Raw genomic sequence first — 142512 nt, 5'->3', positions numbered from 1 at the left:
TCAGCAGCTGCAGCAGCCACATACAGTGATGGGTAGGAACATTAATTATCTATCTGTCTGTCTATCTATGTCTGTCTGTCCGTTTGTCCGTCCGTCCTTCTGTCTGTCTATCTATCAGTCTATCTCTTAATTATTTAATTGATTTATTTTAAGATACGGAAGAGTGTATACCACAGCAACAGACCCTTACCATCACTCAGTGGGACCCACCACCACTTATGGAGTTGGAACAATGGTAGGTAACCACACATGGCAAATGCAGTCAGTTGTTATTAAACACACTTTCTTGATATAACGCAATGTCTGATTTATTTTATTTCTTCTATTAAAATCAGGCAAGTTTGTACCGTGGAGGCTACAACCGCTTTACTCCGTACTGAATAAAATCAGCTCTGTGACTCATGTCTGACAACCAAAGAGACTTTCGCTTGCTGTGTGAACTGCTGTCTGCTGAGGAACCGTTTGGCCTTGAGATTGTAAATACTGCTAATATTTATTAGGGAAAAGAGGTGAATCCAAGCTGAAGATATAATTAATCATATTTAAGGACTTTTATTTAATTCTTAATTTAAGAGAATACCCCATCCGAAAAAAGAATAGTACTTACTTATCAGACAGTGTCTAGCTGATCAAGTTATGTAAAGTACATACAGATACTTTCATAATAGTGGTGTGATATGGAAGTTATCATATAGAAGTTATCGAGCCTCACAGGGAAAAGAGTCCCAAAAGACTAATTGTATTACAACCTCTGGAGATGTTGCACTGCCGACGGCTGATATACAATAGATAAAGACAGATAGCTCTAGTGGAACTTTTCCTCAGACCGAGAAATGCAAAACTCTGAAGCTGTCTAGGATGTATAAGACTGTGTGCGTGTTGGAGTGTCTTTGGAGTGTTCGAGTGTGTGTAATGTTTCTGCTGTCACATGCAATACTGTGAGATACAGCAATGGCACTGGGGTTGGTGATAATACAGTATGTTCTCTCTCAATGTCATCTACCTCTGAGCTAAACACCTCTTTATTCTGAACTAATGCAAACTATTCACCTGCTTTCTTATGGCACTACTTCAAAATCTTTGATTTTTTTTATTTTCGTTTGTTTTTACAAAACATTCTGGTGCTTTCATCTTTGATCTTCTCCAGTCAATTCTTGTTAAGTCATGCTGTTCAGTCATTTGTGGTCCACTCGTCATTCAAATGCAATTTTTGCTTCAGTAGCTATACTTCTGTATTCTTTTTCTGTCTTTATTCTTCTACCACTTTAACTCCTTTCATGCTTATTTTAACCCGTTGTGTGCTTTACTTCCCTTTACTGTTTGATTTCAAATACTTTCTTAACTATATCATATCTGCTTAAGATCTTTTTAAATGCCAAATTACTGACTAAAAAATGAATCAACATTTATTTTGAAGACTATTTAGATGTTTTCTATCATCTCTTAAGAAATTGTATTTTCTTTTCTTTTTCTTTCTTTCCTTACTTCCTTTTGTCTTTCTTTCTTCCTTTTATTTTTCTTTCTTTCTTTCCTATTATTTGCCTTTCTTTCTTTTTCTTTTTTCTTTCATTCTTCCTTTAATTTCTTTTTCTTTCTTTTTCTGTATGTCTTTCTTTCTTTCTTTCTTTCTTTCTGTCTTTACTTGATTGTTTTCTTCTACTACTAAACTTCCTCCTTCTACTACTAAACTTACTCCTTTAGTGTCTCTAGAACCTCCTTTACACTTTGATAATAATTTCTACCCCAAAGCATACCTGTCAACATTTTTGTCCCAAAAAAAAGCAGAAAAAAGCAAAAGCTTTGGAAAAAAGCAGAAGGGCTTGATACAAATCTTCATTCTTCCTCTTTTCACCAGGAATAACAATTTCCCCAGTAACAGTGGTAAGAAAAAGCAGCGCCGCACCTGATTTTGCAACTTGCGGTACTCACATTTAATCATTTAAACCATAGCCTTTGGAAGTGTAAGCTATTTCTCAGTTTGCATTTGCTTTTCTTTTTTTCTCAATGGAGCAACACAAATATGTGGCCTATTGTCCCTTTAAGACCTGCAGCACGCATCCGTTTATCTCTGTTGTTTACTTAAATTTTAGACATAATCAACTGAGTCTATACATAAACATTGTGTGTTTTGACAGTATTAACACAAAAAATGACTTAGTTTTATAATTAGGCACTGTTTGACGGGCTTTTTCGTTGTAGTGCGCTCACTTGGGTGTGCTCAGAAAAAGCGCCAGTCAGAACAGCACACAAATGAAACGTTTAACCTGTTAGGCTTACGTGCCGGACGGGGGGCACGTAAACTGGACCGCAAGGGGCACTTTACCGTCGGGCCTCAAAGGGGCAGGGGCAACTGGGCAACCTTGGAATTTGTTGACGTGATGATTCATGTAATGAGGTTGGGGACATACAAATTACGTGAGTTTTACCGGAGGCGAACGAAGCAAACATATAAAATACGGCAGAAATACGGGAAAAAATTTAAACGGGATGATAGCAGGATGGTAAAATACAGGAGAATCCCGGGAGAAATGGGAGGGTTGACAGGTATGCCCCATGTCTTTTAATATTTCCTGCTTTATTTGTTTTTATCTTTTCTTTTTTTTTTTATTCTCTGGCTGTCTAGTTTATTCTTGTTTCAATTTCTCAGTTTCTCTTCCTGTTTCATCTGTATTGACTTCCTCCTGCGAGCTGATTTTGTTGGGCTTTTACTCATGCAAATCTTTTTGCTATTGTAATCTGATACTTTGAATCTTCTTTCACTTTGACTATCACTGTGCAGACAGCTCATATTTTTCACCTTGTGTGCTTTTCATTTTCTGTATGCTTTCTTTTCACCTCTACTCTTCATTTTTCTTACACTTCCTTTCTGTCTTATTTTCTCTTTCTTAATTTCTTCTGCATTTAACCTGTTATGCTTTCTTCCTGCATTTCTTGTAGTGTTCTATTTAGAGTTTATACATTTTCTTTAGTTTAGTTCATTTAATAAATTCCTTCTCTTTTTCTCTCTCTTTCTACAAGACAGCTTGATTGTTTTATCTCACAGCTATTACAGGACCCTATGATGTCATTGCTGTATCCTGTTTTTGTTTTTGTTTTGTTTTTCAACTCACTTAAGTGTAAGCTATTCTGTGGCTGTATTGTACATTAAAGCAGTTTATGTAAGATTTCTGTCTGGTCACTGTAGAATAATAGTTGTTGCATTATGTTAATTTTGAAACCTAACATCAAATAACATTTTTCTGAGAAGGTGAAGTCTGGTAATGTGTGAAATGACATTTCCGGTATGAAATGTGTCATGACACATCTTACATATATCAATCATAGGGACCTTTCCACACATCTTCTCTTTATTTATATCAAGGGAATAAAGGTAATCTAATGACTGAAACTGGCAAAACCTGTTCACTCCCATTCCATGACTGTGACTTATATTAATATGCAAACATGACTGTAACTTAACTGTAAAGTCATTGTCGCTTTTTATATTTTTCTTTGAGTGCTCATTATATGTGTAAACACACAGTACAAACACACATCTTTAACTGGTGTGTGTCTTGATTTTGTCTGATGACGTTATCATTATAAATCAGAACAGAAACTTGGAAATGGCTTTGGAATTGCTTGGTTAAGATATATTCAAAAAAAAAAAAAAAAACATTTACTCAGATATAGTATGTGATTCTGGCAGAAACACAGCAGAAGATATTAGAAGCAGATGTTCTGAAATATTCGGTGTCTACGATGTTCAATTTTACTGAATTAAGTTTTACTGAAATTAATATTCATGCATTTCATGTTGAAGCAAAAAAAAATATTAGTGTTCATGCTACTTGGATCACAGAAACTTTTTTTTTTAAAGGTAGTGTTTTAGTTTTGAAACAAACTAGTTAAAGTTAGTTTTGAAATACCAGTTTCAAATAATTCTGATAGTACACTGACACTAATAAGGTGAATTGCTTCTGTTTCTTTCCCACTCTCCCCCCAAATATCTGTTATATGTCTAGGTGCAAAATTCTGTGAAAAGCCCAGATTGCTTTACAGCAGTAACAAATATACAACAAGTATACAGCAAGAGATTGTCTTAAATGAAAATTTAGATTGAGATGCATTCTAAGGCAGGAAAACATCAAGGCACTTCTGAATACAGTGTTAGCCTAACTTCCTCTCTCCATTTTTTTGAAGGCAGATGTATCCTTAACTTCCTTTAATATCCCATAATCCTATTCCATGACAGTTGAACTAAAAATAAAAATGGTGTCTGAAAGTTGTGGTTGGTGGTCAGTTTGTGAGCAATATTTATAATGTCATTTCTAGCAAGAAATGAGTGTTGTAGTAATCAAATAGTTTCTTTTTTCTCTATTTTGGTTGTAGATCATGAACCTGCAACGATACTATAAAAATATGTCTGAAATGGGTTCATGAGACACCATCGGGAACAAACGCTGTCTGCAAAGTCATTGTCTGCTAAGACAGTGAGGCATCAAGTCAACAACTTAAGCTTTTAGACAGCCATTATTGGGATTTACCAAGGTCCACAGTTCTACCATGGGAGAAACTGTAATAGTCAACTTGGATCATGTGTGCCTTGATGTCATTGAGTTTTTCGTCAGAGTTGTGCATGCTTCTCAATGGAAGACTGCATATTGAGGATGCATCCTTCTGCTAAAGCTCCAAGGCTATAGAGTCCTGCTTGAAATGCTCATCATTAAACCCTAGAAAGAAGCCATGGCTACATCATAAATGTTTCCAGCCCTACAGGCAAAGCATGAACTTACTATTAAAATTATGATTGGAAGATTATATGAAGAGTTCTGATTCAAAAGTCTCTAAGTGCCCTTTGAAATTTTCAGAGTGAGTTAACTGTTTCATTGTCAACACAAGATCCCCAAATGAATGTAACTCTTGATGGCTATAAATGTTGTGATGTTGCATATAACGTTTAAACAATACCACAATGAAGTTTATTCATTGGAAGACATTCAGAACAGACAAAAATCCTCCCAGGAGTGGAGGTCCCAGCAAATTTGCCCCAACATTAGACCATGTAACACTCAGAAGAATGGCAACCCAGGAACTTCACTGCAGATTCAACAGACCTCAGTAAACATGTTAAAGGATAAAGTTCATGACAGTACAATTAGAAAAATATGGGACAAGTATGGCATGTTTGGATTTCCCTGCCAGAGGAAAGCCTCTTCTATCTGAAAAAAGCATGGCAGCGGGGTTTAGGTTTGCAAAGTTGCATCTGAACAAACCATAAGGCCTCTAGAACAATGTCCTTTGAACAGATAAGACAAAAGTGGAGATGTTTGGCCATAATGCACAGCAACATTTTTGGTGAAAAGCTAAAGTGCATATCAGAACATCAGAACATATGAAACACCTCGTTCCAAAATCACACATGCTGATGAGGGCTGATGACTTTGGGCTTGTTTTGTAGCCACAGAACCTGGACATCTCACAGTCACTGAATCGATCATAAACTCCTCTGGATATTATTCTAGAGTCCTGTAGCTCAATTGGTAGAGCACTGCGCGATCAAGTGCAAGGTTGGGGGTTCGGTTCCCCGGGAACACATGATAGATAAAAATTGATAGCCTGAATGCACTGTAAGTCGCTTTGGGTAAAAGCGTCTGATAAATGCATACATTTTAATTTAGAGTCAAATGTGAGGCCATCCATCCGATGTCCTAAATTTGTCACACATGGTTTTCCATTTTGGCTTTATTTTTGTTAAATAAATAATGACAGTGTGATATGACATGTGTTTTTGTTCATCTGAGGTTTTATTTTCCAGATTCTATGACCTTTCTATGACCTGATCTCAACGACAATGACAAGTCATGACTTGACTTGACCTGGCAAGGATCAGATAATGTTTGTCCTGATAAAGAAAACTTTGGGATTCGAGTGTCCTAACTTTTTCACATGACCGCATATCAAGGCTAAAGGCGGTCCAACAAACAGCGTGTAGAACTTTCATATAGACGGGCTGTGTAAACTCTACTCCAACACATCCCAAAGACTTTTAGTGGACTAAAGGTAAGGACTCTGCTGGGGCCAATTCTTCATCCTGGTGAATCTTGATATTGTCCCACTGGAACGTGGACATTGGTCTTCCAACATGGTTGTTTGAGAAATAAAAGGCTACTGCATCAGTCAGTGTTATAAGAATTGTTTCCTAACATAGGCTACAACATGCAAGAAATATAGGCTAAATCACTGCAGTAATGATTTAATCTTACGTATTTACGTAATTTTACGTATTTAGGCTACTTATTTACATCTAGACAGTGGCGTTTTTTGACCAGGAAATGTTTTCACGACACGATCAATAAAATGTGTATAGATTAACATTTATATTCTAACATCGTGTTTACCTTGTTGCAAACAGTTTCAATCGTTTCTCAACAGTTTCCGTGATCTACACACTGAGCAGAAGAACGGAAACGGCTCTGCTCTGGTCGAGACCTGTTGTAAGCCCCACCCCCTGATCCTAACCCCCCTCCCTTACTGACAGGGTGCACATTTAGGCACCACACCTGCATCAAAGTATTTCACGGGGATTATTCATAACTTATCTGTTTCTAACAACAAGATCTCTGTCCGACTGTCAAACGATAGTTAACGTGAATCACAGATTAGAAATCCGTATACACCGGTCTCACACAGGATGGATCTTAAGGATGTCGGAGTAAAAATATTGTGTAAGTACCTTAAAGTTCTTTATTTTGTTAGAATAACCTTAATAGTATTGTTAATTTACTTTAAATGTCGGGTGCAGCAGACTATATTTTGTTTCATTTGGAAAAGTGAAAGTAACCTAAAATGCTGTCAGACTTCGTTTTACAGTTAGATATTAAATTACAGTTACGTTTATATTTTCAAAATGACTCTGAGTAAAGTGCACTAATCACTAAGATGAAATAAATGGCCCTCGGGAACAGATAGCCTAATGCGATTCCCTCATTTAGGAGCTGATGGGTTCATTGGCTCTCGAGTTACTGCGTCCTTTAGCCTTTCGTAAACATAATAATAACACAAAATTACTTAAAATAAATAAATAAATAAATAAAATAGTATAACTAGTATAAAACTTTTTCCTTTTTCCAAGTAAGTTTAGTACCACTCCTAATGTACTAGTAATGTCTACTGTTCCCCTGCCATTACTCATTTTATCCAACTCATCTTTGATAATCCAAATGACTTCAGTTTCTTTTGTCTTAAATGTTTGTATTTGAGAGGCAGTGGAAATGTATGTCTATGTCTTCGTTGCATGTGTAAAAGTAAAAGTTGGTGATTGTTTAGCTCTCAGGCAGCATTTAAAACGTCACGGCCACCTGTGGGAAATACCCACCCTCATATAAAAGATGTATTTAACATATTATCAATATTTGAAGGGGCCTTGCATGTTTAAATAGTTGTTGTTAAGTATTAACTTATTATGTTGACATTTTGTGAGTTTAATTTAGAAATGTGACAAAACCTGTCTGTAAACACTGTGATATACTGTGGTCTAAAGATTACTTTGTGGTCTACTTTGTGGCCTGTTTTAGAAAATATATTGCTATTGTAATGTATCTGTCTTGTATGGTACATTGTAATGTAAATTATAGACAAAATTATTATAAATTATAGTATTATAGACAAAAACAATCATATGTTCTGATAATTTGGTTCTCATTGTTATATTGTTTTAGTAACATTTATAGGTTTTTTTTAATCATTTCGTTTTTTCTCCACGAACAGGCTTCATTTCCATTTTCTCAAATTACTCAATGAAGGGAAATTGTTCGAACTTGAAGTGTTGTTTTCAAGTTTTGACAAACCTCTCGGTTTCCTATCATCTCAGTGAGCCACATGGAGCCAATTGTACACCAACATGGTCTGCAATGGTGAGTACTGATCGCTCTCTAAGTGTCTTTTTATTTTTTTGAGATATTGTCACAATAAACCATTTACCTTCCAGGCTTTGTGGCATTAAATTAGCACATTTTGGAATATTTGTAGCAAATCAGCTCCAGGGGGAAATGTGAATAAACAATCATAACTAGTTATGAGTAATTATAAATATTTAGATCCATTGTAAGTATTTACTTGACCTCTCAATGTCAACTGTCTGTCAGTTCTAAGAACGTTGACTTCCTGGTTAAGGAAAATAACTTTACAATACTACTCAGAGCATGTAGCTAAAACCTGCATTAGGGACTTCAGTTGAGCGAACAATGAACAGCCTCAAGTGTGATTCATATAAGACTTTATTAACTACATAAACACTTAAACTAGTCTAACATACACACACACACACACACACACGTACAGTGGGCATAGGAAAAAGGGTCAAAGCTTAAGCAGTAAAGGGAAGAGAAATAAAACATATGAAGCTATCATACAATTTTATATTTAGCAGATTTAAGGAAAGATCAGTTTCTTAGTCAAACACACTTTTGTAAAAGGTGCATATGATACTTAATGTGTCAAATAATAAGACGAAGTTTGATACTTGCACGTCTCGCCTGTTTGAAAAAGAGTCATGCACTTTGGGGCTCCAGTTGGTCTCTGCTGAAGTGAATTGATAAGTAAGGCCAGTTTGAATCAGAGGATCTTAATGAATGGAAAGTCAAGGCTGACAGCCTGGTGCAAGCTTAGGGTGTGTTTTAAGGCTTTCAGATCAGCATCTTCTCCTGGAATTCCTGAATCTAAAAGAACCCCCCTGATCCAGTGATCATCATGTCACATCCTCAGGATCTGAGTGAGCCAATGAGGAATTGTACCTTTTGGAGGGAAGTTTTACCACCTTTTGTCCTCAGGCACATGTTTCACATATGGTCTTTCATTGGCTGTTGATGAAGAAACTATTAAAGTTTCTGGTAACACAAATACCTCCATAGGTACCAACATGTAATAAAAATGAAAATTTAAAATGCACCCAAAAGATACCAAACGTGGCATACCTGTGACCTCTGTTAACAATAGTATGTAATTGTAAAATTGAAATTTAAAAGAGTTTTTATCAATACATAAGTGAAACACTTTAAGAGGAAAAATAATGAAATAGGGAAATTGGTTTCAAAGGGAATTTAGAGAAAAAATTCTACATTCCTTCGAGTTGATGTGTGTCATTGTTACTATGGTAACCAGAGGCCTGTTTTGCATTTTTTGAGGACATAGTTGCATTTTGGGGGAAGCGTGCAGTAGCGTGCTGTGGGGTTTCAGTCAGGTCCTTGTAAGCAGCTGTACACTACATACCTCTACACATCTGTCTTACACATCTCTGTAATAGCTAACACAACCATATGCATATAATTTGAATATTATGCTGCACACAGACAATTTCACCAGTACGATAGAAGGAGGTGGGTTAAATTCAGAGTAAATTTCCCTACATGTTCTCGGTGCTAGCTGTTAGCCACTCATAGATGCAGCCTGTGAAATAGTGCACAAAACCATTGTTAGCGAAGTAGTTTATCCTTCAGTTATTTCTCTTTTGTCTGCAAAAGAGCACCTTGAAAAAGGCAGATCGGCAACAAGGTCTGGTGTAGAGGTGCCAGTGACTGCGGCTTCGAAATTCCCAACTAAAAGATGGAAGCAGTGTTGCCAAATTGGGCTACTTAACAATGTTGCTGCAGGTTGTTTTTCATGTCTGCTGGTTAAAGCAATCTCAGTGACGTGATGTTTATCCCCTGGAATGTGATTTTTACCAGGAGAACCCCGCCAAAAACGTTTATTTAACTCCTGGAATGCGATTTTAAACGGGACACCTCGAAACGCAATTGGTTGGATTTTGTCGAGAAAACCTGGCAACCCTGGCTGGGGGAAGCACTCGGCACGTAGCTGGTCCCAGAGGGCATGCGGTCATGGAACTTCCTAATTTGATCGGCTGATGATTCTGTCACTTTTGCTAATACAAATCAGATTCGATGTCTTTAAACAAAAGGGAGGCACTATCTGTAGTGCTAGCCCTGTTTTTATACAGTCTATGTGCTGGCCGCAGATTTGTCTATGTGCTGGCCCACCACTGGTTAGATGAGGGGGCATTAGATATTATTTGTTAAATATAACAAATAGTTGTGTGTCTGATTGGTCCAAATGCTACATTCATCATTTTGCAAATGTGAATATCATGTTTCACAAATGCAGTTTGAAGGGAAGTGTTAAATGACAAAGTCAGTGATGGTGGAGAAAGGAAGAAGGGCAAAGAATGAACAGTGCCAAAAGTCAGAAAACCCCACAGAAATTACAATAGTTGCAAATGAAAGTACATTTCTTTGCAAACACAGGATGAAGTGTTTTTTTCTTGGTATGGTATTACATAATAATAACAGATAAATTCATTTGAAACTGTGCTGTAGTTTTATAAACCATAACAAAGCATCTATACAGAAAAAGGATGCAAACCGTTTTCCAAATTTTACATTCTGAAGCAACCTATGTTGCAAGCAGCATAAAATGGGCAGGATTGTGAATGTGCAAAAAATACAAGGTAGCACTGCGTGTCTGTGTTTGTAGGAATACGTTGTGGTTGACGAACATGGAAATGTGGATAAGACGAAGGTAGTATATCAGGAACCCCAGAAGTTAATCCTCAAACAAAACACGGATGACGTCAAAGGGGTCACATACCGAAAGGACTGTCAACAGGTAAACATCATTATAATGGCCCTAGACTAAATATGATATGTTGAATATATAATGTTGTTTCGTTTTGAGACATCGGTAATGTTTCTTTTCTTCTTCCTGTGTTCCTCTTTTTTTTATTCAACAGCATGCATACACTGCAAGATGTTGTGGTATGTTGGTTTCATTTGATATAATGGCTATAATGTTTTTATTTCATGAGTTGTCACATTCAGCACATTCCGCACTGCAACACATCCAAGCAATGTTTTACGGATCGTGAAATGGAGAATCAAAATCCACCGGATTTGAAGTTGAGAAAATAGTGACATCACAATTCTCATCGAAACGTCCCTTTACATGCTTCATTAATCATGTGTAACCATAGAGGTGTGTTCTAAAATAACTCATCTCCGTCTATTAAACACAAACACTATACTGCTGTTGGATAAAGACATGGAAGAAACTGCACTTTCAGACACTGCATTTGTTTTGACTGTCGCTTCCAGCTAAAATACTAAAATACTCCATAAAAATGCTTTGTGTATATATATATATACAGTATACATAAATACCTTGCTATGTGTACTGAGACTTGTCATGTGCACTTACATATTCTTGCTCTTTTGTTAGTTTTGATTGCTTCTAATGTCCTCATTCATAAGTCACTTTGGATAAAAGCATCTGCTAAATGACTAAGTGTAAATGTAAGCAGTAAGTAATAGCACATTTAGGAAAATGGTAGTTCCTTATTAGGTATTCAATAAATACTAAATAAAAAAAAATATCCTCACTGAGAACTGCTTGCTAACTATAACCAATTAATGAAGAATAACCAATTAGTAAATCACAACAGTAACATGAAACAAAAAAAGTATTAAATTACTTGTGAAATGAATGTCAAGACCTCACTAATTACTCAAGTGTTACATTGTAAGCCCGCAGGAACCACTAAGTGATCTTGGCCATTTTTTAAAGTGAAAAACAAGTCAGTATTTACTCTAACATTATCTTGTCAGCTCGCAAGAAATACTAGTGATCTGGATTGTTATTTTAAAGTGAATACACAGTGGAATGCATTGCTGTTTTGCTGTTGTTTATTTTTGGGAAACTCCCAAGGCACAAACCTGCCCCACCCTATCCACGAACGTTAAAAAAAAACTCTAGTGACAATCTAGTGACACTGAGTCATCATGAATCTTTCACAATTTCAGTGATTTGGTTGAATCAGCGCGGATTGTATGTGTGAGTAATTACTGATCAACATTCTGATACAATTCATTTGCCCTGATAAATGGTATTACAGTATTATGGCAATCGTAATGTTTGGATTGAATTAGTAAGTGTGCTTATGTAAAAGTGAGGTTTTATATCTGAGTAAACAATAACAATGTTTGTTTTGCATTCCAGATCCTTGTAATGCTTTGGAAAAGCCCAGAACCACTCCAGGTAAGATCAGATAAATGAGGCTGTGCATTCTTTTAAAGCCTGTTTTTACTAACAAGGTAATGAAGTTATGAATACAGTAGCCTCTAGTTAAATGTGTGTGTGTGTGTTAAGCTGTCATAGTAAGACCTTGATTATGCATTTAGGTCTCATACTGATATTTATAATGTTATTTCCATCTTTCCATTAGAATGTATTCTGATACTAATTAAATATGTGTTGTTGTTTTTTGGCACAAAGGAGCATTGTTTGTGAATAAGAGAGGGGGGTGCTTTTGTGAGTTTTTATACACTTCAGATATAAGTTGCTTAACAGGATCTGAAAAGTAGATGTGTTTGCACAGGCCTGAGTGGAGTGAGAGGGAAAGCAGTGCATAAAATCCTGACAATAACATGCTACTGTTCGTTAGGCCAGTTTTAATAGTGAGTGAGGAATAAGTTTCAGCTCCACCAGCTTAAATTTATTTTACACTGTTACTGTGGAGAAGTGAAATTGAAGGAAACTGTGGTATGTTTTTGTTAATGATTTTTGCAATAAATAAAAGTATGTGAATTTTTACGTTACCTGCTTTTGTTTTATTAGAGCTGTGAGTTGCAATTTTAGTCTAAAGCTTTGTTTCTATATCTCTCTAGCCACTCAAGCACCTGGTGATCAACGCATTATCTATATCACTGGTGGTGTCATCTTCATCTTCATCATCATTACATGTGTTATCTGTCTCAGAAGAAAGTGTCAATCTGAAAATGGTACTTTTAGGTAAAGAAAAAATGGCTTCATCAATGCAAAGGAGTAAAATGATCTTCGATACGAAAGACTGTAGCAATATGTCACAAATATAATGTTTGTATATTCCAGGGGTCATTTTTATGTGAAACAGTAGCATTTAGGTGCACGAAATCAAGTTATTTAGTCAGATATTTTACAAAAATGTAACTGCTGAGAAATATATTATGGTACATGTAATATATCATGTCCTCATTTCTGTTATTTTGAATTTTTTCAGGTGGAATTGGAAAGCAGTGCCAAAAGAAAGAAGGCCCACTGCCTAGGTCTCTGATGCCAACTGAAACAAGACCTTTAATGATGATAACATTGAATAAGAAAAATAAATATAAACTCATGCTCACTCTAAATATGCTGAATAAAAATGGTAAGATCTAAATTAACAGTTTTTTCCAAGTCAAAAATATTCTGTAATATTACTGAATCAATTTAGATACACGAATCAGCAAAATACAGTTGTAGCCTATGGGTTGAATCAGGTCAAAATAGCTCTTTAAGGTAACAATTGCAGGCCATCACTTTTACAGTTTAAGCTTGAGTGAGCATGAGTTGTTTATTATGTAATATAGCTGTGGAAGCTTAAAATAATTTTATTATTAATTATTGTTATATATTGTATTATATCATATTACCCTTTATATCACTCCATATTGTTATATAATCATTAACCTATAAAATATCAAGTATTTGTAACAGAATATTAACACACTTGTTAACATAAAATATATATTTGTATATCTGATATTATATAGCTGTATTGTTGTTATCAATATTATATATTATCAGTATGTAAGGGATAATGTACATCCAGCCGGTTGTTCTCGCAGAATAAACCCCGACAGGATGATCAGGAGTCAGTACCCCAACGCGAAGCAGTCTGGATGTACATTATCCCACTAATTACAAGTCTACTCGCCACATAAGTAAATAAATGAATGCAAAATATTGATTTGAATTGAAAAATTTAAACGCAAAGCTTCCGTGAAGACAGCAGTTGCGAGCAAGCGGCAAATTCAAACTAAACGGACATTTAAGGGGAAACGGTGCAGACAAACCACGTATTACACAACATTTCCCCACAAAATAATTACGGCAATAAAATAATTAAGACAAAAATGTTTAAAAACCTTACCAGTTTGTTAGTTCTCTTATGAGTTAATCCATTACAAAACAATCATAGCAAAATGGCAGTGGCTGCGTTTGTATGAAACGAGAGCGAGTCTGCAATACCATGATGACATAATTAAACAATTGTACAGCATTTTGAATCAATTTTAACATTTTATTAGCTAAACTAATGCAAAGCTTCTTACAAAAAAAAAAAGAAAAAAAAGAAAAAAAAAAAATTTGGTTCAAGCAAGAGTACTGCGCCGACTGCTGTTACCCGGATGAGCTGTTTTATGAGCTTTTACAGGTTATCCAGGTTGTTAATATATATTAAATGCAGAGCACAGATTCTTGACTTAGCAAATGTTATGACTTAACTTTTTACTTTAATGTTTTATCAACAGATGCTTTTAAAAATGTTAATTGACCTGAAGACAGTTATAATAATTTCCGGGGTGCTTCCGGGACTATAGATTGCAGGTTGTGATGGGAAATCATGGTGTATATTTTTGCTTACACAATAAATTCAAGAAAAAAGTTAAATGTCTATGTTTTCTTATTTTGCACGAGTAGGTTGTAATAAAAGAACTGGTGATACATGACATCAGCCTCTTAAACTGTGGCATATTTTGGATTTACTTTAATTTGTAGCAAAAAAATATTATGTCAAAGTCTGAGAGACAACATGTACAGACAGTGGAGTAGTTCTTTCAAGATTCAGGATCCAAAACTGCAAATGATTTGAAACAGTTACCTCTTAATATAATGGACTGATTTGAATGATTCAGTTTTACTAAGGTGCAGAGGGAAAATTATTTTACTATTTTACAGACGCCTCACGCCTCTATTAATTATTGTACATTATGCTTTTTGAAATTTTTAATTTAAAAGAGAAAGTTTAAGATGGTTCCTGATGCTAGATCCACGTCTAATTAGTAATATATATTTTAAAGACTAGTTGTTGTATTAGTTCTGAAATAATAGCTAGTGCTTTCTAAAAATTGCAGATTTTATGCAGATTTATTGCAGATGTTATCAAAATTTCAATATAATTTCAATAGGACTCGCTGCATATAAATAACTAAGCAACACCTATTCATGTCCATTCCAGGGAGAACATCGATTAAAATTATTAAATAGGCTAGTATAAAATTTTTTTTAGAAATAATTTAAATAAGCTTTGTTCCTTTTTAAGTATTTCAGAAATGCAAGCAACTAAATCTTTATTTAAAACAAAGCTTAACAGGAAACAGGTATAAACAGGAAATCATGTGTCAGGAGTGAATCATTAATGACGTTAGTGACAAGTGTAACAAAAGAGGATGTCTCAGCTCAAAAATTACTCACCTTGTATAGGAGAGACAATGGCAGCTACAGTGAAACTATTTTTTGGTAAGTGCATTCAAAGCACATATGCTTTATCAGAATGTGTGTCCTGCATTCGTTTGTTTTTAATAATAATGATTTGGAAACATAGTGTGCCATTTAAATTGTACTTAGGATATTTATACTTTGCATCTCCCAAATGTGCAGTTTTACTTGTGGAGGGAATTCATGCCAGTCTAATCTGCACTGTGTCAGTGTACCAGAATCAGTCCGTTGCTTACATCATCTCTGGACCTCTGCCAGCTCCTGGCTGCATACCCGAATGGACTGCTGCTGTAAGCACAACCAGATTGATTTTTCTTTGGAAGTGTACACTTTGTTCGCAAACTTTTGTGCAAAGTTGAAGGAAAAACCATGTTTCAAATACAATTTTTTTTTTTTTTTTGGTGAGCAGAATACCATGCTGGTTGATGAGAATGGGAATATTTACCATCAAGTGGTTTTGCATGCTGAACCTCAAAGGATTCTCACCGTAGGCTGTCAACATCATGTTGCATACCGTCTGGAATGTTTGGCAATTAGGGTAGGTAATTGATTGATTCATTGATTGCTGACTTATGTTACTACAGGCAAAACAGCCTGAATGTGGTAAGATATGCTGTTAGTGCTACCTAAATTTGATGCATATACCAATTCTACATGGCAATATCTGAAGAACTTTTCAGTCTAAACTCCTAACTTTTGATGTCTAAAAGTACCAAATTGTCTGTCTTAGGTTTTCTTGGTGGTCAACTGTAACTGTAAGTAGTACTGGTTCCTTTCTTGGTGAACATTTGACCTTAAGGGCTTTGACCTATTTTTAGCACTACTTTCTGACTACTGCTATCATTTAATGGCATTTTTAAGTATATGTAAATTATTTTATTTTTTTCCCAGATAAGTGTCTCACTGTACCTATTGCAGTGGTCACAAAAGGTGAGAGGCTTGTGTGAAAAGATTTTTTGATTTCTTTTATTCATTCATTTTATGAACACTGTCACTCACACATACATACATTCACAGACTCAGCTGTGGAGGAGCTCCCAGGTACAGGAAGGACTCATGTTGTGACGTATGCTGTCATTGGCATTGCTGTACTTGGCTTTGTTATCATGACAGTCATTTACAAGTACAGACATCTAAGGTATCAAAAATGACTTTACATGACCTTCTTTTTAGTCAGACTAAGTGTTGACATTGGACCTCATGTTTTTCTTTCTTGTCTCCCCCACCCCAGGGAATCTGTTGGTGCGGTTTAACAAACAAATCGACTCTTTGCAGGACAGAGAATCTACACTTTAGCCAGTGCTGACAGTTTGGTATGTTTGGATCTTTTGATCCTTCAGAAATAAGTTTACTCATATTGGCAACAGGTGCTAAACTCAACAAGGGAGTGGCACATAATCAGCTGGCCTCGGGGGAAATGAGTAATGTGACCGTATGGAGCAACCAATGGGTCCCACAACAGACAATCTATAACTTTTAGCTATACCCTAGTGAAAAATAAATATACTTAAATGTATACAAAATACAGTTTTATATGCTCAATAAAAATACTCTGCCATTGTACTTGTGGTATACAAAACATGTATACTCAAATTCTGCTACACTGGAACAAAGATTTTTGTACTGAATGCACTTCAATTGTGCAAAAGTAGTTCTGAAGTCCAAGTAAAGATACAATGAAGTATATTTGATTGTGGAACTATAATATGTATGGTTTAGGAATTACAAAAAAAAACAAAAAACACATTTAAAGACTGATATTATTCAAAGACCATGCAATCCTTATCAATAGTGACCTTAACACAGATTTTAGGCCTTATATTAAGAAATGTGCCTTGTACACAAGTAGTACTCCAAATACATTTTCATTATAATTTTTATAAAGTCTTAAAGTCTTAATTGATATCAAGTAAATATGTTAGTAGATTTGAACAATACTTCATCAGTACAAATAAACTCAGTAGACAAACTGTTGTAAACTTTTATGTACTATGTACTGTGTTTATGTACTGTGTTTTTTAACATTTGATTTTTGGCAAGCAATTTCTGCACTTCAGGGCATTGGTTTTTATCATTTTATTAACTTGAAACCTTTTCTGTCTGTATGGCATTTGTCTTTTTTTTCTTCTTCTGTGCAATAAATAACTTGTGAAAGTATTAAGGATCTTTTCTTCACTTTCACTTTCACTTGCTCCTCCTGTGAGTCAATTCTGTTTCCATTTACACACTTCATTCTTTCTTTTATCGCTGTGGTCATATTTATTAGATTATCTGTAAACCCCAGAAAATTAATTGCACATGTGGTTTGAATGACTCATACCTGATTCATTAATCTCAATACACTGCATAGAGGTGACAAAATACTCAAAACAGAAAAACACAGTGTACAAGATTCTAAAAATATGAAAGCATGCACCGATTTGTAGGAGATTAACAACTAATTTAAATGTGCTGGGTTACCTATAGCTAAAACGGACAGAAACTCTTCCCAGTGTCATACTTCACTTTTGCTGAACCAGAGAACTCTTTTGATTTATTTGTGCTGATTGTTCATTTATTTCCCACATACATTCACACATTACAATCAGCTTTCATATTTATATTTGAATACGATTTTATGTTGTTGAGATACCTTTGTTATTTTACTTATCTCTTCCACACAATAAATAACACCGAGCATTGTTAAAGTACTACGGGCCTGATTAAAGACTCAAGTCATTTTCCTCAGAAGAATGTATTCATTTCCTTTAAAATGTCCATTTACAGTAAGTCACATACACGGCTGTCTACGTCCAAATGCCCACAGATGTAGCCAGACATGGTAACACCAACAACATATCTATCTATATAAGGCAATGAATCTTTAGGAAATATCAGTTTCAGTTTTGATATGTGCAAAAACCAACATACATCTTCTTAGTGAAAAAGAAACACACTTTTCACACTAAAATAATATCATGAAGTGCAAACTGAATGTAACGTTTTCGGACAGTTTAATGTTTTTGCAATTGGATGAAAATGTACATTAGTTTACATTTATATACAATGCAACTAGTGAAACGTAAAAGTGGGACAAAAAGGCTATATTATCTTTACATGTAATTTTATGATTAAATCTTTAAATTTTGGTTTAAGTGTACTGCCGAGTATACTGTCAAGCATTTATGGTGAACTAAAATAAACTTTCATGTTATTTCTACTGAATATTGCATGTATAAATGGATTTGTACACATTTTTAACGATGAAGATGCAATTAAGGACAATTAAAATATATAAAGTTGTAAAGTATTGTTTGAATGTAATATTGAGTAACAAACTAATGGGAGGCACCAATACCATTTAACTGAAAATTTTCCATAAATCTTTTAAAGACAAGTTTTGAAATGTAAACACATAGGCTACTGATAAATAATCTTTGGTATCTGTTATTTTCTACTTACTACTCTCGCTCGCTCTCGCTAAAGAAAAGTCTCTATCATAAGATCTACAATGCCAATCCACATTTCCTCAGAAGAATGCATTTCCTCAGAAGAATGTAATAATTTCCTTTAAAAGGGCAATTTACAGTAAGGGCTGTCTAAGTCTAAGCCCCCTTAGATGTGGTTGTAGTTATGATCAGAGTATGCACAAGCCTATACACCTTCTTAGTAAAAAGGAAAACACTTTTTACAAGAAAATAATATAATGAAGTGCAAACTGATTGTAATGCTTTCAGACAGTTTAATGTTTTTGCAATTGAATGCAAATGTATAATAGATTATATCCAGAACAATTAATACTTAAAAAGGCTACATCATCTTTACATGTAATTTAATGATAACATCTTTAGCCTAGATGGTTACAATGTACTGCCGAACGACTGTCAAGCATTTATGGTCAACTAAAATAAACTTTAATGTCATTTCTATTGAATCTCGTATGTAATGTACACTGAAAAAATGAACATGGCAGGTCTTTTAATTTACAAAAATCAAATGTGTGTACAACAAGTTTTATGTTCTAAGTTTTATACTGTTACATTTTCTCCTACTACTACTATTATTATATTAGAATGTATTTATTTTTTAAACATGGAAATCTTTACACATAAGCCTGTTCGGGAATCACCAATCTCCAAGAACTAATAGATTATAATATATTGAAGGTAGAAATCAGTTCATGGCAACTGTTCTCAGTCCTCCATTTGTAAATAAACTCAATAAAATAAAATAAATAAAAAAAGAGTTAAAAATAGCTTTTTGCCATTATTGTCAATGCCAGATGCAATTTTAGAATTTTGATTTTGTATTCACACATTTGAACATGTCTATACAGTACATGTAGAATTTAATAACACAAGTTAGGTTTACCCAACTCTGGTACCAGACAAAATTAAATTGCTTTAGCATATTGCATAATATTTTTGATCAATACTAGCATTAAGTAATCACTGAAAACACTTTAACACTACGCAATGCATTTGTGTAATGACAATCAGGAACTACAAATAATATCTTGAATCAGCATTATTTTAAGTAGTCATCATTATTCTCAGTATAGTCTCAGTTTATCTGCAAGAAGCTACATTTTTTTAATTATTATTTATAAACATATAAGGATGTTTAAATCATTTTATAAACATTTTTACATTTAAGATTTTTAAGTAGACTACATTCAATACAGTGAAACTCCACAAGAGGTAACCAGCTGAGTGAGAGAAAAGCTTCATTCCAAGGAAGATGATGATGTTAGTGTCAAACACTGAGTCACAGCACACATAAAGTTGAATGTTAATAACATAGTGCAGGGGAATTATTGAACTGCATTTCAAAGAAGTCATAATCAAAAGAGCTAGTTTAACAAACCAAGCAAAACAGTAGTAAGGAATTTTGCAGTGAAATATTACTGATACTTGGAGAAACATTTTTCTGCTGTTTCATTGTGGCATCAGCCCACAGACAGGAAACTAAAAAACAGGAAGTCTCTTCATTATATGATTTTTTGACATGTGTAATCTGGTTTAAGAAAAGCCGTATAGCCATATTTAAAGTTTCATCAGTTTTTACTTGATGTAAACCACATTTTACGAACATGAATACAGATTTCTAAGAACCTGCATTAATATTTTCTTTTCTTATCTACCATTTGATGTGCAGTCAATGAGGTGAGCAGTATTGTTGGTGAAAAAATCTCAAGTGTGTAAGTGCTTTTGCTTCCACATAATGTAGTGCTGCCATCTAGAGAGTATCATGGGATGCATCGAATCATGCCAAAAGTGCCTCACTTCAAACATTTTCAGTTGTAGAGTTTTGTTAGTTTGTGTGTGTGTGTGTACTTGTTTGAAAATAGTAAATTATGTTTATCTGAAAGTGTAACAGTGCAAACAGGTTTTCTGTAGATAGGTTTAGGGTTAGGGGATAGAAAATAAGTTTTGGTCAGTATAAAAGTAATAGAAGTCTATGGAAAGTCCCCCACGATTCCCAGAAACATGTGTGTGTGTGTGTGTGTGTGTGTGTTTCACCATGGTCACACAGTTTTCTGCCTGTTTATGTAGCCTACACATTTGCATTTCACTCTCAAATGAAACTCTGATGATTCATTTTTTTGGCGCATAAAGGTTTCACATTTGGGAAGTTGTTGCCTAGTGGTTAGAGAGTTTGGCTCCTAACCCTAAGGTTGTGGGTTTGAATCTTGGGCCGGCAATACCACGACTTAGGTGCCCTTGATCAAGGCACCAAACCGTGAACTGCTCTCCGGGCACTGCAGCATAAATGGCTGCCGACTGCTGTGTTCACAGTGTGTGTGTGTGTGTGTGTGTTCACTGCTGTGTATGTGCACTTTGGATGGGTTAAATGCAGAGCATGAATTCTTAGTATGGGTCACCATAATTGGCTGTATGTCATGTCACTTTTTTTATTATTATTATTTTTTATATATATTTGCTATATGATTTGATCTGGACTGGAGACTTTGTGAATTTGGTGGGGTCTTTAAATTCTTTACTAATATAGAACAATAGGGTGTTTCTCATGTTGCAGACAACCAATGATATATATTTATGTATGTAGGGCTTTCTGGCACACTTATTCAAGGTGACTTTTGAAATGATTCACCCCCTTTTAAGTTTGCACTTAACAGAGATGGCAGAAAAATTCCTGAGGCTCAAAAATGTCCTATTATGTGTTTAAGTCCAATGAACAACTCTAGTCCAATTTCAATGTCCAGTTTTTTTTAAAGGGGGGGGGGTGAAATGCTATTTCATGCATACTGAGTTTTTTACACTGTTAAAGAGTTGGATTCCCATGCTAAACATGGACAAAGTTTAAAAAATTAAGTTGTACGTTTGAAGGAGTATTTTTGTTCCAAAAAAGCCTCTTCCGGTTTGTCACAAGTTTCGGAAAGTTTTTTCGAGTATGGCTCTGTGTGACGTTAGATGGAGCGGAATTTCCTTATATGGGTCCTAAGGGCACTTCTGCCGGAAGAGCGCGTGCTCCCGTATAGCGAGGCTGAGCACAAACATTTCACTGATCAGAGCGAGAGCGTCGAGAAAAGTCACAAAAGGAGTGTGTTTTTGGTTGCCAGGGCAAGACAACCCTGCACAGATTACCAAAAGAGAAACAGCATTAAGGGACCAGTGGATGGAGTTTATTTTTACAGAGCATCAACGGAGTTGTGCAAGTGTTTTTGTTTGTTCCCTGCATTTCCAAGATGCTTGTTTTACAAACAAGGCCCAGTTTGACGACGGATTTGAACATCGTTTATTTCTTAAGGATAATGCAGTCGCAACGAAAAAGATCATGTGTTGGAACCGCATGCGGTGAGTTAAACTGCTTCAAATATCTCTGTGTTGTGAACTTAGCTATCAGCACGTGAGCACATCAAGTAAACAACATGAGATGTTGTCATCAAACTGCACTTTCCACATGTACAGCTAAAAAAAAAAAAAAAAGACGACATAAAGTGGAACTTAGTCATTTTCCAAAACCGCTAAGCAAATATATACAGTTTCAGTACATACCACATAGAGACGTTGTTGCTGATGCTGCTCTTGTTAAATTTCAGCCTCTGGATCTGTGTCACAGCTTCCAAACGCTCTCAAAGCAAAAGCCTACTGGCGCTCGTGATTTTTTAGCTCCGCCCACACGTCACGCCTCTAGGCGCTCGTGTTTTTCCGGGAAAAATCGGTACAGACTATCTTTCTCTTATAAATATAATAAAAATAAAGACTTTTTGGAGTTATGAAGGGTGCAGTACTACTCTATAGGCACTTTAGCACTTTTTTGTGGACATTATCAAAAGCATTATGGGAACATTCCATTTTATAGATATTTACATTGCAGTTTTTTTTTTAACTATGGGAACATTACTTTTTAATTCAACTACCAAAAAAAAACTTTTGAAACCGTTTTTTAATTGACACTGGACCAACAGGTGCCAACCAACCAGATTCCAAGACCCAACAAGCTCCAACTGAATTTGTGAATAAGTGCCAGTAACCAACATCTGTGCAGAGTGAGTTTGCCTTTAGAAAACTGAACTTTGAATGAATGTTCTATTAAGATTACTGAAAGAACATTTATTTGTAACAAATTTGTAAATAACCTTGCCAGAACATTATTGTTGTCTTCGTCTTCAAAATTATAGTACCACACACAAACTCACCCCAGTATGAGCATCCTAGCAGAATATGCAGTGACTACTGTAACGGAACCTCCATATTTTGTCAAGAGGAGCACTGCATTTTTGTACCAGTGAATGCTTTTCTGGGAAGATATCATTTCGAGACGGTTTCAAATTATGGCTGATAAAGGCATAAAGCTTAATTCTCTCCTTTATTTTGTCAATTCCCCTTCCCTGTACTATCTTACATTCTTTTCCTCCCACAAAGACTGCTTCTCACTGCAGTGATATGATTCTGTCTCACGCTTGCTGCATGTGTCTCTTATTAGCCACACTTATGCAATTCCTCATGTGAATACAGCAAAAGAAAGACAAAAGCGTCCTAAGGGATGCGATATTCTTTGGATACTCTGTGTGTGTGTGTGTTTTGAAAAGGCCTGTTCTTTTAATACAGTGTCTTGACTCTATGTGGCTTGTGTTCACAACTGCAAAACAGGAACAGAAAACCATACACTGTGTTTGCGTACATCAAATAACAGCACCGGTTAAGAAAATTAAACAATATTAAATGAGACAGCTATACATACAGTGATACTTTCCATATAAGGTGTCAGAGTTTCAGTTCTGGAAGGATTAAAATACCGTTTCCATTATGAATAACTGGTTAAATCAAGTTTAAATAATTCTTGCGATCACTTTGAATGTTATACATAACAAGCACAGATAAAGAAAAACAGTAAACTGCACATATGAAGACTTATAGAAAAAAATGGTACTTTATTTCCAGATTTTTCTTTTTCATTATTTTTTTTATCTTGCATTTTTTCCCACAAGGTAAATTCAACATTAAAAAAAAAAATAACAGTGGTATCATGAAAATGTAAAAAAATTATACAAAATAATGTTTATATAATCATAACTATTAACAAACAACATTAATAATTTTAATAAGAACACGATAAAGAAACATTATGAAGGTAAGCTGTTCATCTCATGCACCCTTTCATAAACACTCTTTCAGAGTGGTAAAGTTCCCAAAAACAGACAAACAAGAAAAAAAAAAAAAACAGGTCAAGAGTTTTAGCCCATTGGGCTTTTAGTATCTAGCTACATGCAAAGACATAAAAGTGAACTTGATTCTTAGACATTCTCTCTGGCATAATTTTGTGTACATAGACTAATCCACGGCCAAAACTCCTCTGCCTGGTATTTGAAATAACTCAATGAGGAATCCTCCGGGACGTTTGGGAATAACCGTTCAGTGCCACAGTGTGCGCCAGAGTTATCTCATCTTACTGGGAATATACACATTGTTTGTTGCACCTGTATTTAAGTTAGTTCAGATTGAATTATATGTGTTCCGATTTCACATCCAAAGCTCTATACAGATTTGTTGTAATTCAGTGCTGAATTTCTAAATGATTGTTTCATTTTTTTTTTATTTGCACTTCATCCCTTCTTCATTTTCCTGTCTTCATGTCCTTTATGCTCCTCACAGCGTTTTGTCACTCTCTTTCTTTAGGTGGCTGCAATGGAGGGTACAAGTCAAAGATAAAACAACAAAAAGACTGCATTGTAGACGTCAAATTTGATATGGTTGCATAAGTATCAGATGATTTTTATACTGATTAAAATAATAAAACTGACAAAAATATCAGCCTTAAGTGTTAATCTTGAATAATACTTTATAAATAAATGTTAAAAATCAAGCCTTTCAAATAATGAACTACACAGCCAATTATTCATTATTCATTGCCAATGAATAACTAAATAAAAAAAATGATGGTACAATGTAAAATTGTTGACTTACAGTCATTCATTTTTAAGAGTAATGTAAGAATAATGCAAAATATTCAAATATTTATGAATATTTAATTCATACATTTTAGTTGTTTTATAGTGTAATGAGACTCGATAACATCATTTGCAATGCTTCATGGGAACTGAAGTTCACTGCTGACCCCTTTTTACAATTCTCGTTTCCATGGAAACAGAGATATCTCTAATTGGTGAATGCAAATAGGATTTCGCTTTAGGATTGTGGGTGAAGTATTTCTTCTAAGGAATTTGGCTATTAAACAGTTTTGCTGAAATCTCAATAATTTGTGTCTTTCACAGAATCGCTTAATCTCCGAAGTCATGGTAGGTCTGTTGTGAAAGGTTTATACGTTATTGTTAAAAAAAATATTTTATGAAAAATGTTCATTTCTAGATATAGGTATCAACATCAGTGATATTGGGTTTGATAATAATTCAAATAGCTTAAAAAAAAAAGTGGAATATCTCTAAGTATATAGTAGACATGTATGCACTCACCTGTAGTACTCGTCCTGGGCGAGGGAGTGATGATGGTGGTGGATCCACTGCTGTTCCAGGGCAAGTCTCTGAAACTGAATCTCGGCACTCTGAGCCTGCTGCATTGCTTGGAGCTGGTGTGCTGCAGACATGGATCCACCCAGAGACGAGGACTGGGGCATCTCACGGAAAGGACCTCCTGTACACAACATGCAAAAAAAGTGCAGAAATCATTTAACACATAGAACAATGAAATATATCACAACAGAACATCATCACACCTCTTACCAAAGAGCTGCTGTCGAAGCACCTCGCTGTCAGTGAGGGATTGTGCCAGGATGGGAGGCCCAAGAGCAGCCCCTGGGTATGGCAGACGGGCCAGGGGAGACCCTGATGCCAGCGGATCCATCAGGGGGTGTACCCCTCCCGCGGCTGCCACCCAAATACGTAACAAAACAAAAGTGGGAAATTTAATAAGAGTAGCACAGTTTCCCAGTGGCACTGTAGGTAAAAATTATTTTGCGCAGGAACAGTGCTGCCATTATTCTTGCTATTCGCAACTCATTTTACTTATGGCCTGTTGTATTTCATAAGCCCCTTTCACACTGCATGTCGGACCCGGCATATTGCCGGAACATTGCCGGGTCGCCTTCTGTGTGAAAGCAACCACGTCCCGGGATTGATTCCAGCATTGAACCCGGGTCGGGGACCTAGTAACATTGCCGCGTTCGACCCGGGACGAGCGCTGTGTGAACAAAAGCCAGATCTAATGCCGTGTCTAAGTGATGACGCGCGTTATGGCATGACTCTTTTAACGGGTGTTTTGAAGGAAGATCAACGTTTGCGACAAAAAAATATGTGCAAACTGTAATGAAGCAGAGATCAGTTAGTTCCTCACTTTCCACCCTGACGCCGAGATCGTTTGCTTGCTTCAGTGAAAGTATAATGTGCCTAGCGTTTTCGACTCGTACATTACACGTCACGCCCTGATGTCACGTGTCTTTACAGGATCTTTACTGGTTGTGTGTGAAAGCACTCACATATCCTGGGTAAGCACTGGCAGTGTGAAAGTGCAAAATCTAGTGACACGGGAACAATTGCCGGAACACTTTACCCGTGTACTTGCCGGAATGACAGTGTGAAAGGGGCTATAGAGAAACTGAACATTTAGCTGACAGTAACAGTATTGGTGATATTGCTAAGTTTGTTACAGAAGTGATACTTTTATGGCTGCTGCGATGCCGTCAGCCTAAACAAGAAAGTTAATTCAAATACAATTTTTACTCATGTTTTTCCAGATCTAAATCCTTTTTATTTTTACTACTGTGGAAATACAATTAGTATATTGCTGTGTTGTTTTTCCTTCATATCCTTTGTTTTTTCATTTGTCATCTTTGTCAACAGTATGTTTGAATTTCAATTGGTTATTTAATTTGGTTATTAACACTGAATAGTCAACCATCCTGGCCCATCCCTAATATTGACAGAATTATATTCTGAATTTGCTTAAATTTTTATTTTGCAATACAGTGTGCTGTGTAAAGTGTGAGTGTGTGTGTGTATGGTGAATACCTGTGTCCTGCTGGTGCAGATGTAGGTGAGAGTGAATATGTGAATGCTGGTGATGATGAGGAGTCACGTTCAGCATCTGTAGCCGGCTGAGAGAATCTCCTCCTCCTGTGCCTCCTGCAGTCGCTGTGCCTCCTCCTGCTGCTCCTCCACCTGTCCCTGTCCGTTCCCTATCCCTCTCTCGCTCCCTCTCTGTGGCAGGCATCACTCTCTCCCTTTCCCTCTCCACGCTCCTTGCACGTTCCGTGCTGGGAGGAGTGCGAACGGGAGTGGGATATCGTTCAGAGGGCGTAGCCTGAGTTGGGAGGGGTGGGGGCTGACAAGAAGGGTGTGTACTTGGAAAAGTAGAATGTGGAGTGGGGTGATGAAGTGAAGAGGCTGTTGGAGGAGGGGGAGGTGGTGGGGGGGGAGGTTGAGGAGGAGGGGCAGGGGAGGGGGCTGCTGGTGTCACTGGGGCTCCGGCTGGAGCCTGGTGGGCAGGAAGTGTGGCTGGAAGAATAGAGGAGGTTGGTGGGACTGACAGAGTTGGAGGGACAGGATTTGGATTCCTAGCTGCTGCGGCTAAAGCTTGAGGGGGCGGTGCAGGGGGTGGAGTTGTACCATAAAGGGCAACCTCACTACCAGGAGTTCCGCCTCCAGCCCCACCCCCCAGCAGCAAGGAGTGTGAGTGTGTGTGCGAGTGTGCGTGTGACAAAGCTATTGCCGGGTCGGCTAAGGCTCCAGCTGTGTAGACACGCTCCTCGCTCTTAAACTCAAATCCTGGCTTCACGCGCTCTCTTTGAGCAGCTACAGCATGAGGGAATCCCATTCCTCCAAGCCCCGCCCCAGGCAACCCCCCAGGTCCAGAACCATGCCCTGGATGGGCGGGGCCTCCTTCCAGCCCACCCCCATATAAAAAGCCCAGAATGGCAGCAGCCGTGGCGGCGTCGGCTGGAAGGTGGTGGGGATGTGCGAGAGCCGGGTTTTGGAATTGGGACAGGAAAAATGAAGGATGCACATGAGCATTAGCATGTGCATGCGCATGTGCATGTGCATGTGCATGCGCATGTGGGTGAGGGTGGTGGTGAAAGTGGGGGTGGTGTACCTGTGCGCGACTGGCAACGCCCAGCGGAGACATTGCATGAGGACGGGCATACTCACTCAGGGTTCTGAGGGCTGGGGTATCAGGCCCCAAATATGGACCCCCAAGCCCAATGCCAAGAGCACCCTGAGGACCTCCAACAATTGGAGAGCCCCCTGCCATGGAAGGAAGGAGAAGAGAATGAGGAATGGAATGAGAAAGAGAGGGATGCAGATGATGAGAGGGGTGAATGGCATGGGGGTGTGAGGCATGGTGGGCATGGTAGTGCTGTGGATGGGCTGCTGGATGTGAGGAGTTCACAGAGGATGAGGAAGATGATGAAGGGTCTAGAAGGATGGAGGAAGAAGGAGGAAAGAAGAGGGAAGAGCCCTGGCGTGTAGCTGTAGCTCCTAATCCTGCACTTGTGCTACTGTCCTTCTGCTGAAAAAAAAAAATGTTTATAAAGAATCTGACAAGTAATGTGTAAAGGATCTAACTACAGAAAAAACAATTAAATTTTTTTAAAACAAGGTGCAATATCATGTAATCTTTTCAAGTGCATGAATCTAGTTTTAATAATGTTAAAACTAAACACAAAACTAGTAAAAATGCTGAGATTACTGAAACAATTTTTGCTATGCTACTAACAAGCTCTGCTCTCTTTTACCTGAATATGTCTGTCCAAGTCTCTTTCTCTCTCCTTTTCTCTCTCTCGTTCTCGCTCTTTCTCTCGCAGATCTCTTGCGCGTTGTTCGACCTCTCTACGAGCACGTTCTATGGCCTCATTTCTCTTCTTCCAAAGCTTAGAACCATCAAGCGGAACAAATAGAACATCACTACGGGCGCAAGAGTTCCCACTACCCCTGTCAAGAACCCTGTGAAACCTGAAACCAAAGAGGTTTTTATCTTTTCCATGAGGTAAACAATCATACATGCCAATACTATCAAATAAACACATTTACCCAATCATGTGAAACTAAGTTTTGGTTATATCAGGTAGCACATCAGGCTATGCACATGTTGTTTGTGCCAATGACCTTGTGGGCAGTGCGCTAACATTTAGCGGTGTTGCATTTTGTGTGACCCCAGTTAGAGTCCTTTCCCAATCTTGTCCCCCCTCTTTCCCACCTTGTTTCCTGTCAATATATACTGTCCTATCCTAATAAAAAGGCAAAATGGCAAAAAAATTATCTTAAAAAATCTTAAAAAAAACATTGCACCCATATAATAGCCATGTGATATAAAAGTGGTGTTGTAAGATTTCTAAAACACAACCATAGTAATCTAGCTAAACTAATTGAATACATTGACAAACAAAATATATCTCAAACTACATAGTTATGCAGAAGGCTGTCAGCCAATAATATGACATTATATATCAGCCAATAATATGACACCATTATACTGTGAATCTCTATAAATGGCATGATCATTCTGACCTGTTTTTGTTCTTAATTCACTTGTTTTTGATGTTTTATTAGATTTTATTAAAAAAAAAAAAACACCAAGTCTTACCGAGCTGATTGGCTGGCATGAATTGGAATGTCAACAGGTTTTGGTTCTGGGGAAGGACTTCGGAGAACTGGAGGAGGGCTCTCCAACTCCTCCCTCTCTTCTACTGGCTCCTCCTTGATGACAGGTGGTGGCATAGGGCCAGAAGGTGAATCAGAGTGACCTTCTACTCCAACAGATGTGCTGGGGGTTGAAGCAGTGTTGTTATGACTGGGGTTACTGAGATGCAGTTGCACTTTAGAGTTTTGAGGAGAGTGCAGTAATGATGGCATGCTAGTACTATTGCTGTTGTTGGGAGCATTGCCACTAGCATTGCTAATTCCATGGTTACCGTTGCCATGGTAAGAGCTACTGAAAGGAGTATGACTGCTTAAAGTGCCATGGTAAGGAGTAGGCCTGCAACCTGATGGACAAGAGGTGGACACACCTGATGCAGGAAGTGGTACAGAAGGAGCAGAGGTTGATGGAAAAGGACTAAACCCTCCAATTGGATTGGTTGAGGGACTGGGAAGAGGAGAGAGTGGGGTTGGTGGAGTCTGACTGGATGAAGAATATGGGCCCTGTCGAGCCAGATTGCCTGGAAGGGATGTAATAGGTGGGGGCTGACAATGTGAGCTAGTGGAGGGTGGAGGAGGATAAGAAACAGAGGTGGGATGACCAGGTCCAGAACCACTCGATGAAGGAGAAAGGGATGGAGGGTGATTGCGATTTGAATGAAGAGCAGATGTAGTGTTGTCCTTTTCCCTTTCTCTGTCTCTATGCTGCATAGGCAAGGCTGTCTGTCCAGGATAGTGAGGGTGATGTGGAAGTGGAGGTCCTCCGGGATATTCCCGAATAAGATTTGGTGCCAGTCCAGGTGGGCTCGGGAACTCCCTTGGCACACCAGAAAGTGGAACAGAAGAAGAGGTTGATCCAGGGGGTGGGTCCGGATCCTTTGACCCTGGAGGAGGGTACTCTCTTAAATAATGTGGAGGGGGTGGAAGGTCTGCAGTATTGAAGGGTACATGGGGGTTCTGTCCTTGTAGTGTTTGCTGCACATTTGAATCCATTGGAGAAGAATAGTCTCTATTTGTGGGGATGGAATTTGTAGAGGAAAAGGGAGGATGACCAGAGCTGTTTTGTGGTGAACTGGCTGGGTCACGGTTCACCAGGGTCGCCGAAGGTAAAGCAGATGGTGGAGCACCTACAGGTGCTTGATTGGCATTACCAGCATAAGAGTTACTCCCTGCCTCCCTAACTTGGCCTGCTAAATCACCCCACCTGCTTTCCTTGTTTCTTGGATTACACCCACCCCCTCCAGAGCTTTCAGTTCCAAACTCTCTACCCTGTGCTTGATGTTGCTGGTTTTGCAAAGGAAATTCCCTCCCAGTTCCTCGATCCCGATCTTTAAACCCTGGTCCATATTCCCGACCACTCTGTGGTCCTGCAGGTCCGTCCCGGTTTGCACTATATTCTCTTTTCTGTCCAGGTAGCGAATTCCCAAAATCCCGGCCCACATTAGAGTTGGGTCCTCCACCACCAGAAGTGCTAGCACAGATGCTACCGTTGTTGCTGTTTGCATTGCTACTGCTATTACTAGCAGGGAAGTCTCTGTTGCCAAATTCCCTCCCACCCCTCTCCCGCTCAGCTGCATTGCTATACCTGGGCAGGAACTCTTTGTGTGGTTGGGGATGAGGATGAGATAGGTAAGGTGGGTGGGTGGAGTGTCGGGTAGAAGAAGGAGAATTGTACACAGAGGGCAGCTGTTGCTGTACTGGAGGCTGCTGGCTTGAATGTGTGTGGTGGTTACCTGGATAACGTACATATCCCCAGTTGCCAGGACAACTAGAGGGAGGTCCCCCTGACCAGCTGGTGGGGGTGTAATGGTGAGTGTTGGGAGGTGGAGGTTGCTGGGAAACAGTACTAGTTTGTGGAAGCAAGGAGGGTGGAACAGACTTATCACCTTTCTCTGGTTTGTCTGCTTTATTTTCCCCACTTGGAATATTCTGCCCCACCTCTAGAGGTTTCAGGGCAGGTGGAGGTGGGAGTGTCGGTCCATGGCACACATTTGAATTCCCATGGGAATACTCAGCTCCTCCCACCCCAGGTTTCCCACACTGAGTGCTTGCTTTAGAAGGGATGCGACTGCAGGTGTGTAGCATTTCGGGACCACCAGGACCTGTATACTCCACTTTGTTTGCAAGCTTGGAATCTAGGGGGAAGTATGACTTCCTGTTGTTGCTTGCATCACTTGCATTGTCCAACATTCCACGATGAGATGTATATAGGGATGATGAAGACTTTAACGAAGACAAATCTCCCTCCGTTCCTCCCTCACTCTGATCCTCTGGTCTGCTATCCTCACCTCTCCCTGAACCTCTCCGATCCTCTGCTACACATTTTGATGTCCCTCCATCTTTGTTTTTATCACCCTGCTTTGGTGAATCTGGAGAGTCAGATTCAGAATCCAAACTGGCCAAGGGGGAAGCAGAGAGACTTGGAGAAGAGGACCGATTGTCCTGGTCAATGTCCCGTCCACTGCTTATGCTGCTGCTACTGTTGGCTAAGCTGCCTCCAACTGAGCTCCGACTGCCTTGTGATTGGCCATCCTCATTGTCACTTTCTCTTGATTGACTGTTGTTTGATGTTGGAGGTGGAGCTGAAGTCGGAGTGTTAGTTGAAAGGGTTGGAGCTGGGGGATTGGAGGAGTCCTATTGGCAAAATCAAATATCATTATATTTAAAAAAAATTCAATCTTATGGAATTTTATTAAATGTTTCTACAATTTTATCAGTACCTGGACTTTCTGTCTTTTGGGCGGTGGCACATGCTCTTCCCCTTCACTTTCTGATGAATCATGGCCTTGAGATCGCCGGCTGAAACGTCCAACAGCCAATTCCTCTCCGGCAGTTCTTTGCTTAGTAATATAATTTTTAATCATGATGTGAGGCAGTTGAATTTTTACATTCAGTATAAAAAACAAAACAACAAAAGAACAGAATTTGCTCACAAGCTGACAAAACAAATGCAAAACAGTCACCAATATTTTTAACACAGATCTAATACAGTAAAAGCACACTAATCTGGAATACTGTGAAAGAGAAAAATAAGGCATGAAAGAATTCAGTGATAGAGATAAGAAGAAAAATACAGATGAGGTGAACCAAGGATGAGGTTATCAAAATGAAGAAACTAGGACAATGGAGAAGTTAATAAAAAAAAAACACAAGAAATATGATAGAGGAAAATACAAGAAATCTTACTGTTTGCCTTTCATTGCGTTCTGCTCGGGAGGGACTGGGGTGCGGACGTCTACCCCTCCTTTCCTCGCTGCCCCCCCTCCTACGTCCACTACGAGCGGGCATCTGTGGCCATGCCCAGCATGACCGAGGGAGGGCAAACAGAATGAAGAGAAAGAAAGACAGCATGAAAGAATGATAGCACAAAACGAAAACCGATAAAGTGACCAAATCATGTTTACTAAAAGTATGTTTTGTAAAAATACTAAGTAAAAAATATATAATTTTAATAAATGGTACAATTTAATATGGATATCCAAATACTTTTTAATAACAGACACAAATGCACTTGGTTCAAATGGTTCTGACTGATTTAAATACTTCTATCTACTTTTTATGCTGATCTCAGTATGCAGTAATGCCCTCACCGATTCTTTGTTGGTTCGGGTCTTCATGACTAGCTCTCTATGTGGTCCATTCCTTCCAGTCAGCCATTACAAAAAGTGTGAGCGTGACCACAATCAGGATGGTTGGCCTACAGGCTGCCTATCATAGCATTAAATCTTTAAAACCTGGAGGAAACAGAGAGAATACCACTGAAGTCAAATTAAACATTACTATATTATATTATATACACTACTTGTCTATCTATTTGTTATCAGATACTTAATAAATCTATCAATACTACAGGAAAATGTAAATTGTTAATTTTATTCCTTTCTCAAGTAATATGCAGTGGTCATGACATTGGTCCAATGTAAGTGCAAAATGAAAATCTAATGTTCTTTGATATATCTATTATAATCAATGATTAAATGATCTGTGACTAAAAAAATCTATAATCAATGCAATGTCAATGCAAAGACACTAAAACGATTTTCTGTTTGCAGTTACAGTGTTGGGGAACAGTAATTCGTACAAGAAAAATATTTTTGTGTGGACTGCATGGTACTTCAGAGGGTTTGTCGTACTCTGAAGCTGAGCTTTAGTCATCAATGTTGAACGGAGCTCTGCAAAAACCATCCACTGCAGCGAGCATAGCGAGAGGCACTGCTTACACCAAAAGATCAACATACAAATCTCTAAATTCAACATGCACAGAAATACACACTTATATTTAATATCACATAAATAATATTTAAACACACTTATGTATTTATAAATGCTCATGTATTTAAATGCTTATGTATTTACAAAAACATGCTTTACAATATGTTGTACAAATAAGAAAAAGTTTAAATTTCAAATGTTAAGTCTTAATTCCAACACCATTTAATGTGATGCTTTTGATTTTGATTTTCTCTGTTCACTCATTCTAACCACAGTCAGGAATTATATTTTGACTGAAATTTTCTTTACAGCAAAGATATACAACCCCCCCCACCCCCCCACCAAACGTTCTCGCTTTCCTGCTTATGGTTTACTTATCTTGTTTCTAGCCTGCCTCACTGATAGCAATGTATTTTTAATTCTAAGGACAGAATTTTTTTTTTTGAATGGTGTTTCAAATATAGTCTAATAAATATATTGGGATAATACCAACACAATCACTTAGCAATGATGCAATAATCCCATGACATACAGTAACATTGCTAATTAACCTCATCATAGTTGTAGTTGTAGTGAATCAACATTTTTTTAAATTCTGAGGCACTTCATCATTTTGAACACAACGATATTCTAAACTAAACCATGAGAGACACTACATTTCTTCATGAGAAAAAACAGACAAACTCCCACTTGTTTGAGAGAGAAGGATGATAAATAATTAGATAGACAAAAAGATACAGTGAGGGTAGGAACTAAGTTAACTAAGTCACTCCAGAATTCTCTCTCTCTCTCTCTCTCTCTCTCTCTCACACACACACACACACACACACACACACACTTCATTTATTGTGAATGAGACTATATATAGTACACTAACAGACTGAGTGAAGCACCGCCTTCAAAACTGCAAAATGTACGTACATCTACACCCAAACCACTGAACACAAGAAAAAAACCACAGTGCTGATAAATATTACATAGAAACAGATTAAAAGCTGCTGACAACCAACACAGTGAATACTCTGGATACTCAATCATGACCGCAATTAACAAAATAGTCATTTGTAGAACAGTCATTTGTAAAACAAGAATTATTTCTACTGCCAAACACACAAAGACGGTCCATATCCCATAAATGTAAAATCAGCATATTTGTGATCCAATTACGGTGTGCACAAGGTAATATATCCAAATGACAAACAATAAAGGCTGCCAGCACTCTGTCTGCAGGTGAACCTTCATTCATCAGGAGTCCATTACCAAAATCTTGGCCGAGCTCCAGCATACCAAAAGCCTTCCATTCTCCCACTGCTATGGAATGAGCAATACCTTCATTACAATACAGTATATACATACAGGAACACATCATATGGCAAGCAATTTAAACATTTTTTTCTTTATACCGAAATAGCATATATTTCTGTTACTAGTACTTTTTTTAATGTAAATATTAATAATTATTAGAGACTAGTATATTTTTCAGTTTAGTAACTATTCATTAGATACAACTATTGTTAAAGTTATTTTTGTTGTTACTGATAACAAATTGCATTTATTTTTTCATTTAATCCTGTAAGGAACTGTAGTTATCAACACTGATAATGAACGTGGATTTCCGCAGCTTGTCAGTTAACAATGGCTCTGTGTAGTGACATCTGCTCTATGTGAAATCACACACCTGTTGGAATTTACTGCTGATTAGAGAACCGGCTTGACTGACAAGATGCGCATTAATTATCGGCTGACATTTATCGTTCACCCCTTCAAATATATATACATATAAGTAAATAATAGTATAAGTATTACAAGTAGTAATACTAGTAAGATACTAGTATTAGAATATAGTCTTATTTCTTATTCCACTAGTTACAACTGTCTTTGTATTTGTCAGTGATGGTCAGTAACGATGGCTACTTCATAGTTGAATTTAAAATCCTACAAGTAATAAACGGATTAAAGACTAATCTAGTACACTGGTTTCTATTTAGGTAGTACTAGAAAAATAGCATTAAATGCTTATAACTATTTGAATGTTATGAATGATTTGAAATATTTACTAGTACCTAATTAATAGTTACTAGTAGACTAAAACTGAAGTAGATAACAGCAACAACTTGAATGCATACTGAATACATCCAAAACAATACATATAATACAAGCGATGAGCTATGTACAGAATCTCAAAAGAAATCAACAGTTTATTTTATTTTTTTTAAACTGTAACAGTAACAGTTACCAGTAACAATGAAATTTGCTTTGATTATGAAAGTTACTTTTCACAGCTGAGTTAATAGTTTCTAATGGATAATTACTCGTCCATGGTACTAAAAAAAATAAAATAAATAGGCCTACTGTTCACAACCACTGGATTGCAGTCTAATGCCAATTAAAAAGTACTAAAGCCTAATATAGAGTACAAGTTAGTTTTAATGAATAAATGGCTTGCCACACACATACACAACACAAATCATACACTCTATCCTCCTATAATACGCATATGCACAAAAATAGTTGAAATTAGCTTTGATTCCAAATTATTTAGCAACTAAAAGCTCCATGCCAAAAGGTGGGGTGAGTTAGACACCCGAACGTGCATCATCGCTCGGCCACGCACCGCAACGTCCCTTTCTTCCATTCTTCTGTTGCTTGTTATTGATACGCATGCAGACACTGGTCTACTGTACTAATATGACGACCTCTGGATTACAGTCCTCAGACAATGCACTGCACAACCAATCCTGACAAGACAAGGAGAAAGGGTCGCTAGTAACCCCCCTTTCAGTCCTTTCCTTCTCATATGAGGAACATTTGGGATCAGAATGGCGAATGGCATTCTTGTCGAGCTCAGTGGAATGTGAGCACTCGAGACCTGCGTGGTTACGCACCCCGACCTGAAATATGATTTCAGCCCAATCTATGTACATTAATAAAGCACAAAGGAAGGAAGGGGGAACCATATCAGCATGGCCAAAGAGTCAAATATAAGCATCCATTTTCTCCTCTTCTTACCTATAATATCCAGCGATGCGTATCTCCCTTTCTTTCTCTCTCCTGCTGCCGTTCGTACTGTACATTGACCTACACGCGTTCAAACATACAGGCAACTCGATGCACAGGAAGATTTACATTGCTGCGGCTTCGCAAATAACGCAGTGTGTTCCCAGCCGCTCCCCCTGAAATCGGCGCAGAAAACGGGGTGCAGCTGAAGACTGTACAAATTGATGCGTACGTTTGATTCTTCCCCACCCCCTTTTCTTTCTGCCCCTATCCCGCTCCTCTGTCAAGACGACTTGCACTCTTTTGCAGTCTGTACGAGCACAAATCTTCACGGAGGGGTGAGCGAGGGACGCACGACCACTGGAGGGTGAGAAGGGGCGTGATTTTCCTTCTTCTTCATGGAAAAGGGCAAGGTATAAAAGGAAAGCCAAAGAAAATGGAAGGAAGAAATATGTCGATATAAGGGTATTTATTCATTATGTAAATGATTGTTTATTTAATTGTCGATTTACGATACTTAATTAAGGAAATTAACCTAGAACTGCTCGATTAGGTAATGGGCACTAATTGAGCCTAATTGAACTGCTTTAATGAGGTTGGGGTGCCATTATTTCTGCAACGTTATTATTTGAAATAGTTAATCAAAACCTAAGCTTCCATGTTCCATGTTTATGAGATTTCAAATCCACAGATTGTTCTCAAAATAAAGTCAACATGAAAAATGGACCCCGTTTACTTTCTTAGATATATTTCCAAACAAGAAAACAGAAAATCTTTATCTTACTGTAAAACGATTTTCCTTTCTGCTGATGTCATGAAGGCCGCACTGGCCATGGGATGATTGTAACCAAATAGCTATCTAGGGATTGTTTTAGGAAACTTTCAATCAGTCTGGCTTCATTCTGGCAGATAATGGCATTTCCCCCCATCCAATAAGTTTTTAATTAGCCTATATAAAAGGCCCATCAACACCCCTAAAATCTGACAACACTATTGCATTACTCAGGTATAAATCACAGAATTATAATAAGCAAATATATAAATATTAGGCTAATCTGTGTCCTGGAGTAAACAAACAAGCTATTCACCATCACAGGTGATACCATACTTAATAAGCTACCTGTAAGTGGACGAGTGGACTATCTCTGATTTACAGTAATATGTCACATTAGTAAGTAATGAGTTGCAAATAGCAATTCACACATGCTTTAAGGTGTCTTTACACAAGCTAGGCTCAGAGGTGGTTCTGTGCCTGCTTTAAACTGAATGAAGACACACTGTCACACAAAATAGTACTAAAATATGTCTTTGTCATTGTCGTGACAGAGCATATATTTTATAATTAATTCATAAGTATTTTATATTTATAATTGCATGTTTCTATGTTCATTACATTTTCAAAAATAATTTCCTAAGATATATTATTAACACTTTTATCCTGCAACTGTGCTTTTAATAGAATATAACCCACTTTGGATTTAGTTTCTTTGCTGCCTTTGCATTGTAAGGACGGTATTAGAGTCTAAAAGTGCTTCCCCAAATCTGTACTTTCTTGTAAGACTGCAGTGGAGTGACCAGTCAAGCGGTCTCTCTCTCTCTCACACACACAATCCATCTCCCTCAGTCTCTCTCTCCTGCAGTTTTTTCTTCCCTTTCGAATAGACCTCTGTCCCGTCTCCCATTGTGTTGTAACCATGGTAACCAACCTCGCGAAAGTGCGCGTGCGTTATCATGTCTGCTGTCTGACTGTAAGCGCCCCATCTATCGCTTGAAGCACGAGAGCCTGAGACTGGCTGCAGAGCTACTTTGCATTGATTTACTGTTGCAGGTGTTTAACAGGGAGCGGCGTTCTCTTACGGTTTGGAATTCGTTACAGCACATCACACGATCAGCATTCAGTAAATAACCCGTAAACCTGCGACTTAAAGGAACACACGTTTATATTCGTATTAGGCAATAGGCATATGCATGTTAAGAAATCTGTAGCAATTTTTATTATCTGTGGTTGCAATAGTAGTGGTTTGATACAGATTAAAATAGCCTATTTATTAATGCTTTTTTGTCTGTTCAACCTATTAACAATTAGTCTATGCTATAATTTAGTAATTGGTCTATAAACGGAATTGCTGTTTAAAAGAGTTTGAAAATAAACTTGATATTTTTTTCTGTTTTACATTTATATCTGAACCATAATGCAATTTCTCTCCGCTAAAAATAGATTCAAGGAACCCAAAGCAAAGTGAATGATTCGCTCATTAATTTATAAAGACAGCAACTTGTCGCCATCTACTGGCTCAATTAGGTAATCCATTGAAAGAGTCACAAAAAAAAAAAAAAAAAAAAGATATCAACCACTAATGCACAGACTGATATTTTGTGTGAAACTGGCAAAAACAGACAATCAGAGTGATACAAAATAAAGAAAACACTCAGGGTTACTGAAGTGTCGCTTGGCTAACCAAAAAAATGTGAGAACTGTAAGTACGGAATTAAATTAAAATTAAATTTGAATTAAGTATTCTATAACGTTTTTGATTTTAACTTATAACACAATTTCTCTCATTAGGAGAGATGTAGTATGTGTGCCTTACGGTTTCAAGATCAGATACACTATTTAAACATTCTCACTTTACATCTTGCACAGCAGTTTCAATAGACTTTTTATAGCCACCTCTCTTGTCTTTAGAGCTGATCATACTGTCCTTCAGCTGCAGGCACTCATGAGTTTTCTACTGTGGGAAAGTCACAGTTTTCACAAAGGAGAGTTCAAAAAAAGAAAAAAAAGACAATGATGAATAAGTAATGAATTGGGGAAAGACTAGCAAAGAAATAAACTGCTCAAATAGATCTAGAGAAGTATAGGCTACATATTGCTTAAGATCAGTGTCATGAAAGAAAAATTACATCACCTCATCCCATCCTGAAGGACCTACATACATTTTGTTAGATTTTTTGCAGTGTGTGTGTTTTTGCACATTTTGTGTGTTGCGCCAAGTACAGTATGAACCAATCGGTTAAGTGCTGTACCTTGTCTTCAGGGTGTTGCCAGTTCCAACAGGCACACCACACTAAACGTGGCAAATAATAAAATCTGATAAATTACAGTATTTGTACCATAGATTTCAGTACAATATCAATTTACTATAATAATAAAGTATATTTACCATAATTTGTACTATACATGTAAATATATAAAATATACATAATAGCAGATCTCTCTCTCTCTGTCATTATATATATATATATATATATATATATAAACTAGTGCAAATACCATGTAGCTAAAATTACCAGAGCTTGTTGCTGAGCAAATTGGGTCTAGCATAAAAACAAGTTAAGTCAAATGATTTGCAATGAACAAACGATGGTTTAGGCTAAAAAGAACAATAGGGTTAACTGCTATTAACACACATCTGTTTGTACAGACAACAACAGAAGGATACATGATAAACTAACACAAAGACTTTATGTAGAAAATAAGAAAAAAAAGTAACAGAAAAATGGTGAAAAGTGAAAAAAGTGGAGGGAAGGTAAGAAAAAAAAGGTAAAAATAAGAAGAAAATAACTTATTAACAGTAGAATACTATCTGGCCATGTATTACAGTGATTTTTCCACGGTTAAGCGTGTTCTTGCTAAAAACTGATTGGCAGTGCTCTGCAAAAATGCATTTGATTCCAGACAAAATGTGTATAAATGTATGTATACAAACATAAAAATCCCACAGTGTACTCATGAAAGAAGTCTATGGGGAAATCGTAAGAAAAATAAACAAAACACAAATACACAAAATTTTAGCATGAGACATTTGTTAACAGAAATTAAACCCACAAGCATTTTTATTACCATGGAAAGCCAATAAATACGAGACCACACAACACGCACAAAGAATTGAACTATTATAATAAAAACATGTCTTTTAAACCATTCAAAATGCATTTCCTCATGAAGTTCTTCTATGCTTTCTAATTTAAAATGTTTTAAAGTGTAACGTATTCCTTTGATGGCAAAGCTGAATTCTGAGTAGCCATTATTCCATCCAGCACCACATGATCCTTTAGAAATCATTCTTATATGCTGATTTAGTGCTCAAGCAACATTTCTTTTTGTTACCAATATAAAAAAAAACAGTTAGGCAGCTTAATATTCAAAGAGAAAAGCTTTTGTAGTATTGTAAATGTCTTTACTGTCACTTTTGATCAATTTTTTAAATGGTTTAATACACATGTATGTCATTTTCACAAAATAAACTTTTGGAAAAAAAAAGAAAAGAAAAGAAAAAAAAAAAAAATGGCAGCAGTGGCGTCACTAACCATATTGTGGACTATCAAGGCATAGATATAGCACGGCACAGCCAATGATGTAACAAGGTCTTTTTTTATTAGTTAATAAGTTTAATTAGTCAGCATTGTACAGTTAAACCCACAGATACCCTAGTGTCAACACAAACATATATGGACTTTATGGTGAGTGCGTATGTGTGTGTGTGTGTGCACGCGAATATATGTGTAGTGTATCATTAAATATTTGGATATTGAAATATTGGAAGCATGAGAATTCATTTAAATACAAAGATGTCTGTGTGTATGTATATATCACAAGGTTGAAGAGCTGTCTGAATTATGATGAATGCTGGTGTGTATGCTTTGGGAGTAGTAACGTGGTATGAAGTTCACAGGCCAGGCCGAATTCAACAACAGAGATGCAGTCTAAAAAATTCAGCCTGTGTCATGATACCTCATGCCAGCACGCATCCCTGTAAGGAGCTGACTACACATATTGAGACAGTTCAGATCTATCAAACATTTGACCCCTCAGTTATAATTTTCTTCTTCTATATCCCTCACTTCTCTCTTCACAGCATCAGCTAGATAACTTCACCTGCAAACAGATACACAATGTGTAAAAAAAGCCTGAGTATAACGTACAAATTCAAAGAGACCAGTTTCATTCGGGCCGTGTGAGATTCGTACCTCTCACCAGTCGTAGCGCGGGCGGGAGTGAGGAGGGTGGTGGCGTGGTGACTCGTGGCGAGGCGAGGGAGAAGAGGAGGAGCTCGGAGGTGCTGTCAGGGCCAACTGCTGTCCAACCCCGGCACTCCGCTCACGCCCATAGTCTAAACTACGGGCATTAGGAGGGCGGTACCGGCCCAGCTCTCTCCTCCACTCGTCATCAAACGCAGCTGCCTCACCTGAAAGAGTGATTTTTACAATAGTGAATAAGAGAATTACTTCACAATGGTCCAAGATGACATTTAAGGAGTTGCCTGCAGTTACAAAGGAAAAAAGAAAAAGAGGGATTATGCTCACTCTCTTCCAGGTTGAAGAAGTCCTGTCTCTCTTCACGGTCTCCTGTGAGACGGTTCCTTGAGCGTTCCATCACGTGACCTCTTTCACCAATGTGATGCCCTATAGCCATTCGCTCCAGGCCACTTGCACTGTCCCGCATTGTCTGACGGGTCTCTCTGATCTAAACAAAAACACACATACTCAATTTAAAAAAAACAATTAAGGGCGACTAAACTGTTTTGACACTTCTGTGTGTGGTACTTAATGAATAATGAAAAAAAAAATCTGTTTACAATTTCATCCAGTTTAACCAGACTATCAGTGTAATTTTTTACACTTCTGTTGCCAAATGCTGGGATTACTGCAATAATAAAAATGTGAAACTCAGATAAATGATGGATAACGGTGATGGTTAGGGATGCACAGAAATGAAAAGTTGAAACCGAACAAAATGAAACATTGGGCCGAATACCGAACGTGACTTTCACAATTGCATAAATTAAATAGCCAAAATGTAATTTTTACCTTAAAAAAAAAAAAAAAAAAAGTGTTACAATTTAAAAGGATTTACTTAATTATTTTTTTTTTACTTCAGTTAGTTAAATAATATTTCTTGGAAATTTTTGAGACTCCCCTTCTTGAATCAGGCATGCATTTTTTTATGTAATAATGTCATTTATAATAAATAAATGCAGCCTTGCGGAGCAGAAGATACTTTTTTTTTTAAACATTGGAAAATATTACAGATCCCAGTTTGAACACTCTGTGCGAATGTTATAATATATATAATTAATAGAGCTGTTATTGTTACTAGAGCTGTTATTACTATTATTGTCTTAATATTGTATTATTTTACAGAGCTACAGTAAAGTGACAATACTAACAATTATGATCGTTGATAGAGTTCTTGCTTTTTCTCAACTTTTATTTTGGCAGAATCTGGCAGGAAGACATCCGTGTTTCTTTCTCTTGACAGCAGCACATTTATGAATGATTCTAATTACGAATTTGGGATGTATATGAATGTTTGTCATACGCATCACAGTGTCACATGCCTTGTAAAAATACATAAAATGTTACTGAGCAACTGACGAAAAGCACTGTTTCAGTGCAGATTTTCCACGCGCTTTGAACTTTGAACCCTGGCGCTGCAAGCCCATCACCACTGTCAGAATACATGCAATTTGTGCGTATATTAGAAAACATAACATTCTGCAGTTTATTTACTAATTGTTTAAGGCCATTTCACAATTTAAATTATCATACAGTAACCAGCAACAATCATCCCTTCATCATCTCATCGCAGACATGAGATGCAGTACTAAACACTCTCTGGCTGTCGGTGCTTGTAATGATTTTGGTGTCTTTCTCTGACAAATGCCTCCACCCTGCCAGCATGTTTGCTGCATTAGTGCGCGCCTCTATTTGATCACGTCACGGCACTGTTTGCTACAAATTGGTCTGTCTTTTCACTTATTTGGCCGAACACTGGAAGAGCTTTTTTCCGACCTAATAATTTCAGTTGCTGAAAATTCGGTGCATCCCTAATGATGGAAAATGTCATGGGTATGGCTATATATCCATTTGTGTGCCAGATATTCAAGACTGGGGCTCAAGAGTCAGTCACTGTCACATTCCCATTCATGTCTAGTGCTGTGTGTCCATGTGTCTCTTACACCCCCGGGAGCACTGCGATATTCACTGGTCTGCTGATAGACTTTAGGTGCTCCCGTGTCCGTGGAGGAGTACGAGATGACTGTGGAGGAGGAGAAGGTCTGGCAGTTTGGAGATCCAGACATTCGTTCCTACAGAGTAAAGAAACAGAAAAGTCTCATTAAACAGACTCTCTCTGATTAAAGACACCTCTTTTGGCCAAGCATTCAAATAATGCATCTCATAATCTTTTACTACAGTTATATCTGATCAAATGCACATCATTATTCCTTCGCTTGGGTTGAACAAATAATTTATGCTTGGTTGAACCAGCAGTTACGCTAATTACATCTCTATTTGTTTCTCTGTTTCTCCCATGGAATTTACATTCCATGGTAAATATAGGAATTAAACAAGCTTCAGTATGAAACCTGCCCTTACAAAGACCTGAGATGACCAAACACCTGAGAAGAGATGATGCAACCCCCTCAGAGGACCTCAGATGATGCCAACCCTGAAACAACATAAACTACCACATTTTGCTACAAGTTTGATTGCAACATATAATAATTGCTGTTAATAGTGTTCATCGTCTGTTTGATTGAGTCATTAACTCAATTTTACTGTACACTAAAAAATTAAAACCTCTCCAACTTAAATATTTCCAGTGACTGGTTACATCTACATTTTTCAATTCGCCTAACTGAATTTATAAAACTAAATTCACACTATTTCAGTTTGGCCAATTGAAAAAATTAGATGTGATCAGTCAATAGCAAAATTTGAGTTGGAGAGGTCTGATTTTTTTTTTACAGTGTACATTTCTGCTATATGTACATCAATTTGACAGTCACCACTGTATTGTAGAAGCATAATTTTCTGTAAAGCTGCTTTGCAACGATTTTTATTATGAAAAGCACTAGACAAATAAACTTGAATTGAATGTGAGTGTTATATTAGTCTACCTCAATAATTTTTGCAATAATTTTCTCTCAAAATACAGAGAATTAAAATAGACTTTGATTAATTTAATGTGAAATCTAAAAGGTAGCAACTACAAAGTCACAGTATGCACTTATTCCAGCTTAAAAGCTGTAAACGATAATACACCCTTACCATTAACAAATGGAATGTTCTTAAACTATAAACCGGAGTGTTTCAATAATTCTGATTTGTGGCTGTTCGGCCACTCTGAAACTCACCACGTTCTCCATCATCCCACCCATCATGCTGAACATGTCCATGAAACCTCCACCCTGAGAAAAAAAAAACACAGAAATCTTAAAATGCACTGACATAGAAAATGACGATGCTGCACCATTTCTGCCACTAATCAAAAAGTGAACTCAAGAGAAATTCAAGATGTCATACCATTCCCATCATGCCGAAGGGGGCCAAGGCTCCAGCTTGTGGCTACAAAGGGTAAAATATAGACACTTTAATCTTCAATACATTACCTTGAATTACTTACTTAATCTTCATGTTTGACTAAGACAGAATTTTCTTTCTCTAAAATGCTAATTAATGTCATCAAACTGGACTAAAAATTACTAATTTGGCTAAAAATTATCATTGATATTTTTTGCCCACTTTGTTACACTTGCCAGTCAAAAAAGACCAGCCTAGTTTTTGAACTAAACATGCCAAAATTATCCACAAATAATGTTTTCATTTTCTGTCACTCAAACATAAGCTCAAGAGGCCTATGACCAATCAGTTCTAAAAACAGAAAAATAAAACCTGTGCTAACTGAAAGAAAACGAGCCAATTAAAAATTAGGATTTGGTGGTAATACAGAATAATGAGAGATTTACTAGCAGTTTAAAAGGCAGATCATTTTTTAATCAGGAACAAGTTAGCTGAACACTTTTTGCACAGCACAGGGGTTAAAAATCAGCAAATCGAGCCCTGTGTAAAGCTCTAATGTGTACCTACCTGTATGCGTGTACGTGGATGCTGGATCTGAGGGGTGAAAGGAAACGGGTCCATCCCAAAAGACCCAAAGAGACTCCTCATCTGGTGTCTGTGTGCTGCGAACGGATCCCTGTCACAACATAACATGCACATCGTTTTACAGGCATAAAATGCACTTAAAATGTATTTTAAAGCCCTAATGGATTATGATGTTCACCTCAAACACTCAAATTAATTTCTCATTTTGATAGTACTAATACTCACATCATGTATGGGCTGTCATCCACATCATTCAAATAGCGAAACATTGTTGTTGCTCTTTCTTGGTTGGTTGAATTGCACCAGTAAATAAACTTCCGTCCCTTTAATCAAAATCCAACACAACAGCAGCTCAGGAGCTCGTAATCGGTCAACCAATCATCAAGTTCCCTTTGCCAGATATGCAGAACAGTCTCGACTGGTGAATTATACAACCCGGCCTGCGCGCTCTATTACCTAATCACAATACAAACCATCAATTTACCGAGCGAGATGGATAAAACACACCGATATGTTAAAGCAGCTCTGCAGAACATTTAAACCTAGGCGAATACCCTCGAATATTCCAGGCAGGTGCTAATCCATAACAGCCTGCGAGCTATTTCTGATTGTTAGCCTAACATAATAACATGCGTGCGGAAAGCATTTGTTTACAACCACGGTGGGCTTCGGACATACAAGTCAAGGTGAATTTTATCCAGCTGGCGAGAAAAACAGCAGCACGCAGAGCAGACGGACCGACGGAAATAACCGCCGCAGATGAGCACAGGAAGACAGTATGACAAAGGAAACAAAACCTTGAAGATCTTGGGCGAATATCTTGAGCTTCTAAGAGATTCACGCGGTTCTTTTGGAACACACTACATCAGAGTCGATGCCATGTCACGCGCTGTCACTAAAAAATAGACTCCAGTGCAGAAGAGATGCTTTTGATAGGAAGATTACGCGCATTTAGTAAAACAGGCACAAAAGCCAAACGTCAACAGAAAAGAGAGATGGGAGGGGGAGGAAGAGGAGGGGAAGAGCGCTGCGCACATTCCGGTGAAGGAAGATAAAAGTTTAAGCGCGGCTCTCAAAATGACTGGTTTTGGCTCCCTTTATATTTAGGTCACCACTTGGTCATTTGAGGGTTATCTTATTGATTTTTTACGAGCATTATTAATGTGATTCTTAATCATAAAATCAAGTGGGTTGTACAATGCTTTGTAAATGTGAGGAATAACGAACTGTAAAATGTAGTTGACGTCTTCAGTGTTTAATTATTTTTTATATTATTAATATTATTTGGACTTCTTTTTTATTTTTCTGTCGCGCGCGCGCGCGTGTGTGTGGTAGAGCACGTAAAACACGTAGAAATGCGGTCCTAGAACTGCAGTCCTGAAACGGCAGCCTCGGGTTGTGCAGGAAGACACTGTTGGGGATGGTTTTGCAAAATTGTGTGCAAAATATAAAATAATAAAGCACCGATAGATAGATAGATAGATAGATATACACACATATACATATTTAGACAGGGGGCTTTTATCATGTTAAAATACTTTGTGTCCTTTGTTGCAGTGTTTGCAAAATAAGAGTTTATTGCCTGTCTTTTGTCGCGTCGCTAGAGGGCAGTACACATGACAGAGTAAATAAGCCACCTTTCCACTCGTTTCCGAATTCAGTCACGTGATGCATGTATATCATACTGACAAGCATTTTTTTAATTGTATTGCATTTTAAATTATTTTAGACTTTTGTAAATATGTATTTTATTTACTACCTATAGCAGTTTTTTTTAACTTGTTCTCCCTGCCCCCATCTATTTGGGGTTAGATCATTCCAAAAAGGGGGAGGGGTTGTGAAACCAAAACTGGTTCGCCTATGACATTTTGGTTCCCCAAAGAACTTTTCAGTGATCAACTCTTAAAAGAACTTTTTTTTTAGTCCGAAGAACGTTTTAAAATTCTAAAATCCCCTTTCCACTTTAAAGAACCTTTTGTGGAACGAAAAGGTTCCATGGATGGTAAATGGTTTTTTTTTTTTTTTTTTTTTTTTAAACCACTGATGACTAGACTCTTTATTTTTAAGAGTACATATTAAAAACTGGGGTTAGAAATCTTCTAGTGTGTTAGTTTAAAATATTATTATTATTTTTATTATTATTATTTTTAATGTAATGTATTAACGTAATATGTAAAATAAAATCAGAATGGCAAACACTAATGGACCACATTCTTTCCATTCTAGTTTCTGTGTCTTTAAAACATATTCGATTTGGATTTATAAAATACTATATGAAAATCCCTCTATTGTCTTTACTCTTTAACCATAAAGTAAAGATGTAGTCCTAGGCCTAGAGGCTTCTTAATAGGAACTACAATAGGGGTGTGCGCAGGGTGGGCTGGCTGGATTATTCGCAGGAACTACGACTAGACGTTTTTCGCTTTCGTTCACGTCAGATTGATACTCTCAAACCCGGACGTAACCAACGCCTAGTCGCCGGAGAGGAACGGTGAGCAATTCATAATTTTTAACATTGTTTTATTTGAGTTTTAACTTATCAAACAGTTGTTAAACTGTACACGTTTTAATTCAGGTCGTACCGTTGAGTAATTTTGATTTAGGATGGTGTGTCGCCCTCTCAGCAGTGCTAACGCATTAGCTTAGCCTCGCAGCATCCTGTCGGCCTCATTAAACAAAACTTTGATTTTTCTTCACTGTTGCCAGATCTCCAAAATATTTATTTCGTTTTCTGTTATCGCCACAAACTCCACATTTCTTAGCCATTTACTGTTGTATTTAATGAAGTAGATTTATCAAGCGAAGTTTTTAACTTGAATTGGTGAGGAAAGATACAATAATTAAACCATTCTAATGTAAAGTCAGACTTCCAGTATGAAAAAAAATACGTATCATCTCATGTTTAGAAAAATCGGCTTTGTATAAACGACACAGGTTAATTAGTTAGTGTTTTACTTTAAAGCTACTTTGTATTCGTTTTTTTTATCGTCCCAAATTGGACTCAAAATGTAGTGATTACTAAGGACGAATACTTTAATATCTATTGTAAAAGTAAAATCATTCCGAAACGACAATGTAGCTGAAAACCAGACAAAGTTTTCTGGTTTTATTGTTTCGACAAAGTCGAGCCTTCCTCTCAGCTGCGTTAATATGCGGAAGCAAGACGGGACGCATTCTTGTAGATGTCTCTCTGTATGCCTGCTTTTGTTTCTGAAATCAAATCACATCACATTATTGGCAATTCTGTTAAATGCGTTCGAGCTGCCTAATTGTGTAACAGTGGGAACAGTGAACGCTGGAACTGCTCAAAACAAATGATTCACTCAAAGGTATTTCTGATTCCCACGAGAATCCCAGTAATAACGTGATTTCCAATCTCTTTCTCTATATAGATGCAGACCATAAAGTGTGTGGTGGTTGGAGATGGAGCTGTCGGAAAGACCTGCCTCCTCATCTCATACACAACCAACAAATTCCCCTCTGAATATGTTCCCACGGTAACAGAGTAAAGGGTGGTGGGCTCTGGGACAATGATTCTGGGGGAGGGGCGCAGTGATCCAATGTTCATAATAATAATAATAATAATAATGCTAGCTATTATTTGTTGCATGCTTTGTGCTGTTTAAGATTAGGAAATCTAATATATGTGAGTTAGTTTGTAGGATATTTGATTAGGCTGAAACTTTTTAGGGTTGTATGTTTGGTGTGTTCTGAACTAAAATGTGATGAATGTGTGAATTAGATGTTTTTGTGTTTGTTTTAAAGGTTTTTGATAACTATGCTGTAACAGTGATGATTGGAGGTGAACCGTATACACTGGGGCTTTTTGACACAGCAGGTAATGCAAGTCTGGGGCTTACTTTACACTTGACATGAATCTGATTTGATTCTGGTTAGCATGATAGGGATTTAAGTGTCAACATAATCCAAAGAGACCCGAGGAAATCGCTGTTGCTGTGGAAAAACTGGACAAATGGTGCTGAACTTATGGGAAAACAAGTGATAGGCATTTTATGCATCAATTCATGCTGTGTCCAGATTTGCTGACTCATTCACTCATTCACTATCTAGTGAATGTCACATAGGTCAGTATATGAGGACGAGAGAACATGCATATTTGGATACTGCTTTAGACAATATTATGCATATTTGCTCTGCATATTATTCTCTGAAAATGGTAAAAACAACCTGCTTGATCAGACTGATGCTTGTTAAAAATGTTAATAGGATTTCAAATTGCATGTTGATTTACTGTAAACAGATTGATACTACAATCTGTAGAATAAAATGGGTGTACTATTGTGAAAATTACATCTTGCCCACACACAATTCCACCATGTTTGTTGATACACTGCCGTTTAAAAGTTTGGGGTCAGTAAGTTTTATCTTCTTTCAAGATATTAATACTTTTATTCCATAAGCAGCATGTTTATTTCAAATAAATGCACTTTCTATTCAGATAATCCTGTAAAACATGTATCATGGTGTCCATTTAAATATTAAAAGCAAAACTGTTTTAACATTAATAATAATAATAATGTTTTATATAAATATCTTAAAATATAACCCCATTATTTTTAATGTTATGACTGTATTTTTGATCAGATACATTCACTTTAGTTGGCATAATACACTTCTTTTCAAAACCATTTCAAATTTCAGTTGACAATAAACTTTTAAACATTGTTTTCATTAATTTACAATCATCTCTAGTCGTTTTATTTTAAGACTCGTTGGATTTCTCTTCAGTTTTAGCCGCGGTGTTCATCTCAAATGACTCGGAGCTGAAGAGAGGTGGTAATGAACTGCGTCTGTTCTTGTTTTCTCAGGTCAGGAAGACTACGACAGACTTCGGCCTCTCAGCTATCCGCAGACCGACGTCTTCCTTGTTTGCTTCTCGGTTGTTTCTCCTTCCTCCTTTGAGAATGTGAAAGAGAAGGTAGGTTTTCATCAAATGCTTTCTGCTTTCTTGCTGGTCTCACTGTTTGGGTCATCAGAACTTGAAAGAAGCACCTTTTTCTGATAAGATCATTGACATTTGTTATTTATGGCATACTAAACGGTCACCGTTTTGCATTTGAATGCTATATCTATGGTATGGTTTCATGTACAGATCGATACTTGGTTAAACACATAGTATGTTTCTTTAGTTGGATGACGCTGACGTCACATGCTTAGTGTCACTAAAGCACTCTTTAGCAGTACCTGATTTTCCTGCTGGACTTGGAGAATGGAACTCATGTGAATAGACCTGAGATGTTTAAACTGATCAACCCATACATGAAAAGCACATTCAATACTGAGGCATATCAGATTTCTGGAGAAAGGCTGCATTTTTGTAACTTACATTTAGATGCATATTTGTCATTGGTTTTCTATTCGGATTGATAGTGTAAATATATATATATATATACTTTTAAATTAAGATTTTTACCTGGCTCTCTTTTTTACGCAATTGTCATTGATCAATTGCAGCATTCTGTGCACATTTATGTTTACAGTCTACTGTTTTACAGTCTATTTAAGGAACTGATTTCCTGCACAGTGGTGCTAGTTTCATGTTTCCTGTATCACTTCACAGTCTCTTTAAGAAGCTGTTTATTAAGCGATAAAATGCTTAATAATATTGTCTATTAATAATGTTTAATTAATGTTGTCTAACATGAAGAGAGATGGGAAAATGGAATTCTGAATAACCTTTTTACCATTTTTTGTAGTGTGGAACTGAAACCGAAAACGTATGTGAAAATAGGCAGCACAGATGAATTTGTAAGATAAAGACTGCACAGAGAATTCAAGCTCATAATTTCGTGACCCCATAAGGGCCATTCATAATTTATTTTGTAATTTGAGGTTTATTATTATTATTTCCAGTATGCACGCACACACACACACACACACACTACCATTCAAAAGTTTTATTTTTGAAAGAAGTCTTATGCTCCCCGAGGCTGCAGTTATTTGATGTTTGATGATATTATTTGATGAATAGAAAGTTCACAAGAAAAATCTTTATTTCTAAATAAAAAATCTTTTGCAACATAAGCGTTTGTCACTTTTAATGATTTGCCTCCTTGTGGAAAAAGTGTTAATTAATAAAAACTTACTGAACTTGTAAGGTAGAATATTTCTTTATATGATATGTATATTTCAAAATAATTTTTAATTTTATATTGAACATTTCTTTCTTGTCATATACATTTGTTTTCATTCTGGAATTGGAAATGGATTTAAATTGCAAATTTTTAAGTGTTTTTAAGGATGTTCCCTTTGCACTATGAATAGCTTTCTAGGCACTGTCTTACCAGTCCTTTTTCTCCTCTCTTTTTCTCTAAGTGGGTACCAGAGATCTCTCACCACTGTCCACGCACTCCATTCCTTCTGGTGGGCACTCAGGTTGACTTGAGGGATGACAGTAACACTGTGGAAAAACTTGCCAAAAACAAGCAGCGCCCCATTTCACCTGAGAGCGGGGAGAAGCTGTCCAGAGACCTCAGAGCTGTCAAATACGTGGAGTGCTCCGCCCTCACACAGGTTAAAAGAGCAACCGCACACACACCCGTGATGACATAACAGCTCTACTCACTTATCACCACTCACATGACCTACTGCAAATGACATTTTACCATCTCTTTCTTACAGAGAGGCCTGAAGAATGTATTTGACGAGGCGATACTCGCCGCCCTTGAACCTCCAGAGACCAAACCCAAGAAGCGCTGCGTCCTTTTGTAGGAACACAGCAGTGGGTGATGCACTCACTCCAACAAGAGAGGCAAAGAAAAAAATAAAAACCTTTTTAAGGTTGGTAGGGCTTGGGGTTTGGAGTGGAGAGAGTTATAATTGGGAAAAATTACGGGAACAAAACAGCAAAAAAAAAAAAAAAAACATGATACTGGAGGAATCTGGCAACAAAATGGTTTTGCAAACAAATGCACACTGTGCCTTCATAAATCTAGAACAACAAAAGAAATTAAAGAACCCTGGAACCAATAGCACCCCTGCAAACAAAGAGCATAACGATAAAAATAGGCGCGCTTTACGCGTGTGATGTCTTACAGAACAACATATAGATTCACTTCAATGCTTTAAGTGTCAGTTACATGTAATTGATCCAGAAAAAAGTGTGACAAAGTGGCACGGATAAATTAGATTAAATACTTCAGGTTTCTGATCGGCATCCAACATGAATTTTTTTTATTTTATTTCTTTCGCTGGACAAACGCATGTGTGTCTCCCATACATGCTTTTCTCTAAGCCGCACAGAATGTCTATAAACAGCACATTTCATAGTGTAAAGCCGAACATGCTGACTGCTCTGATGAACACTTCTGCAGGGCTCAGCTATTTGCTCTGTAACCTGCGGATTGTGTACGTGCAGAAGCTGACTTCAGCTTTCCTTGAATCTCCATAGTTGAGCATATTGCAATGGGCACAAATGCTATTCATGACAAATTTGCCTTTTAGTGTTGTTCTGGGGTCCGTTTTCCAGTTTTTAATGTTGCGGTTTTGCCAGTTCTAGACCCCGGACTCGCATGACAAACTGTAGGCAGGTTCTGTTTTACATGTGGTTCACATACTGTTGTTTATACGTACTGGATGTGGCGCAAAAGCAAGCTAACGTGATTGGTTTGGGCATGTAATTAGCTCTAATCACTGACAATGGCATTGAAACCGAACATATACAAAAATAAACAACAACACTTTTAGCTATTTTTAAAATGTTAATTTTGGATCAGAGTGTTATGGCCATAGAAATGACACTCTATGGCCACTTCCCCTTCTGAATGACTTGTGTTATATGGTTTATAAGAGAGTTTGGGACTTGAATGGGAGCCAATGGATTTTAGTTCACAAGCATTTGTTTCTTCCTGTATGAGCCAGACTGTTCTCTTCTTCTGTGGTTCATGCTCCTAGAATCTCTCTTAAGTGCATTTACTCTTGAGCCTTGCAGTGCCTTCTGCTGGCCATTTAGAAAACTGAATTTTATTTGTTTTATTTTATTTTTTTCCCTCTCATTTTTTTTTACTTTGATTATGATGTATTAAATGTATTACTGTTTTACTCTTGGGTGAATGAATAGTGGTGACATTTTGAAACTTGAGTTTTTTTTTTTAAAAGGCATTTTATTTTATTTTTATTGTTTTGCTAGAGTACCATTTGATTGTCATTTATTAATAAAATAACAATTAAAAATGTAATATTTTGAATAACCAATCTTAACAGTCGTGTGAATAAAAAGGAGGAGGATAACCGATGATGATGATGGTTTGAAATATGGCCTTTTCTTAGTCAAGTTCTGCGGTGTTTGGAATCTCACTATATTTGTAATAAAAGTGGTGCGACTGACTCGCAGCTGTATTTCTATCCTGTTCTTTAGAAGATTACGTGATTGTTTAGTGTCTGCCAATCAAGCATACTGCCATTCAAAAGTTTGGGGGTCAGTAAGAATTATTTATTTTTTTAAGAAACTTAATACTTTTATTCAGGAAGGATCTGTAAATTCATCAAAAGTGGCAAGTGGAGTCTTTTACAATGTAACAAAAGATTTATTTTCTTTTGAGCTTAATATTTTATTAAAGAGTTTTGGATAAAAACAGTTTCCACAAAAATATGAAGCGACACAACTGTTTTTACCATTACTATTACATTTTTCTCCAGCACCAAATCAGCATATTAGAATGATTTCTGAAGGATTCAGACTGGAGTTATGATGCTGAAAATTCAGCTTTGTCACCACCATAATAAATTACTTAATATATATGCATAAATGTTGTGTTTTAGCTAAAAAAGTTGTTTTTGATTGAATAAATAGTTCTGGTGACCCTAAGAGACTAGCTACTGAGCCCAACATTTTTTTTTAAATTTATTAATTTAGAATGTGTCAATCCATAATTAACAAACACACCTTTCCACGTGTAGGATGTCAACAACTTTATTTTAGGCCATAAAGATGAGATAATGGCAATAAATGAGCCTCTATGCAGCTAAAGAGTTTGCAGGTGGAACTTTCCATCCAGAGATAATGCCACAGTGGCATGATGCAGTCAAATAAATAAACACAATCAGCAAAACTGAAAAGAAATTCATAAATACAGTAAACAGGGAGAGAGACTCTAGAATTACATGCTAAGGCCTCAGACTAAACTAACATTATTCTTCTGCTATTATTCAGAGGTTAATCTCAGCTTTAAGAGCGTTGTCTGAGTATGTTAGTTACTGGTTTTGTAGCATTTAAGAAATGTAATAGCGTCTGCATGTTCCTTTTAAGCAAGAGTGCAATTGGAGATTAAAATAATTATATAATGTAATGTCACATCGGAAAGAACTTTAAAGTCACCAAATAGGCGGCATAATGCAGAATGTTTTAAGTGGAGCAGGTTTGGTGTTCATCATGTGGGCATCAATGCAGGCTGGCATGAGATGAGGTGCTTCTGGTGTGGTTGTGCGGTTTTTCCAGGTACGTCTCATTCTCGGCAGGTGTGGATGAGCACTGTGTTCTTACACTGCTGGCAGCGAACCGAGCAGCACCAGGAGAACTTACAGGAGCAGCGCTGGACCACCTCAGCCCGGCCTGCTCGAAAACCTGGGCCACAGCATAGCAGTTCACATCCGTCTGGTGCCAACCGTGAGGTTCCTAGGATGTGGAATAAGTTTAAGTTAAGAGTGATAACACACAAATCCAGGGAATGGTCCAAGTATTAATAATCAGAAGTAGAAGATCAAAGATTATTTTGTGACTGGTTTTTACACGTTTACCATTACACCGTCGTCCTGCAGTGCCAGGAATGCCGTTGTCTGGATCCAAGCGGCAGAAATCTGGTGAAGGGGCTAGGTAGACCAGGTCCCGTGCGGCTGGTGGCTTCACTTGGGGGTCCCGAGGAAGGAGGGCTGTCCGAGAGCCCACACGTGTCAGCCGAACCTAAGCAGAAAGTATGACCATGACCCTTGACCTTAGATACAGATATTTTTTCTACCTTCAACAACACTACCATGGTGAAATTCTAATGCAGCGATGCTTGTATCCTTCACATAGAATGCAGTCCCATAATGCATTGTGACAAGCTTCAAAAACCATCAAAGATGGTGGATTACATTCAGTCCATAGAAACATTGACAACAAATACTATTGTACCTATTGTAAGTGCTACATGTTGTTTGTTGGAGACAACCCACATTTTTCAACTTTAAGTTAAGGAGCCATATTCAACAGTGCAATTCATGGTGAAAAATGTACCCATGATTCTGCAGAGGAATATACACCAATTGTTGAATCCCACAAGAAAATTGTGCTAAAAGAACTCTTTAGTGCCACCCGCTCATGTAACATGCTGTAATCGAGTAATTTTCTTTATGCTCTCAGGCTTCATATATTCATATTTTGCAATAAACATAAAATTTTTGGTTTCTTTATCTATAGTTAATTTTAAAACACCAGTTTCATATTTCTACCTTTTTATCCGACTATCATTCGCAGTGCTTTATGGGACTGTGGTTATTTCTCTCATTAAAGCTAGTAAGTACATAGTCTTTTTGTCTCATTTTCAGTTGCTTATGTGCTTCAACTCAAATGTTTAGTTTTGTGATTCACCTTGTGACTTGGTTTATGGCTTATAACTCTTTAACAAAGACTTTTTAAAGATTCCTATGGGAAAAAATTATAAGAATGAACTATTAAGGCTACTGAACCACACCGTTTTTAAAGCACCAAATAACTAATAACTAAAACCCAACTCAGAAAAACAAACACTTGAACATACATCAGTTTGATAAGGACTACTTCAAATATCATAAGCCATTTTTGGAAAAATGTAATGGAAGTGTAATTATTTTTGGTGGGGCAGATGTCCCATTCGTTTAGATGGAGAGGGTGGGTTTATGACCTATATTGCAGCCAGCCACCAGGGGGCGTTCGAAACGTTTTGACTTCACTTTTCAGGATGTGTGTGGCACACTTGTTTCACTTATGAGGTTTCATCTCAGTTCTGCCTTAGATGTAGGCAGTTGTCAGGTAGGCACCTCAGTAGTTTTTGTAACAGAGACATTGTGACATACCTCTGTGGCCCCATCAAAGCGTTCTTTCAGCACAGCACCGACCCGGCGGAACGGAGGCATGACCTTCCAGCACGTTCTGAGCTCACAGGACCCCGAAACACCATGACACTTACACTCAACTTGCATGTTATGAAGAATCGCCTGAACAAAGATGGAGAAAACCATGAAAACAATATGCAGTTGATGATGAGTCTTTATACCAATAAGTGGAACATCTCACTTGCCTTTCGTCCTGCCTCATTGTTGTGAATGTTCATTAGCGGCCGCCCTGATGACATTCCTTTAGCTCTCTCTGCCTCATCCACAAACGTCTGAGAAAATGCAACGCCATAGGACAGATTATCAGAGCAGCCAGACCACTGGAAACCTAAGGGTGTGCAAGAGGCATATTTTAATCAAACAATTTATTTATTTTTATTTTATCAGTGTGATTATTGATGTGTCTCACTATGCACCTTCAGGACTGACCCCCCTGACCTTTCGGTCACAACCGCACCTCTCCAGTTCTCCCCTGCTACAGCCCCGAGTCACAGCTACAGCGATTGCTGCTGATGAAAGAGCATGGACAAAAGCAGCCTCACGGGTGCCTGAAGACAGCACACAAAGGGAACAGGACTAAGTTGTGTTTAGTGTTGACAGTATTGATTGTGTTTTGTGAGATTAATGTTTGAAGAATGTTGGAAAGTGGTCTGTTATTATTAATGAGTAGTTTAATATCAATACTCTAAAACTACGGTTTCTTTTCTGAGTTTCAAGTTTTCTGAGGGCCCCTACTGGTTAAATATTGGACCAGTCGTTGAATGAAATTCAAAATTGAATTTTTTTTTTTTCATTTTACACTTTTATGTCATTACAGCCCATACTTGAGCCATAATGGTAAGCTTATATTCAAAATTGTAGCATAAAATAATGACCTAATCCAATATGTTCTGATACTGTATGTTGTGAAAGCATTTCGTTGTAACCTTGGTTCATGACTCGTCCAAAAATATTGATCCCGCGAGGGGTGGTGGAACAGTTCCAGCGCCGGTTTCGAAACTGGTGTTGACACTGCAGTAGGTAAAACCAAACAAATAGCTGAAAGTCAGAGTTTATATATGTAGATGTGCAACTGTAATTACACTTGCTCATTTCTGGCCTAAAAGTATGTGTGGGCTAAAATGTGGCTGGGGCTAGTTGTCACAAGCAATAGAGAAAACAAAAGTGGTGTGTTGTTCAGTGAGCTATATTTTTATTGGGACTACAACAATAGAAATGTACAGCACTTTTTTTTAAGCCACAATCAGATTCAGAAAGAGGTTAACTGCCAAGTGTGTTTACATACACACACAAGGAATTCTTCTTGCTGACTGGAGCTCTTTACCCTGTCCTTGAAAAAATGAATGTCAGTACTGTATGTTCAAAAAATTGCCATTGTGTTTCAGCCTCTCTCACCTCCTCAATGACCATCTCTGCAGCCTTTCTCACGGACTCCATGACCTCCCCCCGTGCCCGGCACACCCCGACTTGGCCTGGTGTCAACCCCCTCAGACGGCCACATGGTTCTGCACCAGACACAGGACGCGAGCGCGGCAGACGTGCCAGAGAACTACAGAGACAATACAGTACAGTAAAGAATATGGCTGCATCAATACATACACATAAATAAAAGGACAACATTTTGTAGGTAAATTGAAACCAGCAAGAAGCTGCAACAAATAGAGTAGAAACAAAGAAAGTATGTACAAATGATGGCATAACAAACAAACGCTTTCACACTAGCCAACTTACAGCCAGTTGCTTGCCATGGTGAGGTGGGGTGCCCATAGCAACAGCAGGAGGAGTCGTCCCGTGAGAGTCACGGAGGACACCGTTGGCATCAGATTGCCTGTCTGTCTGACTACCTGTCTGTCTCTGAATTAGTGATCAGCTCTTGTTTCTTTCAGTCTGACAGCTGTGCCTGTTACATTGGGGTTGTTCCCCTCATATCTGTCAAAATCAAGAGACAGAAAATGACATGACTAATTTGTACATTATTGTGTGATATCATTTTCTATTATAATAAATATAACATTAATTGGAAATTACTTGATCTGCTCATACTTATGCATATGCATGACTGGTATAATAGCAATTACATTTTTACAGATTATAACTGGCATCAGAGTATCTGTATTTTTGTTGATTAAATTAGCAAAATATTAGATAAACACGGGCAATGCAAGAAATTCTAACCAAATAGTTTTACAGCCTTCAGAGATAAGTTTTAAATGTGATATTTCAAAGATATTAAATATGATCTAATAAATAAATCCAAGTCGATCACTACAAAAGACAAAAATTACGTTTTTACCACTCTGAGGTCCAAAAGGATCCGGAATATTCCTGTTGACGAACTTCTGAAATTACGGTTCAAATCTGCTAATTAGCCCAACAGATCATCAGCTTAATCTATTGTAATAATTTCCATTAATTCCACTTAAGTTTTGAAGATAAAATGCCTCTAAGTTGTAATCGTATTGTCACGCAGAGAGAGATATTCATCTTATGACATTGTCATCTATAACGACAAAAAAAAAAAAAAAAGAAAGAAAAGAAGAGAAAAGTGAAATATTTTGGTTGAGTAAAATAATCAGGACAAGGAAAACAAACGTACTAATTAGATAGATAAATAATCAGAAACCCTTTATGATATTCCATTTTTTTTAGATCCTCTTACAAAGTTATTCCTTGTCCCAGCTAACTAAAAAATATATTGCTCTAATCCTAAGAAAGCACTTCCATTTCCTTCAGATCTGTAACAGTATATGTGGGGAAAAACGTTGCCAGTAATCCAATTTGTCCGCCAAAATGAGCAAATCCAAAGGTAAAAAAAAAACATAAGTGTGGATGGAGTGATGGTTGTGGGGTTATAAAGGAAGGATGGATAAAGGGAGGGAGGGCTGGAGACCGCAGGGAGGGGAGGGGTGAAGGTTTCGGACATAGTACATTAACATTGAGGGATGAGCTTGCACTCATTGTCCAATTTACTCAGGACGTAATACGTGACCTCTGCTTAATGAGTCCCGCAGGATGGTGCCTTCAACTCGTGGGATTATACAAATGCTAACACGCTCGACTGTGTGTTTGTATTGGTGTTGTGCGTCAAAAAGAGGGCAATTGACCAAAAGTCGAGTGCCAAATCGCTGTCTAAATGCATACATCTGTGAGCAAGTGAGAGAGAGAGAGGGGATTCCTTTTGTCAGTGCATGTGACTTGAGCATCTGTTACCTAGTATCAGTGAAGGCTGCATCAGAATATGTTGCCCTTAAATCCTGAGGCTCTCACAAAAGAGTTGCGCTTGAAAGCCAGCGGAAATTGACGGAGAAATATGTGCCGTAACAATAAATAACCTGATAGATAGAACAGCAAGGGAAGGGTGCTCAGACCTGTCCTGAAACGGGCCTGTGTGAACGTGTCTTACCTAATGTTTAATTTTCCCAAACTTTTGTTGCTCTTTTTACGAGTGTCCCCCTCCCCCCTTTCTTTCCTCCCTCTGCCCTGCTCCCTCTTTTTCTCTCTCTCCATATTGTCTTCGAAGAAGGGATGACATTTAGACAAGGAGGAGAAAGCACAGTGCTGACAAATATTAGAACTGAGGCGAATAAATCACCAGAGAGAGAGAGAGGGAGAGAGAGAGAGAGAGAGAGAGAGAGAGAGAGAGCATTAGGACAAGATCTTGGTTTTCATGGATCTGGTGTGGCCCTCGAAAAGTACTTGGGCACTTAAAGAGTAAGTTCACCCAAAAATGAAAATTCTTTCATCATTTACTCATTTTCCACTTGTTCAAAACCTGTATAGGTTTCTTTCTTTTGTTGAACACAAAAGGAAATATTTGGAAGAATGCTGGTAATCAAACAATCGATGGTAACCTTTCAGCATATTTTTTTCCATGGAAGTCAGTGGCTACCATCAACTGTTTGATTACCAACATTCTTCAAAATATCTTCTTTTGTACAGAGGAAGGAAACTCATACAGAATTTTGGTAACTTGAGGGTGAGTAAATGGACTATACCTTTAAGCCACAGTTTTTAAAACAAATGATTGAATGAGGTGGCATCTAAAAACAACCAGAAAAATTCATATACACAAATAACTATGGACATTTTCACTAACATTTGACATCAATAAATAGAAAGTGTCTGAATATTTTTAACAATCTCTCTCTCTCACTCTAAATTATTGTAAACCTTACAAACATAATTTATACGTTTCTTTTAAACAAATGCAATTTTGGCATATATAGAATATATATTGTTATGAAAAGTAAAATATTAATGTATTTTTAAATGCTTTTAGCTTTTGTGGCTAAATAATGAAACATTTTATTTTTCTTATAAGCAGTTACTCTTTTTATTAATACAATGTAGCATTATATTGCTTTAAAATGTTTAATATCTGCATAAAATAGTTTTTATAAATTTTTATGCTAAACATTCCGAAGTTTCAGACTTTTTTTATCTGCAGTAATACGTTTTTAGTTTTGTCCTAAATATTCAGAAATTTCAGACCTAACACAATTACATAAACTACACATCATTTAATTTCTTACTTATATTTCTATAGTTGTAGAACTTGTGAAAATGTTACAGAAGCATTTATTTACTTAAATAGACCTATAGGTCTGTTTTACTGCTGAACTCTCCTGCACCTCAGCAAGCAAATAAATAACTGTGCCCCCTTAGAGATTCACTGCCTTTCTCTCCCCTCCCTTGCACTGTTTCACCCCGCTCCTCGTCGTATTCTCTCTTTGTGTCCTGCCATCCCTCGCAGTGACGTCTTGCACCGTCTCCCCCAGCAACGCCATGGCGACCTGCACCCCCATGTCATGTCCGGCGCCTCTCTTCTCCTCATCTCTCCATCCGCTCAGCTCTTGCTCGTAAATAAAATCTCTTCTTTTTAAATCAAGTGTCCCATCTGTCGGAATCTGTTTTACACTCTCATTTGAGGTGTCACTGTGGCTAATTGTGGCTGTTTTGTGTGATTTAACATGGATTCAGGTGGATGCTTGTGCTGGACTGATGTTACATTTTATTATTTTTATCATATATACATAAAAATATAGAGGTCTGTGTGTGTGTTTATTTTTAAATAATTAAATAATATTAAACATTAATCAATATAATTTAATTTTAATATTATACAGTTAATTTGTATACATAATCTGTGTGTGCATGTGTGTGTGTGCATATATATATATATATATATATATATATATATATATATATATATATATATATATTTCAGATTAATTTATTTCTATACATTTTTTAACTATTAATATTTCAATTAATCCACATATCTGTGTTATAAATTAATAAATTAATAAATAAATTTGTATATAAAATAATTATTAAATAATAATGTAGTATGAATAATATAAATCATTTTAATGAGTTATTTTTATCTATAAATATAATTATAAATATAATCATATAATTCAGAAATCATAAGTATAATTTGTAAATAATTTACATATATAAATATATGTTATATATATGCACAAATTATACATATTTTATTATATATAGAGATCTGTTGTGTGTGTGTATATATTTACTGTATATGTATATATGTATGTATGTATGAATGCATAAAAAATGACAGCAACAAAAAAAACCTTGCATATGTGTAGTGCGTTGGGCTAACCAGGACTTGTCATAGCACTTGCTTTTTATTCCTCTTTTGTTGGTTTTGATTGCATCTGTTGTGCTAATTGGTAAGACATTTTGGATAAAAGTGTTGGCTAAATGACTAAATGTAATATTAATGTAAATAAATGCACACACACACATACAAATTTACTTAAATGTGTGTGTGTGTGTGCTGTTAGAACATGCATCAGAACACAATGACAGCACACAGTGATTATTATTGGATGGCTTGTTGACCTCATTCTGGAACGCTTGCACAGGGTTACTGCAGACCACTGAGAGAATATTATGGGATAGAAATGACAGCCCTCCAATCTGGCACTCCCTCCCATCCAACGACAAACATTCAGTCAGTGTTCTGTCAGAACTGAATGAATGCCAGAATGACTTTCTGTAAAGCATTGTTGAGTCTTGTTGATTTCAAATTAATATGGCAGTAACTCATCTGCAGGACCTAAAGTGAAATGTTCATGTTCTTTTTTCGTAAGTGATGCAGTTCACTGTCTCATCCATCCATCTCACCACTGGATGTCCTCACTGCTCCTTTATTAAGAGGAAGGTGATGCTAGAATATCTGTGCTTGTTGCAGCATTGGTTATCAACTGTAAGCATTTAAAGTAGCACATGCAAACCGATGCTTCATTTTAACTGTGTCCACAGTGTCAACATTACTCTGATCTTCAGAAGAATATTATGGGATAGGAGGGAGTGTTGTGGTGGGGGCTGCAGGATGACCCCCCCCCACACACACACACCTCCCTTAACAGTCTGCCATGATTGGTGACTGTGAGCTACACCTAAACCCCCCCCTCCCACAATCTCCATGGTGACTGATCTACTTTAGGCAGAAGGGTGTGCATAAGTATGTGTGTGTGTGTGTGTGTGTTTGTGTGTGTTTGGGGGGGACTGCTGCTGTACAGGAGAGATGCACTGTGAGGCGCAGAGAAAAACAGAGACTTTTGTCAAAGGTGGATAGGACATAGTATTCAAGGACAGTACAATGAAAACAAAATAAGCCTAGAGATATCTCTCCTCTGCTGCCTATCAAAGACAAAGGGAAAAGATTAATTAGCATTCATTAGACTGCAGTTTCTCAGATATAAGATCTGAATGAACAAACCGCCCAGTGAACACAGTGACCTTCTGATTAACCTTTAGGGTCCTTCAAAGAAGTCCTTCATTAGCCAGGCCATAAGGTCATGATTTTTGTAATTAATTACATAATTGTATGCATAAGATAATTGTACATGTAATTATACACAAAGAGCTGAGTAGATTAGTTACAGATTGTAGTCCATTACTGATTACAGTATTCATGATAATGAAAACTATTAGTGACATAATCTAGATTACTGTTTTTTGTAATGTCGTCTGACTACTTTTTAGATTCATTTCTTAATCAAACTTGTTTAAAACTAACTATTAAACAAACCAAAGAGAAAGTAAAAAAAAAAAGTGAAAGAGACGTGACAAACAGCCAAGTATGGTGACCCATACTCGGAATTAGTACTCTGTGTTTAACCCATCCAAAGTGCACACACACAGAGCAGTGAACACACACAAACCGTGAACACACACCCGGAGCAGTGGGCAGCCATTTGTGCTGCGACTCCCGGGGAGCATTTGGGGGTCCAGTGTCTTGCTCAAGGGCACCTCAGTCGTGGTATTGAGGGTGGAGAGAGCGCTGTCCATTCACTCCCCACAACAATTCTTCCCAGCCCGAGACTCAAATGCACAACCTTTGGATAACGAGTCCGAATCTCAAACCATTAGGTTACGACTTCCAGAAGCTCACTGGATGAAGACATAGTGTTTCACAGTTATACACCACCAGTAACTTGCATATTTATTTTTTTCATATGGTCTACAAAACCACCATTGGCTCTCCACCCCTTTACCTAAATTCATTACTTCAGACTTATGTGCCCTCTAGAAGCTTGCATTCAGCAAGTGAACATAGCTTGATTGTGCCATCCCAAAGAAGCACAAAGTCACTTTTACTGACTTTTAAATTTTAATGTTCCCTTCTGGTGGAATGACCCGCCCATCTCAATCCGAGTAGTTGAGTCCTTAGTCATCTTCAAGAATCGGCTAAAAACACATCTCTTCCATCTTTATTTGACCCTCTTACTTTAGCACTCACTATTCGAATTCTATTCTTTAAAAAAAAATTCTAGCTTTCTAATATTTTGGTATTCTATGTTTTCTTTTCATTTATTATACAATTATAAAAAAAGACCTCTAACACTAGCTTGCTCTATTCTTTTTCTATTCTGTTTTCTTTTTATTTATTATATTATTTAAAAGCCCTTTCTATGTATTCTGTGTTTAAGCTAACTGAGACTTGTTATAGCACTTATATATCATTGCTTTTTTGTTGTTTTTGATTGCTTCCATTGTCCTCATTTGTAAGACGCTTTGGGTAAAAGCATCTGCTAAACGACTAAATGTAAATTTAAATGTAAACAAACTGCTGCAGAAAAAGTCTGATGCAATGCAAAATGTAATAAGTAATTACAAATGTAGTGGAGTAAAAAATGTAGACAGTAGAGAGTAAAAGCTGCTAATATCTTTGATACTCAGTCCAAGAACAAAGTTGTGAAAAAATATACTTAACACAGTAACTAATTACGTTTACTCAAATACATTTGAGTAACATTACACTTGAGCAAAAGCAGAAATGCAATCTAATCCTACACACATTTCAGCTGCATCGGTTGGACTACATGACTGGCAAGTTCCTTTCATGAGAAACAGTGTACAGTATAAATATAAACAGAAATGACTGCTAAATATTTATATCTTAAATAAATTTTTTATTGTATTTTATTGTGGCTTTAAATAGATCTACTCGCCCAAAACTTAACCTGTGACGCTTGAAAGGATCACATAAACATTGCATTTCATTCACTCCCATGTGAAGTGGCTCTGACCTGCAGTAAAATCACTGGAGTTCAGACTGAGAGAGCCTATTTTGGGTATTGTCACGGCTGATCTGATTCATAAGAGTAAGTGTTTTTGTTTCACCGCTTCCCACACACTTATCCCAGAAGTCAGGTTTCAGACTTCGGCCTGATATGGGATTAAAAAGAACTGTTGCACCTTGGCATCTCATCACCTCTGAAACTGTGAAGTGTCACTCTTGCAGATGCATGGCGTTTGACAGATCCCTGAAGTGCGTTATACTTGTTAGTCGACTTCCATCCAGGTGCTTAAATTCGTTTTTATGTCGCTCGAGCAACAGAAACCCAGCCAGGTGGACAGACAGCCGCAGATTATTATGGTCTGTCGCCAGCGGCCTGGGGTTTCCCTGGAGACCATGTGACTGGTGTTGTTTTTTTTCTTCACTCTCTTTTAGGAGTTGTGTTTATTATGGGATGTCAGAGCGGCCTGCTTATGATATTATGGGATGCCGGTGAGGGCGGGAGGGGGCAGTGTCTCCATAGCAACGTGGTTGCTAAGGGGGCAGGGCCTAGGAAAGGGGAAGGCAGTGTGTAGTTGCTGGTACTGTGTGCGAGGGGGAGATGATTATTATGGTCTGTAGGTTGCGAGGTAACTATGCAGAGTTGAGTGAGTGTTGTAGGGAGGGGGAGCCTGCCTAGGATTATTATGGGATGTCTCTACCCCCCCTTGATTTCTTTGTGTGTATGAGGATGTTCGCTTCTGGTCACTGACGCTGGCGAAAGGGGAGAAGAGTGGACGACGTCTCCCAAAGATTTACACCTTCTCGGAGCTTCTTTTTGTATTCCAGTGATAACGTTAGTTAGTAGGCTAACCTGCAGCTTTCGCGTTAGACTAAAGCTGATCATACCGCCGACTATCTACACCTTGGACTGACCTGTAAGTCTATTCCTCCCACCCACCTCCAACCGCCTGCGTGAAAAAAAAATATATATATAACGTTATATGTGCATACAAACAAATGTGCGTTTCTTGGCGAGTTTTTAAAGCATGAAACAGAAAATAAACAAACAATTTAATGGTAACTTACAACTGTGAGCCACCGCGTTATAAAGCGCCGTGTGGTGTTTGTCGGGGCTTCACGACCTCCGCATGCTATTTTGATTTTTTTTTTTTACATGGAGGAAAGTTTTAAAGACACGAATGTAACCTGAAACGAAGGGAGATAAGCGCTTTAACTCAACTCATCCAGCCGGCTGCCATTTTCCCCGCAGCCGGATCACTTGACTATGTTTGCTAGCTTTGCTAACTTGATTGACAGCTAAGTTGAGGCGTCTTTCGCTCGGACCGAGCGAGGAAGTTTACGAAAAAAGCCGAAATGACACGACTACCTCAAACTCTTTGTAACGCTACACGCTTTATGATGTTGTAGTTATGAAATGTCACAATCGTTAATTGATTTTAATTCATATTAACACAGTTAACCTCCCCTGTCATTATTTTTTTTCTTTCTGTCAGCATGGTGTGCTGCTAGAAACCAAACCAAAATATTGTTGTCATTTCTATTTTGTCAAGCGTCCGGACGGGAATATGTCGGGGAGTGAAGACGACAGGGACCATTTTGGACCCATTAGAGATGGTAAGGTTTAGCTGTCCTGTCCGGACCCTCATTAACCACATCATTTTATATAACCTCCCCAAATGTGCCTGAACAAGCAACTTAACTGCTGACATGTCAGAGTAACGTTACTTATAAACAAATCATTCAAATCATTTTTGTAAGGAGAACGTTGCTAGATTCAATGTTTATTTGCTGGAGCTGGTGAGCCACGTGTTACTGCACCACACGGCTATATAAAGCCAAATGTTTAGTTTATGATGCAGTATCGGCAAGCTGTATACAAAAGTCAAATCACTTCCTGTATCACTGGTCAGCAGCAGTTGTTAAAATAAAAGATAAATCTATTTGTTACTGACTCCATCTTAAGAGAGAAAAAAGCTTGTTTTTTATATCAGCGACCATGCCGTGCAATATCTCTAGCACAGTGTGTCAAACCCATTTGTTTGCTTTCCTCTTCTGGCTGCCCTCAGTAATGGCGTTGGTAGAGCAGCCTATCAGCAGAGAGTTTATAATAAATGAATGATTTCAAAAGCAAGTGTCTTATGCCCTAGTTTCAGTGCCGCTGACATATTTGGACAGTAGACTCGCATCTTGAAGCAGGAATGCACAATATTATGTATTTTGAAGGCTTTAAGGTCTGATAAAAAAAATCTAAATGTCATTGTATTGGTGACGTAAGGGTCATAAAGTTTAATTAAAAGTACTTTATCAGTTCAGGAAGAATAGGAATGACATGAGATTGTTTAGCTTTAATTGTTCATGTTTGATGCATGATGTGGGTCTGTGTTTTGGATAGATGATGCTGATGAACCGATATCGGAGGCAGAAACTCCCAAATCCAAGAAGAAGAAGAAAGCAAAGAAAAGCCGTGAAAGCAGGAGCAGTAAACGACAGAAACTCCTCAGAGAGGTAAGTGAAGCACCTTTAGGGTCAAAATATGTGCTGTAATACTAAGAAATGTTTTTTGAGCACCAAATCAGCATATTAGAATGATTTCTTAATAATCATGTGACATTACTTGAGTAATGGCTGCTGAAAATTCAGATTTACCATCACAGGAACAAATTAGATTTTTTTTTATTATACAGTTATTTTGAATGTAAATATTTTCGACAATAGCCTATTACTCTTTTTAGTTTAATTTCTTGATCAAATAAATGTAGCCGTAGTGAGCATAAGAGCTTCTTTTTAAAATATTGTACGTCTGATTTCAATGCTGCAGTGTCACATCAATCATCATTTGCCATTACCCTCACTGTTAAACATGTTTATATAAACAAAGATTGAAGTGAAAGGTTCTTCCCTGAGTTTATCTGATATTACAATCTCTCCTTGGGTGGTTATTATGGTGTAGGATGTTCCTGTCAGCTCTCCTGAAGTCATGGAAGCAATCCGAATGGTAGAAGGTGAGGAAGACGAGGAGGACAGAGTGATGCGATCTGAGAGTGAAGGGAGTGACTATGCCCCAAGCAAGAAGAAGAAAAAGAGATCCAGCTCCTCCAAGGAGAGAAAGAAGGGAGGTTCAGCGGGAGAAAAGGCTGGTGGCTCATCTGGAGGAAAAAGCAAACGTAAAGACCCAGAGCCTGAGGAGGAAGATGATGACGATGATGATGACGGTCAGGTAAGGGTTAGCCAATGGGTGGTCATGATTTGATATTAAAACCTTGGAACAACTAAAAAAGTCAGTGTCACATGAGGGTGATCTGATAGTTACAAATACACAAAAACACTGCATTTACCAAAAAAAAAATATATATATATATATATCAAAACAAAGATATAAGATGTATATTTTTATTATTTATTTAGATTTTCTATGGCTTCTGCTTTAACGAACAGTGTTACTTGTAGAAAGTACATGTTCCAAGAAAAGTCTGATACTGATTGTTAGCCTTGTCTATGCTTTCACGGTCTACTTTGTTGGCACAACAAATATAGATTTTCAGTTTTGTTTGTAAAGTTTTTATAAGTTCTTGTTATCTTTCATTTGCCTTCTGTTGGTAATATTTTTAAAGGGTCATATGACATTGCTAAAAAGAACATTATTTTGTGAATTTGGTGTAATGCAATGTGTTTATGCGGTTTAAGGTTCAAAAAACATTATTTTCCATTTAATGTACATTATTGTTGCTCCTTTATGCCATGCCTTTCTGAAACGTGTCGATTTTTACAAAGCTCATTGTTCTAAAAATGCGAGGTGTGCTCTGATTGGCCAGCTATCCAGTTTGTTGTGATTAATCGAATGCCTCAAGCGTGTGACGAAAATGTTACGCCCCTTACCAAACTGTGGCGCCGTCTCCCAGCATAATGAGACAAAACCAATAAAACCCATTAAAAATGAGGCATTTCATACATCAAGTGGGGACATAATTACTGATTATAATGGCTTATGCTGTCTTTTTACGCATTGCGTTGTGTATTGCGCTGCGTTATCATAAAGCATGTCTGCATTTATGATCAGAGAAATGACAAACAAGCAGCGCTACTCTATTCTGCTGAAAACTCACGTTTGAATCGTCATTGGCAAATTCTTTAAATATGAATATGTAGTTACAGACTGTGAGTCAGAAGGGCCAGACTGACCTTGCAAAGTTGGAATTGCCCAACTCCACTGATTTCTAGATGTGTCCTCTTTTGGAAGGCCAAACATAGTATTTTTGCTTTCACAACAAAAGAGCTTCTAAATTAAATTAAATTTTTAGGTAAAAATTGATAGCCTGAATGCACTGTAAGTTGCTTTGGATAAATGTGTATATATAATATATGTATATGTATGTGTATATATATATATATATATATATATATATATATATATGTATATGTATGTATGTATGTGTGTGTGTATATATATATATATAAATAAAATATAGTGATGGGGACACTATACTGTCAACAAGCACTGTCCTTTGGATGAGACGTTAAACTGAGTTCCTGACTCTCTGTGGTCATTAAAAATCCAAAGATGTCTTTCGAAAAAATTATGGCGCTTTTCCGCTACACAGTACCAGCTAGACTTACCTTTGTTCGTTTTTTTCACTGAGTAAAAGTTGTATCTGTACCTGCTTCCAGGTATTACCTTACTTTTTCACATCACCTCCGGTGAGGTTCTGAGCGAGCTGAGGTGATATTAAAATGTGACGTGAAATCACAGCAGACTGCTGATTGGTCAGAGAGAATTGTCACTATTCAGTGCATCATCATTGAATAACCCCGCCAGCAGTTATGCTGCCCTCAGCCTCTCCAGAAGCAACGTTTGTCTTCTTACTGGGGAAAACAGCCACATCCCGAGGATCTAAAACAGCACTAGACTCGATTTCCTCCATTGTCCTGTGTGTGTGGGTAGCGGGTGTGTGTCGCGTAGAAGATTACGTCACGGCAGTTTCCTGCGGCGATGCTATGACGACCAGGTACTATTGTGGAGGTATTATCTGTAATGGAAAATTGAGCGAAAAGCGAGCCGAGCCAAGACGAGGCGAGTCGAGTTGAGCTGGTACTGATAATGGAAAAGCGCCATTACAGGGGTGACCTAGGCATCCTAGCCAGATTTGCCAATTGGCCTCTGACCATCGTGGCCTCCTAACAATCCCCATTTGTGCTGATTGGCATCATCACCTGGTGAGCATTCTGGCACACTGTGGCTGCCGTCTCATCATCCAAGTGGATGCTGCACACTGGTGGTGGATGAGGTGACTTCCCCTCACAATGTAGAGCACTTTGAGTGCCTAGAAATGTGCTATAAATGTAATGATTTATATATATTTTTAGGGTTCCATTCTCTAGTGTTATTCACCTTTCATCCTCTGTTCACAGGAGCCCAAATCTTCCTCTCAGCTGTTAGCAGATTGGGGAATGAAAGACATCGACTACACCTTTACCCAGGAGGACTACAACTCTCTCACCAATTACAAAGCTTTCAGTCAGTTTGTCAGGTAGAACAGCAATCTGTTTTTGTCTCATTTCTGTTATCGCCTTATGTAAACATCTTTATAATATCCTATTGTTATTTTACTCTGTTGACTCATCTGAAATATTTTCCCCTCCCTCTTCCTGTGTAGACCTTTAATAGCTGCTAAGAACCCTAAGATCGCTGTGTCAAAGATGATGATGGTGTTGGGTGCTAAATGGCGAGAGTTCAGCACTAATAATCCCATGCGAGGCTCAGCGAGTGCCAATGCAGCCCTGGCAGCTGCCAACGTAGCTGCTGCAGTGGAGAGTATGGTGACCAGGGTGGATGGAGGAGGGGCTGCACCCATGGCCACACCCACATCAACACCAGCTCCTGCTGCACCACCCCCATCCCAGCAGCCCCCAGCAGTCCCCCTGCGAAAAGCCAAAACCAAAGAGGGCAAAGGTCAGAGGAGAGAGAGAGAGGAATGTGGATTAAATATATGAGATTTGATTGGAGATAAAAATGGCAGGATCAGAAATAATTAAAAAGAAAAAATAAGGAATTTTGGGTGCCCAATGGTGAATTTATTATGTGTGTTTTTTTAATATAATTTTTTTTTTGTGTCTTTTTAATATATCTTTTCTAGGCCCAAATGCACGTAGGAAGACCAAGTCCACACCAAAGCCCCAGGACAAAAAGTCTAAAGCGAAGAAAGTGGCTCCACTCAAGATTAAACTGGGCAATTTCAAGAGAAAACGTTCATCTGTATGTATCTATGCTGCTTACATTATATTTCTGCAACATAATGTAAATCAGCTAAATTATACATTATTATTAATATTTATTTAATATTATTAATGTATTACTATTATAGTAATAAATTCTAATCTATACATATATAATTCTATATAACAGTTCTAACATATATAACAGTTAAAAGGACAGTTAATTTATAATGTTACAGAAGATTTTAAATAAGTGTTCCTTTGAAGTTTTTGTTCATCAAAGACTCCTGAAAAAGAGAAATGTTAACCAGTTTTCAACATAAATAAAAATAATAAATGATACTTGAACAGCAAATCAGCATATTAGAATGATCTCTAAAGGATAATGAAACACCAAAGACAGTAATGGCTAATGTCTGCTGAAAATTCAGTTTTGTCATCTCTGGGATAAATAACTATTTAAAACATTAAAATAGAAAACATTTATATTATGTTTTACTGTATTTGATCAAATAAACGCATAAATAATTGCTTTGGTAAGCATTAGGAGAATTCTTTCAAAACATTTCCCAACCCCAAACTGTTTAACAGTAATGAATATATATTTAAAATGATTCCTTAGTTTTATGGCTAATATCACCAACTTGTTTTGCATCACTTCACTCAGAGCGGGGAGGATGATGATGGTGAGAGCGATTTTGACAGTTTCTCCATAAGTGATGGATCCAACAGTCGGAGCAGCCGTTCCAAGAGTAAAAAATCCAAGAGCTCCAAGAAGAAGAAGCGTGAGTGGAAAAACAGCACAACTCCGAATAATCTTCACTCTACTGAACACCCTATACTACTTTTTGGCAGCCGTTTACAAACCATCCTTCTCTTTTTCGTAGTGGATGAGGATGCTGACGGCTATGAGACTGATCATCAGGACTACTGTGAGGTGTGTCAGCAGGGCGGTGAGATCATTCTGTGTGACACCTGTCCGAGAGCCTATCACATGGTGTGTCTAGATCCTGACATGGAGAGAGCACCAGAGGGCACATGGAGCTGCCCCCACTGCGTACGTACATAAAAAAGTTTTCAGAATAAAAGTCTGGCATTTCCTTGAGCTGCTACGGGCTCTTCGAGAAAAATCTAAATTCTCTCTGTGTGTGTGTGCATGTGCACAGTTTCTCTACCATTGATATTTAATGACTGAAGTTTTTGGTGATTTATGCATTATTTATGTCTCTCTCTCAGGAGAAGGAGGGAATTCAATGGGAGGCTCGTGAGGAGAGTTCTGAGGGTGAAGAGGAGAATGATGATGGAAGGAGAGATGATGGAGAGGTAGAAGAGGAGGACGATCATCATATAGAGTTTTGTCGGGTGTGTAAGGATGGAGGAGAGCTGCTGTGCTGTGACACGTGCCCCTCATCCTATCACTTACACTGTCTCAACCCTCCTCTGCCAGACATCCCCAACGGAGAGTGGATCTGCCCGCGCTGCCTGGTGAGAGAGGAATAATATAGTGTGATAGTCCAAATCCATCCTTTGGATTAGGTTATCTTAAGGTTTTGCTTTCAGAGATGCCAGTGTTGAAATATGTAGGATTAACATAATTGATTACTCCCTTTATTTAAATTAGTTTAATATTGAAAGACGTGGAATATGATGTCTTTGTTTTCACAGAGTCTTCCACTGAAAGGCAAAGTCCAGAAAGTCCTGGCCTGGCGCTGGGGTGAGGCCCCTCCCCCTATGCCCGTGCCACGTCCTGTAGACCTGCCAGCCGACGCTCCGGATCCTCCTCCAATGATTGGGCGGAAGGAGAGGGAGTTCTTTGTGAAGTGGTGCAACATGTCTTATTGGCACTGTTCATGGGTCCAGGAGCTACAGGTGACACAAATAAAAACACACACTTTCATGTAAGCAGGAATGCACCAATATTGAATATGATAATAATTAAACAATAAAATGTTTAAATAATAGGCATTACTAAATTATAATGTACAGTGTGAAAAATTTTTATATATATTTTTTCTAAAGATTACATTTAAATTATAAGTATTTTTGCATATTTTAAGTTTAAGTAAACAACACATGCCCTCAGTTGTAATCTAAATGTAACAATAGAAGAAAATGAGTTTGCAGTTTAATTTCCAGTATTGATTTCCAGATAGTTATTAAAACAACAAACAACAACAACAAAAATAACCTGTAACAGCTGATGTGGTTCCATTATATTGTGCATTCCTCATTTTTTTTAGGCATGTAGTTCCACATTTATGTACTAAAGCATAAAATATGCACAATAATTCATGGATTTTTATTTTGTTTATTTTATGTCTTTTTCTTTCTTGTCACAGCTGGAGCTGAACTGTCAGGTAATGTTCCGTAACTACCAGCGGAAGACGGATATGGAGGAGCCCCCCAATCTAGAGATGGGTGCGGAGGGAGACGAGGATAAGAGCTGCAAGAGAAAGAACAAAGATCCCTTTTATGCCCGTATAGAGGATAAGTATGGGCGCTTTGGAGTAAAGTTAGAGTGGCTCTTCATCCACCGCATCTTAAACCACAGGTGAGAACATTATTATACCGAAGCCTGTTGAAGAATGACATATGCTGAACTATTTGGGCATTCATTTCTCTCATTCTTTCTGTCAGTGTGGATAAGAAGAATAATGTTCACTACCTTATCAAATGGAGAGATTTGGCGTATGATCAGTCAACCTGGGAGTCTGAAGACATGGACATCCCAGACTATGAGACCTTTAAACAACATTACTGGAACCACAGGTACATGCACCCAGGCCTCTACAGCACTTTACCCACATGCACACTAGTGTGAAATAAAATTGATTGCAGTTATCTAAGTTAATCTGCATAACTTATTTTTTTCTGTTTGTCAGGGAGCTGATGCTTGGAGAGGAGGGCAGACCGGGTAAAAAGATGAAGAAGGTGAAAGTGAGGAAGACAGAAAGGCCTCCTGCTAATCCTGTGGTGGATGTAAGGAACCTTTGAACAGCATGGTTCAACTTCTGTCTGATTTATTGACTAGGATAGAACTTTTCTCTGCCATGTTTCACACTTTTTCCTCCATAATTTCCTGTTCCATTTGGCTACAATCTCATGTCTAGATTGTTTGGAAATATTGTTTTAAAGAAAATACATTCATAGGTTTTTGAATGACAGTTATCTAATATTCTTCCTGTCTCTTAATTTCAGCCCACTATAAAGTTCGATAGGCAGCCGGATTATCTGGACTCTACTGGCGGCACGCTTCACCCGTACCAGCTTGAGGGACTGAACTGGTTGCGTTTTTCTTGGGCTCAGGGCACAGACACCATTCTGGCAGATGAGATGGGTCTTGGAAAGACGGTTCAGACTGCCGTCTTCCTCTATTCACTCTACAAAGAGGTGTGTTTCTTAAAAAAAGTATAATAATTATAATATATTATTATATAATAATATACATATAATATATAACTTATAATATTTTTTATAGTAATTCGAAGTGTTCCTGTGGCTCAAGTGGTAGAACATTGTGTTAGCAGTGCAAGGTTGTGGGTTTGATTCCCAGGGAACACATGTTAGGTAAAAAATGTTATCCTGAATGCACTTTAAGTCGCTTTGGATAAAAGCGTCTGCTAAATGCATACATTTAATTCAATTACATTTTAATTTTAGAAGTGCATTTTAGAAGTTTGGGTCGGTACAATTTAAAAGGAAGGAAAAGGAAGAAGTTTTTTGTACTCCCCAAGGCTGCATTTATTTGATCTAAAATAAAACAAAAACTGTATTATTATTTACTATGTATTAATAGTTATTATTATTATTATTATGACAATTTAAAATAACTTTTCTTTTTTATTTTAAATGTAGTTTATTCCTGTGATGGCAGAACTGAGTTTTCAGCAGCCATTGCTGAAATCTTCACCGTCTCATGATCATTCAGAAATCATTCTGAAATGTTAATTTAGTTCTCAAGAATAATATTTTTTATTATAAATGTGTGAAAGGTTGTGCGGCTTAATTTATGGAAGCTCTGATACATTTGTTTCCAAGGAGTATTTGATGAATGGAAGGCATTTATGTACAGTAGAAATAGTTTGTAATCATTTAAAAGTCTGTGATTTTTGATCAGTGTACTCTGATTTTGGTTCAGTTTTTTTTATCAAAAGTATTATATTCTTTTAAAAAAGTCTTGGGGACCTCAAACATTTAAACGGTAGTGTATTTCAATTATTCTGTTATTGTAGTTTGATTAATTCATTTTAGAGGAATAATTGTCTCTAGGAAGACATGTTTATTATAAAAGCTATTGTTTATAATGTGGCATTAAAGTTTATAAAACAGTACATTTGGTAATGGTCTCTCTCAGGGTCATTCGAAGGGGCCGTTCCTGGTCAGTGCCCCTCTATCCACCATCATTAACTGGGAGAGGGAATTTGAGATGTGGGCCCCAGATATGTATGTGGTTACGTATGTGGGTGATAAAGACAGCAGAGCTGTCATACGAGAGAATGAATTCTCCTTTGAGGGCAACGCCATCCGTGGGGGGAAGAAGGCCTCCAAAATGAAGGTATGAAACCCAGAGGAAAAGAGTTGATACAGTAGTAACCATAACACCAAACATATGTAAATTTATGGAAAATTGGTGCCACATCTGCTTTGTGGTTTGATGATTTATCTGTTTACATTGTGTGGTTCCTGAATCTCTCTTTATCTGTGTAGAAAGAGGCTTCTGTGAAGTTCCATGTGCTGTTGACCTCCTATGAGCTGATCACAATCGATCAAGCCATCCTGGGCTCCATCGACTGGGCTTGTCTTGTAGTAGACGAAGCACATAGACTGAAAAATAACCAGTCAAAGGTAAGCTCCATGTGTCAGATGAGTGACACACCAAAATATCTACTTATTAAAGGATTTCCAAAAATCTGAATTCGGTCAACACCCTCCTGTCTTTCCAAACCTGTATGACTTTATTTCATCATAAATCCTGATAAAAATTGAATGGCTGTTGTTTCATTTTAAATGTCTAATTGATTCATTTATTCATTCGGACTGAACCAGTTTGATTTGGCTAACAAAACCGGTTTGAAAGATTCATTCACAAATCTAATTTGGTCCTTTAGTTCAGCAGCTCACTCAGTGATCCGATTTCAGCCTTTATCTTCTCCACTAGAGGTTAAAACTACATATTTCACTTTTTCCTCAACATAAAGCTATCAGAGAAATAGTGCAGAGCTTGTGGAGTACTTTTATGCGGCTTTTGCATCCTTTATGGAGAAAGTCATACAGGTTTAGAGCATCATTAAAGTGAATAGATTATGACAGAAGTTTGAGATCTATTGCTTTAATATTGTGATTAAACTAGTATTTGATGTAAAACTAACACAATCTCACTCTCGTTTTATCTCTCTTAGTTCTTTCGTGTGTTGAATAACTACCCTCTTCAGCATAAGCTGCTGTTGACGGGCACACCTTTACAGAACAACCTGGAGGAGCTCTTCCATCTGCTCAACTTCCTCACACCTGAGAGATTCAAGTATGTGTGTGTGTGTTCTTGATAAGTGAGTGTGAGGAGGATGTTTGTTTTTTGTTTTTTTTTGCTGTTGTTCAGTACCAAATGTGTGTGTGTTTCAGTAATCTGGAAGGTTTCCTGGAAGAATTTGCTGACATAGCTAAGGAGGACCAAATTAAGAAACTGCACGACATGTTGGGTCCACATATGCTCAGAAGACTCAAAGCTGACGTCTTCAAACACATGCCCTCTAAAACAGAACTCATCGTGCGAGTGGAGCTCAGCCCCATGCAAAAGTACGAAACATGTTCAGTGTTTGTCAGTGTTCTGCTAAATATTCAGTACATTCATTCCTCATTTGCGCCACCTGCTGGACACCCTCTCTGTTTTTTACAGCATGATTCATTGAACTGTATGACTGACGGTTTGATGATTCTGATTATTCACAGTGTGTCTGTATAAATGACAGTTGTATGGGGCATTTATGACTTTTATATGACTGTAGCCTCTGATTCAATCTTTGTTTTTCTGGAACAGGAAGTACTATAAGTACATCTTAACACGCAACTTTGAAGCTCTGAACACTCGTGGAGGAGGAAACCAGGTGTCTCTGCTCAATGTGGTTATGGACCTAAAGAAGTGCTGTAACCACCCCTATCTCTTCCCGACAGCTGCTAATGTGAGCATTCGCTCTCAACGAAGACAATAACCCTTTGTCAGAGGTTTTCAATGAATAACAGCAGCACTTTCAGCTGATCATTATGAGTCTGATTTTGCAGGAAGCCCCTAAAATGCCCAATGGCATGTATGATGGCAGTGCCCTCACAAAGGCTTCTGGGAAACTGATGCTTCTGTGTAAGATGCTGAAAAAACTGAAGGAGGGTGGACATAGAGTGCTTATATTCTCACAGGTATACACAAATACCGTACACCGATTTACTCAACTAAATACCACTGTATACTTAAAAATCTTCGTGCACGGATGTAGATGACAAAGATGTTGGATTTGCTGGAAGACTTTCTGGAGAATGATGGGTACAAGTATGAAAGGATAGATGGAGGGGTGACTGGAGGGATGAGGCAGGAAGCCATCGATAGATTCAACGGTGAGAGGGGAAAAGCCACCTATTTCCATGAAATAACAGCAACATGACGGATGTTTTGTTTTGACAAAATCCTTCTCTTTTCTCTCACCGCAGCTCCTGGTGCTCCTCAGTTTGTTTTCCTCTTGTCCACCCGAGCAGGGGGTTTGGGCATCAATTTGGCAACCGCTGACACTGTCATCATCTACGACTCTGACTGGAATCCACACAACGACATCCAGGTAGAGGCGACAATATAATACCTGATGCTAAATCTGTCAAACACCTGCATCTCTGTGAGAGACTCTTTCTGATGCCGTCTCTCTCCTGTTGTCTTTCTCAGGCATTTAGCAGGGCTCATCGTATTGGTCAGAATAAGAAGGTGATGATCTATCGATTTGTCACTAAAGCCTCTGTGGAGGAGAGAATAACACAGGTGAGATATGAAACCGTAGTTTCAAACCCAGGCAGATACAAATCTGTTGTAAAAAATAAATAAATAATACAATACAAAACAGTACAACAGTAAAAGTCATCTCATGGCCCTTGTGCTTCAGGTGGCAAAGAAAAAGATGATGTTGACTCACCTGGTGGTGCGGCCTGGTCTGGGCTCCAAGGCTGGATCCATGTCCAAACAAGAGTTGGATGACATCTTGAAGTTTGGCACAGAACAGCTTTTCAAAGCCGAGCTTGGAGAAGGTTTCATCTTCTGAATATAATGTTGCTTTGAGATTAGAAAATAAAGCATTTGAGAGAATAATAATAATAACATTTAAAGGCTAAGTAACACACGTACAGTTGTTAGTTAAGGATCTGTATGTGACGTGTTTTGTCATTATTGCATAAACTACAGAAATGTCCCGAAACATAAGCTGCTGTGGTGTAGGCGTTAAGTTCTGCTTTTTGTTGAAGTTTATTTAGATCTTTAAACTGCACATGACCTTACTGAGCACTCATGTCGTTAAGCTGATTTTCATTCTGATGCTGCAGTAGGTTTTATGAAAAATATTGCTAAAAATTATTATTTTTTTAATGGAAAGTAGTTTTTTTATGGTGGGACACCGAAAATGTAGTAAAAAAAAAAAACGCCAGTCTGACTGTGCCAACGAAAAAAAAAACTGGGCAGAAAAAAGAAATACTGCCAAATACCAATGCATATGACGTACTTCTAGTACTAGACAATAAAGAAAAGAAATAAGGTGAATGTTAATACAGAAATTAATGGAAATAATCCACACTATAAATGAAGGGGACTAAAATGAATAAACACTAAAGTTGATTCTAAATCAAATAAATCTGTCCTCCAGGTGACAATAAGGAGGAAGACAGCAGTGTGATCCACTATGATGACAAGGCGATTGATCGGTTGTTGGATCGAAACCAAGACGCAACCGATGACACAGAGCTGCAGAGTATGAATGAATACCTCAGCTCTTTTAAAGTGGCCCAGTATGTGGTCAAAGATGAGGATGAGGAGGTGAGTTTGTGTGGGATTGCGACTGTGTGTGGTGTCTTTGTGTCTCGTGTGAATCTGGAGATCATATGGTGTGTCTCTGTCAGGAGGAGGATGTGGATAGAGAGATTATTAAGCAGGAAGAGAGTGTAGATCCTGATTACTGGGAGAAACTGTTGCGCCATCATTATGAGCAGCAGCAGGAAGATCTCGCTCGTCACCTGGGCAAAGGCAAACGGCCACGCAAACCTGTCAACTACAACGACTGCTCACAGGAGGACAGAGGTAGTAGACGGGGTACAGATGCACTTTTAACACTTTTTTTACTGCTCTTTCCCTGTACGTGTGTGAGTGTTGTTATAGATGAAGGATTAACTTAATGGTGTGGTCTCATGTCTAGTGTGTTGTAATATGTTATATTTTTATTCAGAAATGATATTTTTGGTTTCAATTAAAATAATGCATTTATATTTATTTATTTAAGTTTTTAGATTTATAATCTATAGATTATTTAATATATGGTGGTGGTTGTTTAGATGTACCCATTAGCAGTCAAACATTTGGACACACCTACCCATTCTTTATTATGAAATTTTATAAAACTGAACTGAAACATGGGAATTATGATGTATATTATGTACAAAAAAAAATGCTATTCAAAGCAAAACTTTAATATGCCTAAAATAGTTTGTTTAAAAAAAATCATGCAATTTATTCAATGTATACATTTGTATATGAATACAATAGAAATTATAGCATTTAGATTTTTTTTTTTTTTTTTTAAGATTATCAGAAACTAATTCAGTCCAGTGTGTACAAAAGTTTGACCCTATTGTTATACGTGTGTGCATGAATCCTGGTTGTATTTTCCCCTTAAATTAAATATTTTCTTGTCAAGAAAACTCAGGTGCTCATTAATATAATGCCTCACTCATTTGTGTTCCCAGACTGGCAGGATGATCAGTCTGATAACCAATCAGATTACTCTGTGGCTTCAGAGGAGGGTGATGAGGACTTTGATGAGCGATCTGAAGGTCAGGAACAAAGTTAAACCGTCCTTATCTGAATAAGCAGTTATTATATATTAGTGTTTACACAATCCTCTTTTTTTGTCTTTAGCTAACTCCCGAAGACCAAGTCGTAAAGGCTTGAGGAATGATAAAGATAAGCCACTGCCTCCTCTACTGGCCAGAGTGGGAGGAAACATCGAGGTACAACTTCAGTTACTTTTCAGCTTGTTTCTTCTATTCCCTCCACATACTCTGCGATAGTTAACCTCTCTCTCCTCATTAGGTGTTGGGCTTCAATGCTCGACAAAGGAAGGCCTTCTTGAATGCAGTGATGCGTTATGGGATGCCTCCCCAAGATACCTTTACCACTCAGTGGCTCGTTAGAGACCTGCGAGGCAAATCAGAGAAAGAGTTCAAGTCAGTCTGACTGTCCTTGGAGTTCTTGTTCATTTAGTTTTACCTCATTTACTCGAGGACCCTCTCTCTCTCTTTCAGGGCGTACGTGTCCCTCTTTATGCGTCACCTGTGTGAGCCAGGCGCAGACGGGGCAGAAACATTTGCTGATGGGGTTCCACGGGAAGGACTGTCACGACAACATGTTCTCACACGCATCGGTGTAATGTCACTGATCCGCAAGAAGGTGCGTGAGGTTACACTTGGCTAGTGTTTTATTGGTTAAGAGTGAACCATTTGATTCTGTGAATGGCAGTGGTGGTGTTATAGGATTCACTGTTTTAAATTCTCACAGGTCCAGGAGTTTGAGCATGTGAATGGTCAGTGGTCAATGCCCTGGATGAAAGAACTGGAGGAAAGCAAAAGAGCTGCAGCCATTGCAGCAGGAGAAGATCCAAAAACGCCGTCTTCTGGGACGCCTGCAGATACCCAGCCCAACACACCAGCACCAGGTACACACATGCATATGAGTGTTGTTATTGTCAACTAAAACTAAGAAAATAGTATAAATATTAAGTATTTGACCAATAAATAAGTACACTAATGAAATGGAATGCTGTAATATATAATTAATACTAAAATAACACTGGCTCATATGGGTCAGGGAGATTAATATGGAAATTATAAAAGTTATGACCAACAAAAGCCACGTGGTCAAGTGAACGTGAAAAAACAAACAAAAGAACAGATCATTTCAAACAATTCAACCGTTTTATGGTAAGTTGCATAGAGGATCCCAGAAGAGGATTAGTTCTTCATTCACAGATAATTTGTCCAGTTTCTCTGCATGGCCAATCATTACACAATAATCCAACTCCCTTTTATCCAAACAGAAGACCTTTCCAAGAGCGATGACGTAAAAGAGCTGGAGGAGAAGGTGGAAGGGGACGGAGAGAAGGAGACGAAAGGCTCCAGACAGGAGGATGAGGTGTTTGTTATTTACAGTCTCATTTTTTCACTTAACCTTCCTGTTTCTCTTCTCTGTATTTTTCAACAATTTCCCATACCTGCCTGTCTCATTTTGTCTTTCTTCTTGTCTCCAACTCTCATTCTCACGTCCCCTCTTTTTCTCAGATCATTGAGATTCCTGATGAGGGTGAGAAATCCCCCAGTCCAGCAAAGAAAGAGGAGAATAAGGACAGGGAGAGAGCGACCACCTCACCATCAGCAGAAAAGGATGGAGGAAGCAGAGATGAAGAAAATGAAAAAGAGGGAGACAAAGAGAGGTCTGCTGAATTGAAGGAAAGCACATCTTCAGATGTCAAAGCTGAAAGTTCAGATGCCACAAGCGGTGTAGACTCATCCAAAACCAAAGGTGAGGTGCTGAGCACTATGTAAAATGGCCAAAATACACATTTATTTCCTTATGTATACAACATATCCAAAAAAATGAAAACTTATCTTAAAATGACCAGATGAACTCAAGGTCCCATGTAACAAAAAGCAGATGCACGATTGTAGTTTGCACCAATAGTGTCTTACTCCATTGCAGAAGAATCTGAAGAGAAGACCGAAAAAATGGACCCTAGCCCAGGAAGAGATGAGAAGAAAGGTACGTGTTTAATACAAATAACACCTTTATGTCACAGATAGCTGTTACAGTGAATAATGTCTTTCTCTCTTTCCTCAAACAGAGCTGAAAGACGAGAAGGACGGAATGAAGTCAGAGGACTCTGCTAAGCTGCAAAATGGAGAGAATGCCAAAGAGACAAGTGGAGGAGTGGATGGAGTGAGTGAGGAGAAGAAGAAAGCAGTGAAGCAGAGGTTCATGTTTAACATCGCTGACGGAGGTTTCACAGGTACGCTGGGAATTTACTGTCTGTGTGTATGTGTACATGCGGGTGGATTCTGAATCAATGAACTCTCTGTTTCTCTCTCCAGAGCTTCACTCTCTCTGGCAGAATGAAGAGAGAGCCGCCACGGTCACAAAGAAGACTTATGAGATCTGGCATCGTCGCCATGATTACTGGCTGCTGGCTGGTATCATACAGTATCCTTAGTGCCATCATTTTGATAATCAGTGCGTCTTTCAGTACAGACACAGCAATACATTTCCTTGTGTCACTAAAAGGAATGCGTGTTGTTTTAGTGTACTTTATTATTAGAATTTATGAATGCTATTTTATTACATTTATGAAATTAAATGTAAGAAATTAAATAAAAAATGTAAATTAAATGTATGCATTTAGCAGACGCTTTTATCCAAAGTGACTTACAGTGCATTCAGGCTATCAATTTTTACTTATCATGTATCCCGGGGAATCGAACCTCTACCAATTCAGCTAGAGGAACACTATTTGTTTTGCATTCTTTGTATTATTTAAAATGTACAACCAGTCAAAAGTTTAGACATACAATTTAATTCTTTATTTACCAGTTCCTGAATTGTATTTTATTTTATTTTTTAAAACGCATTACCAGTCAAAAAATGTGGACATGCAATCTTTCATTTCAGAATAATAGTCATTCAAACTAAAAGAAGTGCAGGAACTATATAGAAGTACCAGAGCTATGTAGTAGACAAGAAATATAAAAAAAATCAAAACTTTGCTAGAAATTAAATCCTCTACTGGCAATCTAGTGGTAACGTTTAGCTCTAGTATTGTTAAGAAAATAATAAAAAATCGAAATGTCCTCAACGCAGATTTATTGCATTTGAGCATATGCCTTTAAATCAAAAGGTATGTTAGATGTTAAAATAAGCAACATAAATTCAGGCAAGTGTGTTGAAGTGTTAGTATATCTTATATCAAAAATTGTCTGTTATGTCCTTTACCTCTACCATCAGCCACGGTTATGCACGTTGGCAGGACGTACAGAATGACCCGAGGTTCGCTATCCTCAATGAGCCCTTTAAGGGAGAGATGAGCAGAGGAAACTTCCTCGAGATTAAGAACAAGTTTCTTGCTCGCAGGTTTAAGGTTAGTGATGGACAGACGCTATGAAAAATGTACACACTGGCAGAGCTACATGGCTCTTCTTTCAACTGCTTCATTTATGTCTCTCTTTAGCTGTTGGAACAAGCTCTGGTGATCGAGGAGCAGCTCAGACGTGCTGCATATCTAAACATGACCGAGGACCCCTCTCACCCCTCCATGGCACTCAACACACGCTTCAGTGAGGTGGAGTGTCTGGCAGAGTCACACCAGCACCTCAGTAAAGAATCCATGTCAGGAAACAAGCCTGCTAATGCAGTTCTACACAAAGGTACAGTAACCCCCAGAACTCTAGACTGCACAATATGATTTGCCTCACAGCTTTAGACATACTTTTGCAATGCAGAAATAAATTAAATACAAAATAACTCTACTATTTCTAGTCACCAGCAAAAAAAAATGGTTCACAGATTATTCAGGATTTTTTTAAATTAAAATAATTTTTTTTATGAATTGTTAATCTAAATTAAATGTAAATTTAACTAAATTTGAATTCAAATAATCGAGGTATCATTCATAAATTTTGTTTTTCAGTATAAAAAAAAGAAACCGTTTAAATCAAAAATTGAACAATGAATATAAAGTACTCAAATTCCATTTTGCTTTTTTTGTTGTACTCCTTTTAATCTGGAAATTACTGTTACTCACCGAAACTGTGGTGTCTGACTCGTGATACATCAACATTATATTTTCTTAATTGTTGTTAAACAACCAGAGATAAATGAATTTTAAGTCTGAATGTAGTTTTTTTTGCATTGGTAAGTCTAGATTTGCCAATACATGTTACTGTAGTTACAGAGGCCTGGTGGATTTGTAAATGTAAAAAAAAAAAAATGAAATGATGCATTAAATATCAAAGTAAAAAGCCCAAAGCTTCTAAGCAGTTCAGAACACTGTGTTTCCAGCACTGCACTTCACACTTAGTTTCTCAGCATAGTTTTAACACATTTGGGTGCTTATTGCATCCTGTAAAATGAATGAATTTACTTAAAATGTTCAAATAAATAAAATGAATAAATCTGTCCTACCGTTGATCATTCTCTCAGTTCTCAAACAACTGGAGGAGCTACTCAGCGACATGAAGGCAGATGTCACCCGGCTCCCAGCAACCATCGCTCGGATCCCGCCCGTCGCTGTGAGGCTGCAGATGTCGGAAAGAAGCATCCTTAGCCGGTTGGCCAGCCGAGGGCCGGAGGTCACACAGACGCAGGCGCCACGCTGATGACTCCTGGAAGAAGTTTTCACTCATACCTCCCATAATTCACGATGAGGAATCATCTCACACACATACAGACACGCACCTGGGTCGGGTGATCAGATGCGTTGTGTATATATATATATATATTTGAATTAAGTTCCAGCTGCCTGAACTAGTTTGGACAGAAGAAGAGTGGAACAGTTTCACAGCTAACAGCTAACACACTGTGGTTCCCCAATATTTCTTGTAAAGCTCAATTTAGAGGCATTCCAACCTCCTCCTTTTAAATATCCTATGAACACACACCTGCTGACCAGAGAGATGCATACATATGTTAGAATACACAGCACCCAAATCATCCTCCAGTGTAAATCCAGTTCAGGTTTTCCAGGTCACCTCTGCTCTGTTGTAGGCTATGCAGGACAAGGTTGAAGAGCTGGTGTGGAGTTTTGCCTTGTGTGGAATGGATCTTTGCAGTGGGGATTCTTTCCTCCTCAGGTGTGTTTTGTTGTAATACACACTAGATGAATCACTGTTTTTGTGCGTTTCCACAATTATGCTTCAAGCTTAAATCTCAAATGTCTGTTTGAACCCTAAAACATCATGTGGTTTCCAACTTGTGAAAGGTTTATGCTGATGGAAACAGTCCCTGTCCCAAAAGCCCACATACTTCTCCAAGTCCATGCTTGACATGGTGACATAATGCCAGATAGACTGTCAGGTAATAATCCACTGATGCAGGCTCTGAAGAATTACCCTTCTAAAACACATAAGCACTCTTCTTAAAATCTAAAATGTCAAATGGGACACCCTACGGTCTTGACAAATGCTATTGGGACAGGGCCACAACTCCTATAAGGACATGACCTTGCATTTCTTTAGATAGAGATAAATATATATATATAATAATCAAGATTTTTTCTTTTCATTTTGAGAACTGCTGCTTTAAGAATCCACATTTACTCCCCTTTCTCTCTCCTAATTGGCTTGTGTATAATGTAACTAGAGAATAAGTAATGTTTTTTTTCCTACAAGAGAAGACAAAATCCCCTAACAGAGGTGACAAAACGCAGCTGTTAATTTAACGTCTAATATTACACTTTCAGAGGGTCTGAATATCTCACTTTGTAATTATTGTTGTTACCCGGTTATTGTTGTTATGTCTTATGTTTAAGTTTTGTTTTTATTAGACCTGCAATAAAAAGGTAACACAGCATGCAGCGTTTCGTCTCTTTATTCGAGTGTAGATAAAGTTTTATATAAGTTTATACATAAATATTATATTTTGCTGAAATCTATTTGATGGTGGTTCTTCTGGAACTAGACTTAATCTATGTTCAGGAAAACCATTATCTCCCTACATTTCCTTGTTAATTTATTGCATATTTTAGCTAGATTTTCTTTAAATTTTTAGCTAGATTTTAGCTTTTATCTCCTTATGATTGTGCGCCTTTTTAACACACTTGTTTTAGTTCATTGTTGATCCCCTAAAATCAATTGATGGATTCCATCTGGGTATTCAAATGTATTCTGCAGAGTGAATTGTATTAAGCAGGTGTGCTCAGAAGTTCACATTTTAAGGTCCTAATCTGAATTCAAATCAACGTGAAAAGGTCTGTAATAATTTTTATTACAAAACGTTTTTAATAAACATGCTTGTATAACTTTAACAATTCAACTTTATATGCCAATAAACAAATGTATTACATCATCAAGTCGTATATAACCAATGAAGCAGTTCTCATTGTATATAATTTCTGTTTCTGAAATAGTACTTCAGTATTACCTGAAGTCACTTCAACTGAATTGCTAAAATCTTGAATTATAACGGCAATATGCTGTTCATGCAGCAGCGAATTATATTGTTTACAGGTGCATCTCAATAAACTAGAATGTCATGGAAAAGTTAATTTATTTCAGTAATTCAACTCAAATTGTGGAACTTGTTTATTGAATAAATTCAGTGCAAACAGACTGAAGTAGTTTAAGTCTTTGGTTATTTTAATTATAATGATTTTGGCTCACATTTAACAAAAACCCAATCTCAACAAATTACATGGGACACTGTATGATAACACTGTATGATTTCAGACCTTAAAACTAAATAAATTATGAGCCTCTAGAACTTCTGACCTTCTAACTGAACTCATTTTCACAAATTGAACAAAGAAATATAAACAGTGTTAATAACCAAAAATAAACATCACAGTTCTTTCTTAGTTGCATTAAGTGAAAACAATAAGTGCAGCCATAATTAAATGCTACTCTCTCAGTATTCAAAGTGCAAATAGAGACTCAAGCATTTCAAGCATGATACAGAGCTATAGAAAACTACACAACCTATTATAGCCTACATATTAATAACAGTCTAGATATGTAGCCTAATTTTGCACACATCAGGGTGTAGCTCTCAAAACACAGGGGTATAAAAATCTCTCTTGAATGCTTCTGTGCGTTTCAGTTTCGGTTTCGATTTAAAGATTCTGCCAACTCTCAGCGCTGCTGATCGTGCATTCTACAACACAAGGCATTCATTTTGTCAGATGCTCTGCAGCTAATTCTTATGGACCAAGGAGGGTATTTTTTGTTCACGTTGAAGTAAATATTTTAAATAATAATAAAAAAATAGTCTGGGCAATCCGAGGCCCCTGCACACATAGGGTCCCTATAGCTGCAGCCTAGGCAAGCCTGTGTGTTACTCTGCGCCTGTGAGTGATGTCTTAAAAAATGGATCCTGGACTTTACATGTATTCAAATATTATAGATATGACCTAGAGGCTAGAGGGAAACATTTGCAAAGCAAAAATTCAGGTTAGTAAGAACTTCATACTTTTATTCCGCTAAGATGCATTACATTGATCAAAAGTCAACATTAAATAAGGTCATGATCCTGATTTTTTTGAAAGTTAGTGTGAAGAAGGGTTATTATAGTTAAATATATCTAGTACTAAAACCATTTTTTTTTTAATACAGTGCTGGGCTGGCATTGTGGTGCATTAGTTATTCTTATACTTGTCTCTGTGTACACTATTTTTTATGTTTTGTCTCTTTTAATAATGTAAATTATGCAATGAACAACACAAAACATACAAACCTGATTCCAAAAAAGTTGGGACACTGTACAAATTGTGAGTAAAAAAGGAATGGAATCATTTACAAATCTCATAAACTTATATTTTATTCACAATAGAATATAGATAACATATCAAATTTTGAAAGTGAGACATTTTGAAATGTCATGCCAAATATTGGCCCATGTTGGATTTCATGAGAGCTACACATTCCAAAAAAGTTGGGACAGGTAGCCAGAAAAGGTAAATACACATATAAGGAAAATAGCTGGAGGACTAATTTGCAACTTAATAGGTCAATTGGTAACATGATTGGGTATTAAATGAGCCTCTCAGAGTGGCAGTGTGTCTCAGAAGTCAAGATGGGCAGAGGATCACCAATTCCTCCAATGCTGCAGCGAAAAATAGTGGAGCAAAAACAGAAAGGAGTTTCTCAGAAAAAAATGGCAAAGAGTTTGAAAATATCATTATCTACCGTGCATAATATCATCCAAACAATCTCTGTGCGTAAGGGTCAAGGCTCATTTAAAATGGACTGTGGCAAAGTGGGAAACTGTTCTGTGGTCAGACAAATCGAATTTTGAAGTTCTTTTTGGAAAACTGGGATGTCGTGTCACCCGGACTAAAGAGGACAAGGATAACCCAAGTCGTTATCAGCGTTCAGTTCAGAAGCCTGCATCTCTGATGGTATGGGGTTGCATGAGTGCGTGTGGCATGGCCAGCTTACACACCTGGAAAGGCACCATCAATGCTGAAAGGTATATCCAAGTTCTAGAACAACATATGCTCCCATCAAGGAAGACCTTGCATTTTCCAAAATGACAATGCCAGACCACATACTGCATCAATTACAACATCATGGCTGCGTAGAAGAAGGATCCAGGTACTGAAATGGCCGGCCTGCAGTCCAGATCTTTCACCCATAGAAAACATTTGGCACATCATAAAGAGTAAGATGCAACAAAGAAGACCTAAGACAGTTAGTCTCCTCAGTCCCCAGACGTTTGCAGACTGTAAAAAGAGGGGATGCTTCACAGTGGTAAACATGGCCTTGTCCCAACTTTTTTAAGATGTGTTAATGCCATGAAATTTAAAATCAACTTATTTTCCCGTTAAAATAATACATTTTCTCAGTTTAAACATTTGATATGTCATCTATGTTGTATTCTGAATAAAATATTGAAATTTGAAACTTCCACATCATTGCATTCTGTTTTTATTCACAATTTGTAGTGTCCCAACTTTTTTGGAATCAGGTTTGTATGTCAGGTTGCTTTGCTTCCTCATGTGTTTATTTCTCTCTGTGTCTGTGTGTGTGTGTGTGAGGGGAAGGTCTGGAAACAAGGAAGTGCAAAGTACAACTAAACAAATGGACTTCAACTGTCAGCCTCGATGACACCCGGCCTGTAAAATCAATCTGCAAGGAAAAAGGCATAAAAGAAGAAAGTCAGGGAGCAAACGAAAGATTAAATCAATTCAGAAAGCCATTAGAGAGAAGAAGCGGTAAGAGAAGGTCATTTGCATTCATTGTCGTTGTTTTGCACTACATGTAGTTCCTCAATTGGACTCTTGTAGTTTCAAATGGTGAGCTGGATGTTTTTCTGATAATTCATATTTGACAAAAAGAACAGAAATTAATCCGACATCTCTGTATCTTTCTCTACCTCTCTTGTTTGCTTTCACTGTTTTATGAAAAAGCCACAAAAAGGAAGGAAGGAGTTGGTAACAGTGCATGAGAGAGTGAGAGAGGGAGGGACATATGACAGGCTTATATACACTGTCAGGACAACCTGCTCTTCAAAGCACCTAAAACTGTTTACATTTCGAGAGCGAGGAGAAGCAAAGAGGGCAGGTATGAAGCCGCTAGACAAATAATGGTTGTGGTTGGTTGTGTAAAGGGACATCATTGCACTGCTTATAGAAAGAGGGAAGCAAATGGAATAGTAAAGGATGAGTAATGACAAATGACAAGAAGAGAAGAAGTCTATACTTTAGTGCTTTGGATTATTATGTATGCCTGTATCATATCTAATTCAATACTAATCTGCATTCAATTATTTTTCCTTATGACTGGAAGAGGAACATTTGAAAAAGGAAGATGGTTCGGTAAGTTGAGACAGACATTATGCACTCTTGTTCCAATCTTGTCCAGTCCTCATCTTCCCCTTTTCAGTTTTGCTACTCTTGTGTTTTGCACCACAGACTCTTATCTGTGACTCTTGCAAGGTGTTTGTAAAAAGACATGGTTTTTTTGTACATAACTGCAATGTGCAAGGTGTATTTATATGTTGATGCATGTCTAGCTGCACGTTTATGCGCATTTCTGCAAATGCACTTGGTGGTTTGGTAGGCCTTGGTAGAGTGTGCTTCTTGTTGCATGTGCTTCACCATACGAATTTATATATATATATATATATATATATATATATATATGTATATGTATGTTTGTATGTATGTAATTATACATATATACATATATTACATAACATCGCTATTATTACATTATATTTGCACAATTCTAAAAGTGTCCAAATACTCTAAGTACTCATATATGTTTGTGTGTGTGTACCTATGAAGTACCATAAAGTTGCATTATATAATTACATTTTCAATCAACAATGTTACTCTCGAGTTCAGACAGGTGTTCTAACCTCAGGTGTAATTTAGCACATCAACTATGCATATTTTACACTTATATTGCACTACACTGCCGAAAAATGTCCAAATATTTTTGAACAATGTATTGTTTTTTTTTTATCATTTAAAACCTACTAAACTTCTTTTTGTGAAATATTTGTCTTGCGTGCAGTTAAGTCTTTCACGTACATAATGGTATGCCATTCATGTCAAGTCAATCATGTAAAATATAACATTATCATCTCTAGTGTGTCTGACTCTAACATATGCTCATTTACATGTTGAACAGGTGGTTCCACAGAGATCTGTCTGGAATAGACGCAGAGTCCGTTTTGAAGACACGAGGTGTCCATGGCAGCTTCCTGGCTCGACCCAGCAAGAAGAATGTGGGCGATTTCTCCTTGTCCGTTAGGTACAGCACTTTTGGTTTTAGCCACTTTTTATGTAATTTAGAGAAAATTTGGTTCAGAGGATAAGGTCAGATTGGGGGATAGATAGCCTTCACAGCTTTCTGTTACTTTCTGCTTTAGTAAAAGAAGCCTTTCTGTTTTGACTAAAAACGAAAAAAAAAATATATATATATTTACTGAAGATTTCCGTGTTTGATTGGTTTAAGCTTATGTTTCTCTTACTCTAATTTGTCAGACCGTGTTTAATTGTAAAGAAATGCAAGCTTGTTAAGAAAAATTTATATACTTCCATTCAAACCAATTATTACTTGTTTTATTATTACCACTTTGGAATAGATGGCAAGCAGTTTCTTTTTATTAGACAGACATTGCGCAAAATGTGGGAATAAACATTTCCTTATATGTGGTGATAATTTGGTTCTGTATTTTATAGAATATGCAGCACTTTTTGTCTCGTTCTTTTCAGAGGCATTGTGTGGGTCATGGTTTTCTGACCTTTAAAATTATTAATGGACATGTTTTCTTGCAAAAGATTTATTTTATTTTTTTTTTTTTTATTAAATTTTTCTTTTACTCATTATCTGCCATGCAACTGTCAGTAATTCATACATTTATCTATATGCGTTTGTAGTAATTCCATGGACTATAAAACCTAATTTGCTTTTTACATAAACATATAGACTTTCAAACCTACAATGTGTTTATTTCTCTCTAATCTTTGTAATATAAGAAGTGTCCACTTAATAATAGAAAACATTAATACAATGATTGTATGAGTGTATGCAATGTGTGACTTGGATGTTGTCACGCAACTAGTTGATGTGACTAAATGCCAGTGTAATGTCAGTTCATTTTTTGAAGGGCAAAGATCAGTGCCTCAAAATTGGCCCATGTAGTGCCGTATGATTCTGCCCATTTTACTGAATTGCAGTTTATAACTATACCAATGATATATTTTCTGCATGTAACCTACAAACTACTTATACTTGATCAGTTTTGGTATTTGCAAATCAATTGTGGTTGCATGGTTTTATGTCACTATCTTCAATAAACCACATTTGTAGCTAAGTAAACCTTTATTTAGGGGTAAATCACAACATTAATAATTGAAATCAACTGTTACTAACATTCTAATTTAGTGTAAAATCATTCCATTTGTCATTTTTTTTTTATTATCATTTATTTTATTTTATTTACAAGCTTTGAAGGCTTTAATTAATTGGAATATTATAAAAGTGGCAAAAGTGTAGGGAGAGAGGAAGTGAACTGATCCTCCATGTATATCTTAGTATAATGTGTCTTTCGCGTGCCACATATCTGATATGTTTTTTAGTCTGGTTCCAAATAACATAACCAAAGCTAGTTTGCTGGCATACATAAACACAGCTATTTTCAAAAAAGGTAACGATTTATTCAAATTCAGGAGGACAAACCTGCTAGCCTGAGAAAACACAATGAATATGGTTAACCAGTATCTATGATGGAAAATATTACTGCCATCCTTTGTGGAAAAATATTTCAGGTTAAGTAATTGCTCATGTAAAGTTTCTACACACTTTTTGAAGTTACTATTACTCCATTTCCTGTGACATTATGTCCGGTTTAAACCAGTTTATGACCTAGATTATTTATTTTGAAATTCCATGTTCTATCAATAAATGTGACCCTGGCCCACAAAACCAAACTTAATTCGCTGGGGTATATTTTTAGCAATAGCAAGAAAAAAAAAACATAGTATGGGTAAAAAGGATCAATTTTCCGATATTAAGTAAAGACTTCATGCTCCATGAAGATATTTTGTTAATTTCCTACTGTAAATATCAAAACTACATTTTTGATAAGTAATATGGAAGCTAACTTCAAATGCGATTTTCTCAGTATTTTGATTTTTTTGCACCCTCAGATTCCAGATATTCAAATAGTTGTATCTCGGCCAAATGTTGTCAGATCCTAATAAACCATACATCAATGGAAAGCATATTTATTTCAGCTTTCATATGTATGTATAAACTCAATTTAGGAAAACTGACACTTAAGACTGGTTTTGTGGTCCAGGGTCACAAATATAAATAATAATTTTTTTCTAAGCCTGATGCATTACCAGTCCACTTTCCTTCTTTTGCTCTCTCTCTCAGAGTGGGAGAGCTAGTCACACACATTAGGATTCAGAACACGGGTGATTACTATGACCTGTACGGCGGGGAGAAGTTTGCCACGTTGGCCGAGTTGGTGGAATACTACACCGGAGATCATGGAACCCTACAGGATAAAGATGGGACCATTATTGAGCTCAGATACCCTTTAAACTGTTCTGATCCCACCACTGAGAGGTAAGCCATCATATTAGACCCTTCATCCTGAAGATGCTAGGTTGTATTTACAAAATTAACTGAACGAAATAGCTAAGCAGTTTTGATATGACTTTGGTTTGATCTAAATTGTTTCCGAGACTCTTTTATACCCAATTTCAAAGGTTTCCATGACATTATTACCAAATACCAATCTGTATTTACTAACCTTGTCTATGCAAAGTAATATCCGCTTTCTAAAACATGTCATATATTCTGATTATGATGTTTGCATAGATTGTGTATGGAACTATTCCATTCCTAGTCTGTTTGCTTTTGCAACACCATATACCAATTAATGAGGCCCCGCAAACACAGATACATAGATCCACATTATATTCATGCTTGTTTATATTGCATTCTGATATTGATTGTATTCATACATGTAACACCATTCATTCTGGCTGCAGTCGGGCTGTTTCGGTTTTTTTTCTAAAGTTAGGTTGTTATTTTATTCATAACAGCTGGAAGTGTTTAGTAAAAAAAAAAAAAAAAAAAAAAAGTGAAAAACTCAAAAGGTCAAAATCATAATGTGGCATTTCCAGGTCTAGTATTATGCTGCTTCATTGTTTGATTTTAAACTTAATGCAGATAAGCACAGCGCTTTTTAAATAGTAATTGGAAAATCCTGTTTCCAAATGTGTATTTAGACTGCTGCTGTAATGGATCCAGTAGTAAACAAGGCTACAGTTTTCTGGACATGGAAAGTAATTTGCTTCAAAGGGCTAGGAATTTACATTTATTCTATGTAATATGTAATGTTGTTTGCGAGCGGTAAAGGAAGTTTCGCTGCTTTGCCCTTTTGGAGAGTGTTTGGAAGTGTTGTAGTTATGGTATTTTTTTTTAATTTATTTTAGTTTTTTCTGTAGTACAAGTTAACAAAAAGTAGTTAATTACAGGGCTTCAATGTACTTTAATTAGTTTTTGCTATAGCTGGTGTGGCTAGTATAATAATAGCTCATAGTGCATACAAAAAACAAGTTAACTACATTGAATTTCAACCTAGTTAGCAACTTTGTGTTAGCTTGTAAATAAAAACATGGATAAAATAGTATAACATTAGTATTTCAGGTAGCTTTCCCAACACTGGTCACTATGCCAAAAGGTTAATGGCCAACTGATAGAAAAGGTTGTTAATTATATTTACTGCCCCTGTAAAACACAATGTCACCTAAGAGGACTTTCTGTCCCTTCTGTTGGTGCACTGATGTGATAAAAGCTATTGTTAGATCAGCCATTTTATCACACATTGGAATTCTTCCATATTCTAGTTTCAATTACGTCAGAAACCAAGAAACTAAATTCCTTCCACCACTAAAGTTAACCTTATCAAATTAAGAGTAAATTCACCAAACGGCAAACAGATTCATTTTAAAGAGACATGTTAATGCGATCAGCAAGTATAAATGTTCTCTTTGCCAAATGCACATTAGCTGGCACTCAAATCAATCTGCATCAGATTCTGCATGCAATTTGCATTTGACCAGACAATTGGAGAACTCTTACACAATATACTGTATTAATTTCCCCTGTTTATATTGATCACAGACACACATCCTGGATCAGCATTGCTAATCACAAGCTTTTCAACATGACTAAAGCAAGATACTCGTTGCATCAGTTAACCATACTTGCGTGTAGGAGAATTAATGCTGGCTGTAATAATAAGCACTGAAAATGCATGTTACGCACAGATATTGCAGACTTAATATTAGGTTGTTTTTTTCACGTCTGTCAGTTTCCCTTCTTTGTCTGCACACAATGTCTCTATGGTGCGAATGTGTAAAAACTTACACATATTGGTGTGATATATTTCAGATTTATTTTTGTAGTTGTGTTATTATGTAGTTAGCTATTTATGTAATGCTACAAAGAAAGACAACTCACTAAAATTAAAACAGTCTAAAAACTGATTAAACTAATGATTATTAATCTAACCAATAATGCACTGTGAGTTAAAGTGAATTTTTATTCATTATAATTCATAATAATTATATAAAGTGCATAATTATAAAGTGCAAACATCCGAAACTGCTAGAAATAATGCCTATGTTTAATTTTTTCATGTAATTACAAAAGCTGTCTGAGCTCCACAAATTTGTGTAAGCCTGATGGCCATGTCCACAATGGTCAATAGAAGCAAAAGCATCTGACCCTCTGTGCACAGGAGATCACAAGATTAATGTCACAAATTTTCACATTTGAATAGTGACTTAGAAATGGTGCAAATTCCTGAAAACTTTTTATTAATTTTATGCCAAAATGCTGGTGTGTTTCCTGTTTATTTTCAGGTTTAGTTAAGATTTGAAATCCCAGATTTCAGTGTGGCCTTTTGGATCCCAATTCTTCCCCATCTTGGTCACTGATTTTTCTTGAAGCACTTTATTTAATTTCGATGCACCTTGAATTGCACACACACTCCACCCCTCCCTCTGCCATGTGTCTGACTTCCTCTTCTCAACTGCGGTTGGAAACTTTAGTTTTGACACATTTGCAAACAGTGACCAGACCCATTCAGGCCTTCCTTCATCTCACCCATGTCTCTCTTAGCTCTCTGTCCCCCACCTTTCTGTAGAACTCTTTCTCTTTTTTTGGTCATGCTCATGATGAGCTGTTTGATGGGTATGGTTTAACGGACAGAAAACGTAATGTATTCAAACTGAGGTCATGGCTAAACTCAGTGTGACACTTTGTGTCCCATTAAAAGTGTTATAGTGTAGCTATGTTAATGTGTTACCAGCTGCATGAAAAATGTTTCCTCTCATGATTTTAACACCATAAAACTTTGTAGAACATCCTTTTTTCGTGTTCTAGAAATTAGAGATATTAAATGAGAACGTTACATTTCCCCCCGAAAAAAACTCATAATTTCACTATTCAACAATATCAGTCCAAATCTCTGTTTTCAGAAATGTTTTGCCTTCACTGTAAAAGTCACTGGGGTTCAAAACAACTCTGACTTTCAGTAAATGCTTACACTTAAAGCAACTTAAATGTTCAATGAGGAAATGAGAAGAGGAATCTGTACTGTAGGTATATATAACAGCACAGTTTTTTAGTTAGGATGAGTGTCTCTTATATAAATGAATATTAATAAGAAAGGATGTTGATGTCATTTTACACACAATAATGTCTGTGTTTGAAAGAAAATGATGTTCTTAGGTCTAGCATACAAGTTATGATAGTGAAATGACAATGCATTGACAGATAGTGTAATGTGTATGCATTTGATATTACATGTTTAATGGCAGAACCTGTAACTTTGATCACAAGTCCAATCTAAAACGGAAAACATAAAAGAGCAAAGATCTAGATCCCTTTAGGGAGGCCTAAAACGATTAAGATGCACTGATAATGTTTCTTATGGTTAGAAACACAAAGAAGTCTGATAGCATGACATGGGGCCCTATCTTGCACCCAGCGCAATTGACTTTGTACACAGACGCATGTGTCATTCCTATTTTGCACCCGCGCAAAGCGCGCTTTTCCCTCCACAGAAGCACGTCGCTAAACTAGTGAATGAACTTGCGCTCCCTGGGCGGTTCAGCGCAAAAAAGGAGGCGTGTTCCGGCGCAAACAATCCCTGGTGCTATTTTGCTGTTCCATTATACAATTGCGCCACTGACCAGAAAAAAACTAGTCTTGGGCCCTATTTAAACGATCTGAAACGCAAGTGTCAAAGCGCGAAGCGCAAGTAACTTTGTGGGCGGGTCTCGGCGCTGTTGCTATTTTCCCGGCGGGATAAATGGCTCTTGCGCCCGGCGCAAATCTAAAGTGGGTTGGTCTGAAGTAGCTTCATTATTCATAGGTGTGGTTTGGGCGTAACGTGAAATAAACCAATCAGAGCGTCATCCAACATTCCCTTTAAAAGCAGGTTCGCAAGTTCCATTATGGATTGCTATTATTATGGCGTATTTACCAGGCGCACGCCAGGAGCGGTTCACAGCCGAGGAGACTGATGTTCTTGTAAGAGCAGTGAAAGACAGAGAAGTTGTGTTGTATGGGGATGGGAGAAACCCACCCAAAATAGCGTCGGTTAAACAGGCGTGGGAGGAAATAGCCACAATTGTTTCATCGATTTTTTTTCCTGGTTCTTGACGGACAAACCAATTTGTCAGATGTCCTTATATACATATATGTATTGCCACTATTGGGCAAACAGGTCTGATCCTTAATTACTACAATTAGCCTGAATAATTTGTAAGCAAGATTTATGCCTATTTTTTCACATCTTCGTGGCACACCACAATGATTTCCGTCATCTCATGTGTTAATATTTTTTTAGTGTAACAATTTATGAATCTTAATAAAAATCTGTGTAGATTATATGAGCAAAGTGTATGAGCGTTGTGCACGCTATATACATTAAGGTCAAGCATGCGCCCTTAAAATAGCATAATGAACAGCGGGCAACGCGCCACTGACTTTAGACTAGGTTTTTTCTGGTCAGTGGCGCAATTGCTTAATGGAACAGCAAAATAGCACCAGGGATTGTTTGCGCCGGAACACGCCTCTTTTTTTGCGCTGATCCGCCCAGGGAGCGCAAGTTCATTCACTAGTTTAGCGACGTGCTTCTGTGGAGGGAAAAGCGCGCTTTGCGCGGGTGCAAAATAGGAATGACACATGCGTCGGTGTACAAAGTCAATTGCGCTGGGTGCAAGATAGGGCCCCTAAAGTCAGTGGCGCGTTGCGCGTTGTTCATTATGCTATTTTAAGGGCGCATGCTTGACCATAATGTATAGCGTGCACAACGCGCATACACTTTGCTCATGTAATCTACACAGATGCAACAGTTATTTTTGCAAATCATAAATTGTTATACTAAAAAAATATTAACACATGAGGTGACGGAAATCATTGTGGTGTGACACGAAGATGTGAAAAAAATAGGTATAAATCTAGCTTACAAATTATTCAGGCTAATTATTCTCCCATCCCCATACAACACAACTTCTCTGTCTTTCACTGCTCTTACAAGAACATCAGTCTCCTCGGCTGTGAACCGCTCCTGGCGTGCGCCTGGTAAATACGCCATAATAATAGCAATCCATAATGGAACTTGCGCACCTGCTTTTAAAGGGAATGTTGGATGACGCTCTGATTGGTTTATTTCACGTTACGCCCAAACCACACCTATGAATAATGAAGCTACTTCAGACCAACCCATTTTAGATTTGCGCCGGGCGCAAGAGCCATTTATCCCGCCGGGAAAATAGCAACAGCGCCGAGACCCGCCCACAAACTTACTTGCGCTTCGCGCTTTGACACTTGCGTTTCAGATCGTTAAAATAGGGCCCATGGTGTCTTAATCATACGAAAGTTGTCCAGCTGAAACATGCGCCAGTCACATATGCTTAACCTTCGGTCATTTAGATATGTTTAGAGAAGTCAGAGAACTTAAGAATCACATTAACAAGATTTAGTCAACTAAAAATATAAATTTCACTATAATAAATGCCCTCAGACAATGACTTGCTCGCTTTTTTTTTAAGTTGTCAAACTTGTTTATGTGTAAGAATATATATGTCAAACAGTGTGAATGTGTACAAATGTCATACGAGTATATATGTCAGACTGCAAATATATTTCCATAAGCAAGTTATTTTAAAACGTAAATGTTGTTATCAGCTAAATGTATAAAAACATTCAAAGCACGATACTTCTGTCATCATTGAGTTACCCTCAAGTCTGGTTTTTGCAGAACACTTTGGTTGTGTTTAATAGTGCTATAAAAATAACTGACATTGACATTATAGCAATTTCTTTAATTATAAGTAAAGTTGTATTTGTTAACATAAATGTTTACAACAATAAACTACTCAATTATTCATTTATATTTTTAACAATTGTATTATTGTTCGAAAGCAGCTAAATCATATGTCACCGGTTATAATTGTCAAAGAGCAATCATGGAAGAACCCCCATAGGGGCGATTAAGCAAGCCTTTTTATTTTTTTTTTCTCAAGAGAAGAGAGAAGGAAGGACAAGCTAAAAATACACCAAAGTCTCGAGTCAAGAAATCTAGTCATCAGAAAATTTTCCGACCGCAGTACAGGAAGCTAAGATGTAGAAATTGAGAACTGAGCCCAATTGTTAACTCACATTTTAGTACACAAGACCATGAGGACCTGCATTCTATGCACCACGATCCAGAAATGCATCGTTAATAAATATATGCACACTGGAAGTATAAATATGACATGAATGTTCAGCCTCTTGTTTTTGTGTTCATGGCTGTAGTGGTTTGTGGTGCAGCTGCATTTGGCTTTTGTTTTGTTATTTTTAGGCACCGTCACCCTCTAAATACCTTGACGGGTTTGTTTGCGTCAGAGATGTCAATTTATTTTCAGTATGCAGGAATTACAAATTTACAAACAACTCAACTATTTTAATTTTGAAAAGTTTCTATTGTGAGAACATCTACAGTAATACCTAGTGCCTGTATGAACTTCTTTATGACTTTTTCCCCCTTTGTTTTTGTATCCCCAGGTGGTACCATGGCCACTTATCGGGTCCAAACGCTGAGAAGCTGCTCAGAGAGCGAAATGAGCCCGGGACATTCCTGGTGAGGGAGTCGCTCTCCAAACCAGGAGACTTTGTTCTGTCTGTGCTGACCGATGATATGACCAGTTCTGGTAGGAGGGTCTCCCATATCAAGATCATGTGCAATGTAAGTGCTTGTGCATGTGCTCATGAGTGAGTCAAACAAGGTCAATGGTTTGCTTTCAGTTTAATAGCAAGTATCTGGATTGAGTGCGAACATAGAGTATTCTACCTCATAAGCTTGTTTCAAGTCCAGTATTTAGTTACACTTCCCTTCAAGTAATGTTTTGGACAAAATCAGCAAAAATCCTTATAATTTGTGTAAATGCATTAAACGGATATGCAACCGAAGATGAGCAATACTTGATTACACACTAATAGCAACATAAATGGCTAATTTGTTATAAATAGCTCAGGTACTTTTTTATTTTTAGCTTTTAAAAACATTTTTTGTGTGCTGTCCCTTATCAATTCAAAATACATCACTAAATATGTAGGATTCATTGCTGATTTTGTATATTTACATAATAGATATCATAAATTGCTCATTAAAATGCTAAAATATTGCAGTGAATCCTACATAGTTGTTACTTTTGCTTAGATCTTAGCAACTTGATCAGTGACACAGTATTTAAATGGACAGTTCACGCGAAAATGTAAATTCTGTCATTATGAGTTGTTCCAACCCTTTATGGATTTTTTACAAACTAGGATATTTTAAAGAATGTTGCCAACTAATAAGTCCATAATGTGGTAGTCAATGCCAATCAACAACTGTTTGGTTACCCGCAATCTTTTTGTGTTCAAGACTTGAGGGTGATTAAATTATGACAGAAGTATCGTGCTTTGAATGTTTTTATACATTTAGCAAAAAACAACATTTAAGTTTTAAAATAACTTGCTTATGGAAATATATTTGCAGTCTGACATACATACACATGTATGACATTTGTACACATTCACACAGTTTGACATACTTAAAGACATGCAGAGTAAAGCATTTAAATACATACGGTACACACAGTATGACACTGATTCTCACACTTGTTCTTACCTGAAAAACGGCACTGGACTTTGAGTCAATGTGTGTGCAAACGGCAGCGGGGGTGGACATGCTCCGCTCAGGGCTCTAAATAAGCACTACTGTTGAGCTGTTCAGATGAATGGTAGATAATTATGACCAGGGGAAATCAGGTCAGTGCACTGCCTGTCAATTGTTTATTTATTCCACTGGTATGTGCGTCTGTGTATGTGCTTTAGTGAGGTTCAAAGTGCACAAAACACTGTCGTTGCGCTGTTCCCCTCTGAGCAAATTAACACAACAAACTGTGTTCTGTGAGGACGGTCCTAATCAGCTCAGAGAACCAGTTAAGTTCTAAAACTTAACAGCCTGTTAACCCTATTTTATCTAAGAAAATGAAAGCTTTCACCAGTGGACAGCTTCTGTGTTTCTGTTTTAAAGACACAGAAAGCTTTTATGCTGCCATTTTGGTGATGTTATTTAAAGTTTAATGCGCATTCTCACAGGTAGTACTATTAAAGTAAAATCTGCATATCCATTTATGTATTCAGTTTTGATAAGCATAGCATAAGCAAATGTTCAAGCAAACTTATTCATAAAAAGGATTTTCAACATTTTCTGCACAGCTGGAGTTAATGTGACGAACAAGGCTTGTGTGTACTTAAGAGGAACTTACTTGAGATATATCCAATTAAAAAACCTTGGCCTGTTGATTGAAAGTAAATGCAGTAATTTTTTATTAGTAATTTATAAGTAAAACAAAAAGCATAATATGCTTTCTCACACAGTCTTTAATAATATAGTATTATTTGTTGGTCCATTTTGGCATCCAGTTAAGGTGCCAGTGAGAACCCCATGCTACCGTTGTGTATGAATCCAACTGACTGATTAACTTTTCATTTCTCACGCCTCTTTATTTTCAGAATGACCGTTACACAGTAGGTGGTAAAGAGGTTTTTGACTCTTTGGCAGACCTTTTGGAGCATTTCAAACGCAGTGGTATTGAGGAATTGTCAGGGACAATGGTTTACCTCAAACAGGTAAAGAAGATTTGTAATCAGAAGTTTATTTTTTTTTTTTTTCCATACCAACATAAACGTCTTAAATGTCAAGCAAGATGTGCACTAAGCACTAGCAGCAAATCCGCTTCTGGTATTAGCAATCTGGAAACTGACTGTTAGGTTTGGTCACATTAGCTTACACATTTTGAGATATTGAGCTAAAATGTTGTAAGAAAACTATTGCTATTACTTTTATAGTGGCTAAATGTTGGCTTTGACTTAAGAGCATCTGTTCTGCTGAGATAAAGAGATTTCGGATGGAAAATATTTGTGAAATTTTTACTTAGTGTGACAAAATGGCCCATCTTAAAAAACTGTGGGAAGCACCTTTAAAGTTGTGATTAATCTTCGCCCTTTTCTGTCTGTTTCATTCCTCCTTTGTGTTGTCGGTCACCTACACATTTTTAGGTTTGTTTATGTTGATGTCTTGCTCTTCTCCCTGTTTTAATTTGTTTTGGTCTCTACCCTTTCCTCAGCCTTATTACTCCACGAGGTTGAACGCGGCTGATATTGAGAGCAGAGTACAGCAGCTCGACCAGACCTCAGGCAACATGGACGGGGCCAATAAAAAGATTAAAGCTGGCTTCTGGGAAGAGTTTGATGTGAGTAGCATGTTTAAAGGTTATTCGCCACCTGCTGTAGATGAATCACAAGTTCTTCATCCGTTAGAAGCACGGCTACATTTTATTAACCCATTGTGGGATTTATTTTGAAAATCGCTTTTTTGACAATTCATGCCTTTTTACAGCCATTTTTTGTACTTATAACACTTGGTACAGGTTGGTAAAAAGGATTTACTCAACTGTTGCTAAAATTGGTGTGTTCATACAAGGCTCTCTGGTCGTAGTAAGGTTAGACCACAGGAGCCAAACGGTCGTTCAGAGCTACTCTCGACAAGCAGGATGTGGTCACGTGTACTCTCTATCTTAATTTCTCTTACTGTCTGTGCTATTTCTGATCTATAAATCTGTTTTTCGGCATGCAGGCGCTGCAGAAGTTGGAAACTAAGGTAACGAAGAGCAGAGATGAAGGAATGAGACCAGAAAACAAAAGCAAAAACAGATACAAGAACATCCTTCCCTGTGAGAAATGAATCTGGCCACAATACAGTATTTCTTTGAAAATATATATAAATGAAATAGGTCGAATAGTGATACGTTGCATACATTCTGATAAAAATTCAAATGTCTTCTCTTTTCAGTTGATGATACTAGGGTTATCCTGGAAAACGCAGATCCCAATGTTGTCGGCTCTGATTACATCAATGCCAACTACGTTGTAGTACGTGCACGACATAAATCACAACATAATCATAAATCTCTCAAATTCTTTTTGTTAAATCATCTCTTTTCTCTCCTTCTCTCTCTTTCTATATGTCTGTGTTCACAGAATAAATTAATGGATATTAATTACCAGAAAGTTTACATTGCTTGTCAAGGCTGCCTCGCAACAACTGTAAATGATTTCTGGCAAATGGTATGGCAAGAAAAGTCACGAGTAATTGTCATGACAACAAGGGAGGTTGAGAAAGGACGGGTTAGTAATTGGTAACATTCTTCCAATTTATAATTCATTCTGTTTTTTTGTTTTTTTAAATCTAGTGTTATTATTTTTTATTATTATTAAATGTGCTTTCTATTATAGCCTTGCAGTCAAAAACTTAGAAAAATGTCTCGACTGCAAATGTAACATTTTAAGGTCTAAAAATATTCAGTTCCTATTCTTGTTACATGTGCCCTCTGCAGAATAAGTGTGTGCCATACTGGCCTGCTACTGAAGGAGATTCAAAGGAAGTAGGCAGATATGTGGTGACGTTACTGTCTGAGAAGGATGCTGCTGATTACAAGGTCAGAGTGATGGAGCTCACAGCTCCACACCGGGTAAGAAATTCCTTTGTGCAAACATTCACACTAGCACACGGCACGTTTATGCATACAGCACCTGTGGCCCAGATTCTGTCCCTATATCTCATTCTCTTTCAGTGCACTTTATAAAACAGTATCATGAGAACACAATATTTTGTCTTTGAATGTGGCTTTTCTGTTATTAACAAACACAGTTTCATTATGGTTCCAATTTTACTGAAATGTTAGGATTTTGAAAATTTTTAGAACAATAAATAAATAAATAAATAAATTAGAATTAAGATTGTGTGCCTTAAAATACTAAATCATTTTTGGACATTATGCATTTTTCAAATTGCATTTTTTTTTATTTTTCATGAACATAAAACAAAAAAAACAACAACAAAAAAACAGTTAATTTTAATGACATCTTTTCACTAAGAACATTGTGCTGGCAGTAGAATTTTCTTAATTAAAAATATAAGTAAAATGTTTCTTAAATCAAACATTTATTTACTTTTCTGATTTCAGAAAGAGCCAGCTCGCACCATTTGGCACTACCAATATTTGAGCTGGCCGGATCATGGCGTTCCACAAGAGCCTGGTGGAGTGCTTAGCTTTCTGGAGCAAGTCAACATCAAACAGCACGAACTGTCTTCAACTGGACCTGCGATCGTCCACTGCAGGTACTTACTCACAACAGAGCTGAATCTACCACTTGGGGGCTCCAAAACATACTATTTCATGCTGTTTCAGATGTCCATAAAATTCCTTTTTTCTTTTTTTTTTTTTTTTTTTTTTTTTGTAGTGAACTGGTTAGTTAATTTTTAATGACATCCGAGAGCTTTCTGACCCTGTGTAGACAGCAATGCAACCGATTCACACATAGGTTCACACATGGACTATTCTAAAATGTCCTTAGTACCATTCTGGGACTTGAACATGATTGTTGCATTGCTGTCTATGCAGGGTCAGAAACCTCAGATTTCATCAATATCTTAATTTGTGTTTCAAAGATGAACAAAGGGTTTATGGGTTTGGATTGACACGAGGGTGAGTAGTTAATGACAGACTTTTGGGGTGAACTGTCCCTATATGCCATTTTTATTTTGTTTAATGTCAAGAATATCCAGATGTATATATAAATAAACTAAACAAAAATAAAATGTTTTTTATTTTTATGTTATGTTATTGTATTTCATTTATTAACAAAGAGAACACTGAAATGTAATACATGCTGGCGGTCTTATTTAGGGTGGGAGGTTTAGGCAATAGACAGACCACTTAGCATTTCGTAATCACAATACATGCTTGAACTTTTCATGGTCCCATACTTCCCACTCTAAACCTTTAAATTAATAGTTTGTTTGCTCTTTAGTATTAACTTGTGCTGTGGGAAATTCAGTGTCTCATGACCTCTGCAAGCTTGAAGGGATATCTTCAGTTATATGTTGCTAAATGTGTTTTGGCAGTGCTGGTATTGGGCGAACGGGAACCATTGTGGTAATCGACATGCTTATAGATAACATTGATGCTAAAGGTGAGTTTATATCATCACACTTCATACATCATACTTTTACTATGAAAAAATAAATCAGCTTTAAAAAGTCAACAGCCTGGTATCTGGAAGGTAGCTGATTCAGTCTCTAGCTGAAGCAAGATATTAGCCATTGTGCCCTTTTAAAATGTATTTACCTCAGTGATTGTCCTGGTAACGATTCATAGGTTTTCGATTCGATTCAAGAACGATTTTTGAAAAAACTTTTGTCCATTGTTAAATGCTAGTTTAATGATGCGACATAGCATACGTAGAAAGGGAAATTGACGAAAGTGTAAATGACAAGTGAAATGTATGTAATCAGCCATCATTTCAGAAGTGACAGAAATGTCAAATACAATCATTTTATGTGTGTAGCCTATGTATTACCATAATTATATATATATATATATATATATATATATATATATATATATATATATATATATATATATATATATATATATATATTTTTTTTTTTTTTTTAAGGAATCCTCTTCTTTTTTTATCACATTTAATTAGATGTAAGAAATCAAATACACTGCTGGACAATAATCAATCATTTGTAATCAAAATTTTATATACTAGGCTACATTTAATTACCAATTATTTTAATTGTCTGCACAGAATAATGTAGAAAATATACTTTATAGTTTCTGTACTGTAATAAACGATGTCAAACAACTAATAAACAACTCAACGTGGCCGGAGAGGGTGTGTGAAACGCGCACACTCGGCTCGGTAAAAAAACAAATAAAGTGAACAACACTTAATATGCTCTCTTGGCTTCAGACTCTGAGTACTAAAACATCACGATCAGAATCAGATGACTCGCTGACTGACACCCCACCAAACCTGAATGATATCGCTGCAGGTCAGACGCAAGCTAATGAAGTTATGCAGTAGCTCTTTCTAAGGGTATTTTTTCTAAATCCTTTTGCACATTTTATTTATTCTCAGTAGCTCTTTCTAGCTCAAGCAAATCCACAAACTAATAAAAGGATTTATTATTTTTTATAAGGTCGTCTATTGACTGCTCTATATAAAACCCCTTTATTATAGTTTTTGTTACCTCAGGGGATGAGGGGAGTCATCAAAAAAAAAAAAAAAAAAAAATATATATATATATATATAGAGAGAGAGAGAGAGAAAGGGAGAGAGAGAGAGAGAGAGAGAGAGAGAGAGAGAGAGTACCGGCACCCCTTTTGGGCCACTTAAAGCAGCTGGCTCCGTCCATGCAATAAATACAGCATTCGACTGCTCAGGTAGCGCCGTCGGTAAGATGCAGAGAGCCATTGAAAAACTACAGAAAAGTAAAGTTGTTTCACTTTATTATTACTGGCCACAAGTTCGCAAGTCTTCTGCGTCAGAGACGAACGGAGCGCGAGCGCAATCCTGTGAGTTTCGGGCGGTAAACGGTGGAGCGCGTGAAAGACAGATTAGAGAGCACGATCCTTTACTGTCTATGAGCACGATTCACAAACAATCTTCAAGGTCTCCATTAAATTGTGAGTGTAGTAATTTAATGTGTATATATTTTGAAAACATTGAATCGATATAGAATATGCATATGAATTATGATGAATCGTCAGGGTTTGTAATCGATGCATCGAGAATACGAGTGAACCGTTACACCCCTAGTGGAAATATTAGTGTATTTAGGATGTTTTTACTTAAACCTCTGGAATCCTGTGATGTCTAGCTTTTAATTAATTCCAGCTCTTAATGAGATGTTTGCAATGTTATTTAAGATCAAACACATTCTAGAAAGGGTCACTACTGTTTCAAAATTGACCTTTATCTCGAAAAATTTATGACATTACTATAGCAAAACTCATTTTAGATCAGGACATGAAAAATCACACATCAGAGACTCATTATAGTTGATAATTTTTATTGCATCTTAGGGTTAATGCAGTGCAATCACATTTATTAAAGCATTATAACCTGTGAATGTCCTCAGGCTTTCTGGAACTTACGATATGTTTGGCTAACATGCTTCCCTTCAAAATGGTCCAGATATTTTTACACAAATCAATAAAGTTATTCTTATAATCTTATAATAGGCTTATTCTTAGTTGTTGCAACCACATTTCACATGAACACCTCAGGATGGTACTTCATTCAAGGTGGATCAAACCTGGTCGCAGTTTTTTTTTGCAAATGATTCTAAAGATGTTGTCTTTGTCAGGTCTGGACTGTGACATTGACATCCAGAAGTGTATTCAGATGGTTAGAGAACAGCGGTCTGGCATGGTGCAAACGGAAGCACAGTACAAGTTCATCTACTTGGCTGTGCTACAGTATATAGAGTCGACGAAGGTCACACGAAGAGCTGTCATGGTAAGAAAATGGCTGAGGATCATGGTGAAAGGTTTCTGAAATGCAATAAAGGGAATTACTGGAAATTAAGCCACTATTTGTTTTGGGGTCAATAAGACATTTAAAATAATTAATACTGATATTTAGCAAAAAAAATAAATAAAAAAAAATTCCAGTTTCCACAAAAATATTAAGCAGCTCAGTTGATTTCAGCATTGCTAAGAAATGCGTCTTGAGCACTAAATCAGCATAATTTGAACGATTTCTGAAGGATCATGTGACACTGAAGACTGGAGTAACATTTGTGGAAAATTCAGCTTTGCCATCACTGGAATAAATTACATTTTAAAATATATTAGCCTCCTGAGACCCGGAAAATTGAGATCACCAAAAATTTGTGAATTTAGTATTTTTCATGTAATTACATTTTTTATAGCATAAGATTATTATTTTTTATATATAAAGATGATTCTAAACTATGTTATGAAAGATATAACAATGATTTGATATACCACTATTCTTTATGCAGTATGTGTATAAAAATGCCATAAATGGTTATTCCCTTTGTATACATTGCATCTATAAACTGTATCTAATTTAGATATCAATATGTTTTTGGGGCAGTATGTAATGAAAAGATAAGTGAAATAATGGGGGTAATAATTGGCAAGATTTCATCAAATATCTAATATTTCATAGAAATATTGAAATATAATTTCTTTCCCTGTTCATTTGCTGTGTCTCCCAAAATGCGTTGCCCTTTACAGTACACATGTATGAATTCAACATCCTGTTTCATAACAGAAAGCCACATTTTGATTCGAAACCCCAGAACATTTTCTTGAGATTTTAATGATGACAGTTAAAAAAATGGTCAGATTTAACGATCATTACAAAATATTGCATAAGCACCTCTTTTGAAAATATTAAACAAACTTAATGACCCTAAACATTTCAACAATAGTATATCCATTCTCCCTCAAAACGGTTCCCATGCAATATCTTATCAAAGTCAACACTGTAAAAAAGGAAGATAAGACTGATGTGTCTCCCATCTGTTGTACATAGTATTGCTATTGATTTTTTTAAAACTTTCTGTTACAGGAAACAGAAACTGAATATGGAAACCTCTCAATTCAGTCCAAACACCAGAAGGCCAGTCGCAAAGCCTCTGCAAAGTAAGTAGACTTCTGCTTGTAGTGTATCCCCGAATACTCCCACAACCATCCAGAAACATTCCTCTTACATCGCCTTATCTTCCTCGAACTGATGACTAGTTTAACAGGCGGTTCAAAGATCTCTCAGTCACACAGACATCTGCTTACACAAGCTTTCTGGAAGCCTTAGAGCCATTGTGCAATGTCCAACCGAACGAGAAAGAGAAGGACTGAGTTGGACATTCTATCTCAGATCTGGCATTGTTTCAGATTGTCCTTGCTCTAATCACTGAGTTGAACTAATCATTGGCTTACTGGAAAACGTTCGGCAGGCCTCTCTCTCACGTTTTGTGGTTTGGGTCAGTTAATAGCTCAAGCTGCTGACTAAAACAAAATGTTGTAGACTGCAAATGAAATGAGAACTTATTAAAAAGTATGATCATAACAATTTTTGCATAATCAAGTGCAATAATCCAAGCATTGCAGTGGGCTTCTCATCCACTCCTTTATTTCTCTAGAAGTTGGGTTGGTTATGATGAATGCTATAAGTTAGTGACTAATCAGTTACACTGATTTGTTTTCCTTCCTTTTTTTCAGAAAAAATGAAGACGTTTATGAGAATCTAGGAGCAAAAGGAAAGAAAGATGTCAAAAAGCAGCGATCGGAGGATAAAAAGAGTGGATCTGTCAGGAAACGATAAAAATAGAAAAAAAGAAAGACGATGAAATTGAATTTTGCTTCATGATTGTACAGCTAATTTTTAAATGATTTTTCAGTGGTTTTAAAGAGAACTGAGCCAGGGTTTTACAGAGATGCCAAACTATTTGACCTTATCAAACAGATCTTGCTGTGTTTTTGTCCATGTTTACTAGTTAATATTTTTTGTATATTTAGTAAACATTTGTTAAGTAAATTCACTAAGTTGTAATTAATATAAATCATCGACTCGTTCTCAGTTTTAATAAAAGTCATGCCCAAAGACCTGGCCATTATGATTATCTGCTGTAATAAAATGAAGAAATGAAAGTGTTTGCATAGAATGTTGAATTTTCCGGGATGTTATCGTAACAATGAGGCCGAATGGAAAGGTTGGTGTCCTGCAGAGATGATAAGCACAAACTCTGGCCTGATGCCAGAGAGAGAGAGGGACCTGACTCATTCATATTCTTTACATCAGAGAGCTGTAGACATCAGGGTCAAACGTGGCCCTTGATCAGTGAACCCCGTACTGGGCTGACCTCATTTAACACAGAGGCACAGCGGGGAAAACATTTGGAGAAATTAATGAACTTTACAGAGTGCCACATGAGCCACAGAAAAAAGTGTGTCAGAGAAAAACCAGAGCCTGGTTTGATTTTGAGAAAACCTGTTTTCAGTATTACCCAGCTTCTATCAAACTGTGAGGAAATCTTTGAATAATAAATACTATTAGAATAAAATATTCTAAATATTACTTATAATATTATAAACATTGCTATAACATTATAATTGATTCATAAAAGGTAATGACAATATTATTATTAAAACTATAATAATAATAATTTATCACTGAGATGCAATTATAGTTTTAGCATTTGAATTAGATTTTATTTTTACCTTCAGCTTTTATTTAAAGTTTAGGCCAAGCCGTATGTTGTTACAGCATACACACACACACCCACACATCTATATTGGATTAGTTTTTATTTCAGTTTTAGTTTTAGATTTTGCTCTGCATCGAATTAAAAGTTAAAATATGAAATGTTGCCTTTCAACATTATTATTTCATTATTCAGAATTATTTCAAGTAACGGAAATGACACTTTCTGCAGACACATAGGCCTAGTTGCATAATAAGATGACTATTTGCATCTCACATGAAGGAGTAAATTCACATAAACTCATCCTTTTTGTGTGTTTTTTTTTATATTAAAGTTGGACAGAACCGCAGAGGCACGTCCACCTGTAGCACCTCCCCTTAATCCCTGTAAAACAATCCCAAAACCGGGGAGAATTCGGTCTTTGATTTGTTTGGGAGGAGTCACAGCCGCTTTTGGGTCTTCTTTACAAAGGATGAACCGGAGCTAGGTCTGGGAACACTGTGTAACGCAACATCACGGGATAGATTCAAGGAAACACTGACCACGGATTCTGCTCGGTGTCTTCACTTCGCGTGCTGTTAGGAGGAAACGGCATCAAATTTAATCAAATTAACTAGCGTACAATGCGATAGTGTTGCCTAGAGACTCGGATAGAGATCCAGACAGATTTCAGACGGAGGAGCAAGCCAGAACTAAGCAAGCCCACGGTGCACAGATCACAAAAAGTTGGATTCGTGTCGAACAAAAAACAAACTGAGAAGATGTCCAAACCGAATTATACTGGCATTTACAACATGGTTTCCCAGGAAAATTTTGAAGAATATCTCGCTGCTTTGGGTAAGCACCAATATATTATATAAATTTAATTTTCTTTTTTTCTTAGTTTGGCAGTCTACGAGCTTATGATCAACTGCTGTAGTATATAAAGAGTCTCTTCTAAACGAACCACAGTGACTCACTTTGAGTGTAACTTGATGCCTGTGTTGACCTTGATGTTCCTCTTTCACCTGTCCTCAAATTTCTGAACATGAGGATGATGTAGCATACCTCCTTTTAATCTGGGCTAATGTAATGAAATCCAATCCAATCATCTTCTTGCCTTGGGGGAGAAAGCCTAAACGAGATCACAGCAATTTAGTTTCTGCAGAATACAACTGGGGAAGTGAAGACATGTCTGAATTTGTCTCTAAACCCTGTATCATATTCATATTCATATTCATCGGATATAACCTTGTAATACTTGTCTCATCATGTTATGCGTGGTGTTAAAGGGTTAGTTCACCTAATGATGTTGTTTCAAACTTGTATGAATGACTTTCTTTTGTTTTTTAAGTTCTTTGCAATAATGGAGTGTTCAAACTTAAAATCAGCAGGAAAGTATCATAAAAATGCATTATCTTCCAAATCTTCTGAATTCATACAATAGCTTCTGAGTAATGAATAAACTGAAATGCATGCTGTTTTTTCACTGATAATCATCTTTTACCACTGTGAGTGTGACCAGGTCATCGAATTCAATAGCATTCTTATTATTTCAGAACAAATCCTTATGTTTCACTGAAGAAAAAAATACACAATCTTCTTCTTTCAATTAAGTATGCTAATCTTTTAATCTCTCTTTCTCTCCTCATCAGATGTTAATTATGCATTAAGGAAAGTGGTCTGCATTCTGAAACCCAGCAAACATATTGAGCATGATGTGAACACAGGCAAAATGACGATTAAGACCGTCACCACCTTTAGGAACTTTGACATGGACTTCACTTTGGGACAGGAGTTCACTGAGGACCTGGGACCAGTCGATGGGCGAAAGTGCCAGGTGTTTTTTTTTTATTATTATATATATATATTTCCTAGTTAACCCATTTGTAATGTATTTGTGAGAAACACATGGCCCCATTTAAGGTAACATCAGCCAGACAAAGGAGTGTGGGAAAGTGTGGTATGTGTGACACTAATGGTAATGTTCTCCATATGTTTCAGACCACAGTGGACTGGGACGGTGATAAATTGATCTGTGTCCAGCGAGGAGAGAAAGAGGGCAGAGGCTGGACACACTGGCTAGAAGGAAACCTCCTCCATTTGGTAAGGAAACAGGGATTGTCCCGGGCTGGGAAAACAGCTTTACATATATACATTATTCAGTGTCTGGAGGAGTATATAAAACTGGTATGTTATGAACAATGTAAATTTATTAGTTTTTTTGTTTTGATAAAATTATGTGAAGATTTAGCTATAACCGAATAATAAGGATTTGCTTATAGTTAAATTTCAATAATATGTTTGCATATATTTTCAGTTTATTTCTATTTTTTATTTAAAGGCAAATCTGAAGCAGTTATAAAAAGTGTGAGAAAAAAGAGAAACCATAATGAAAAGAGTAGGTGAAAGAAGAGATGAAGAGGAGGAGGGGATTAAATGAGTGATGGGCCTTTTGTGGGCTAGTTTATTATTTTTTTAAGTTTAAAAAAACATTCTTTTGGGGTTAAACGTTACTTCATTCAAAAGTTTGAAGTAAGATTTGTTTTCGTTTTTTTTTAAAGAGGATAGGAGGATGCATTGAAATGATCGAAGGTATCTGGTGCTGGCTGAAGGTTTCTTGCGGGTTCTGTCTTTTCAGCATGCAGAGTTATTTAATTTAAATTTAATTTTAATCTGACTCCATTTTAATATGACCTAAAATTTAGATTTCTATTTCTTATTATTCAGAGATTTGATTATTCCATTTATTCTTTAATATCATTATACTCATTCGGGTGCTCATGTCGCTCAAAAATATCCCTTTGGCCTCAGCGTGATTTACTGTCACATTCTCGTCAGTCTTGGGTATTAGAGTCTGGCTAATACTTTAGACGACCGCTCCTATGCTCCTTTTTATTTCCTAAAAGTTCTTACAATCTAAGAATGCTTGAACTAATACCAAGTGTTAGCCGGATCTCTAAAGATACCGATGGTGTGCCCTATTCTCCATCTCAACTGAATTTAGTCTGTTACTAACCTGACGCAGGAACAAGGATACAGCGTAATCTACTAGAGGCAATAATTACAGAGTAAAACAGAATAGAATCAAATATAACAATTTATTAACAGTCAAAATATGGTAAATATGTATTATGCCAATTACATAGCCAATTCAAAGATATCAAATCAATACAAGACATCAAATTCTCAAAGATGAATTTAAGAGTAAGATGTATTCCTGGTTTTTAGAAAAATATGGACACACTTCATGCCATGGGCTCATTCTTGCTACAGAAGGCCCTGATCCTCTTGCAACATTTCCTTACGTACCTCAGACCAAGACAAACATCCCCCGAGATTGAGACAGGAACTAACAATAGGAATTAGCATTGGTCATGTAGAATTATCACCTCTTGATACAAAAGGCATTTTGCATGAAAGAGACTGCAGGGAAATGGCACAATGTGAGCAAAATATCTCTTAACTCTTAGGATCGTTATCACCTTTAAGTCTACTTACCAGACACACTGAGACACTTCAAATGACACCAAACATGGCTGTAAATATCACTTGCATTCATGTAGAACATTATATTCTGCTTTGACCATCCTGAGTGAGCTGGGTGAAGGGAAGGATGGGTGAGGGGAAGGAATGGGATGAGGAGGAACCAGTGCATACTGTTTTCACACATTTTCTCCCAGTGAGATGTGGGAACAGATGTCTGAATGTTAATGCAATGTTAATGTCTCAGAAGATCAAAGTATCTGAGGTTTTTTCATCCTTACAAGTGACTTTAAAGACATTTGTGCAAAGGATTTGCATTTTAAATAAATGCTGTTCTTTAGTACTTTCTATGCAAAGGGTCCTGAGAAAATGTATCATAGTTTCCACATACACATTAATGGCTTTCAACATCGCTAATAATTAGAAGTGATTTCTGAAGGATCACATGACACTGACAATTTAGATTTACCATCAAAGAAATAAAATCATTTTATATTTTTATTTTAAATTGTAATAATATTTTACAATAGTACTGTTTCTTCATTTTGATCAATTAAATTCAGGCTTTGTAAGGATAAGATACTTCTTCCAAAATCATTAACACTCTTTTCATTTGAGTTCTTTTCATTTATAGAAAGAGTAGTTTCATTTTAGAAATGGTTTCAATGGAGCGACCTTTATCCAGAAGCACAGTGGTGATTCACCTTGTCTGAATGTCTTTAGTTCTTGGATTAAACCCGGTCAAATCTTTAACAACTGGGCTAATACTATGAATCTCTCACCAAGTCTTTCATTCTTTTTTTCTGCTGTCACGTCTCTCTCTCTCTCTCTCTGCAGGAGATGAGGGTTCAGGGTGTCACTGCCAAGCAAGTCTTTAAGAAGGCTGAGTGAGGATGGAGGGAAGAGAGTGAGAGAAAACAGAGGGGCCATTTGCTGGGGGGTTGAGCTCAGGGTTCAGAAAGAGGTCATATCACAACAGTGATTTGTCTCTGAGCCACAACAAATAGTGTTTTAATGGAGACTACAAATGATGAAATTGGTTGACTTTCTATAAAACTCTTATCAGCATTTACAGCAGTTTCCCCTTCACGGCTGCAGTCAAATCAAAACACAAAGTTCAAATGAGATCACAACAATAGAGCCCTGTTGCCCTCTGTGAACATTCAGGAGTGGTACTGTAAAATATGGATTCATGGCACCCTAATACTGTATTATGCAGATATGTTTACAGTAAGCAAAAGTAAGGTTTAAATGAGCCAGTGGTTTAGCTGGTCAAGTACAGCTTGGAATTCTTTATTGCTAAATTACATTTAATTTCTAGTGTCCATCCAATAATGGATTTGTTTTAATCTGTGTGATAGGATTTTGATTAATAGCAATAGACAAACTAAAAATGTCTAAAAAATCTGAAACATGTGGTCTGAAATGTGTCTGTGTAGTTTTATTTGTCCACTAACATTTGTATTACCATAATATCCTGTTTGTATGAATGCATTTCTTATAATATACTAATACTGATGCTACACTATCTATCTATCTATCTATCTATCTATCTATCTATCTATCTATCTATCTATCTATCTATCTATCTATCTATCTATCTATCTATCTATCATTAAGTTTTTGTTAAGTTAATTTTATTTAGCTTGTATGCATTAAATCGATCAAAAGTGACAGTAAAGATATTTATAATATTAGATTTGTTAAACTTTCTGTTCATCTTTCTATTCATTAATTTCTATTAATCATGGTTTTCACAATATATAATAATATGGTTTTTAACATTGATACTAATACTACTAATAGTAATATGTTTCTTGAGCACCAAATCAACATTAAAATCATTTCCCAAGAATCATGTGACACTGAAGACTGGATTAAGGGCTGCTGAAAAATCAGCTTTGGTATCACAGGGATAAATTACATTTGAAAACATGTTCAAATAGAAATGTTACTTTAAATTATAATAATATTTCTCCATTTTAATCAAATAAATGCAGCCTAAGTGAGCACAGAGACTTCTTTCCAGAACTTACAAATTACAAATTACTAACAAATTATTATTATAATTTTTTGAATGTCATTATATGAAGTCTTTATCCATTTCTACAAGACCGTGAAAAAATTAAACACCTTCCTCTTTGCAATTCCCTCATTTTACCTCTAAGGGGCGATAATGGACTTGGAAGTATAATATTTGGCTAACTCCGAGTAACATATCTGTAAAAAAAAAAAAAAAAAAAGTCTAAGTTGTGACATCTTCTGGTAAGACCTGGTATGACAAAATGAAAGTCTCCACCCTTTTGCTTTTATACACAGTCAAGGGATTATTAATTTTTTTTTTTTTTAATTGAAATGAAATTAAACATCTGGAAAAATAGCAACTTAAATAAAGACAATACATTGTTATTACTACAAGAGAGAACATAACGTGTAACTGCAGTATCTGTTTATGTTTTCATACATATAGGTATCTTAAAATATGTATTCATTAATTTTTTTTTTTTCTATAAAAAATAAACTCTAGTTATTTACACATTCTTCCAGAACAGAAGTAAAGCTTCTACACTGGTAGATAAAAACCACTGTATACTGCAGATAATTGTCAGGTTAATAGGATGTCTGTGAGCCAAGGTTAATCGTTCCATTCAGACTCCTGCGGCTCTGACTGATAGTTCGAGTGGCATGTGATGTTGTCTGTATATCCGTTTGCGGCAGCTGAGGGCCTGTATGTCTCTGACACTGTCAGCGGTTGCGAAAATCCATCACACTGTATGCTGCTGTCCATGTCGGTGTACTTTCCAACTGAGGAAAAAGAAAATAGAAAATAATCAATCAGTGATTGGCTAAACATCTCAGTGTCCTTTTTGAACTCATATTTTTTACTTTTTAATAATATGAACAACGTCCACATGTATTCAGAAGTAATGTCAGCTGACAATTCAACATTGCCATCATTTACATTTTTAAATATATTCAAATAGAAAAGTTATTTTAAATTCTAACATGTTTGACTGTTTGCTGTATTTTAAAACAAATGATTGGCCCGTCTCAGCGTTTCTGTTTCAAAAGCATTTGTCCAGATTAGGTGTAAACAGTTTCTTGTAAATGGGTCTTTTGACATTCAACCAGAAAAATTGATAACTGTACTAACTGTAACTTCTACCTGTTGTCACGATATGACTATGGTTTTGCAACAGTATGCGATTCAGACCCCATGTTTGGCAGAGACATCAGAGACTTTTATCGCCCACAGCAAAGTACGTGCAGGAGGAAAGTGTGGGAGGCCAAAACAGCTAAACCTATTTGGCTAACTGGCATGCAGTGAAAGACAACATGTATGTGGTTTGTACCATTCGTCTGCGAGATGATAGGAGGTCAAAGGAAACTTCGCAATTATTTACAGGGTGATGCAAAGCCATAGTCGAAGTCATCACAAAATACGCTGATGCTTATTTCGAAACTCTCCTGACTGTATTTAATGGGTACTGTGGGAATGTTTGGTGAGATTCTAGAATGCTGTGTAAAGTTATCTGAAAGATTTCCAGGTCACATCTTTAGAAATATTAGAGCTGCTTTCAGAAGCAATAGTGACTAAAGTGAATCAGCATTGAGCTGAATAACAGCTACTGTTTTAAGATGAGCTGAACTTGTTTCATAATTGGAAAGTGACGTGACATACAGCTAATTATGGTGACCTATACTCAGAATTAGTGCTCTGCATTTAACCCATCCAAAGTGCACACACACCATGACCACACACCCGGAGCAGTGGGCAGCCATTAATGCTGCGGCACCCAGGGAGCATTTGGGGGTTCGGTGCCTTGCTCAAGGGCACCTCAGTCATGGTATTGAGGGTGGAAAGAGCATTGTACATTCACTCCCACGACCTACAATTCCTGCCGGTACAAGACTCGAACCTACAACCTTTTGTTTATGAGTCCAACTCTCTAACCATAAGGCCATGACTTCCCCATTGATGAACTTTACACACTTATTGAATTGAACTGAATCAAAACTGGACTGACTGGAGTTCAGAAATAGACCTGGCCTACATTCACACATTTCTAATCATACATTTTACCTAAATGTGTGCATTGCTGATGTTCTGCCTGCTTCTCCACATCACAGTCTGCAGGGTATTTCAGGATGTCTGGAGGAAGCACTGGCGAGACGTGCCTTAAAGAAATTTCTGAGAACACAAAAAATGTCAGTTATGACTCATAATTAAAATTACATTTCCTGTATGTTTTATATTTTTGACTGTTCTTTAGATTTGAATTTACTGTATACATTTGAAATATTTATTTGATTATTACTTGGTTCTTAATGTAGAAAATTCCACAAAGGTTCATGTGAGAGAGATGGATGTCATTTACCGTAGTCTGTATTTTACTTCTATTCTTAACAGACTCTGTTGTGCAGTTTGTACACCACACTGATACATGTCTGCGAGCTTATATGTAGAACTGAAAGGATGTGGTTTACCAGCAACAGTTTAATCTTAAGCATTTTCTGCAGTAAGCTATTGACAAAGCCTACAGCATAGTGCTTTGTGTTCATCCTCACTGATGCTGAAAATCAGTGACAGTAGCAGATGTATTATCTCAAATATCAAAAGATTTCAGAGCAGTTTATCACTCAGTGACCTGCATTAGACATTGTATATGTCTTGGGTTTGGTTTCCCATCAGTCAAACGTGCATTACTGCTAAATGACCCTTTTATATAGTGCAAAATTTTGCTCACCCATCATCAAAGACAAGTACACTCAATCTAGAACTACAATCTACAGATCGATATGAAGTCAGCTTGACTTAATTGACCACTGAGCAGAAATGATTCAGTCTTATATCAGTGTTTATATATATATGTATATATATAATAATGTTGATTATTCCCGGATTTATTTTAAATACTCTTGCATTCTAAATATGTGATGTCAAAACTGATTGTAAATGTAGAATACATATTAGGTGGGAAATTATTTATATATTATGATCTCTTCGTGAAAATACATGCGTGCATATGCTTAGTGAGTGAGATGGGACTTAATATTTTACAGTACACTTACTTACCTAATCTTTTTGACTGACGTTTGTTTCTCCAATAAATTATAAACAGGATCATAACTATAATTATGGCAGTAATCACAATCCCTGCCCACAGACTTGCAGGTAACAACCAAGAACAAGCTGAAATAAAGGAGAAATAGTGAGTTTATCCATTATCCAGGTCTGGTAGGAAGGGTTTTTTTCCAACTCTTTTTATACGCACATTGATCATGGTGACATTTCTTATAAAATAAGTCTTTCCAGTATAGGTTTAGAGACTTACGTGCTTTAAATTGTCCACACACAACATCTGATTGGCTGGTCCCAGGAACCTTCACATGTCGACCCAAATCATCACAACTGAAAAATGAGAAAAGAGGCTAATTATTTCAAAAGGGAAAACTGTGTCACGTTTTATTTCTATCGGGCTAAGGAAAATTCAATGGAAACTATTATGTATATGAATAATATTAGTTTTTGTATGTGTGTGCTTTGTGTTTTAAGTGTAGAAAAAAAGGAAAGAAATATGTATGAGTATGTCAGTGGGAGTTTGAGAAAGGAAGTGATACCCACCCACTTTCCTACACAATGTATGTCTACACTTTTAGTGAATGGAAGCAAATTAATGCGGTCTTATTTCGTGTAGGAGAATGACATAGACACCTTTATGTAAAACCCGTTATGGTTATACATAAAAGCTATGCCTTCCTACTCTGACTTTTGTTTAAATCAGATGGTGGCAGATAAGAAAGGGCATTATAGAGAGAAATTATACGGAGAAAAAGTTAAGCAGAAGATGAAACATCTTTGGTCGTGTAACTTGGAAATAAATAATATGAGTCAGAAGCATGTGATAGTTTAGCAAGAGTAGATTTAAATTTAAAGGACTTTTTAGTCATATGTACACTGTGTGGGGGGATTCTGTGAATTTGTGAGAAGTTAGTCTGTCACTCAGTTGTGGAATTGCTACAGTATACTGTAAATGTACGACACTGACCCTCACCTTGTATAATTTTTGCAGCTGGAAATGTAGTCGTCCACATCGCTGTAGGTTCCCTCTGGACAGGCAACGCACACTGTGTTTTTCTCGAACGTGTCTACAAAACAGCTTCAGTTATTCAGCAGTCCTTCTGCCACATATTCCACTCTAAACAGTCTATGGAAGTAGTTCAGATCATTGCAAATCTTCTAACAAATCCATGCTTCAGTGCAAACTCAACTGATTCTTTTTTGACTTTTGTGGATTTTGTGGCAAAGTGTAGTCTTATGTAGGCTACACATAGTTTATGACAAGATTGAGTTAAGTTGGGTTCATTTCTCTTGCACATAGTCTTTGAACCAGCTTATGACTACATATTAAAGGCTATGTCGATGGATTAAAGAAAGTGTGTGGCAGTTTTGTTATAAAATGTACTTTGCCAACAAGCCGCTAAAATGACTACAGCTATCAAAAGCACCTTTAGTTTAGGTGCTTGGTGGATTGAACAGTCATCTTAGTACTTATGTAGAAACTGTCAGGTTTTTAAAAATGCCCAGTAATTTTAAAAGTCACGTTTGAAGTATGGTTCTGTAATATTTATGTACTAAATGTGAGAGTCTTTGCGAGTAATGCGTAGCTTGTATTTTACTCATGAATCAAAAACCGCCATTCTAAAATCAGTTGGAAATTCCAATGGGTCCCATGACAAATTAGCCTTCCGATCGGCCTACAAATTGACCTCATAATTAAATTATATTCAGTGTTTGGAAGCATAAATAAAAAGAAAAAATATAAAAGCATAAAAAATTAAGCATATAAAAAACCCAAATAAAACAGTTATTATAATGAAATTGTTATAGAACAGTTATCGAACAAGCATGTGTCCTGTTTTGTGTCCTAAACTCCTGAAACATCGGTGTCAATGCAAGAGCAGTCAATACAATTTGAGAAAGAAATCAATTAAATCTGTATGTGTGAGAGAGAGAGAAAATATTCAGACGTAAATCTCTTTGTACTCATTAGCAATTTCATAAGTAACTGTAATTGAATTACTCTTTTTTTTCAGTAACTAACAGATTACAGCTGCATTTATTTAGAAATTAAATTGAACAACGCTGTTACATGTTACTCCCCAACACTGATTATATGATATATTTATTTATAATAATTAGATTTTCACAGTATGACTGAGACTTAAATAAGTAGATATATCTTTATATTTAAATTGAAAATATTTCAAGGATCGTCATATTTGGAGGTACACTAGGGCGTCAAATATTTTGAAAGCAAAATGTTGAGTATGCCAAGGTTGATTACTTACGATGAAGGTCGACTCCTTGCCCTGGAGGACAGGTGGAGACCGGACTGCAGTTATCGCAGTGGGAGTCACTTATGTGTGTACAGTAGTATCCCAGCTTACACCTGCACTCTGTGTTTTTGTCTTCCTCACACTCCTTTACCATCTCCATGTTGCTGGCTGTAACACACACCCAAACATTACTTGTTGAAATAGACAAGTGGAATTATTAGTAATAAAAACCAGAGTGAGTGAATGGGTAATTACTGCTGGAGCACTCCCTGCAGGCTATACACTGGGTCAGACTGTTTTCCTGATCAATAAATGTGCGTCGTGGACAGGTTTTACACACTGTTTCTGATGTGGCATTGCAGCTGGCAAACACATATTTTCCTGAGAAAGAAAGAGAGCTCAGTTTTTGCACAAGACTCCACAAGCACACAAAAATATAGTATTTCTTGTGGCTATTGCCAGAAGTATTGGGACATCCCCTTCTAATGAACAGGTTTGACTGTAATTTCCGAGAGTACTTACTTTTGCTTTAAATTAGAAGCACACAATTCCCTAGAATATCATTATGTGCTTAAACATTATGATTTTTGCTCATGGAAATTATGAAAATATATACATGCATACACACACACACACATCACACAACACACCATGGTTCTAATAAAGATTTGAAGACAAACTGAATGTAAATTAACTTCAAATCCTGTCGATGTAAAACACTGCAGATAAAAGAAATGTGTTTGTTTGCCCATAAATTGGGATTCAGTGTGGTTGAAAACAATGGCTTTAATTGGCAAAAGCACAATGAAGCATTATTCAATGTTTCCTTTTAGAGGAAAGAATGTCATACCTCTTTGGAACAAAATGAGGGTGAGTAAGCAATGACAGAATATTATATATATATATATATATATATATATATATATATATATATATATATATATATATATATATATATATATATATATATATATATATATATATATATATATATATATATATATATATATATATGAAGAGTTCAGATGCAAAACCCTCTAAGTGACATCTGAAATTTTCATCTAAAATTTGAATTTTTATCATGCTCCATGTATAGACCCTTTTCTATGCAATTAAAGTTAAATAACTGAACGTAAATATAGTGGCCTGATAAAAATGCTTATTTTATAAGACAATTTCAGACGGCATTTAGAGGCTTTTGCATCTGAACTCTTTATACAGTATATATATACGGATTTCATGGCAGTAGAAAAAAAACCCCATCCAACCAAGTGGTAACCGCAAACAAAGGATACTTCTCAAATGATATTTTTTTTCATGCATGTAAAGTATGAAGCCAGTTCTCCTCAATTTCACACAGGTGTCCTAGCACAATAACCATAGGTGTAGTTCTGCTCAACTCTGAACTGTGAACATCCTCCGCTAAAGCATGTCTAGCCAGAAAGTGGTCAAATTCCTTTTGGTTTCATTTAAATTCTATACAGTTTTAAAATTGATGACATAAGCTTATTGAATACATAAATATTAGTCCACCTTGTATGTCATTATTTCAAATTGATACAGAATGTCCTGTGTTTTTGCGTAAATTCCAGGAACCATCAAAAACAAATGTTAGCAGACTTACAGTACAGGATTTCCGGATTCTCTAGTAGGCTGATATCACGTTGATAAAAACAATGTGATGACTAAAAATAATAACCTGTGCCTTAAAGTCAATTGAATGGCAAGATGTTTCTCTAAATTTGCACAAAAAACAGACAAATTGAATGTAAATGAACTTCAAATCATGTCGCTGTAAAAACAGCAGTAATATAAAGCATAGGACCAATCTTGATCATTTATTCTCACACAAAAGTCTCATAAAGCTGCTCAAAGTATTTTGACGAGCAATAAGTGAAACAATACATTATAAGAACTGTAATAGATTCTAATATTTAAAACAGCTAACATTCCCTCTATGTTACATAGGCTATAAAAATATTCCAAAGACAAATGCATAACTTTTTAAAATCAGCTGTTTTACAGTATTGATAGATTATAGAAATCCCACCTTTTGGACATTTGCTGCATTTCACATCTCCCATCTTGGCTACGTTCAGTGTTTTCTCGATTCGGTCCTTTCAGTGTGAACAGTTTTGTGCGGTCATATGAAGTCTGTTGACTTGTACAGCCCTTTACACCAATTATGGAAGTGATGTCTTGATCGGTTCACGTAAGTTACCAAGGAATTGATGATTATTCTGTCATGCTGACCCAAACTACTGCATCAGTTGTCTTCTTCCTATTCTTTCGGTCTGTCTGTCACGCTTGCTTGCTTTGTCTTTTTTGTGGAATGTCTCAGTTCATCCGCTGCAGTTAGGGGAATAAATTTTTTTCCCTTTCTGTTTTTTTTTTTTACGTCACCCACTCTTAACCCCCTCTGTTACTCTGCGCTGGAAAGCCCCGCTACCTCTATCCGTCCTCTGCACTTGAGCTTGCAATCTCTTGCCTTCCTTCCTGTTCGTGCAGCACTAAACCCCTGAGCCACACAGAGAGTATGTCAACATGAGACCTCTGTTTATCGAGAAGTTATGAGATATGATTAGAGTTGTTAGATTATTAGTGTGATTAGATCAACATGTACAGGTGAGGAAGTCTATTGTGTTAGCAAAAGCTACTGCCGTGAAGTGTTTTATGCTTAAACTTTTAGTTTGGTTAATAAGATTTCTGATTCTGAATAATATCAGGCTATAACACTTCATTCTTTCTGAATTGGGGCAGGAATGTTTTAGCAAAATGTGTCTGCCAATATCTGTTGCTACTCTGACTCACACAGTGTGTGACCTATATATCAGAAAAAAAGTGAGTTCTGACTTCAAAAGAAAAAACCTTGACTAAATCCTAAATAATAAAAAAAATACATTAAAAAAGTATTTCTGTTTGCCTATTTAAGAAGAATCACTTTATGTATTCCCCAATTGTTAGTCGCTTTGGATAAAAGCTTCTGCAAAATGACAAAATGCAAAACCCGCAGCTTTGTGGAAGCCACTGCAATATCATCACGGTGAGAATGTGTGTGTGTTTGTTCCTACTCTTTTCCTCATTTGGTCAGAACTGTTAACATTGCAGTTTCATATCTTTACTGTAATTTCTGATGCGAGTGCTGGTGTGCTGTGGAACACAGAAGCCTCTGCCTTTCAGTATGTAATATTTTATTCTATGGTTTATGAAAAAAAAGTATTTCCTCACAATATTCATCTCATCTCCAACATATAGCTAAGATAAAATGTCCTGTTGTTTGAACAGACACCAAACAAACACATACTGTATACATTTAGGTATTTTAATCACCCTTGTGATGTAAACAAACTCATATAATCAGTTTCCCAAAGCATATTCATTATAACCACTGGTGTCATAAAGATCCACTTTATGGTTATTTATACAGACTGATCAGGGTTTTCAACCTTTTTGATGGCATTGGATCCCAAATAGGAACCCTTCAACTGTATATATTTTTTTATATACAGTATATACATAGCTGTGTAAAATAGCATCTAGGCAATATTTCAATCAATGATTTTCAAAACAATAAAATAATTATGATATAGCTCATAGATTTTCAACGAGCCTTTATAAAGAAGATTAAAATTGTAATAATGTCAAATTCAAGGATTTCATCTTGTGTCCCCTTTCGAGTCCCTGGCCCCAGTAAAAAAAAAAAAAAAATCCCAAACCTTAGGGTTCGCAACAACAACAACAGAAGTGGGAATCATGGCCTACCCTGTATTTGTGAACAATTGTACTTCCTTAGTTTTGTGTTAAATAAAGCTTTCTGTTTTACTTCCTTTTTTGGTAACTTATAGCTTACTTAGCTAATTTTTAGGCAAACTAAATGAGTGGTAATATAGCATTATTTGTGCAATTTGTTGGAAATGTTCATGTAATGAAATTGGTAAATTGGCATTAGAGAAAATATTCAATGTAATGTGTATGCACATCTACATATTTTCTAAAACTACACAATAGTAATCACAATAGAACTAAACAGCTCTTTTACCAATGCATTGTTCAAACTGCTGTAAATGACTCATCAGAATACAATGCAACATCTTATAATGACATTGTTTGACCTTTTTTGTGTGGTTATTACGGTAAATTGTTATTGGAAAACATCCAAAAATACAGTACAGATAACCTCGTCTTCCTCCGTGCCCCCATCTCTCTTCTTGTCCTCTAAACCTTCTCGCTCTCTCCCTTTCCCATTTGTTCTTCCTCTTTCACTGTCTCCACCCCTCACTTTCTTCTCCTTTTCATTTCAGACTGCAGGCGGCGTACTTACCCTCTGTCCGGTCAAAGTGCATTCAAGGGTTTCAGCATTGTCCTGCAGCCGATGTGTTTCTGGTTCATATGCATTAGTTGTCAGTTTACTGAAATAGTTTGAATGCGTGAAGATGTTGACTTTTATTTAGTTTAAATTGTGAACTCAAATTACAATGAAAAGTCCATTATACTTTTCTGGGCCACTGTACATAATAGTTTTATCAATGGACTGAACATAAACTGAATAAGCTGTAAATGAATGCATAATTAATGTTAATGTGATCTATAGCTCCACTACAGTCTGTCTGGAGCAGTCACTACATGTTCCCTCTCCAGATCACGTCAGTTCAAGGGGAACGCCCACTGACAGATGTTGGGAAACACTCAGTGTAAGTATGTTGACTGGTTTTTAAGGGAAAAGAGGGCTGGACATGATGATGCAAACAGAGCATTAAAGTGAAAGTGTAGAAGGAGAGAGCGGCTGTGTTTTAACACTTCTCATCATGATCGTTTTTTGGTATGTACATATTTCTCTACCATAGTATTATTCCTCTAACAAAATATTGCATGGATTAAAAGTCTATCTATCTATCTATCTATCTATCTATCTATCTATCTATCTATCTATCTATCTATCTATCTATCTATCTATCTATCTATCTATCTATCTATCTATCTATCTATCACTGCATGCTTCCTTTTCTTTGTATATCCCTGTCTTTTTTACTTTATTAATTTCTTCCTACTATTTTCTTGCTTGTTTTCTGTTATGATTTTCCTGACTTCTTCCTTCCTGTCCAGTGTTCTTGTCCTTCTCTTTCCCGTGTGTGGGTCAGTGTCATTGGCTGGATGGGTGCAGTCACCTGGACATCCACGAGGGTATGACCCCCATTCCAACCTGACTTGGAAAAAGTGTGCTCCAACCGGACACAAAATGACACTCACTCTCATACATTTGGACCTAGAGGAGAGCTTTGAGTGTGAGGACGACGCCTTGAAGGTGTGTGTACAAAATGCTAATTGTGCCTTTGTGCACTTAAGTGCAGTTTTATGTTAAAGGAATAGCTTACCCAAAATTTCAAAGGAAATCCCAAATGTAGTTTGTTTCTTCCTGGGAGCAGATGTGGAGAAATTTAGCATTACACCACTGATCATTTAGCATTAAAACTGATAAAAACATTGCAATGATCCACAAGTAATCAACAAGAATCCACCCCCATCGATTAACATCTTGTGAAGAAAAAAGTGGCATGATTGTGTGAAACAATTCTATCATCAAGGTGTTTTAATCCATGAAATAATTTATGATATTGCTTCACAAAATATCCATCCAAAATAAAAACATCTTTATGGATTTGTTTATTAGAATAACACAGCTTTTCGCTTCACAAGATGGAATTTGTGCTGATTACTTGTGGACTATTGTAATGTTTTTAGCAGCTGTTTGGATTTTTGACGTGACGGCACCCATTCACTGCATTGGAGAATAAGTGATGTAATGCTTCTTCCAATCATTAGCAAGTGATGTCATGCAACATTTCTACAAATCTGTTCTGATGAAGAAACTAACTCACATATATCTTGTATGGCCTGAGGGTGAACTATTCCTTTCAGAAGAGTGTTTGTGTGAAAATATCTACTACAGTGTACATTTTACATAGATTATTTCGATTCGTGTATTTGTAAGTGACAACTATTTTTCTCCAGTTATTTGCAGATGAGGTGCTTCTTTTCACTCTCTGTGGACGTAAGTCCATGAAGGAGCTGCAGGCGTCTGTCAACCCTTTCCTCCACTCTTCCCCTGGCGGTTGTCTCTCTGTTTCATTTCTTGCCGACTACTCCAACACTGAGAGACACACTGGATTTCAAGGCTTTTACACCATACAGGGTGAGAAACGTGATGAGTAATACATTGACTACAGGCCGAAAGCACTTTTGATTATTTGTGGGTCACCGAGAGTGTTATCAGTTATTGCTGATCTGAGTTTTAACCTCAAACCTGTCTGACTTTTAGATGTTAATGAGTGTATAGACCCTGAAAATGAGTGTACCCAACTCTGCAATAACTACATCGGAGGTTATCGCTGTTTCTGCAGACCAGGTTACAACCTTGACTCTGATAAGCACACCTGCCAAGGTAATGAAAGAGATTTTGAGACATGTATTTTGGCTGCCATATTGATTTAGTGTAATTAATTACGTAAGGAATATAGCCCATGCAGCCAGTCATTATTAAAAATAAAAATAAAATATTGTTTTTATTATGACCGTATGCATTTTACATAGCTACTAAGCAAGCAATAATACATGGACATGAAATACTGTGTTAATTTGAAATAAAGTAATTTCATAATTTGTATATGTTTCTACTAAGAAAAATATTAAAATGTGCTAAACAATCAGCAACAACACTAAAGACTAAAGGGCCATTCACACCATAGACTATAACTATGAATTTTTAATGATCATTGTAATTCTGATAGAATAGGGAACTCCACAGAGAAACTATATTGTTGGAATGGCTTTTAGAATTTACTTTTCTAAGTGATGAATAATTAAAACATTGAAAGCCAAACTGAATCCAAGAGCATGAGCATTTAACATGGCAGATGACATGATTGCAGCATGCGCTTATAATCATAATGTGATTGTTCATTCTATATACAGTATGCATCAAGGTTTTGTTTTTTCTCTTCGTGTCAGTTAGCTGCAGTGAAGATCGCACAGGCTCGCAAGAAGGTGTGTTGACGTCACCCGAGTGGCCTGGGCCGTACCCAGAAAACGCAGTGTGTTCTTACTCTCTGGCCGTAGAAGAAGGTCTGCAGTTTGAGCTGACGTTCATGGGGGTGTTTGATCTGGAGAAGAAAGAGAATGGAGAGTGCATCGACTCAATAACTGTATGCAACAAGCTTAGTCAAATATCTGAAGCAGTCTTGTTTTTCTCTTTGTATTAGTCCTCATTGACCTCCTCTCTTTTTCCATATCCATTCCTCCAAGATAAAACCTCTCTCTGGTGATGCTGAGACATTTTGTGGAAGGGATCTTCCTTCGTCCCTGTTTACAAGGTCTCAACGTGTTGAGATTATCTTCAAGTCAGACCATAAAGGAGCAAACCGAGGGTTCAGCCTCTATTATAAAACAAGAGGTGTGCCTGTTGCCCCCCATCTTTAAAACTAAACAACAATATACTGCATGTTCAGGTTTGGTGGGAACACATGATCTGGGAATCAAACTCATTTGAAGGGTCTCTAATCTGAATATTGACTGTTGATTGAAAAGTGCTCAGAATTGTTCCCTAAGGTGTTGTGTTGTTGTTTATTTGCTTTCTGACAGGGATGAAATGCACTGGACCTGTGACACCACAATCTAGTGTGTTCCCACAGAATTCTGAATATCCCACGGGCTACAAAGTTACAGTGAAATGTGACAAAGGACATGTATTGAAATCAGTATGTATTTCAGGCTGATTGATTTTGCCTTCTCAGGCAAAAAATACATTAGAAAATGTATTTTTAAATATCAATTAAAATTGACAATATAAAATGTATTAGTAAAGTAGATTTATATAAGTATATATTAGTAACCAGTTTTAATAGTATAAATTGTATAGTATAAAATATAATTTAATTAAATTGATCAAAATTAATAGAATAGTATTATATTATGAAATTATTTTAAATAATTAAACATATCATTTAAAATTTGGATAGTATTCTGAGTTTTTGCTGCTATCAGTCAGCATTAAATACAGGCATGTACTGTTGTTTATGAATCGAACCTTTTTTTAATCATTGAAAATCCATAGAACGAATCAGCTGAGGTTGAGTATAAGGCCACCTGCCAGAAGAATGGACAGTGGATTCCTGTTATTCCCTGCGAACGTGAGAAAATGTCTTCTTTTAATGCCTTTTTGTCTTGATTTGTGAATGATGTTGTGTTTTTAAGATATACATGGGAAGTTTTTAATTTAATTTATTAAATGGGCTGTTTTCACTGCTGTTTTCCCTATATACAGAAATGACATGACATGATGTTGCAAGCACACAAAAATTAGCACAAACTTGTAGCATACAATTTGATGCTTGGTGGGCATACCAGCAGTACAATGCCCAGAAAATGCAGGAGGCTGAAACATTTTCATGTGTCATATGTAAAAAAAAAAACACACACTTCTTATTTTCTTCTTTAGCTGTGGATTGTGGTATTCCAGAGCTTCCTGAATTAATGGAGCTATCAGATAAAGATCCTCCAACAACATATCTGAACCGGATCAGTCTTAAGTGTGCAAATGAATATTATCAACTGGATAAAAATGGTGAGATGTGTATGGTTTATGTGAACTATGCTGACATAATTCTTAACAAAGTGCTATTTAGTTACACATTTTTCACTATCTTTCATCAGGTTATTTTACCTGTAATGTTGAGGGTAACTGGGTGTCTGAGAGTGGTCAGAAATTAACTGAAGATTTGCCTAAATGTGAACCAGGTACTTATTCATTCTCAATACACATAAAAATCCAGATATACATTATTTTTCATATCTCTTTTTCATATATTTCATATTGCTCTCTCTCTCTCTTTTAGTGTGTGGAAAGAATATAGATGCATCTTTTGGTGGCAGAGTTTTTGGTGGGAAGCCAGCCAGTCTGGGACAAATTCCCTGGCAGCTACTCCACAGGTCAAATCCCAGAGGTGGTGCATCTCTGATCAGCGATTATTGGGCTCTTACGGCAGCTCACGTAGTGGATAAAATTGGAACAACCACCATGAACTGGTTAGGTGGAATAGTTCATGGTCAGGACACAAAATCAGTCAATATAGAGACAGCAAAAATAATCATTCATCCAAAATATAAAAGAGTAAGTCTGGGTGAAAAACAAACAAACTATGATCATGACATTGCACTCATTAAAATGTCTAAAAGGGTGCCTCTAGGTCCAAACATCAGGCCAGTGTGTCTGCCAAACAAAACAGATGAACTTGCAGCAGAATTCACAATCTCAGGTTTTGGCAGATATGAAAAAGGACTGAGTAGAGAGCTGCTTCATGCACCTGTCCAGATATATCCAGTTAATGAATGTAATTCACTGGGTTTGCCTGTCACCGAAAACATGATCTGTGCTGGAGGAGAACAAGTAGACAGTTGTCAGGGTGACAGTGGGGGTCCTTTGTTTTCTCCTGTTCTGGGCTATGGGTCTCCAGACAAGCCCTATCGTCTTACAGGCATCGTATCGTGGGGTCCTCCTGGATGTGGAAGCTTTAAGGGCTTCTATACTAAAGTTCAAAACTACCTGGATTGGATCAAGGAAACCATGGAAAATAACTAACATCAAATCACAAAAATACACCAGTTGTTATTTGTAAAACACACCAATAAAGTTACGGTCTGCTGTATCTAGTCAATGTATGTTCATCTGCTATTTCTATGAATAATTCACAGAATTTTGAAACTTTTATATTCGCCAATAAAACCATTTTCACAAGTAAAGAATCTCAGCCTCTTATTTCCTATTCCTATTTTAGAAAAAAATGTTCTGGCAAGGCCCTTTTTGTCCAATGTTAATACCATTACACTAATTTCATAGTTAAGTAAAGTGTTCATAGCCTGCCATATCGCTCTCTCTCTTTTTTTTTTCATGTTTTTCATGCCTTGCAGTGGTGCCAGATTGGTGGTATTAGTATTCCTCTTCAGCCAAATCAAACAAACCTGACTTTTTTGTGACTTTTAAAGGTTTTCAAACTCTGTTGCATCTATTCTCAAATAATGAAGATTTATACATTATGATTAATTACCTCAAAACTGCTTTAGAAACACCTTCTTTGTATCTCGCAAGAATGGAAACATCTGATAATCTGTAAAGAAAATGATCTCTGTAGACTTTAACCCTTACTGTTTGAGTAAACAGGTTGAAAACGCATGGTTTACGGGAAAAGTAGTCACATCTCTCTCTCTCTTTCTTCAGCCATAGCCAAATCAAACAAGTTTACCTTTTTTGATGACTTTTAGACTCTAGAGTTCTCTCATATGTGATTGTTAACGAATCTTTATCGCAAGAAAACCTTATGACTGCATCCACAGTTTAATGAAACGGCTACTGACATCTGAATGTTTGTTATGGACAGAACACATCTAATAATCTGGTAAGTTGTTTTTAGATATTATCTTCATATTTTCATAAATGACAAAATAGATTTGAAATTGTGTGATTACTTTAATAACAGCCATTGTTGGATGTCAATGCTTTGTAACAATCTCATAACGTTCATTAAGTAAATGAACTAAATTATTCCAGCAACATGATTGACTTTGATCTTTTTCTGTTTTCTACTGAAACACTGATTCAGCCTGCTGTGGGCATGTGTGAATGTGTGCGAGTGTGAGCCAGTCATGTTTGGGGAGGTGTCTTCTCCACAGTACCCTCAACCCTATCCAGCTAATCTCCAGAAACAATGGGACCTGGAGGTGCCACAAGGCTATCAGCTCCAGCTGACGTTCAATCACCTGGACATTGAGTCCTCTCCAGACTGCTACTACGATTCTGTCACTGTTAGTGATGCTTCATCTTAGAACTTGTTTCATGTGGATGTCTTCATACACAATGCTTGAGTGCTGTGGCATCATTTGAGTTGCACAATCCATACCTCGTACTGTTGTACTGAATATTGTGTTTTGTTGGGGAATAATGGCAATAAAGTCATACCTCATGCACTACATATAAATTAGGTTTGAAATGTCATTGTGACTACTATTATTTGGCTTTATAACAAATTTATATATCAAGGCCTGTGTATTTAGTAATACAAGAGCACATGTGATTTTATTTTTTCCTTTTATTTTTTTATGTGTAGGTTGTGTCTGATAAGCAGGTTCTGGGGAAGTTTTGTGGCCGGAATTCCACAGACAGGTTTCACCCAGGTGACAAGCCCATTTTGGCTCCTGGTAACCGTCTGCAGCTGGCTTTTCAAACGGACGACTCAAATCACGAGTCACACTTGGGATTCACTGCATTCTTCCAGGCTGTTGGTGAGTCATGTTTGAAGCATATTAAAAAACAAAACAGTGTTGTAGCATGTTTAGTTCTCCTAATATGCTTTAAGGACTTAAAACAGATCTCTTTTACACAGCAGTTCTAGAATTTAATTGGTTTTGAGTGGTGTTCCAAGAGTGTAGTGTATCACCTGTTTGTGTATTAAAAGTGGGGATTTTCCAGTGATTGTAGCTGTTTTTCCATAATTCTTTGAGACAGAGATAGGAAAAATACACTGAACAGAATTGCTAAGGCACAGATTTAAGATCTCTGTTTTTAATTTTATAAGGAGATATGTACAAAACTTAATATATTGCATTCCCAAACATCACAAATCTGAGGCGCTATTAATTTATTATGTAGGGATAAAGAACCACAGTGGCTTTGACAATTGCAGCAACTTCTACTTTCATTGCATATATTTGTTGCCAATTTCACAGGAAGCAGCCATTTTCTTCTTTTGGACACGTGGATGTGCTTTATTTGCAATTGTTTGTTCAATATTCCAATGATCTTTAAGTTAAATTCAATAAGACAAATTCACAACTTTGAATGGAAACTGATACTATCTACGGTATACATCGATACACCATAGTTGGTGCAGAGAAGTGACTGTCTTTATAAGCGAGTCATTGAATCATTCGCTTAACCATTTTATTCTACTATGGTGTGTTGCTCTGTGACACAGAATCAATTATTTGTTGGCTTTGTTCGGAACTATGTTCATTAAGCTACAAAACTAGACACACTATCTGGTTCTAATTCTTGTTTATTTAACTGTTGCATAAAAGCAATATGCTGAATATTGGAACAACAGTACTTTTGATTGTGCCGTATGATGTTATTTACTCAAGCGTAATTAAATAATTAAGTGCTGTACTATTACTACATTTAATGCTCCTATACCTGTTCCCTTAGACATAGATGAGTGTTCATCTTCCAGTGTGGAAAATGGTCGGCCATGTTCACAGATATGCCTCAACACCCTCGGCTCCTACCTGTGTGCCTGTTACCACGGTTACACATTACGGCCTGACCAACGCACCTGCGTCTGTGAGTGTGTTCATTAATAAAAACCCAGGTGCTGTGAACTTTATATTTCCAGCACAGTTTATGTTGATTATAAATAAAAGCGATGTAAAATTAAAAGCTAATTCAATATCATATCATAGTTTAAAACAGGTGAAAATAATGATAACCTGTAGCAAGTTGTGTGTGTTTCGTCCTTGTGTTAGTGGAGTGTGGAGGTGGGGTGCGCAGTGAATTAGAGGGGACCATCTCGAGTCCTGGTTTCCCAGACATGTCCCCGCTTAATCTGGACTGCATCTACACCATCTCTGTGCAGCCGGGCTTTCTGGTTACTCTCAACTTCAGCCAGAACTTCCACATAGAGCAGGTCTACAGTCAAGGAGAGTCCTGCCTCTTCCATTGGCTGCAAGTATGCTTTGCTATAAATGTCTATCTATAGTGCCCTCCACTAAAATTGGCACCCTTGGTAAATATGATTAAAAGCAGCTGTGAAAATGCATCTGAATTGTTTATTCTTTTGCTCTTTAATAATAAAAAAATCACTAAACTCTAAACCTTTCATTGAAGTTAAACAATTGAAAGTGGGGGAAGCTCACATTATGAAATAAATGTTTTTCTCTAGTTCACGTTGGCCACAATTCTTGGCTTTCAATTATTGAATTTTCTCCTTTAATATCTGATGGGTTTGCAGAACACTTGACAAGAGATCAAAACCATTCCTTCATCCAGATGACTCCAGACCTTTCAGAATACCAGCACCATGTTGGTTCTTCTTCTCTTCAGTTCACCTGACTCATTTTCTACAGGGTTCAGGTCAGAGGAATGGGACGGTCATGGGAGAGGCTTCATTTTATGCTCAATGACTTCTTTTTGTGTTAATTTTGATGTTTGTTTGGATCATTGTCCTTGTGGGAGATCCAGCCACAATCCAATATAAGATTTCTAACAGCGGCAGTCAGGTTTAGAATTTTTATCTGTTGGCATTTGCCAATCTGAACAAGATTTCTAGGAACTCTGGCAGAAAAATAGGCCAACAACATGGGCATGGGGTGCTTTTATGTGGAAAAAGAAGTCATAGCTGGACAATTTCATGCTCCTAGTACCCCTGGTGTGCTAAAAATGTAAATATGAATGGGAATATACTTCAGAGAAATTTTACTCATACGAATTTCTAGGGGTGTCAATAATTGTGTACAACATGCATTGGAAAAAAAATATTTTCATTTTTTTCAATTTCATAATGTGAGTTTCCCCCCACTTTAAGTTGTTTCCCTGAACAACATCATCAACAACAACAACAACAACATCAAAAATATGTGAGCTGGTTTAAGTGGGTCCACCAGCAGCCATAATTCAAAACATACCTAACCAGCAAAAGATGGATTTTTCAACAGGGATTTCTTCAATGAAAGTTTAGAATTTTGTGATTTAAAACAAAACAAAAAATTAAAATGAAAGTTCAAAAAGATTTATTTTCACAGCCACCTTTACTCGTATTTACCAAGGGTGCCAAATTTATTGGAGGGCACTGTATCTTCAAATCTATAAATTTTTAGGTTTGTTTCTGTGATGCTTTTCATTCTTTCTCAGGTGTCTGTCCAAGGAAAAGAACCCCAAAAGTACTGTGGAGGAAAAAGCCCCGGAGTCCTGAAGACGGGCACTCACTTTGTCCAGCTGGAATATCACACCGACAGATATGGACAGAGCCAGGGGTGGAGCTTACATTACACAACACAGAGTGAGAAAGAAAAAAAAATGCATAACAATATATATATAAAATGGACAGTGTATACCAGATTAGTAATATTCTAAATCCTCAAATATCTGTAGTGCTAATCTTCATTAGTCCAATTTTCTTCTTTTGTAAAGGGGTACAGTGTCCACATCCAGGCACCATCGACAATGGAACAGTCACTCCAAAATTTGCCCAGTACTTGTACAGAGACTACATTCATGTGCGCTGTAAACCAGGATACAAGCTTATGATGGTGAGGTTTACAATAATGCTGATAGTAAAGCAAGAACCATAAGAACCATTCACACAGAAAGTGTTTTTGTGGTTCAACATGACACACAGGGCAGTGTGGGGATAAAATGATCTAAAGACATTTTTTTTTTAATTTAACTTTTTTAACTTGAACGCCACATTTTTTAAACAACGTTTCTTGTGCGAGATGCTGCAAAAAACACAATATGTGAGTGCAACGGTTAAACACATCTATCCAAAATCAATGGAAAAATGAATTTTTTTTTGCGAATGGCCTAGAGTGCATTATTGCTTATAAGCAGGGCTTCCTTTAGAGAATATGGTGGACTTAATGAAGCATTTTCCTTTGCATTCTTTAAGGGAGAGAAAGAGATTCCAAGTTTTAAGTCCATATGTGATAGTAATGGACAATGGCACTTGCCACTGCCGGAGTGCAAGAGTGAGTAAATACATACACCTGATTTTGCATTTGGCTACATTTCATACATTCATCATTTCATTCCTATGTATCACCCACATTACAGTTATTGACTGTGGAGCCCCAAAACTACTTTTGAATGGAGACTTTGAGCTTATCAGTGGAGAAAACAATGAATATCTTTCGGTCGTAGAGTATCACTGCAATGAGCCATACTACAGATTTAAAGATGCTTCTAAAGGTTGGATGCCACACAAAACCCACCTTTATTCTTTGTTATTGATGAATCATGACCTCATTTCCATGCTTTCTTTCTTTCAATTTTGTAGTAACATACAAGTGTGCAGTAGACCGAAAATGGACAGAAGTCAACAACAATGATGTTATTCCTCTTTGTTATCCTGGTAATAATCGAGGCTAGTCAACAGACATTACTATTGATATTTAAGTTTATTTTTAATTTCACATATGTTTTTTGTTTTTTTAGTGTGTGGAATGAATACAGAGGTCTCTTTTGGTGGCAGAGTCTTTGGTGGGAAGCCAGCCAGAACAGGACAGATTCCCTGGCAGCTCTTTCATAAGCAACTTCGCAGAGGTGGTGCATCTCTGATTAGTGATTACTGGGCTCTTACAGCTGCTCATGTGGTAGATGGACTTGAAAACCACAACATGACTTGGCTTGGAGGAATAATCGATAGTCAGGACAAAAACCCAGTCACTATGGAGTCTGAGAAGATTATAATTCACCCAAATTATCAGAGGGTTCCTGTGGGCGGTGATCAAAAAAACTTTAATAATGACATCGCACTGATCAAAATGTCTGCTAGAGTGCCACTCGGTCCAAACATCAGGCCAGTGTGTCTGCCAAACACAACACATGGACCTGTAATGGAGGGCAAGATGGGTACAGTATCGGGCTTTGGGGGGTTTGAGAAGGGCTCAACAAGTGATATTTTACGTTATGGGTATATTCGGGAATATCCTTCTCAACAGTGTGTTTTCGAGGATTATTTGGTCACTGATAACATGTTCTGTGCTGGAGATGAGGTTAAACGCGTTGACAGTTGTCAAGGTGACAGTGGGGGCCCTCTGTTCTTCCCCATGTTGGGCTATGGATCTAAAGAGCAGCCCTATGAGGTGAGGGGCATTGTGTCATGGGGTCCTGCAAGATGTGGCCATGTTTCTAAAGGTTACTACACTAAAGTGCAGAACTACCTGGGCTGGATTAAGGAAACAATGGCAAATAATTAACATCTGGTGTGCGACATGAGAGATTATTAATTAATTTCAAGCGGTATCTACGATCAGTTTCAATTATGTGCGTAATGGATTTAGATTAAAATGCGTAAAAGATTTAGATTAAAATAAGCCTATTTTGCCTGTCTTGTCCAATTTGTATAAATGTTTCAATATTAAGCAAAGAGGATTATCTCATAACTTTATCCCCTCTGCAGGGTTAAAAAAATAAATGACCTGAGCTCTCAAATGGTTATGTTACTGGCTATGCAATGATCAATCATCATCAAAGCAAGTAATTCTTGTTTACTAAACATGTCAGATATACACTTTCTTATCCATATTATGTGTAAGAGTAAAGAATACTGCAGCCTAATTAATGACTGTAAAGTATACAATGTGCAAACGTTGTTCCCTGTGAGACATTAATAAATAAATGAACCTATTACTGACCTTTTTTTTATATATATATATGCTGCTCTGGGTGTGTGTTCACAGTGTGTATGTGTGTGTGCACTACTGTGTGTGTGCACTTGGATGGGTTAAATGCAGTTCACAAATTTGAGTGCACATATCACTTCAGTATATATATATATATATATATATATATATATTGAAGTGTTGTTGTCTCTTCAGTTGTTGTTGTCTCCAAGACATGGATTTCAGCAGCTGTTCCCATTGTGTCAGAAAGCTGGTGATCCACTGACAGATAGAGCTAGGGAAAGAGAGCTGGGTTAGTTTGATCTGGAGGGCTGTTGGAATGAAGGTGTTGAAAGCCGAACTAAAGTCCACAAAAAGGATCCTCACATAAGTCTCTGTTTTGTCCAGATGTTGCAGGATGACTATATATACACTTCATCCTTCATCCTCCTTATTTAAACTTTGTGTCATGGTGCATTATCCTGCTGGAAGTAGCCATCAGAGGATGGGTACACTGTCACAAAGGGATGGACATGGTCAGCAACAATATTCAGGTAGGCTGTGCCATTTAAACAATGCTTAATTGGTACTAAGGGGCCCAAAGTGTGCCAAGAAAATATCCCCCACACCATTACACCACCACTACCAGCCTGAACCGTTGAGACAAGGCAGAATGGATCCACGCTTTCATTTTCTTTACACCAAATTCTGACCCTACCATCTGAATGTCGCAGCAGAAATCGAAACTCATCAGACCAGACAACGTTTTTCCCATTTTTTTTTTTTTCAGTTTAGGTGAGCCTGTGCAAATTGTAACCTCCGTTTGCTGTTCTTAGCTGACAGGAGCATGACCCAGTGTGGTCTTCTGCTTCTGTAGCCCATCTGTTTCAGGGCTCAACGTGCTGTGCATTCAGAGATGGTTTTGTTAATACAGTACCTTGGTTGTAACAAGTGGTTATGTGAGTTCCTGTTGCCTTTCTATCATCTTTCATCGTCTGCCCATTCTCCTCTGACCTCTGACATCAACAAGGCATTTTCATCGCCACAACTGCCGCTCACTGGATATTTTCTCTATCTCGGACCATTCTCTGTAAAACCTAGAGATGGTTCTGCATGAAAATCCCAGTATATGAGCAGTTTTTGAAATACTCAGACCAGCTAATAAACCACTTATAACCACTAATAAAGTGGCCGATGATTGTGTGTGTGTGTGTGTGTATATACACACACACATACCATATACCTGTTAATAACATGCACATTTCCACAGATCGATCAGTACTGTGGTAAATCAACACCCCTCCCCATTGCACTTTCTGTTTTTAGTGTGATAACAGAAAAGCACTCAAGGCACTATAGATGGAGTAGAGTTGGTACACTGATTCAGCGTGAGCAGAGGTTCACAGAGGTAATCCTAATTTGTGCTTGATAGAATATGAACTGAAAATGTACCTTCTCTGGAAAAGGTACAGAGAGATTTAAGCAGGCATCTGGAGACAGCTAACATCCAGCTTGCAGAGACCGAGAACTTCTTTGAAGCCCCCTGTGATTGTGCGAAAAAGCTAAAGACATGCCAAGGGTCTGGTTTGCACACACACTTTTCAGACATTATTTATGCTAGAGTGTATCACTACAGAGTTGCATGAAAGCTGAAAGAGGTTGTTTTCAATTAACATATCCACAGATCACAGTGCATAATGTATATTTATCTGTGATAAACGTATCACTATTGCCACAGGTGGATTCTATGTTAACATAATATGGAAGGGGGACATCTGGTGGTTACAGTAAAAACAAGATTTCCTTCAAATAGCAATAACACAATCAAGAAGGATGTCACACCCAGGGAGTACAACAATGTGAATCAGTGTGTGAGGGATTGATAAAGTGCCTTTAAAATCATTAGTATGCTTTTTTTTTTTTTTTTATTGTGATTTCCTGCAGCTTGATTCTGTGCTGGAGGATTTGACCAGGCAACTGAAGGAACGGAGTCCTCACATTATGGAGAATGTCATCGTCGACGTTTTGTACACGAAGCAGGTGAAGGAAAAATGCCTGTGAGCACCTTTGTGAAATGCAGCAAGCACAGTATTTAAGGACTGATGGTTTAAATCACTCAATGCAGAACACTTCCTATGGCACAAGTCCCATGTGTTGTCAATAAAGCACCTATGAACCAGCATTTGGTCACATACATGAAAATGAAACATTTACTTTAATATCTTGTTAGACCTCCTTAGTTTGATTCCTTGGTTCCATAGTTCCTAAGTTTGTTTTGAATTATAATTTTTCTCTGCAGCTACCTATTCTGCGTAATGCTTATCTGCCCTCTATAGGAGGAGCTGTCCACAGTCCTCTGAATATCCCTTTTGGAAGCCACACACACAGACCGCTGCCCAGGACATATGGTGTGCTCGTGACAGGATTGTGATTTACTGTATAGGAGAGCTTATATACTATTTTTAAATTACTTATATATTGTATAAACAGTATGTAGTATATCTGGTGATTGTAACAGAACTCACAATTATTTTAAATTTAAAGGGGGAAATATTTTAAAGTTTGAAAATAAAGCTGCTTATAAATGACCTTATTATATTTTGAGAACAGAACAGAAATTATTATTTTGAGTCTCAAAAGGCAGCAAAAAAATATGATTTCATTTAATTGCTGTTAAGGGATTCGCCATAGTTTCTAAATCATGTATATTTCTAAAACCCTGAGGTAACCTTTAAGGGTGTTTACAAACTTCAAAGTCGGTATACTATCCAAAACCACGAAAAAATAAGTGATCTTTGTAAATAACGCAGTGCACTGAATGAAAGGATGTGGTTTCTTGCTGTTCATTACGTCAAGACATCTGACAAACAAATGCACTTAGTGGTGCAGCTGGATGAGAACGTGCGTCAAACGTTGTTGTTTCCCCTTTTTTGTGATGTTTGTAACATGTTTGTGAACGATAAGTGGTGTTTTGCAAGAGATCTCCTCTCCATCCTTCATTAATGAAAATCTCTCATGAGTGATCAGTAACCTTTGACCATCCTACATGTCCACTTAAACTTAATGTTCTTCGGTTCCTGTGGCTTTGTCGCAATACTTTATACATCAAGTAGGGGCACAGAGCTCAGACCCAGCATGGCAAAAGCCACTATCTGAAGCGAAAATGTGTTTCATACCATTTAAAGCTTATGAAAAAAATCTTCGGTACTATTAGAGGGATAGTTCACTTTCAAATAAAATTTTGGTATGTTTTAGCTTACCTCAAGGTAGAGGTCCAAAAATGTGTGCCTGAACCCGAAAGAGACCCGTAATATACTACACTGAACCGACCCGGACCCGTCTATTATTTCAGAAGCTGGACCCGGACCAGTGTAGATCCGAGAAATGTCTACCCGGACTCGACCCGGACCCGTCTATTATTTGAAAACTGGACCCGAACCCGCCAGGAAGACACAGACCTGACTGGACGCGATTGAAACATATTCCACCTTAAATTGCTATTACAAGTCAATAAACCTGTTGCAAAAAATATCACTTTTGTCTTACCTAATTTGGTTAGGTATGACTCTGACTCTGATCGCACGAGTATTACACACAATGTTAAACAGACCCGGGACCCAAGGTAATAGATTCGGAACATTTAAAATATAGACCCGAACCCGTACGGGTCCCGGGTCGACAGGTCTCGGGTGCACTGTGAGGACCTCTACCTCAAGGGCATCCAAGATGAAGGTGTCTTTGTTACCGCTAAAAACCGCTTTGTTACCGTTAAAAACTACATAAATACTGTTCGTTTTCTCACACAAACCACTCGTTTCATGTCTTAAGACCATCAATGTGTACTCACGAAGAGGAATTGTTTAATTTGGACTCCTCTGTGCATGCTCTTTGAGGTGGTGACCATAGACCTGCATTATATGAGTCACAGACAAGAACGGTTTGACCTAAAATATTAAAATTAAAACTACTGTGGAAACAAAGACACCTTCATTTCGGATGCCCTTGAGGTAAGCTAAAACATACCAACATTTTATTTCAAAGTGAACTATCTCTTTAATGTGATGAATCCTTTCTTCATTCACATCAAATTAAATAATTTCAAAAGCCAAATTTTTTTATTTGCTTTACAGTGATGTTGTCAGAAATTATCAAAGGCTGACACCATGTTGTTGAAGTAAAAATATTAGTGTGAACTATAAGTCCTTCCCAGGAGGTTCTTGCACAAGCAAAGTATTCTCCATCAAAGAACAGAAGCAACAGCAGGAGCGATGCAGGTTACAGTGGAGGGCAGACACTTTGTATTGCTTTGTCATAAAACTTTGACAATGCAACATGAGTGAGCTGGAAAACAGAACAGGAACCAAAACAAAAAAATATGCTGAAAATAACAGCAAATTCATCTCTGGATGACAAGGACATGATGCAAAGCAAGCACTGGTTGTGATTGAGAAATCTGACTTTCTGAATGTTTCAAAAGACTGCACTAGTCACTTGGATGACACTATAAATGAGTGGCATACTACAATTTAATTGACTAACAACTTGCTAGAACATGTTATATGCTAAGATAAATAGAATGTAATATGTGTTACAAATAAGCAGGGCTGGGGAGTAACAAAATACATATAACGACTTTACGTATTTAAAATACAGAATATGAGTAACTGTATTTCGTTATAATTACATTTTAAATGATGGGTAATCAGATTACAGTTACATCTGAAAAGTATTTAAGACTACCAAAAG

General features: G+C 37.0%; 10 protein-coding genes and 1 long non-coding RNA gene across 20 annotated transcripts in view; 6 read left to right on the top strand and 5 right to left on the bottom strand.

Moving 5' to 3' along the window:
* Window positions 1–3162, top strand: part of rbfox1l (RNA binding fox-1 homolog 1, like) — a 13392-nt gene extending 10230 nt beyond the window's left edge. The window contains exons 10-12 of the mRNA XM_052578919.1: window positions 1–32; window positions 154–235; window positions 336–3162. The exon at window positions 1–32 is cut by the window's left edge and continues 39 nt beyond it. Of these exons, the coding sequence (XP_052434879.1) occupies window positions 1–32; window positions 154–235; window positions 336–380 (159 nt within the window). The 3' untranslated portion in view covers window positions 381–3162. The remainder of the gene's footprint in view (window positions 33–153; window positions 236–335) is intronic.
* Window positions 3163–23681: 20519 nt separating this feature from the next.
* atn1 (atrophin 1) lies at window positions 23682–36940 on the bottom strand. Of its 4 annotated transcripts, none has more exons than XM_052579693.1 (10): window positions 36638–36939; window positions 33007–33150; window positions 32603–32704; window positions 32137–32256; window positions 29364–32050; window positions 28516–28732; window positions 26792–28289; window positions 25508–25651; window positions 25241–25418; window positions 23682–24450 (listed from the first exon to the last, which is right to left on the bottom strand). In XM_052579693.1, exons 2-10 carry the CDS (start codon window positions 33031–33033, stop codon window positions 24417–24419), a joined length of 5007 nt encoding a protein of 1668 aa, XP_052435653.1. In that variant the 5' UTR covers window positions 33034–33150; window positions 36638–36939; the 3' UTR covers window positions 23682–24416. The 4 variants fall into 4 exon arrangements, with proteins under 4 accessions (XP_052435653.1, XP_052435654.1, XP_052435656.1 ...); XM_052579694.1 differs by having other exon boundaries at window positions 26792–28286; XM_052579696.1 differs by lacking the exon at window positions 25508–25651 and having other exon boundaries at window positions 36638–36940.
* A 4041-nt stretch (window positions 36941–40981) lies between these two features.
* mlf2 (myeloid leukemia factor 2) lies at window positions 40982–46529 on the bottom strand. 2 transcript variants are annotated; one of them, XM_052577944.1, is made up of 9 exons: window positions 46315–46529; window positions 45743–45973; window positions 45500–45608; window positions 44936–44977; window positions 44767–44820; window positions 43588–43716; window positions 41933–42092; window positions 41597–41814; window positions 40982–41504 (listed from the first exon to the last, which is right to left on the bottom strand). In XM_052577944.1, exons 2-8 carry the CDS (start codon window positions 45784–45786, stop codon window positions 41600–41602), a joined length of 753 nt encoding a protein of 250 aa, XP_052433904.1. In that variant the 5' UTR covers window positions 45787–45973; window positions 46315–46529; the 3' UTR covers window positions 40982–41504; window positions 41597–41599. The 2 variants fall into 2 exon arrangements, with proteins under 2 accessions (XP_052433904.1, XP_052433905.1); XM_052577945.1 differs by having other exon boundaries at window positions 45743–45840.
* On the top strand, window positions 46034–53863 carry cdc42l (cell division cycle 42, like). 2 transcript variants are annotated; one of them, XM_052577947.1, is made up of 6 exons: window positions 46034–46086; window positions 48910–49014; window positions 49283–49355; window positions 50347–50456; window positions 51854–52051; window positions 52160–53863. In XM_052577947.1, the coding sequence occupies exons 2-6, from the start codon at window positions 48910–48912 to the stop codon at window positions 52247–52249; spliced, it is 576 nt and encodes a 191-aa protein (XP_052433907.1). In that variant the 5' UTR covers window positions 46034–46086; the 3' UTR covers window positions 52250–53863. The 2 variants fall into 2 exon arrangements, with proteins under 2 accessions (XP_052433907.1, XP_052433906.1); XM_052577946.1 differs by lacking the exon at window positions 46034–46086 and adding an exon at window positions 47862–48008.
* A 939-nt stretch (window positions 53864–54802) lies between these two features.
* Window positions 54803–59468, bottom strand: wnt4b (wingless-type MMTV integration site family, member 4b). The gene is made up of 9 exons (XM_052577943.1): window positions 58902–59468; window positions 58340–58537; window positions 58004–58157; window positions 57535–57619; window positions 57025–57156; window positions 56794–56936; window positions 56570–56710; window positions 55274–55436; window positions 54803–55151 (listed from the first exon to the last, which is right to left on the bottom strand). Exons 2-9 carry the CDS (start codon window positions 58426–58428, stop codon window positions 54982–54984), a joined length of 1077 nt encoding a protein of 358 aa, XP_052433903.1. The 5' UTR covers window positions 58429–58537; window positions 58902–59468; the 3' UTR covers window positions 54803–54981.
* Window positions 59469–65736: 6268 nt separating this feature from the next.
* On the top strand, window positions 65737–86221 carry LOC127975017 (chromodomain-helicase-DNA-binding protein 4). Of its 2 annotated transcripts, none has more exons than XM_052578748.1 (40): window positions 65737–66082; window positions 66719–66782; window positions 67561–67673; window positions 68119–68385; window positions 70575–70693; window positions 70820–71115; window positions 71300–71418; window positions 72046–72163; window positions 72266–72435; window positions 72615–72863; window positions 73044–73247; window positions 73718–73929; window positions 74016–74147; window positions 74261–74357; window positions 74577–74768; window positions 75733–75933; window positions 76086–76223; window positions 76778–76899; window positions 76998–77171; window positions 77413–77554; window positions 77655–77786; window positions 77864–77981; window positions 78075–78199; window positions 78301–78393; window positions 78515–78656; window positions 79265–79434; window positions 79518–79707; window positions 80358–80444; window positions 80530–80621; window positions 80704–80837; window positions 80916–81060; window positions 81169–81325; window positions 81707–81801; window positions 81948–82188; window positions 82366–82425; window positions 82508–82672; window positions 82755–82863; window positions 83662–83794; window positions 83885–84080; window positions 84856–86221. In XM_052578748.1, exons 2-40 carry the CDS (start codon window positions 66734–66736, stop codon window positions 85029–85031), a joined length of 5874 nt encoding a protein of 1957 aa, XP_052434708.1. In that variant the 5' UTR covers window positions 65737–66082; window positions 66719–66733; the 3' UTR covers window positions 85032–86221. The 2 variants fall into 2 exon arrangements, with proteins under 2 accessions (XP_052434708.1, XP_052434709.1); XM_052578749.1 differs by having other exon boundaries at window positions 65754–66082; window positions 79518–79695.
* On the bottom strand, window positions 77345–84982 carry LOC127975022 (uncharacterized). Its single transcript, XR_008157419.1, has 3 exons — window positions 84838–84982; window positions 78545–78681; window positions 77345–78370 (listed from the first exon to the last, which is right to left on the bottom strand). It is a non-coding gene; the product is annotated as an uncharacterized LOC127975022 (long non-coding RNA).
* A 3191-nt stretch (window positions 86222–89412) lies between the features above and the next one.
* LOC127975018 (tyrosine-protein phosphatase non-receptor type 6) lies at window positions 89413–109984 on the top strand. Of its 4 annotated transcripts, XM_052578754.1 has the most exons (17): window positions 89415–89581; window positions 89777–89930; window positions 90156–90184; window positions 91005–91127; window positions 93261–93455; window positions 99963–100143; window positions 101961–102077; window positions 102575–102700; window positions 103084–103180; window positions 103300–103379; window positions 103488–103634; window positions 103844–103978; window positions 104474–104628; window positions 105415–105482; window positions 107671–107822; window positions 108906–108979; window positions 109556–109984. In XM_052578754.1, exons 3-17 carry the CDS (start codon window positions 90177–90179, stop codon window positions 109656–109658), a joined length of 1761 nt encoding a protein of 586 aa, XP_052434714.1. In that variant the 5' UTR covers window positions 89415–89581; window positions 89777–89930; window positions 90156–90176; the 3' UTR covers window positions 109659–109984. The 4 variants fall into 4 exon arrangements, with proteins under 4 accessions (XP_052434711.1, XP_052434710.1, XP_052434714.1 ...); XM_052578750.1 differs by having other exon boundaries at window positions 89414–89581; window positions 103300–103634; XM_052578751.1 differs by lacking the exon at window positions 89777–89930 and having other exon boundaries at window positions 89413–89581; window positions 103300–103634.
* A 966-nt stretch (window positions 109985–110950) lies between these two features.
* Window positions 110951–115858, top strand: LOC127975020 (retinol-binding protein 1-like). The gene is made up of 4 exons (XM_052578756.1): window positions 110951–111375; window positions 112173–112357; window positions 112522–112623; window positions 114841–115858. The coding sequence occupies exons 1-4, from the start codon at window positions 111300–111302 to the stop codon at window positions 114892–114894; spliced, it is 417 nt and encodes a 138-aa protein (XP_052434716.1). The 5' UTR covers window positions 110951–111299; the 3' UTR covers window positions 114895–115858.
* Window positions 115859–116013: 155 nt separating this feature from the next.
* Window positions 116014–123830, bottom strand: LOC127975019 (tumor necrosis factor receptor superfamily member 3). The gene is made up of 8 exons (XM_052578755.1): window positions 123395–123830; window positions 121600–121725; window positions 121357–121512; window positions 120060–120153; window positions 119340–119416; window positions 119081–119197; window positions 118088–118195; window positions 116014–116808 (listed from the first exon to the last, which is right to left on the bottom strand). The coding sequence occupies exons 1-8, from the start codon at window positions 123426–123428 to the stop codon at window positions 116639–116641; spliced, it is 882 nt and encodes a 293-aa protein (XP_052434715.1). The 5' UTR covers window positions 123429–123830; the 3' UTR covers window positions 116014–116638.
* A 2171-nt stretch (window positions 123831–126001) lies between these two features.
* Window positions 126002–137791, top strand: LOC127974752 (mannan-binding lectin serine protease 2). The gene is made up of 22 exons (XM_052578249.1): window positions 126002–126163; window positions 126448–126646; window positions 127354–127534; window positions 127661–127783; window positions 128350–128543; window positions 128644–128791; window positions 128980–129095; window positions 129452–129527; window positions 129836–129961; window positions 130051–130134; window positions 130233–130972; window positions 131764–131789; window positions 131994–132195; window positions 132498–132672; window positions 133595–133729; window positions 133912–134114; window positions 135296–135443; window positions 135575–135693; window positions 136053–136131; window positions 136217–136351; window positions 136440–136514; window positions 136598–137791. The coding sequence occupies exons 1-22, from the start codon at window positions 126150–126152 to the stop codon at window positions 137359–137361; spliced, it is 4062 nt and encodes a 1353-aa protein (XP_052434209.1). The 5' UTR covers window positions 126002–126149; the 3' UTR covers window positions 137362–137791.
* The last annotated feature ends 4721 nt before the right edge of the window (window positions 137792–142512 follow it).

Source organism: Carassius gibelio, chromosome B16 (genome assembly GCF_023724105.1).
Source record: "Carassius gibelio isolate Cgi1373 ecotype wild population from Czech Republic chromosome B16, carGib1.2-hapl.c, whole genome shotgun sequence".
NCBI lineage: Eukaryota > Metazoa > Chordata > Actinopteri > Cypriniformes > Cyprinidae > Carassius > Carassius gibelio.
This window is presented reverse-complemented; position numbering and strand designations above follow the sequence as displayed.

What these genes read in the sequence shown, in the direction of transcription:
- atn1 (XM_052579693.1), bottom strand. Translation starts at nt 33,033, where the DNA reads ATGAAGACCCGAACCAACAAAGAATCG. An exon ending in CATGCCAGCCAATCAGCTCG is followed by an intron (nt 28,733 to 29,363) that starts GTAAGACTTGGT and finishes CTTTGGTTTCAG; the next exon opens with GTTTCACAGGGTTCTTGACA. An exon ending in ACTTGGACAGACATATTCAG is followed by an intron (nt 28,290 to 28,515) that starts GTAAAAGAGAGC and finishes TTTTTTTTTCAG; the next exon opens with CAGAAGGACAGTAGCACAAG.
- mlf2 (XM_052577944.1), bottom strand. Translation starts at nt 45,786, where the DNA reads ATGTTTCGCTATTTGAATGATGTGGATGACAGCCCATACATGAT. An exon ending in ATCCACGTACACGCATACAG is followed by an intron (nt 44,978 to 45,499) that starts GTAGGTACACAT and finishes TACCCTTTGTAG; the next exon opens with CCACAAGCTGGAGCCTTGGC. An exon ending in ATCGCAGTGCTCCCGGGGGT is followed by an intron (nt 42,093 to 43,587) that starts GTAAGAGACACA and finishes GTTTTTGTTTAG; the next exon opens with ATCAGAGAGACCCGTCAGAC.
- cdc42l (XM_052577947.1), top strand. Translation starts at nt 48,910, where the DNA reads ATGCAGACCATAAAGTGTGTGGTGGTTGGAGATGGAGCTGTCGGAAAG. An exon ending in GGGGCTTTTTGACACAGCAG is followed by an intron (nt 49,356 to 50,346) that starts GTAATGCAAGTC and finishes TTGTTTTCTCAG; the next exon opens with GTCAGGAAGACTACGACAGA. An exon ending in TTGAGAATGTGAAAGAGAAG is followed by an intron (nt 50,457 to 51,853) that starts GTAGGTTTTCAT and finishes TTTTTCTCTAAG; the next exon opens with TGGGTACCAGAGATCTCTCA.
- wnt4b (XM_052577943.1), bottom strand. Translation starts at nt 58,428, where the DNA reads ATGCCAACGGTGTCCTCCGTGACTCTCACGGGACGACTCCTCCTGCTG. An exon ending in GCTTTGATGGGGCCACAGAG is followed by an intron (nt 55,437 to 56,569) that starts GTATGTCACAAT and finishes CTTTCTGCTTAG; the next exon opens with GTTCGGCTGACACGTGTGGG. An exon ending in TGCAGGACGACGGTGTAATG is followed by an intron (nt 55,152 to 55,273) that starts GTAAACGTGTAA and finishes TCCACATCCTAG; the next exon opens with GAACCTCACGGTTGGCACCA.
- LOC127975017 (XM_052578748.1), top strand. Translation starts at nt 66,734, where the DNA reads ATGTCGGGGAGTGAAGACGACAGGGACCATTTTGGACCCATTAGAGAT. An exon ending in AGGAAGAGATGAGAAGAAAG is followed by an intron (nt 82,426 to 82,507) that starts GTACGTGTTTAA and finishes TTCCTCAAACAG; the next exon opens with AGCTGAAAGACGAGAAGGAC. An exon ending in CTGCTGGCTGGTATCATACA is followed by an intron (nt 82,864 to 83,661) that starts GTATCCTTAGTG and finishes CTCTACCATCAG; the next exon opens with CCACGGTTATGCACGTTGGC.
- LOC127975018 (XM_052578751.1), top strand. An exon ending in GCTTCTGGGAAGAGTTTGAT is followed by an intron (nt 102,701 to 103,083) that starts GTGAGTAGCATG and finishes TTCGGCATGCAG; the next exon opens with GCGCTGCAGAAGTTGGAAAC. An exon ending in AGCTCACAGCTCCACACCGG is followed by an intron (nt 103,979 to 104,473) that starts GTAAGAAATTCC and finishes TTCTGATTTCAG; the next exon opens with AAAGAGCCAGCTCGCACCAT.
- LOC127975020 (XM_052578756.1), top strand. Translation starts at nt 111,300, where the DNA reads ATGTCCAAACCGAATTATACTGGCATTTACAACATGGTTTCCCAGGAA. An exon ending in AGAATATCTCGCTGCTTTGG is followed by an intron (nt 111,376 to 112,172) that starts GTAAGCACCAAT and finishes TCTCCTCATCAG; the next exon opens with ATGTTAATTATGCATTAAGG. An exon ending in AAGGAAACCTCCTCCATTTG is followed by an intron (nt 112,624 to 114,840) that starts GTAAGGAAACAG and finishes CTCTCTCTGCAG; the next exon opens with GAGATGAGGGTTCAGGGTGT.
- LOC127975019 (XM_052578755.1), bottom strand. Translation starts at nt 123,428, where the DNA reads ATGGGAGATGTGAAATGCAGCAAATGTCCAAAAG. An exon ending in ATGCAGCAAATGTCCAAAAG is followed by an intron (nt 121,726 to 123,394) that starts GTGGGATTTCTA and finishes TTTCTTTCTCAG; the next exon opens with GAAAATATGTGTTTGCCAGC. An exon ending in GCAAGGAGTCGACCTTCATC is followed by an intron (nt 120,154 to 121,356) that starts GTAAGTAATCAA and finishes GCTGTTTTGTAG; the next exon opens with ACACGTTCGAGAAAAACACA.
- LOC127974752 (XM_052578249.1), top strand. An exon ending in TGCATTCTTCCAGGCTGTTG is followed by an intron (nt 132,673 to 133,594) that starts GTGAGTCATGTT and finishes CTGTTCCCTTAG; the next exon opens with ACATAGATGAGTGTTCATCT. An exon ending in GCCTCTTCCATTGGCTGCAA is followed by an intron (nt 134,115 to 135,295) that starts GTATGCTTTGCT and finishes ATTCTTTCTCAG; the next exon opens with GTGTCTGTCCAAGGAAAAGA.